The 137,467-nt window shown below is 42.3% G+C and overlaps 1 protein-coding gene, 1 long non-coding RNA gene and 1 pseudogene across 7 annotated transcripts; 1 reads left to right on the top strand and 2 right to left on the bottom strand.

The window, feature by feature from the left end:
* The first annotated feature begins 26,130 nt into the window (after window positions 1-26,130).
* On the top strand, window positions 26,131-26,844 carry LOC107973890 (large ribosomal subunit protein eL29-like; annotated as a pseudogene).
* Window positions 26,845-68,779: 41,935 nt separating this feature from the next.
* Window positions 68,780-72,021, bottom strand: LOC134809321 (uncharacterized). The gene is made up of 2 exons (XR_010154762.1): window positions 71,464-72,021; window positions 68,780-70,586 (listed from the first exon to the last, which is right to left on the bottom strand). It is a non-coding gene; the product is annotated as an uncharacterized LOC134809321 (long non-coding RNA).
* A 25,290-nt stretch (window positions 72,022-97,311) lies between these two features.
* On the bottom strand, window positions 97,312-132,094 carry HNRNPR (heterogeneous nuclear ribonucleoprotein R). 6 transcript variants are annotated; one of them, XM_513191.8, is made up of 11 exons: window positions 131,527-132,094; window positions 128,169-128,334; window positions 125,811-125,929; window positions 125,072-125,179; window positions 121,158-121,271; window positions 111,235-111,411; window positions 109,207-109,342; window positions 106,159-106,364; window positions 101,077-101,226; window positions 98,727-98,848; window positions 97,312-98,592 (listed from the first exon to the last, which is right to left on the bottom strand). In XM_513191.8, exons 2-11 carry the CDS (start codon window positions 128,323-128,325, stop codon window positions 97,980-97,982), a joined length of 1,902 nt encoding a protein of 633 aa, XP_513191.3. In that variant the 5' UTR covers window positions 128,326-128,334; window positions 131,527-132,094; the 3' UTR covers window positions 97,312-97,979. The 6 variants fall into 6 exon arrangements, with proteins under 6 accessions (XP_513191.3, XP_009448722.1, XP_003307911.2 ...); XM_009450447.5 differs by having other exon boundaries at window positions 128,169-128,337; window positions 131,527-132,090; XM_003307863.5 differs by lacking the exon at window positions 128,169-128,334 and having other exon boundaries at window positions 131,527-131,716.
* Window positions 132,095-137,467: the final 5,373 nt, after the last annotated feature.

Genomic DNA, 137,467 nt, shown 5'->3' with positions numbered 1-137,467 from the left:
AGTTAAAGGGTAGGGAGGATAAGAAAGCAGAGAAAGAAGGTAGGGAGTGGAAGTGAGGGCTCAGGGGCACCTCCCTGCAACAGTAGCATTTGAGCAAAGTCAGGAGGTGAAGGAGTGGGTCTTGGGAAAGCCCCTGAGCCGGATGGTGTCCAAGCTGGATGAATGGAAGGGGGCGGGGGGGGGGGGCGGTCAGAGAGGTAGGGGAGGGGCAGCTCCCAGCATCCTTCAAAGGACAGATTCCGAGTGCCAGCCCCCAGCCCCCAGCAGGTGTTTGGGATGCTGAGATGAACCAGCCTGGTTGCAGAGAACCAGGGGAGAGAGAAGACTTGAGCACAAAGACAGGACCAGCAAGAGGCTTCCACTGAAGACAGTGAAGAGGCACGAACACCGGCCATGGCTTGTGTCCAGGTTTCTCGCAGCTCATGAGGAACTGGCCTTGCCTTCTCTGTCCTTACCGGTTTTTTGGTTGGTTGGTTGGTTGGTTTGTTGGTTGGTTGGTTGGTTTGGAGACGGAGTCTTGCTCTGTCGCCCAGGCTGGAGCGCAGTGGCGCGATCTCGGCTCACTGCCACCTCCGCCTCCCGGGTTCAAGCGATTCGCCTGCCTCAGCCTCCTGAGTAGCTGGGACTACAGAAGCGTGCCACCCGCCCGGCTAATTTTTTGTATTTTTGATAGAGACGGGGTTTCACCGTATTAGCCAGGATGGTCTCCATCTTCTGACCTCGTGATCCGCCCGCCTCGGCCTCCCATAGTGCTGGGATTACAGGCATGAGCCACTGCGCTCAGCTCCTTACCGGGTCTTTATCTGCTTGTTCTTCATGTGTTATGAAGCCTGTTATTAGTTAGGGGCATTAAGATTGTTATGTTATGTTTGTTCGTTTTTTGTTTTTGTTTGTTTGTTTGTTTTTTAGAGACGGGGTCTTGCTATGTTGTTCAGGCTGGTTTCAAACTCCTGGGCTCAAGTGATCCTCCCACCTTGGCCTCCCAAAGTGCTGAGATTACAGGTGTAAGCCACTGTGGCCAACCCTGTTATTTCTTCTTGATGAATTGACCCTTTTATCATTACGAAATGACCCTCTGTCCCTGGTAACATTCTTTGTCTTGAAGTCTCCTTCACTGGGTGTAGGGAGAGGCCAGCAGCACCTGCCGGCATTGGTTTATTTGCAGCCCACACAGCTGTTGGACATCTGGCACACCCAAAACTCAGCAGCTCATCAAGAGTTTCTATTCTGTGTCCTTCTGTGTCCTTCTGTCTCTGCATAACTCTCTACAAACCTAGCCCTCCCCTGCTTTCTTCACGCCCCACCCTCTTGGTTTACTATTTGATGATTGGCCTGGAGCCTACATCTCTCTCAATCTCTCTCTTTTTTGGAAGCCTGTGATCAATGATCATTAATAATGCAAACATTCTTTTCGTCTTAGCACAAATCCCAGGCAAATAAATCACTGGCAAATAGGAGTTATCGGCAACCACACCTCGGCCTCCACTCTACTCAGGCCCTAGGTTCTTTTCCCAAATAGGAAATAGGAAGGTTGAGCAATGAAAAATGTAGGCATTTCCCAAAATAGGCACTGCGGCTCATGCCCCAGGTTGAAGTCAGGAAGGAGGAAAGGGTCCTGTCCACACAGCCGAAGCACTTGCAGCTGCTGTTGGGGTCCTAGCCTAAGATCCTGCAGTTGAAAAATCCAAATGGCAGAGTAAATACAGACACATCCTGGGTGTGTGTCCTCAATGAAAAGACCCTGACAGCCCCAGAAGCTGCCCTGGTCAGGGCGAACCTTGGGCAAAACTTGTATGGCATCTCAGCACCTTCTAACAAAACATCTGCTAACAACGTTGAACAATACAAGCCACTGAAGATGGTAAATGACACTGGAAAGCTGGCTGAAGGAAAAGGCTGGGTCTGCTGGAGAGGGTTCACTTCAGCGTCTGAGCCCTTACCCTGGGCCCGTGGATGTGTTAAGCACAGTCCCTGCCCTCAAGAAGCTCACAATCCCCAAGGGAAAACCCACACACAGTTAAGCATAGCACAGTGGGGAAGACCAGGAGAGAGGTAGCAGGGGGCCCACGGGGCTCAGAGTGGAGCACCTGGGAGGTGGGCAAGCAGTCAGGAAGCAGCTGGGAAGGGTACCCCTGTGCTGAGTCTTGAAGGATGAGTGGGAGGCATCTAAGCAAAGAAAGAGCAAGGGACGTGGACAAATTCCCTGGCAGAAGGAATACTTGTGCAAAGGCACGGAGGCTAAAGAGAATTCAGTTAGGGCCACTGCAAGTCTTTTGGTATTACTAGAGTTGTGGAGAGTGGTTGACACGAGGCTGGAGGAGTAGGAAGGGGCCAGCATGTGAAGAGCCTTGAATGCCAGAAAAAGAAGCTGGGCTTTATCCTTAGAGTGATGGGAGCCAGGGAAGGGCTTTGAGCAAGGGAATGACATGATTAGACAGGACAGATTGCTAATCCCTGATGCCCTGAAACTTAATACCCAATTTTTCCTATCAATTGCCCAAGATCCCTCTTAAATTATAACCAATATATTTATTTGAAAGCTTGGTTTTTCTCAGTTTCTTACCCTATATATGCATCTCAAAAATGTGTACTGCAATACTCCAGCATCAGGGGAAAAGCACGAAACTCTAGGAACTTGTATGTGTGAAACAAAGTGGCTCACTAAAAGCTCAGAATTATTTTGAAATCTCATTTTTATTTTTAAAATCTACAAAATTTTTTGTCTTACTCTATCAATGTTTAATAGAAATAAAATATTTCAAGTTACTCACCATTGAATAAACTTGACACTATTGGGGAAAAAAAACTATAAGTCCAGTGATCAGACTGGGTCTGAATCTCAATTTTGCTGTTTAATAGCTGTGCAATCCTGGACAAGTTATCTAAATTCTGCGAGCCTCATTCTGCCCGTCTGTAAAATGGTCACAATTAAGCATACCTATCTCATGGGGTTAGTTATGATGAGGGCCAAATTGAAATCATGCATCTGAAGTACACAACACAGGACCTTGCACACAGGAAGCCCTTCAGGAGTATTCCCCATGACTCTACTTATAGTTGGGATGCCACACTTTTCACAATGATTTTGTGTTTACCTCCCCCAATATTATGAGTTTCTAGAGGCCAGCTTGTGTCTTACTCACCTAGGTATCCCCTGTGCCTAGCACTGAATCTGTACATTGTAAGCATTCAACCAAGGATGGATGGATGGATGGATGAATGGATGGATGGATGGATAAACTAATGAAAAAAGAAGACACCCCGCCACTTCTATGCCCATAGCGTCCCCCTCTGCTTCAGAGGTGGGAGTCAGGCTTATTCTTTTTTAAAGAGGGTTAAATGAATCGTGTGTCTGGGGACAAGTGTCTGGGGCAAGCTTTGTCATTAGACAGTCGGTGGTTTGCAGTTTCTTCAGGGGAGAGCTGTCTAGACAGAAGGGAGGAACAAGGACTGCATGGGAATCAGGATCCTGGGGAGGGCTTCTCAGGGAATGGGAAGCCCGGGCTTCTCACTCTTTTTTTCTTCCTCATCACTCAGGATCTGGCTGAGAAAATTTGCTTCCTGCCCCTAGCAGTGGAAATAGGTTCATAGCTTTTACCTGAGGATGACAAAGAGGGGTACAGCAAACCCCTCACTAGCTAGCAACAGGGTAAAGTTTTTTGTTTGTTTTTGTTTTGAGACAGTCTCATTGTGTTGTCCAGGCTGGAGCACAGTGGTGCGATCTCAGCCCACTGCAACCTCTGCCTCCCAGGTTCAAGTGATTCTCATGCCTCAGCCTCCCGAGTAGCTGGGATTACAGACACGTGCCATCACGTCTGGATAATTTTTTGTATGTTAGTAGAGATGGGGTTTCACCAGGTTGCCCAGGCTGGTCTTGAACTCCTGAGCTCATGTAATTCACCCGCCTAGGCCTCCCAAAATCCTGGGATTACAGGTGTGAGTCACCATGCCTGGCCTTTGTGTGTGTGTGTGCATGTGTGTGTATGTGCGTGTGTGTGTGCCAAGCACCGCATTAAGGGCCTAACATGCATTCTCCTCTCCATTGCCCTGTGGGGAAAGTACTATTGTGTATTTCCACTCTATAGATGAAGGAACAGACTCAGAGATTAAGTAACTTTCTCTTGCAAGGGTAGTAACAGGATAAGGTCCTCAGTTACATCAGACTCCCCATGAATCAGGTATCTGTCTAGTCAACAAATAATTTGAGCATCTTCTCTTTACACATTGCTGTGGCAAGTGGGGTGGGCCAGTAAGGATAAGTAAGATGTGATTTCTACTTTGAAGAAGTTTCTAACTTGAAGACGGAGATGAAGCCTTCCTTATCTTTGTATTCCCAGTTCAGGGCCTGGAAATACAGTGACTGTTGAATAAAGCACAGGTTGTTAGAGCTAGAAGGGTCTTTGGAGTTCGAGTGTATTAATCCTGTTAATTTACAGTTGGGAAAACTGAGACCTAGAAGGAGGAATTACCTGGAAAACACAGTTAGGAGAGGAGCTTGGGCTCTGCAGCCAGCCTACTTAGTTTGAATCTCAGCTCTACCACTTATTAGCTGTGTGACTTTCAGTTGGTCACTTAACCTCTCTGATTCTCAGTTTTCTTGTCCAAGAAAGAGGAAATAAAGTTGTGAGAATTAAGTGAGATCATCCATGCTTAGGGTTTAGTATCATCCTTATTATTATTATTATTATTTGAGATGGGGTCTTATTCTGTCACCCAGGCTGGGGTGCAGTGGCACGTTCTCAGCTCACTACAACCTCTGCTTCCTGGGCTCAAGTGATTCTCCTGCCTCAGCCTCCTGACTAACTGGAACTACAGGCACACGCCACCATGCCTGGCTAATTTTTTATATTCTTGGGAGATGGGGTTTTGCCATGTTGCCCAGGCTGGTCTGGAACTCCTGAGCTCAAGTGATCTGCCCACCTTGGCCTCTGAAAGTGCTGGGATTACAGGCGTGAACCACTATGCCTGGCCCATTATTATTATCATTATTTTATTTTATTTTTTTGAGAAGGGGTACTGGGGGAACCTGCCCCCAATATTTCAACATAGGTTCTTTCTATTTTCCCTAAGTGTTGGCTGGCCTGAGAAATAAAGAGGAAGAGTACAAAGAGAGGAGTTTTACAGCTGGGCCGCTGGGGGTGACATCACTTATCAGTAGGTCTCTGATGCTCACCTGAGCCGCAAAACCAACAAGTTTGTATTAGGGATTTCAAAAGGGGAGAGGGTGTACGAACAGGGAGTAGGTCACAAAGATCACATGCTTCAAAGGGCAAAAAGAGAACAAAGATCACATGCTTCTGAGGAAACAGGGCAAGGACAAAAGCAAAGATGACAAGGCAAAGGGCAAAATTAGAATTACTGATGAGGGTCTATGTTCAGCTGTGCACGTATTGTCTTGATAAACATCTTAAACAACAGAAAACAGGGTTTCAGAGCAGAGAACCAGTCTGACCTCAAATTCACCAGGGTGGGGTTTTTTCCCTACCCTAATAAGCCTGAGAGTACTGCAGGGGACCAGGGCATATTTCAGTCCATAGGACAGACACTCCCAGAGTGGCCATTTATAGACCTCCTCCCAGGAACGCAATTCTTTTCCCAGAGTATTAATTATCAATATTCCTTGCTGGGAAAAGAATTTAGCAATAGTTCTCCTACTTGCACGTCCGTTTATAGGCTCTCTGCAAGAAGAAAAATATGGCTCTTTTTGCCCAACCCCGCAGGCAGGCAGACCTTATGGTTGTCTTCCCTTGTTCCCTAAAAATTGCTGTTATTCTGTTCTTTTTCAAGGTGCACTGATTTCATATTGTTCAAACATACATGTTTTACCATCAATTTGTACAGTTAGATACAATTATCACAGTGGTCCCGAGGTGACGTACATCCTCAGCTTACGAAGATAACAGGATTAAGAGATTAAAATAAGACAGGCCTAAGAAATTATAAGGGTATTATTTGGGAAGTGATAAATGTCCACATTAAAATGAAATCTTCACAATTTATGTTCAGAGATTGAAGTAAAGACATGCATAAGAAATTATAAAACTCTTAATTTTGGGAACTGATATATGTCAATATTAAAATGAAATCTTCACAATTTATGTTCCTCTGCCATGGCTCCAGTCGGTCCCTCTGTTTGGGGTCCCTGACTTCCCTCAACAAAGGGGTTTTACTCTGTCATCCAAGCTGGAATGCAGTGGCTCAATCATAGCTCACTGCAGGCTCAAACTCCCAGGCTCAAATAATCCTCCTGCCTCAGCCTCCCAAGCAGCTGGGACTACAGGCACATGCCACCACAACTGGCTAAATTTTAAATTTTATGTAGAAATAGGATCTCCCTATGCCCAAGCTGGTCTCAAACTCCTGGACTCAAGAGATCCTCCCATCTCAGCTTCCCAAAGTGTAGGATTACAGGCATGAGCCACCACACCCAGCATGTGTGGGGTTTAGCATAATGCTTAACACACAATCCCGCAATACATTTTGCTCTGATTACTATTAAACAATTGCATAGTGAGTTAGTAACTCAGGGCTTCCTGACTCCCAGTCCAGTGCTCTTTCCAGTTCCCCATGGTTCCTGCATCTACTGGAGTATAATCAAGGGAGGTGTAGGGGTGGTATGTGTGTGATCACACGTCCGCTGTTCTTGGGGACAAGTGCCTTGTGTCCCCGAGCCCATATCTCAGTGCCTCTCGCCATGCCTCTTCTCTGTCTTTGAAGCCTTCCCCGTTCTCCCCCATTGACCAGAGTCCAGAGACTCACCCCTAAATGAAACACGCAATGAAATGCCTGATAACATCCTTTCACCTCCCATTGCAATTTCCTCTGGGCCAGATGGGGTGAGGCTGAGCCTGGGAAGGAGCCAACAGGAAATTCTCGGGGAGCAGCAAGGGATGGATGTCCAAGGGCAGTCAGTGATACCATCTCCAGCATCGAGTCTCTGAGCCAGGAAGAGACAAGTCTCGCAGGAGAGGTTTTGCTGTTTGTTTTCCTCGGGCTTGACTTCTAACGAGAGAATTTAATTAAGAGCTCGATTGCCTCGCCTGGGGAATAGGAATCCGAGGGGATGGCAGAGCTGAGGCCGGTGGGCGAGGGGAAGGGAGGGAGGGGCCTCTTTGGACTCAGATTGAACTGTGATGGGCTTAAACTGCCCCAGAGAAGTTCGGCTCACAGGGTCTTTTCGTCTAATCCCAAAACAAGATTCTTCTCCTACAGGAACTTGTAAGTTTTAGATTCTGTGGTGCAAATTAAAAGACATTTAAACCAGTCAAGGAAACAGGCAAAGTTTGATATTCCCAATTGTTCCCACTCACACTGTTAAAGAAAAAATTATTCTTATTAATAATAAGGCAATGGTGGGCTGGGCATGGTGGCTCACACCTGTAATCCCAGCACTTTGGGAGGCCGAGGCAGGCGGATCACTTGAGGTCACGAGTTTGAGACCAGCCTGGCCAACATGGTGAAACTCTCTCACCTGGGCCTCCCAAAGTGCTGAGATTGCAGGCGTGCACCACACCACACCTGGTTCCCCCGGACCTAGAAGGAGGCCTGCACACATTAGACCCACAGTAAGTATTATTTCCTGAATGAATAAAATAATATAAAGCAGGCTTATTCGTTTCCTCACAGGACTGTGTGAGGTTTCCAGTTTGTTCACAACCCAACTCCTCCCTCCCCTGCTCATCTGCGAAATGAGCATAGTAAAAGTATTTACCTGTGTTGGCAGGCGCATGTGAAACCATGCCAGTCAAGTGTTTAGCATGGGGCCAGGTGCATAGTAAGTGCCCCAGAAAAATCAGGGGGTTGAATAGACAGTAAAGGTTTACTCCACACTTGTGTGTGATATGGAGAAAACTCCAGAACTCAGGTATAGGATGCAGGAAGACAAGGGTCCGCAATGGGGGAGTCCAGGCAGGAGGCTGTCGCGAGAGGTGTGGGTCCTGACTCCAGGCAGTGGTGTGGGGAAAAAGATGAGGAGACAAAAATTAGGACTATTTCTGAGAAGTTCACTAGTTTTTTGTTTGTTTGTTTGTTTTGTTTTGTTTTTTGAGACAGAGTCTTGCTCTGTCACCCCGGCTGGAGTGGGTGATCTCGGCTCACTGCAACCTCCGTCTCCCGGATTCAAGCGATTCTCCTGCCTCAGCCTCCCAGATTCAAGCAATTCTCCTGCCTCAGCCTCCCAAGTCGCTGGGACTACAGGTGTGCATTACAACGCCCAGCTAATTTTTTTATTTCTAGTAGAGACCGGGTTTCACCATGTTGGCCAGGCTGGTCTCAAACTACTGACCTCAAGTGATCCTCCCACCTCGGCCTCCCAAAGCGCTGGGGTTACAGGCATGAGCTACCATGCCTGGCTGAAGTCCACTAGGTTCTAACAGGACTGATCCCAGACTTAGCGAGAGACACAGAGAGCATCCTCAGATAACCCCACCACCTTCCAGTCTTGTAAGTCACCCCCCATGTATTGGGCTAACAGAGTATTCCAGGACAACACTCCTCTGAACATTTCAATCAATAAGAGAAGGCGCTGAGGTCACTCAGGGAAACAGAGGAAGCTAGGAAGTTGCAAGCACTGCTTCCCTCTCTGCTATGTTCTTCCGCAGCAGGCACAGCACTTAAGTAATTCCTTAATTAATCTATATAACAGCCTTCGGGGAGGGGATTATCATGCCCCATGCCCATTTTATGGATGAACAATCTGAGGCTGAGAGGACTGAAAAAGCTCTCCCCAGGTTATCTCGGGGAGCTGCAAAAACAAAACAAAACAAAACAAAACAAACAACAACAACAACAACAACAAGAGCCACCTGTTAACAGGGGATTACTGGATACCAGGTGCTGTCTTCAGAAGTACTTTGCATATGAAGTCTCCTAGTCCACCCGTGAGGTCTGTGTACTTTGTTATCCCCATTTTACAGGTGAGGAAATAGCACAAGAAGGGTGGACACTTGCCCAAGGTCTCATGGCAAATAAGTGACATTGCCAGGATTCCAGTGTAGGGGCTGGCTCTGGGGCCCACATCGCTTGGTCTGAGTCTGTTTCTCCAGCTATGAAATAGGAATCGTAGGCTGGGTGCAGTGGCTCATGCCTGTAATTTCAGCACTTTGGGAGGCCAAGGCAGGTGGATCGCTTGAGCCCAGGAGTTTGAGACCAGCCTGGGCAACAGGGTGAAACCCCATCTCTACAAAAAAAATCAAAATTATCTAGGTGTGGTGGGGTGCACCTGTAGTCCTAGCTTTGTGGGATGCTGAGGTGGGAAGATTGTTTGAGCCCAGGAGGTCGAGGCTGCAGTGAGCCATTATCACACCACTGTACTGCAGCCTGGGCGACAGAGTGAGACCTTGTCTCAAAAAAAAGCAATAATAACATCTACCTTTATAAGACTGAGGTTAAAGGAGCTTAGGGAGAGTAGCCAGCAGTGTGCCTGGCGCCACTGACAGCTCTGAAAAGTTACTTCCCTGCCTTTCTCTTCATTATACCCTTGAAGTGCACAAGGGCCTTGTTCTTGAAGGGTTTTCCTGCTGAGTGCATGCGTGTTACATTCTCATTATAGAGAGGAATCTGGTAATCTGGTAAGGAGTGGGTTCTTTCTCTATGTTGAGTTGAGCAGAGAGAAAAAGGGCTGATGTGGTAAACCCACACACATACCAGTCTCATCACCTTGCAGTCTCATCACACCACTCCCACAGGGATCCAGCTAAGCTGAAAAGCAGGACTGAATTCTAAAAAGTGGCTTGGAAAAAAATAATAATAATACTTGAATGCCGCTTCTAAATTTAACCTTCAGATATTGTGGAAAGAGCAACTCTCATCTCTCCAAAGACAAGACAGTTTGACAGTCTCTGAAATTCAAGGGAACTTTCTGGAATGGATAATTAACAGACACATTTGAGATTCCTGAGCATCCTTTCAAAAGCTCAGGTATTCTTTTCAAAACATAAAGAACCTCCAAATTCCATGTAGAAATAAACATTCAGGCCAGGCACAGTGGCTCACACCTGTAATACCAACACTTTGGGAGGCAGAGCGGGGAGGATTGCCTGAGGCCAGGGGTTCAAGACCAGCTTGGACAACATGGGGAGACCTCATCTCTACAAAAAATAAAAAATTAGCTGGGTGTGGTGGCATGCAGCTATATAGTTTTAACTACTCAGGAGGCAGAAACAGGAGGATCGCTTGAGCCCAGGAGTTAGAGGCCGCAGTGAGCTATGCAGTGAGCTGCAGTTCAAGACCAGCCTGTGTGACAGAGTGAGACCCTATCTCTAAAAAAAAAAAAAAAAAAATTCAAAAGATGATTTTGGTCCAGACCCGGTGGCTCATGCCTGTAATCCCAGCACTTTGAGGCCAAGGCAAGTGGATCACCTGAGGTCAGAAGTTTGAGACCAGCCTGGCCAACATGGCGAAACCCTGTCTCTACTAAAAATACAAAAATTAGCCGGGTGTGGTGGTGCACTCCTGTAGTCCCAGCTACCTGAGAGGCTGAGACAGGAGAATCGCTTGAACCCAGGAGGCAGAGGTTGAAGTGAGGTAAGATCAAGCCCCTGCACTCCAGCCTGGGCAACAGAGTGATACTCCTCAAAAACAAACAAACAAAAAAGATAATTTTGAATTAGAGTTGATTTTCACCCATCAGACTGGAGAATTTAAGAAAGATTGATAATACTGAGTACTGGCTAGGGTGTGAGGAAATGCCCCAGGATTAACTACTGGGAGAAATGCATATTCAGGCAGTCTATTTTTGGAGAACAATTTGGCAGCATCTATCAAAATTGTAAGTAAGCATGCCTTTTGATAATGTTATTGCTAAATACCATCTTACAAAAATACCCTCCTAAATACACACAGTTGAATGTTTATCATAGTGAAAAAAACGAAAATGCCCTAAATGCCTTTGAATTGCCTTTGGTTAAATAGATGATACTGTATCTACATTATGAACAACCATAAAGAAATTAAAAATAACTCAGTAGATTTCTATATATCGATATGATAATTTTCTGTGCTAAGTATGGTAAGTTTCTAGCATTTAGCTAGAAAAGTAATCCTGAAAAGAATCATAGCAGATTGCTAACAGTGGCCAGCTGCAGGGAGAAGGGGATGGGGCCGGTGCAAGGAACTTTCCCTTTTATTCTCCTATGTACAGTATTGTTGGCATTTTTTTTACAGGCATGTAATTTGTATGATTTAAATAAAAGAAACATATTTGAGGGACTGAGGCAGGAGGATCACCTGAGCCCAGGAGTTTGAGACCAGCCTGGGCAACTTGGGGAGACTCTGTCTCTACAAAAAAAATTTTTTTTTTTTGAGATGGAGTTTCACTCTTGTTGCCCAGATTGGAGTGCAACGGCGCCATCTTGTCTCACTGCAACCTCCGCCTCCCAAGTTCAAGCAATTCTCCTGCCTCAGCCTCTCGAGTAGCTGTGATTACATTTGCTCGCCACCACGTCCAACTAATTTTTGTATTTTTAGTAGAGAACGGGGTTTCACCATGTTGACCAGGCAGGTCTTGAACTTCTGACCTCAGGTGATCACCCGCCTCAGCCTCCCAAAGTGTTGGGATTACAGGTGTGAACCACTGTGCCCGGCCCAAAAAATTTTTTTAAATTAGCCAGGTGCAATGGTGTACACCTTTAGTCCCAGCTATTTGGGAGGCCGAGGTGAGAGGATGGGTTGGATCCAGGAGTTGGAGGTTACAGTAAGGTATGATTGCACCACTGCCCTCCAACCTGGGTGACAGAGCAAGACCCTGTCTCTAAAAAAATAAATTAAATAAAGAAACAAAGGAGAAAACAGTAATCCTGAAGCTTGTGAGCAAGCTGCTTTATATCAGCAAGGTTCATGCTTTACCTTATGTAAGAAAAGTTACTAAAGTTATTTCTGGTTCTACTATTCTACATTACTTCTTCTTTTTTAAAAAGCATTTTCTTTTCTTTGTTTCTTTTTCTTTTTGAGGCAGGGTCATGCTCTGTCACCTAGGCTGGAGTGCAGTGGCACTATCTCAGCTCTCTGCGGCCTGGACCTCCCAGACTCAGGTGGTCCTCCCACTTCAGCCTCCCAAGTAGCGGGGACCGTAGGCACATGCCACCACATCAGCATTTTCAGTGAAGCAAAAAAAAAAAAAATTTTTTTTTTTTTTTTTTTTGAGACAGAGTCTCACTCAGTCACCCAGGCTGGAGTGCAGTGTCCCGATCTCCACTCACTGCAACCTCTGCCTCCGGGGTTTGAGCAATTCTGGTGCCCCAGCCTCCTGAGTAGCTGGGACCACAGGCCTGCGCCACCACGCCCACCTAATTTTTATATTTTTAGTAGAGATGAGATTTTTACCATGTTGGCCAAGCTGGTCTCGAACTCTTGGCCTCAAGTAATCCACATGCCTTGGACTCCCAAAGTGCTAGAATATACAGGCATGAGCCACCCCACTCGGCCCAAAAAATGCTTTAAACTAAAGGTTTTCCAGCCTGGCTTGAGTCAGGATCACCTGTGAAGCTTGTTCAGCATCTCCGAGGATTCTGAATCTATAGGGCTGATCTCAAAACTATTGCTGAGTTGTTTTATTTTCATGTATTATTATTTTTGTTTCAATAAATGTGATAACTGAGGCTCAAAATGGGGGAGACCTTCTCAAAACCACAAAGCAAGTCATCCCTTGAGTTAGTGGCTCCTCCCCTCCTGCCCCAGGACCTAGTCAAAAAAAAAAAAAAAGCTTCCCCCTTTTACCCCTCAGCCTCCTCCAGATTGGACCAGCTGTGAGCATCACAGAATTAAACTTCGAATATTCTAAAGCAGCTCCGAAAACATTTCCTCCCGTGTGCAGGAAGAGCATCCTTTGAGAAAGATGCTAAATTGCCTTAATTATATTTCTTTCGAAGGCAAGACGTGCCCATCTGCTTTCGTGGTAGGGGGTGTGGATGCATGCTGAGCACAAATATAAATCAACCCCAATACAAACACAATTATCAGGTCTATGCCTGCCTCATAATCTTGAAAAAGAAGGAGCACGGTACCCATGGAGTGGGTGGCAGGTCAGCTCCAGGGCTCCTCTTGAACCTGGGTTCTCATTGGAGCATGCTGGGGCCGCGGCGGCACCGACTTTTAACAATGGGGGCTGGGGAGTGGAGAGCACAGTGCTATACTGGGGAGAGGCTGCAGGAGTGGGGGCCCCAGCTAGGACAGTGCTGGCCCCATGCAACAGCAAGGCTGTAAAAGTCACAGCAGGCTGGGCGCAGTGGCTCACGCCTGTAATCCCAGCACTTTGGGAGGCCGAGGCGGGCGGATCACGAGGTCAGGAGACCAAGACCATCCTGGCTTACACGGTGAAAGCCCATCTCTACTAAAAACACAAAAAGTTAGCCCGGCGTGGTGGCGGGCGCCTGTAGTCCCAGCTACTCGGGAGGCTGAGACAGGAGAATGGCGTGAACCCCAGGGGGCTGAGCCTGCAGTGAGCCGAGATGGCGCCACTGCACTGCAGCCTGGGCGACAGAGCGAGACTCCATCTCAAAAAAAAAAAAAAAAAAAAAGTCACAGCAGCACTGGAACCCAATGGAACCCACTGGAAGTTTCCAATGAAAGTTTTGGGTTTTCATAGAGGAAAGAGTATACGTGCTAAATCAGACAGCTCTAGATTCAGACCCTGGCCCTGGCAAGCTATGTGACTTTGGGTAAGATATGTTACCTTCTCTGGGATTTCCTCTTCCGTAAGATGGGGATAGTCATACCTACTTCATTCAGGGGCGGAGAGGTGATATGTGTACAGCTCTTGAGGCCAGGCATAATCAAATGCTTAATATTTGGCTCTTGTTATTGTTATTTTAAAATTATTATTATCTTTTTTGAAACAAAGTCTCACTCTGTCACCCAGGCTGGAGTGCAGTGGCATGATCTCGGCTCACTGCAACCTCCGGCTCCCAGGTTCAAGTGATTCTCCTGCCTCAGACTCCCGAGTAGCTGGGACTACAGGCACCTACCACCGCACCTTTTTTGTATTTTTAATAGAGACGGGGTTTCACCATGTTGGCCAGGCTGATCTCGAACTCCTGACCTCAGGTGATCCACCTGCCTCGGCCTCCCAAAGTGCTGGGATTACAGGCGTGAGCCACCGTGCCTGTCCTGGCTCTTATGATTTTCTGTTTGTATTCACCCATCCATTCCTGAAAAGCCTAGAGTTGACCCTGCATGGTCTTTCTGTCTCCTTTCTTGCTTCTTAGGCAGGAAGAATGCAGAGAAGAGATGAGGCAATTTGTACAAAGGACAGCAACTGTATCCATGTCCCAGAAGGGAATCTACACAACCTTGAGTAAGTGCCTTCACTCTCTTGGGACTCAGTTTCCTCATTTATAACACAAGGTCTAGAGGACATTTCAGCTCTGGTGGGCCTGGTGGGCCTTTTGGTTTTGTTTTAAGAGACAGGTCTCTTTCTGTCACACAGGCTGGAGTGCAGTGGCGCGATCACGGCTCACTGGAACTCCTGGACTCAAGAGATCCTCTTGCCTTAGCCTCCTAAGTAGCTGGGATTACAGGCGTGAGCCACTGTGCCTGGCTCACCTGGTGTTTTATGCATAACGACAGCACCAAGTTTGTCCTGCTGGGCTGCCTCCAGAGCTCATGTTGAGGGGGTGACAGGGGGACAGCAGATCAGGGAGGAGAGACCCCCTAAACACTTGCTTATCACTTAGGAGAGGGTGACTGGGACCATTCAGGGATGGGCTGAGGATGAGAGTGATTCTCTAGCAAAGAAAAAGACTTGGTGTGTGCTAGGCAGTGTCCAGGAACTGATGGGACCATCGATGATGATGGCAGCTTCTATTTTTTGAAACCCACTCGGTGCCAGGCTATGTAGGGCATTTTACATATTTAAGATCTTCATCCTTGTAACACTGCTAGAAAGAAATGACCCCTTTTAAAAGATGAGGAAACAGATTTAGAGAGGTTAAGTCCCTCAGCTAAAATGGCAGAAATGGGATTTGAACCCAGGAAGATCTGGCATCAAATTCTTGTGGTTTCCAAGGCACCACTAGTTGGGAATTGCCAGAGATGGAGGAAGAGAAGTCAGCATGTACACATTTCTTCCCATATGTTAAGCAGGCAGACACTATGCATATTTCATCTAAACATTATAGCAATCTTATGAGATAGGTATTGATGTTCCCATTTTTGTAGATGGGCAGGCTGAGGTTCACTGAGGCTAAGAATTAGAATCGTGGAATAACAGCAGGGCTAGTTAGGGATTCCTAACCTGCTTTTATGCCGTGGACCCTTTTGGCAATCTGGTAAAACCTAGGGACTCCTCCCCAGAACATGCTTTTAGTTTTTTATTTTATTTATTATTATTATTATTTTCAGACAGGGTCTTGCTCTGTCACCCAGGCTGGAGTGCAGTGGCAGCATCTTGGCTCACTGTAACCTCTGCCACCCGGGCTCAAGTGATCCTCTCACCTCAGCCTCCTGAGTAGCTGGGATCACAAGCGTGTGCCACCATGCCCGACTAACTTTGTATTTTTAGTAGAGATGGGGTCTCACCATGTTATTCAGGCTGGTCTCGAACTCCTGAGCACAAGTGATCTGCCTGCCTTGGCCTCCCAAAGTGCTAGGATTATAGGCATGTGCCGCCGCGCCTGGCCTATTTATTTTTATTTTTTGAGACAGGTTATTGCTCTGTCACCCTGGCTGTAGTGTCGTGTCACGAACATAGCTCACTGCAGCCTCAACCTCCCAGGCTCAAGGGATTCTCCTGCCTCAGCCTCCTAAGTAGCTGGGACTACAGGCATGTACCACCGCACCTAGCTAGTTTTTGTGTTTTTTTGTAGAGACGGAGTTTCCCCATATTGGCCAGGCTGGTCTCAAACTCCTAAGGTCAAGGGATCCTCCTGCCTCTGCCTCCAAAAGTGCTGGGATTACAGGTGTGAGCCACCATGCCCAGCCTTTATTTTATTTTTAAAATTTCAACTTTTATTTTAGATTCAAGGGGTACAATGTGTTGGTTTGTTACATATGTATATTGGGTGATGCTGAGATTTAGGATATGAGTGATCCCATCACCCAGGTACTGAGCATAGTACCCAATAGGCAGTTTTTCAACCCTTGCCCCCTCCTTTCCTCCCTGCTCTAGGAGTCCCCAGTCTCTATTGTTCCCATCTTTATGTCCATGTTTACCCAGTGCTTAGCTGCCATTTATAAGTGAGAACATTTCACATTTGGTTTTCCGCTTCTGTGTTAATCACTTGGGATAATGGCCTCCAGCTGCATCCATGTTGCTACAAAAGTAATGATTTTGTTCTTTTTTGTTTTAGATAGAGTCTCCCTCTGTCACCCAGGCTGAAGTGCAGTGGCACGATCTTGGCTCACTGCAACCTCTGCCTCCTGGGTTCAAGCGATTCTCCTCCCTCAGCCTCCTCAAGTAGCTGGGACTACAGGAGCGTGTCACCACCCCAACTAATTTTTTTTGTATTTTTAGTAGAGACGAGGTTTCACCATGTTGGCCAGGCTGGTCTTGAACTCTTGACCTCAGGTAATCCACCTGCCTCGTCCTCCCAAGGCGTTGGGATTACAGGCGTGAGCCACCATGCCCCGCCATGTTTTCTTTATCCAGTCCATTGAAGGGCATCTAGGTTGATTCCATGTCTTTGCTATTATAAATAGTACTGTGATGAACACACAAGTGCATGTGTCTCTTTGGTAGAATAATTTATTATCCTGTGGGTACATACCCAGTAATGGGATTGCTATGTTGAATGGAACACCTCCCAGGTTCAAGCAATTCTCCTGTCTCAGCCTCCTGAGTAGCTGGGACTATAGGTGTGCACCACCATGCCTGGCTAATTTTTGTATTTTTTTGTAGAGATGGAGTTTCACCATGTTGGCTAGGCTGGTCTGGAACTCCGGACCTCAAGTGATCCACCCACCTTGGCCTCCCAAAGTGCTGGGATTACAGGCATGAGACACCATGCCCAGTGGTAGTGTTATTTTTAAGAACATGTTTTAAAATGCATAAAATAAAATACATAGAATTGCTAAGGAAACCAATTATAAGGAAATACAGTTGTCAAAAAATATATATTTTTAAACCCTGACAAATCCATGACATAATAATAAAAGTGCTGCTTTATTAACACATTACATAACAAGATCTAACGGCTGGTCTAATAACCACTCTAATTTCAAAGTAGTGATGAGCATAAAATATATTTTCTGTGATAACCATAAAGTGATACAAAAATATCTGTGATTTTTCGTGGGTATGAAAGCCACAGAAATTACTAATAATAAGTGGTTTATAACCTCCATTCATAATTGAAGTGATGCTAACTTTCAAATACATAATGATGAGAACACAGATGTAATTTTTCCCTATCCAGGCTCCACCGGAATTCTCTCCATGGAGCTATTGTGGGGGTTCATGGGCCCAGCTTAACACCTCTTCCTAGACTGTAACTGTGGTCACTAGATTGAACTATTTTATTTATTTATTTAAATTATTATTTATTTTATTTTATTTTATTTTATTTTATTTATTTATTTTTTCTTAGACGAAGTCTCGCTCTTGTCCCCCCAGGCTGGAGTGTGATGGCACGATCTCGGCTCACTGCAACCTCCGCCTCCCGGGTTCAAGCAATTCTCCTGCCTTGGTCCCCCCAAGTAGCTGGGATTACGGGCGCCTGCCACCATGCCTGGCTAATTTTTCTATTTTTAGCAGAGATGGGGTTTCACCATGTTGGCCAGGCTGGTCTAGAACTCCTGACCTCAGGTGATCCACCCGCTTCGGCCTCCCAAAGTGCTGGCATTACACGCATGAGCCACCGAGCCTGGCCTATTATTATTTTTTTTTTTTAGTTTTTGAGACTGGGTTTTGCTCTGTTGCCCAGGCTGGAGTGCAGTGGCGCAATCTCAGCTCGCTGCAACCTCTGCCTCCTGAGTTCAAGCAAGCAATTCTCTCACCTCAGCCTCTGAAGTAGCTGGGACTACAGGCGCGTCCCACCATGCCCAGCTAATTTTTTTTTTTTTTTTTTTTTTTTTTTTTTGAGAGAGAGCCTCACGCTGTCACCCAGGCTGGAGTGCAGTGGCACGATCTCAGCTCACTACAACCTTTGCCTCCCAGGTTCAAGGGATTCTCGTGCCTCAGCCTCCCAAGTGGCTGGGATTACAGGTGCCCGCCACCCTGCCCGGCTAATTTTTGTATTTTTAGCAGAGACGGGGTTTCGCCATGTTGATCAGGCTGGTCTCGAACTCCTGACCTCAGGTGATCCACCCACTTCAGCCTCCCAAAGTGCTGGGATTACAAGCGTGAGCCACTGCGCCAGGCCTATTTTTGTATTTTTAGTAGAGACAGGGTTTCACCATGTGGGCCAGGCTGGTCTAGAACTCCTGGGCTCAGGCAATCCGCCCACCTCAGCTTCTCAAAGTGCTGGGATTACAGGTGTGAGCCACTGCACCTGGCCTGAACTATTTTAGAAATGAGACTTTGTTGTGCTTTGGTAACCTCCCGATGGCTTGTTTCATTGAAGACTGAATGACCAAATGTGTGATGCTCTCCAGCTCCACTGTACACACCTGGGGAAGGAAGCCTTGTGCTTGGATGACCCATACTAGGGGACAGGACCAGCAAGAGACTGTGATACCGATACAGGGAGGGTCCGCCTGGGCAGACCAATTCTTTCTGGTTCTTAGTGGCTTCCTTGGGGATCTTGAGTGCGTGACAATGTGCTGCCCAAAGTTTTCTTTCTTTTAATAGGCAAGGTCTCATTCTGTCACCCAGGCTGCAATGCAGTAGCACGATCATAGCTCACTGCAGCCTTAAACTCCTGGGCTCAACCCCACCCTCCTGAGGAGCTAGTACTACAGGTGTGCACCACTACACCTGGCTAATTATTTAATTTTAATTTTAATTTTTTTTGAGATGGAGTCTTTTTCTATCACCCAGTCTGGAGTGCAGTGGCACAATCTCGGCTCACTGCAACCTCTGCCTCCTGGGTTCAAGTGATTCTCCTGCCTCAGCCTCCCAAGGAGCTGGAATTACAGGCATGTGCCATCATGCCCAGCTAAATTTTGTATTTTAAGTAGAGACGGGGTTTCGCCATGTTGGCGAGGCTGATCTCGAACTCTTGACCATAAGTGATCCGCTCACCTCTGCCTCCCAAAATGCTGGGATTACAGGATTTTTTTTTTTAAGAGATAGGTCTCTCTATATTGCCCCAAATGATCTCATATTGCTGGCCTCAAATGATCCTCCTGTCTTAGCCTCCCAATGTGTTAGAATTACAGGCGTGAGCCACTGTGCCTAGCCCCAAGTTTTTTCACACTCTCTTAGATCAACTTTTTTCATATTAACTTAGACTTCTTATCTTAGACCTGGCTCTGTTTCCAACAGATGAGTTTTCTTCTCTCCTAAATGAAGGCCTTCATTAGATTAAGACCTACCATGTGCCAAGAAGCATAGCAGCAACTGGGAATGCAATTATTCATTCAATCTGCGTTTTTTTGAGTGTATTGTTAGTCAAGACTCTTTTGCACTAAGATTCCAAAAAAGTGGGAGGGGAAGAGAATACTTATTGGCTCACATAACTGAAAATGTCTAGGAATAGCACCAACTCAAATATAGCTGGATTCATTCTCTATTTTTTCTACCTGAACCACAAGGCCTGAGTGGGAGAAGGAGAGGGAGAGAGGGACTCCCTACAGGAAAATCAAGTTGCTGACCCCATGAGAAAAGGGAACGGATGCTGAGAAAGGGAAGCAGATGCCCTCTGATCTAGTTACCTCCTATGCAGCCCATTGGTGACAGAAAGACATCACCCTAAATAGCACAAAATGGCAGAACACACGACAACTAAAAAAAAGCAGAAGAAACCAATGAGCAGGCTGGGCATGGTGGCTCACTCCCGTAATCCCAGCAGTTTGGTAGGCCAAGGTGGGAGGATTGCTTGAGCCCAGGAGTTCAAGGCTACAGTGAGCTATGATTGTGCCACTGCACTCCAGCCTGGGTGACAGAGCAAGACCCTGTCTCAGAAAAAGATAAAAGAAAAATTTTTTAAAAAAAAGAAAAGAAAACACCAAAAAAGAAAACAAACAGAAGCTGATTGCAGGGCCACAGAAGGGTTGCACTCAGGGACAGAACAAACAGGGGCCATGGGAGGTGGGCCTGGCAGTAAACAAGAGGGTGTGGTGACTCCCAGTTTCCAAGAGAGGATGTGATTGGCTTGTTTGAATGATTCCCTGGGCTGGCAGGAAGGTGAAACTGGGTATGTTGAGGACCAGGTGGGTGAAGCTCTTCTGGCTGATGGGGGAACTAGCAGGGTGGGAACTGGCCTTTGGGGCCCCATGAGGCTCAAAGATGCCAGGGCAGCAAATGAATGTCAGACCTTACAACACATCACCTAAAGGGCCTACTGTGTGCCTGGTGTGCTCTTAAACAAGGGGGTTGCTGAGCTGGGTGGTGCCACACACATCTGGTGCTCCTAACTTTGAACTGGAGTCCCTGGCTCCAATAGGTCTGTTCTGAATCCAACTCTTTAAGACTGTCTCTGCTGCCTGCCCTCAGCTTGACTACTTCCCATGGAATCCTGACCCACTTTCAGATATTTAGGAACTTAGAAATCACTTCCTCATATGGAGTTGTCTTTGTTTTGCCCTAAATTCGATTAAAAAAAAAAAAAAAAAAAACCCTAACTATTGAATGACCCATAAAGCCTAAAATATTTACTATCTGGCCTTTTTCAGAATAGTGTACTAGTTCCTGGTCTAGAACAATGAATCTCACTGAGAAGGATGACACCCCACGCCATGGGGCTTAGGCTCAAACCCAGACCTGGCTGTGGGGTCTTGGCCAGTTTACTTTGCCTCTCTGAGCCTCAGTTTCCTCATCTGTAAAATGGTGATGAAAACTACCTACCACAGGATTTGTTTCTGGGATGATGAACATGTTCTGGGTTTAAATAATGGTGATGATTGCACAACTTTGTGAATATACTAAAAAAATCACTGAATGGTACACTTTATTTTTTAAATCTTTTTCTTTTTCTTTGAGACAGAGTCTCACTCTGTCACCCAGGCTGGAGTGCAATGGCACGATCTCAGCTCACTGCAACCTCCACCTCTAAAACGTTCAAGCAATTCTCCTGCCTTAGCCTCCCAAATAGCTGAGATTACAGGCATGCACCACCACACCCAGCTAATTTTGTATTTTTAGTAGAGACGGGGTTTCTCCATGTTGGTCAGGCTGGTCTCGAACTCCTGACCTCAGGTGATCTGCCCGCCTCGGCCTCCCAAAGTGCTAGGATTACAGGCATGAGCCACTGCACCCGGCCTGAATGGTACACTTTAAAAGGATAAGCTTATGATCTGTGAATTGTATTTCAATTTAAAAAATGATCCTGGACAACACAGTGAGACCCCTCTGTCTCAAAAAAAAAAAAAAATTAGTGGGGCATGGTGGAGTACGCCTGTAGTCCCAGTCACTCAGGAGGTTGAGGTGGGAGGCTGACTTGAGCCCAGGAATTCAAGGTTACAGTGAGCTATGATTGTGCCACTGCACTCCAGCCTGGACAACAGAGCCAGATGCTGTCTCTAAATAAATAAAAAGGTACAAAAAACCAAACCAAAACAAAACAAAAAAACCCTACCTCCAAAGGCTGCTGTAAGGATGAAGTGAGATAATGTGTGTGAAGAGTTTAGCACAGCACCTGGTACAGGGTAGGTGTTTTCATCATCACCATCATCATCATCGTCTGGAGGCAGGAGAGTCATTTGAAACAAAGGAATGTAAACAAGCTTGATGTTATCAACTGATTGTTGTTTTCTATTTTCCACTTTACCTAGAATAGTAAAGCATATGGCTATGGCTAGCAAGCAAAATCAACATTCATAGAAATCACACTATTAAAAATGTGTATTTTTACAGATAAAAATAAATTTATTTTTCTTAAAATATGCTTGACAGATTTGACTATGCAAAAAATAAATTTTTCTTTATGGCAACGACACTGTTAACAAAGCCAAAATAATAGATTAGGGACAAATTTTTCCACATAAAACAAAAGGTTTGCCGGGCGCGGTGGCTCACGCCTGTAATCCCAGCACTCTGGGAGGCTGAGGCGGGCGGATCACGAGGTCAGGAGATCAAGACCATCCTGGCTAACACGGTGAAACCCCGTCTCTACTAAAAATACAAAAAAAAATTTAGCCGGGCGTGGCGGCGGGCGCTTGTAGTCCCAGCTACTCGGGAGGCTGAGGCAGGAGAATGGCGTGAACCCGGGAGGCGGAGCTTGCAGTGAGAGAAGATCGCCCCACTGCACTCCAGCCTGGGGGACAGAGCGAGACTCCGTCTCAAAAAACAAAACAAAACAAAAACAAAGGGTTCATACAAAGAATTATCCTAAGAAGTGCATAGGAGCTGGGCGAGGTGGCTCACGCCTGTAATCCCAGCACTTTGGGAGGCCGAGGCAGGCGGATCACCTGAGGTCAGGAGTTTGAGACCAGCCTGACCAACGTGGTGAAACCCCGTCTCTGCTAAAAATACAAAAATTAGCCAGGCGTGATGGTGGGTGCCTGTAATCTCAGCTGCTTGGGAAGCTGAGGCAGGAGAATCACTTGAACCTGGGAGGTGGAGGTTGCCGTGAGCGGAGATTGTGCCACAGCACTCCAGCCTGGGTGACAGAGCGAGACTCCGTCTCAAAAAACAAACAAACAAACAAACAAACAGAAAACCCCACAAAAATTAGCTGGGCATGGTGGCACATGCCTGTAATCCCAACTACTTGGGAGGCTGAGGCACGAGAATCGCTTGAACCCCGGGGGGGCAGAGGGTGCAGTAAGCTGAGATCATGCCACTGCACTCTAGCCTGGGAGACAGAGGGAGATTCCGTCTCAAAAAAAAAAAAAAAAAAAAAAGTTCATAGGAAGAAGACAAAGAACCCACTAGAAAAATGGGCAAATGGCCGGGTGCGGTGGCTCACGGATCATGAGGTCAGGAGATCGAGACCACGGTGAAACCCCATTTCTACTAAAAATACAAAAAAAAAAAAAAAAAATTAGCTGGGCGCGGTGGAGGGCGCCTGTAGTCCCAGTTGCTCGGGAGGCTGAGGCAGGAAAATGGCGTGAACCCGGAAGGCGGAGCTTGCAGTGAGCCGAGATCACACCACTGCACTCCAGCCTGGGCGACATATCGAGACTCCGTCTCAAAAAAAAAAAAAAGAAAAAGAAAAAGAAAAATGGGCAAAGGACACAGAGAATTCATAGCAGTTGACTGCAAGTGGCCAAAACACTTAGGAGATCGTGCTCACCCTCACAGGGAGGTCAGGGAATACACATTTACAACCAGAAGATACTATTTTTCTCTTACAATATTGACAACAATTTAAACAATTAGTAATATATGGGGAAGTGTTAATGAGCCACAAATCGCTACCCTTTTTTTTTTTTTTAGAGACGGGGCCTCCCTATGTTGCCCAGCATAAAGTACAGTGGCTACTCACAGGCACCATCATAGTGCACTGAAGCCTCAAACCCCTGGGCTCCCACCTCAGCCTCTTGAGTAGCTGGGACTATGGGCATGCACTACACACCCAGCTAATATTTTTTAAAAATTGCTCTTTTTTAAAAACTGAAATACAATTCAGATCATAAATTCATGCTTTAAAGCTTGCTACAACCTTTGAGAAAATCATCTGACATTATTTATTAAAATTTAAAACGTGCATACATAATAACTAAATTATTAAAAATTAAAATGCATACTTTTTGACACAGCAATTCCACTTCTAGGAAATAAAACTATGAGTGCTTTTATTAAAGATATGTGTGCAAGGAGATTCACTGAAGCACTCATAACCGCAACAAGCAAAAAAACTGGACCCAAGCTACAAGGCCACCAGTGAGAGAAAGCTGCATGAATGAGTCTACATATCTCACACAGGATGTTACTAGCTACTAAAAAGAATGAAATATTGCATATGAATATGAATGACCACTAGGACATGGTATTATAGTGAAAAAAGCAAGGTGCAGGCTGGGTGCGGTGGCTCATGCCTGTAATCCCAGCAATTTGGGTGTGCAAAGTGGTCGAATCCTTTGAGCCTAGGGGTTTGAGACCAGCCTGGGCAACATGGCGAAATCCCATCTCTCCAGAAAACTTACAAAAAGTAGCTGAGTGTGATGGCACACGCCTGTGGTCCCAACTACTTGGGAGGCTGAGGCGGGAGAACTGCTTGAACCCAGGAAGTCGAGGCTGCAGTGAGTCATGATTGTGTCACTGCACTCTAAGTCTGGGCCTAGAGTGCAGTGGCACAATCATGAGCCTTTAAGAGCCTGTCCCGAAAAAAAAAAAAAAAAAAAAAAGCAAGGCGCAGAACAGTATTATATGTACAAGATATACAGTATATCCTGTTATGTAAAACGGGGGGTGGAGGGCAATGCATATACATAATTGCTTATCCATGCTTAATGCAGCCCTGGAAGGATGCACAAGAAAGGTAACACTGGAAGCTTTTGGGGGAGATAACCGGGTACCTGGGGTAGGGGTGAGAGGGAGGCTCATTTTTGAATATTCTTGTGTACCTCTGGAGTTTTGAATCATGTGAATTACTTAATATAATTGTAGATTAATTAATAGATCTAAATATATTGGAAAGCTGTCTGCTATGTATTGTTAAATGAAAAAAGTATATTCCAGAACAGTATAGAATGATTCTTTTTGTAGAAAAAGGAAAGAAAGCAAAAGAAAGGAACAAACATCCTAACACTATACACACATACACGCACATATCTTTGTTTAGGCATTAAAAAAAAAAGAATGGGCAGGTGCAGCGGCCCACACCTGTAACCCCAGCACTTTGGGAGGCCAAGGTGGGAGGATGCTTGAGGCCAGGAGTTCAAGACAAGCCTGGGCAACATAGTGAGATCTCATCTCTACAAAAAACTTCAAAAATTAGCCAGGAATGGTGGCTCAAGGCTGTAGTCCCAGCTACTCAATAGTCTGAGGCAGGGGGATCGCTTGAGCCCAGCAGTTCGGGGCTACAGTGAGTTATAATTGTGCCAATGCACTCCACGCTAGGTGACAAATGCAAAACCCCATCTCAAACTAAACAACTAAACTAAACTAAACTAAAAACAACAGCAACAAAAAAAAAGAAAAATGTTCTTTACACATGACCATGCATAACTTCCATAATTTAAAAAAGAGTATTAAAAATAAATTGCCTTTGTTTTTATTTGTTGTCACAATGCTTAATAGTTTTGAGCTGATGACTCTGGTCTGGAAGATTTTCATGCAAATTCTCAGTATCTCAGACACAGCAGAAAGAGCTTCTCTTGTCACCCTGTGACCTACTCTGCAGGTTGGACGTTGCTTTCCCTGTCCTCAGAAATTTCAAGTTCTGTATTTTTAACCCAACAGCCTTGGCTCTCCAAGCACCTTCCTGCAGAGGTGAGAAAGATGCAGACTTCCCAGGATGTTAAAGAGATCAGAGGAGATGTTTTGGGAAACAGAATGAGAGAGACAGGAGCAGGGGGAGGCACGGGAGGCTCCTGGAACCCAGTGCCAGCCTCTGCCCTCAAGGAGCTGGGTAGAAGCCCTTCCAGCTCCCCACGGCTGCCTGGGTGTCAGTTCTGTTCCGGCCCCTAAGAGTCGCATTTTTGTTATTTTGGCAGGGGTAGACAGTTATAGGGCTTCATTCCTCAGTGACATCCCTGTGATGCTTCATTCCCACATATGAAGGGCTGGGCTGAGTCTTACATGGTTAGTCGCAGTGGGATCTCCAGCCAGCTTGGTTTCCACTAACCTGCTGGCTTTCTTGGATTGATTTACCGGTTATGTGCATCAGAGTCCCAGAGACTTGGTCTTCAACCCTATCTCTGCCACATACTATGTATGGGATTCCGGCCAGGTGACTTAACTTCTCTAAGCCTCAGTCTCCTCATCTGGAAATTGGGGGTGAGGGCGAATAAGCTCCTCTTCATGAAGATTTTGTGAGAGGCATGATGCTTCTAGTGAGCCTGGCACAGGGTGGATGCCACATCTGAAGCCACTGGCCTTAGGCTCAGTGGAGTCACAGCAAGTGGGAGGTGGCAGTGTGAGGTCACAGCAGTTCCTCTGTCCTGAATGAGCTGTAACCCTGGGAGTAACCTCATGATGTGAGCTGGATGGGCACTGCATGCATGTGCATTTGTGTGGGAATGTGTGGGCCTGAGTATGAGGGAAAGCATCTCTAGAGTTGTCTCTTCCAGGTAATAACATAACTAGCTGGTTCAGTGAGAACTGCGGGCCAACTGTCTGCCATCTTGAAGCCCGAAAAGCAAGAATCAAGGGGCTGTCTCAGCCAAGGCTCTAAGGCCCAGTTTATCAACATAGGCCTTTAGGGGAGCCGCGGCTTAAGGTGCAGATATGGCCAAGTCCAAGAACCACACCACACACAACCAGTCCCAAAAATGGCAAAGAAATGGTATCAAGAAACCCCGATCACAAAGATATGAATCTCTTAAGGGGGTGGACCCCAAGTTCCTGAGGAACACGTGTTTGCCAAGAAGCACAAGAAGGTCCTAAAGAAGATGCAGGCCAACAGTGCCAAGGCCGTGAGTGCACGTGCTGAGGCTATCAAGGCCCTCGTAAACCCCAAGGAGGTTAAGCCCAAGATCCCAAAGGGTGTTAGCCGCAAGCTTGATCGACTTGCCTACATTGCCCACCCCAAGCTTGGGAAGCGTGCTCATGCCCGCATTGTCAAGGGGCTCGGGCTGTGCCGGCCAAAGGCCAAGGCCAAGGATCAAATGAAGGCCCAGGCTACAGCTGCAGCTTCAGTTCCAGTTCAGGCTCCCAGAGGTGCCCAGGCCCCTACAAAGGCTTCAGAGTAGAGATCTCTGTCTGCCAATGTGAGGACAGAAGGACTGCTGCGATCCCTCTGGGCTGCCGTCTGCATGGGCCTGGGGTCCTACTGTGCTATTTATACAAATAAACCTGAGGCAGGATAAAAAAAAAAGATCGCCCTCTAAGTCCCTCGTGGGGCATAGTCAGCAACTCTCCCCCTGGTTCTTCTGCTCCTCACACCTCAAGTGAGATTGGACAAGCACTGTCATTAATTATTTCAGAGGTAACCGAAGCAGTGCTCGCCACCCCAACAGCTGAGGCTGCAAATGCCAGGTTGGTTTTATTTTTCAGGGAAATAGTTGCATCCACCAATCACAAGCCCATCCTGTTGAGTGCCCAGTGGTGGGTTGGGCTGGGTGAGGGGATGGTACCTAGTTCTGGCCCTGATGGGGCTTTTGGGGTGGCCTAGAGGGGTAGGGAGAAAGGTCACCTGAGAACAAGCTAGTCCCCTGCTCTGGGAGGCTGGCTCAGTGCGAGAGCTGGGCCTTTGAGAGTGGGAAGGACTGGGATAGGTGAGGATGAGAACCTGGGTTTGTGTCCAGGCTCCTCGCTTCTTAGCCGTGTGACCTTGAGCAAGGTCAAACACCTTGCCTCCATTTCCTCATTCTAGGCAATTGGTCAGGCATTTGGAAACATCATGCTGGGCACGGTGGCTCACACCTGTAATCCGTGCACTTTGGGAGGCCGAGGCAGGCAGATCATTTGAGGCCAGGAGTTTGAGACCCTGGCCAACATGGTGAAACCCCGTCTCTACTAAAAATATACAAAAATTAGCCGGGCATGGTGGTGGCACGCGCCTGTAGTCCCAGATACTCAGAAGGCTGAGGCAGGAGAATTGCTTGAACCCGGGAGGTGGAGATCACGCCACTGCACTCCAGCCTGGGCGACAGAATGAGACTCTGTCTCAAAAACAAACAAACAAACAAAAAAGCATTTGGGTGGGAAGGGGGTGAGGGATAAAAGACTACAAATTGGGTGCAGTGTATACTACTCAGGTGATGGGTGCACCAAAATCTCAGAAATCACCACTAAAGGACTTACTCATGCAACCAAATACCACCTGTTCCCCAATAACCTATAGAAATAAACAATTAAAAAACAAAACAACCCACTGTACTGTGGAAGCAGTGGGAATAGCCAAAAGAGGAAACCGAGGTTCAGGCAAGCACAGTGACTGCCCGAAGCCACACAGTGAGTCACTTCCAAGCAGGACCCACAAGAGTCCCAGCCCAGGGTTGTAGCCTCTGTAACCTCTTTCCCACGGCCTCCTATGGTTCTCTCCTGTTCCCAGGCCCATCCCCATGGGCCACATGTGCTTGGTGGCTGCTCTCTTCCTGTGATCCTGGAAACAGGCCTGGCACTGCCCAACTAATCTGGGTGCCCCATAACTGTCCTTCCCCTCCAGTGCATGAAGTTTGTTAAATGCTTCCTCTGAGTTCTCAGAGTAGGTCCAAATGGTGGCTCATCTGAAAAATGATGGGGTAAGATATGCTAAACTCCAACACTGGGGAATGGAAGGGATTTTTTTTGCCCAGGAACCCCTCCGAACCTTGGGGATTTCTGTCCTGAATTCAAGCTATTCCCACCACTTCCGTAGTATGATGCTTCCAAATTTCTGACCAAGAGCCTAAGAAGTTTCAAACAGCGGCTCACACAGCCGGATTGGCAGCACACAGCCTGGCAGCGAGGCCCTGAAACCTCACTGTCTGGATTTAAATCTCCAATCCACCACTAACTAGTTGTGTGACCTTGAGCAAGTTGCTTCACTAATCTGTGACTCCATTTCCCATATGAATAATTGGCTGGTGGCCGGGCACGGTGGCTCACGCCTATAATCCCAGTACTTAGGGAGGCCAAGGTGGGTGGATCACCTGAGGTCAGGAGCTCGAGACCAGCCTGGCCAACATGGTGAAACCCCGTCTCTACTAAAAATACAAAAATTAGCTGGGTGTGGTGACAAGCACCTGTAATCCCAGCTACTTGGGAGGCTGAGGTAGGAGAATTGGTTGAACCTGGAAGGCGGAGATTGCAGTGAGCCGAGATAGCACCATTGCACTCCAGCCTGGATGACAAAGGGAGACTCCGTCAAAAAAATTAAAAAAAGAAAAAAGAAAAATGGGCTGGCTTCTTTGGTTTCCTTGTTAAAAAAAAAAAAAAAAAAAAAAATTTTAAAAAAAAGACAAATGGGGATAATAATAGTACCTACCTGATAAAGTTAGTGTGAAGTTTAAATGAGATAATACACGTAAGTGCTTCACCTGGTGCCAGGCCCATAATAAGGGCTCAATATCTGTCTCCCCACTTAGAGTGCAAGCTTGTTGAGGACAAGGATCATGTCTGTTTCGGACCTTGCACATAATGGACACTAAAATAAACAAACAAACAATTTAAATTTAAATTTGCTAGACCAGGCAGGGTGGCTCACATCTATAATCCCAGCACTTTGTGAGGCTGAGGCAGGCAGACAGCTTGAGCCTAGGAGTTTAAGACCAGCCTGGGCAACATGGCAAAACCCCATCTCTACCAAAAAAAATGCAGAAATTAGCTGGGCATGGTGGTGTGCATATCTGTAGTCCCAGCTACTCAGGGGGCTGAGGTGGGAGGATTACCGGAGCCCAAGAGGTCAAGTCTGCAGTGAGACATGATTGTGCCATTGCACTCCAGCCTGGGTGACAAAATGAGATCCTGTCTGAAAAAAAAAAAAAAAAAGCCAGGCATGGTGGCTCACGCCTGTAATCCCAGCACTTTAGGAGACCGAGGCCAGTGGATCACTTTGAGATCAGGAGTTTGAGACCAGCCTGGGCAACAGGGTGAAACTCAATCTTTACAAAAAACACAAAAATTAGCCGGGCACGCCTGTGGTCCCAGCTACTCGGGAGGCTGAGGCACGAAAATCGCTTGAACCTGGGAGGTGGAGGTTGGAGTGAGCCAAGAGCGTGCCACTGCACTCCAGCCTGGGTGACAGAGTGAGACCCTGTCTCAAAAATAAATAAAATAAATAAATAAATAAATGTGCAGAATCGGAAAGCATGTGCACAGGATTCCAGTTCTTAGTTCTGAGACTCACGTTTGGAATGAATGATGTTTCATACTTGCTTTTAGACTCATACTTCTCACATTCTGCTCGCACAAGATTGCACACCATTAGATTTGTGCTTTTTGGCCTTTACCACAACTGTAATACAATTATGTAATTTTTCATCGACGATTTGCCTTCCTTTCTAGACTATAAAATCCATTCAGGAAAGGCCCCTGCCTACTTTGATTACCTCCTACTATACCCATAGGCTTAGCACTGGCTCTGGCAAACATTAAACACTCAACAAATATTTTTCAACTGACTGATGGCTCAAAAGCTTAGCAGATTAGTTAGTGAATGGAGTGGTTAATGAATAGAGAAAACTTGCTTTTTAAAAAGACTAATGAGGCCGGTCGTGGTGGCTAACACCTGCTGAGGCAGGAGAATGGCGTGAACCCGGGAGGCGGAGCTTGCAGTGAGCCGAGATCGAGCCACTGCACTCCAGCCTGGGCGACAGAGCGAGACTCTGTCTCAAAAAAAAAAAAAAAAAAAAAGACTAATGAGCTGGGTGTGGTCACATGTGCCTGCAGTCCCAGCTACTTGGGAGGCTAAGGAGGCTGGATCCCTTGAGTCCAGGAGTTCGAGGCTAGCCTGGGTAACACAGACAGACCTCATCTCTAAAACATAAATAAATAAAAAGCAAAAGACTAGCCAGGTACAGTGGCTCACACCTGTAATCCCAACACTTTGGGAGGCCAAGGTGGGAAGATACTTGAGCTCAGGAGTTCAAGACCAGCCTGGGCAACAAACACAGCAAAACCCTGTCTTTACAAAAAATTTTTAAAATTAGCCAGACATAATGGTGCACACCTGTAGTTCCAGCTACTCAGGAGGCTGAGGCGAGAGGATTGCTTGAGCCCAGGAATTTTAGGCGGCAGTGAGCTTTGATCAACCGTGCCACTGCGCTCCAGCCTGGGTAACAAAATGAGACCCTGTCTCTAAAAAAAAAAAATAATATAAATAAAGAATAAAGAATTTTAAAAGACCAATAAAACACTAGTAAAATGTTAATACTCTATATAATAATATATTAAGATATATGCAGTTAGTGCAATAATTCATTTAATATAAATAGCCAGGTATCACTAATTCTTACGTATTATTTGTTACTGCTAGGCTTAACCTTGACTTAGAGCTCTGGCTAGAAGAGAATATATCTTTTAATCAATTTTTCAACTCTTAACAGTCTAAAACTTCCCGGGATGTATATCTAAATATCTCCGTGGGGCTTAAAAACACCTTAGCAATAAAAGCCCTTATACATGGCTTTCCTTAGGAGCCAATGCTGTCCTATTCATAGCCATAAAGACTACATCCTTTCAACTGGGAGTACTAATCAGCTTTGCTGTTTCCTCTTCTTTCTCTACTCCTATTTTCCCCCCTGTATTTCAATCCACAGAAAGAAGAAAAAAACAAGAAAGGAAAGAAAGTGCCAAATCATGCAGTTTCTGCCCTTACCAGAAGCGTGAACCTTTTAATTGCCATTCCCTGAGTGGAAAAAGATTTCTCTTCATCTGCTAGCTTTTCTCTAGTGATTTTTTTTTTCCTCTTCTTTTTTTGGAGGAAATTGCTTGTCGCTTCTCCCCTTCCCTCCTGACCAATTACTTAGCTGGGCATGCTGTAAAATAAAGTTTACATTAAATCATCTCCATGGCAACCTCACACACCAGATCTCTAGTTTTAAAGCAATCATATCCCTTTTCCCATTCAAGCTTGCCAAAAAGTAACTTTTCTTGAAAGTACACAGACAGAACCTAATAAGGTTTGTAAAGAGAGATAAATTGGTTGCACAAGATAGGGGTCCCTTGATGGAGAACATGAGATGAATTCCTGAAAAAATATCTCCTGTAAACCATGGTTATTTACAGTGTGCTCAAACCATTTTAAGTCTCCATAAGAAAGCTTGTTGAATTGTAAATATCAGGGGGAGCTCTCATTTTTGGAGCACCACCCAGTCCGTGCTAGACACTGGTCTGAGCACTTTCTATCCATGAATTACCTCATTTGATTTAATCATAGATGTATCCTGCGGAGATTTTTTTTTTTGCCCACAGATTGTCATTAGCGCCACTGAGCATCTGCTCACGTCGAAAATGTTTCAGTCTCCAAATTAACTACTTAGAGACGAAGTGTTCTTACACATACCTCCTAATAACAATAACAGCTGCCATTTACTGTGCTATGTCCACTGCCTGGAGATGTGCCTACCTCATCTCAGTTAATCATGAGAACAAGCTTAGGAGATCCTATTATCCCCTATTACAGATGAAGTAATTGAGGCTCACAGAGGGAAGGCAACTTGCTCACACAGCTAGGAAGTTGCAAAGTTGGGATTTGAACCAAGGTGGGTTTGGTCCCTGTCTTAGTTTGTTCTGGCTGCTATAACAAAAGACCATAGACTGGGTAGTTTGTAAACAACAGAAATTGGCCAGGCGCAGTGGCTCACGCCTGTAATCCCAGCACTTTGGGAGGCCGAGGCAGGTGGATCCTTACCTGAGGTAAGGAGTTTCAGACCAGCCTGACCAACATGGTGAAACAACATCTCCAAATACAAAAATTAGCCAGGCATGGTGGCAAGAGCCTGTAATTCCAGCTACTTGGGAGGCTGAGGCAGGAGAATCACTTGAACCCGGGAGGCAGAGGTTGCAATGAGCCGAGATTGTGCCACTGCACTCCAGCCTAGGTGACAAGAGTGAAACTTTGTCTCAAAACAAACAAACAAAAAAACAAACAGCCAGAAATTTATTTCTCTCGCTTCTGGAGGCCGGGAAGTCCAAGACCAAAGCACTGGCAGATTCAGTGTCTGGTGAGGGCCCAGATGGGAACACAGCAAGGAGGCCCTGATCGTGCCTCCTTTATATCTTCAGATTAGACTTTATGGCTATGAGGACACCATTGGCTCCTTAGGAAAGCCACGTATAAGGAGTTTCACTGCTAAGGTGCTTTTAATCCCCACAGAGATATTTAGAGATACATCTCAGGAAGTTTTAGACTGTTAAGAGGTGAAAAATGGGTTAAAAAATATTTTCTCTCCTAGCCAGAGCCCTAAGTCAAGGTTAAGCCTAGAAGTAATAAGTAATAATAAATTATGATACCTGGCTATTAACATTAAACTAGTTCTTGCTCTAACTGCATGTATCTTAATATATTATTAAATAGAGCATTAACATGCTCACACATGGTAGGAGTGAGGGGTCTCTCTTGGGTCTCTTTCATCAGGGCACTAATCCCAGCCACGAGGGCTCCATCCCCAAACCTAATCAGCTCCAAAAGGCCACACCTCCTAATAGCATCATATAGGGAGTGAGGATTTCAACACAGGAATCGAGGGGGTGGTACATAAACATTCAGACCATGGCTGTCCCAGAACAGGTAGTCTTGTCACTCTGCCTCCCAGAAATTCTCCCAGCTAGGGAAACAAGGAAGAGAACATCCCTCTGCAGATGACATGGGTTTCCAGGTGTGGGTGTGAATGCCCTGGGCAGGCTCTGGACCAGGGGTGAGCAACTCTGGACCATGGGAGGTGAAGAGAAGAAGGAGTAGTCGCTCTCCCCTACTCCTTAAAGTTGCTGAGTTTTCATTGGTTCTCACCAGCTGTAGTACTCATCTTTCTCTCTCCTCTCCCTCAACTTTTTGATCTGGCCACCTCCTACTCATCCTCCAAGTCTCAATTTACAAGCTACCTCCTCTATGAAGCTTCCCTGTCTTTTCAGACAGAGTTCAGCCTGACAGATCTGGCTTAGTCACTTATGAGCTGTAGGACCTGTGCCAGATTTCTGTAGTTCTCAGAGCCCCAATTTGCTCATGTGTAAAATGGGGGCTTCAGAGGGTCATCATGAGGTTTCAATGTGTTCATGGATGATAAAAGTACATAGCAGAGCTCCCAGCCACGGGAGTTCAGCAAATGTCAGTTCCTGTTATTGGCCTTCTGTGGCATTTTATTCCCTTTTCTATTATCATAATTATCTTATTTGTAGCTTGCACATCTCCCTAGTAATTGGTGAGGCTTTGAGGGCAGGATCCTTATTTTCTCTTTCGTATCTCCAGCCCTGGCACCAGCAAACATTTGTTGATGGAATGTATGAAAGATTATCTGGTACCATCTCCCAGAGCATTGGGCTCCTGGGAACTGTGGCCTGGAAGGAGTGGGGTGCTGGGGCTTCCCATGCTTCTCAAATGCAAATATTTCTGAGAAAGATCACTAGACCAGCCAACCCTCAGCTGGGCTTGGTTGGTGTGCAGCTGAGAGAGACCACCATCTAGGGACCTGGGTTAGGAAGATGTATGCCCTGGGGGCAGAAAGATGGAAAACAACTTTGACCAGTGCCAGCCTAGGCTAGGTCACTCTGAATAACCTTATGGTGTTTTGAATTAATTTTTTTTTAAAAAAGCAGAGCATATACAAATAAATAAAATAACAACAATCATCTTTTAGGCCTCCCAAATCTTGTGTGTTTCTGGTTCTCCATCCATTGATGCCAGAGGTTCCTAAGACTGGTCCATGAAGGCAAAAATAAAAATAAAAAAGATTGCAACCTGTGGGCAAACGTGTGTGGGGAGGGACATGGGAGGGAGGGAAATGCTCACTCACAGCAGACTCCAGGTCTCCCTGCAAGGCTGCGGGCATTTTGTTTGGCCCAGCCTCTCTCCTCCTGTGTCTACCACTGTGGCCACCCGAGGAAACTGAAGAAAGGGCTTCCTCTGGGCTGGTCAGCTGCTGACCTGCTCAGGCTCATGACAGCTTTCAGACAGTGGATCCTCAGCGAAACCCTAAAGAGGATGGCTGAGGCTGAAAAGAGAGGAGGCAGGATGGTTTCTGCAAAGGACCAGGATCGCAGATGCGGCGCTTGGCCACGCTCCCCACCAGTCCGAGCTTGCGTGTGCTCAAATCACTGTCTACGCCGCTGTAGCTGCTGCCTGGCTTTCCCTGTTCCATCTCACCACTGGCACAACCTTGGGGCATGTGCAGAACTGGAAAGAACTTAGGCCGGGTGCAGTGGCTCATGCCTGTAATCCCAGCCCTGTGGGAGGCCGAGGCAGGTGGATCACCTGAGGTCAGGAGTTCTAGACCAGCCTGGCCAACATAGTGAAACCCCGTCTCTACTAAAAATATAAAAATTAGTTGGATGTGGTGGAGGATGCCTGTAATCCCAGCTACTCGGGAGGCTGAGGCAGGAGAATCGCTTGAACCCGGGAGGCAGAGATTGCAGTGAGCCAAGATCATGCCACTGCACTCCAGCCTGGGCGACAGAGCAAAACTCTGTCTCAGAAAAAAAAAAAAAAAAAAAAAAAGCATGTGCAGAACTGGAAAGAACTCAGGCCAGGCGCGGTGGCTCATGCCTGTAATCCCCAACACTTTGGGAGGCTGAAGTGGGCAGATCACCTGAGGTCAGGAGTTCAAGGCCAGCCTGACCAACATGGAGAAACCTTGTCTCTACTAAAAATACAAAATTAGCCAGTTGTGGTGGCACACGCCTGGAATCCCAGCTACTCAGGAGGCTGAGGCAAGAGAATCACTTGAACCCGGGAGGCAGAGGTTGCAGTGAGCCGAGATTGAGCCATTGCACTCCAGCCTAGGCAACGAGTGCGAAACTCTGTCTCAAAAAAAAAAGAACTGGAAAGAACCTGGAAATCACCTGATTTCCATCAACACTTTCACAAGTGCCCGTTGTGTGCCTGACCCTGAGGATACAAATAATGATGCTGATAATTAGTATTAAATATGTGCTTACCTCATGCCAGGCCCAGCCTAAGCACTTTACAGATAACAGCTCATTTAGTTATGATTATAACGCTGGACGACAGATGTTATTCTTGTTACTTTCATTTTACAGATGAGGAAACTGAGGCACAAAAAGGGTAAGTAACTGTCCCAAAGCTACATAGATAGTAAGTGGCAGAGCCTTGATTTGAACCCAAGCAGTCAGACTCCAGGCTCTTAGCCACTTGAGGTGCTCATGGGTTGGTGGGTTTCTGTGGATGACAGACAAGGAAACAGGCCATTTCAGGGATATTATAGATTTAGTTTCTCTAAGCCACTCAAAACAAAATGCATTTGCCTGTCATCAGGGTGTCAGCTGCTAGCCCCACCCTGGGAGTTAGGTAAAGGATCTCTGGAAGACATAGGTAAGCTGAGATTGGAGAAGGGAGAGAGGGTGGAAAGGAGACCCAAGACAAGAGAGCAGCATGGGCAACGGTGTGTGGACAGGAGTGAGGTGCAGAGAAGAGCAGTGTCTGGCCCCGGGGCCGACAGAGAGCTGGTGGTACAGCCAGACCCAGAACCCAGGTCTCCAAAACCCTATACCTATCCCACATTGTCTGTTAGGATTCCCGCTGCAGCAAGCCCAGCCAGTGTTGTAAAACTGCTGCTAAGTACTGGGAGACTCAGAAGAGTAGAATATGGACCTTCCAGCTGGGAGCATCCTACAGATTTGTACGGATTGATGGAGCAACAAGACCAAGTAGTAGAGGGCAATTACTCAGCATTTTGGCAGAGATGAGCAGCTCCTAAATCAGTGCTCGTGGTGCCCTTCCCCATCTTTCAACTTCATTTCTCTCTCTGTCTTTCCCCTCTGTAGTAGGTTGAAAAATTGTCCCTCAAAATACATCCAAGCCAGAGACAGTGGCTTACGCTTGTAATCCTAGCACTTTGGGAAGCTGAGGCAGGAGGATCACTTGAAGCCAGGAGGATCGCTTGAAGCCAGGAGTTCCAGACCAGCTTGGGCAACATAGCGAGACCTCATTTCTACAAAATTTAAAAATTAGCCAGGCATGTTAGTGCATGCCTGTAGTCCTAGCTATTCAGAAGGCTGAGGCAGGAAGATGGCTTGAGCCTAGGAATTCAAGGGTGCAGTAAGCTCCGATCGCTCCACTGCACTCCAGCCTGAGATCCTGTCTCAAAAAAAAAAAAAAAACAAAACTATATCCTAAGTCTGAAAACCTGTGAATATTACCTTATTTTGTAAAAGGGTCTTTGCAGATTTAATTAAGTTTAGGGTTTGAGATTGGGAAGATTATCTTTGATTATCCCAGTGGGCCCTAAATCCAATCACAAGTAACCTTATAAGAGAAAGGCAAGGGATGTTGGCCAGACAGAGGAGAAAGCCATGTGAAGACAGAGAAGAGACAAAGCAGCCACAAGCCAAGGAAGGCCACCAGCTACCAAAACCTGAAGAGGCAAGGAATAGACTCACCCCTTGAGCCTCCTTAGGGAGTACTGCCTTGATTTAGGACTTCTGGCCTCTAGAATTGTGAGAAAATAAACTTCTGTGGCTGTTGCTGTTGTTGAGACAGTCTCACTCTGTCGCCCAGGATGGAGTGCAGTGGTGCGATCATGGTTCACTGCAACCTTTACCTCCTGGGTTCAAGCAATTCTTGTGCCTCAGCCTCCAGAGTAGCTGAGATTACAGACATGTACCACCACACCCAGCTAATTTTCATATTTTTAGTAGAGACAGGGTTTTGCCGTGTTGGCCAGGCTGGTCTTGAACTCCTGGCCTCATGTGATCCACCCACCTCGGCCTCCCAAAGTGCTGGGATTACAGGCGTGAACCACCACACCCAGCCATTGTTGTTTTTTGAGACAGAGTCTTGCTCTGTCACCTGGGCTGGAGTGCAGAGGCATGATCATGGCCCACTGCAGCCTCAACCTTCTAGGCTCAAGCGATCTTCCTGCCTCAGCCTCCCATGTAGCTGGGACCACAGGCACATGCTGCAACATGGGCTAATTTTTTGATTTTTTTTTTTTTTTTGGTAGAGCAAGTCTCATTATATTGCCCAGGCTGGTCTTGAACTCCTGGGCTCAAACAATCCTCCTGCCTCGACCTCCCAACTTGCTGGGATTACTGGCGTGAGCCACTGCACCTGGCAACTTCTCTTGTTTTAAGTCAAGTTTGTGGAGATGTGTTACAGTGGTCACAGGAAACTTAATGGGCCTTCCCCCAGCCCTTTTTTCTCACCTCCTTTTCTGATCTTTCTCCTCTGGGAAAAAGTGAGGAAACAGGGATGGAGAAAGGGGGTTTTTCTGATTTAAGCTTCAGGTCATTTCCACCCTGAAGGTCTTCTATCCTCCTTGGGAGTCTGATCATCTAAAGCCTCCTCTTCTGCTCTTTGCCAAGCCCTATATCCTTATCCTATGTCACCAGACATGTCCTGGCCACAGTCTGGGACATCGCTCAGCCTCTCACTTACACATGGGACTTGGGACCCAGAGAGAGGCTCTGACTTGCCTCAGGTCACACAGTGAATTAGTGGCAGCTCCAGGGCAAAGACAGGTGCATCCTTCTCCAACATCTCTCCTACTTTGTTTCCCAGCTGCTGCTAGCACAGAGCGGGGCTCACAGTAGCCATTTGGTAACTGACCAAGAGAGGCAATATGGGACAATGGTGAACAGCATGGGCTTTGAAAACACATGAACCAGAAATTGAGGCCTGGCTCTGCCATTTACACACTATGCAGCCTTAGGGAAGTCACTTCATCAATCTGAGCCTCAGTTTCCTCATCCATAAACTGGAAATAATAATAGCACTCCTTCAGAGCTATCCTGGAAGACAGTAGAGTATGGATGTTAACAGCATGGGGTCTGGCTGGGTGCAGTGGCTTAAGCCTGTAATCCCACCACTTTGGGAGGCTGAGGCAGGCGAGTCACCTAAGTTCAGAAGTTTGAGACCAGCCTGGCCAACATAGTGAAACCCCATCTCTACTAAAAATACAAAAATTAGCCAGGCGTGATGCCGTGCACCTGTAGTCCCACCTACTTGGGAAGCTAAGGCAGGAGAGTGCTTAAACCTGGGAGGCGGAGGTTGCAGTGAGCCGAGATCTTGCCACTGCACTCCAGCCTGGGCAACAGAGCGAGACTCCATCTTAAAAAGAAAAAAAAAAAAAAAAGAGCATGGACTCTGGAGCCAGAATGCTTGGTTCAGGTCTCAGCTCCATCATACATTAGTTATTTGATGTGGGGCCAGGCATGTTGACTCACACTTGTAATCCCAGCACTTTGGGAGGCTGAGGCGGGAGGATCACTTGAGCCCAGGAGTTCCAGACCAGCCCGGGCAACATGGTGAAACCCCACCTCTACAAAAAATACAAAAGTTAGCCAGGCATGGTGGCACATGCCTATAGTCCCAGCTACTGGGAGGGTTGAGGTGGGAGGATCACTTGAGCCAGGGAGGTGGAGACTGCAGTGAGCCATGATCACACCACTGCATTCAAGCCTAGACTGCAACCTCGAGATTTTTTTTTTTTTGAGATCCTGTCTCAAAAAAATTTCTTTTTGGCCAGGTGCAGTGGCTCACGCCTGTAATCCCAGCACTTTGGGAGGCTGAGGCGGGCGGATCACAAGGTCAGGAGATTGAAACCATCGTGGCTAACACGGTGAAACCCTGTCTCTGATAAAAAAAAAAATACAAAAAATTAGCCTGGCGTGGTGGCAGGAGCCTGTAGTCCCAGCTACTCGGGAGACTGAGGCAGGAGAATGGCGTGAGCCTGGGAGGCGGAGCTTGCAGTGAGCCGAGATCACGCCACTGCACTCCAGCCTGGATGACAGAGCGAGACTCCGTCGCAAAAAAAAAAAAAAAAAAAATCAGCTGGGCGTGGTGGCGCATGCATGTAGTCCCAGCTACTCAGGAGGCTGAGGCAGGGGAATTGCTTGAACCCAGGAGGCGGAGGTACATTTTTTTAATAAATAAATAAAAATAAATAATTTTTTTTATTTGGGCAACTGTGCCTCAGTTTCTCCACCTGTGATTTGGTGATAATAAGAGTCCCTACCTCATAGACTAAATGAGATATTTTATGTGTAAGATAGAGCCTGGCAATATTAACTTCTGGATAAATGATACTTCTCATTAAATAGTACCAGAGGGTTGTCAGAAGCATTACATGACCATGAAAGCAACTAGCTCAGCGATAGGGGATCATAAATGTCTTATAAATGGCACCTGTTGTCTTTGCTGTCACTTCTTACTGAAGGACTGTGGGGAACAGGGCTGCAATCCCCGGGCCCCACAGGTTTCCTGGCCAGGCTGAGGGTCCTCCCATCACCTGTAGGCCCCTTACTTCATTCCCTGAAGCCCAACTTTCTAGAGCATCTTCTGATGTTCCGATGTACGTTATAGATTTAGTTTCTCTAAATCCACCCAAAATGCATTTACCAGTTGTCAACCACTTATCAGCAATTAAGCTTCCATTTTAGATGTCAAGACAGAAATACATTTTGCTGCAGAGTGGGGAGGTGTTCAGACAGGCTGTCAGACTCAAGTTCTTATTGTTCTGTTCAGTTTAGCAAATAATTCATAGACTTATACACTTATATACACTTCCATAGACTTAAAGCCAGAAGAGACCCTAGAGAGGTCCATTTTACAAAAGTGGAAATGGAGGCCCTGGAGATTACAGTGAATCAGGGACAGAGATAAGGGAGGACCATATTGCACGTTTTTATTGTTGCTGTTTGAGACAGAGTCTCTCTCTGTCACTCAGACTGAAGTGCAGTTGTGTGATTGCAGCTCACTAGAGCCTCGACTTCCCATTTTTTTTTTTTTTTTCCCCAAGAAATGAGGTCTCACTGCCGGGCGCGGTGGCTCACACCTGTAATCCCAGCACTTTGGGAGTCCAAGGAGGGCGGATCTCGAGGTCAGGAGATCCAGACCGTCCTGGCTAACACAGTGAAACCCCATCTCTACTTCAAATACAAAAAAATTAGCCAGGCGTGGTGGTGGACGCCTGTAGTCCCAGCTACTTGGGAGGCTGAGGCAGGAGAATGGCGTGAACCCAGGAGGCGGAGCTTGCAGTGAGCTGAGATTGCGCCACTGCACTCCAGCCTGGGCGACAGAGCTAGACTCTGTCTCAATTAAAAAAATAAAAAGAAAAAGAAATGAGGTCTCACTATGTTGAAGAGGCTGGTCTCAAACTCCTGGCTCAAGTGATCCTCCTGCCTTGGCCTCCCAAGTGCTGAGATTACAGGTGTGAGCCACTGCACCTGGCCTGCAGTTATTTTTTTAAGCTTAAACAAATTTGCAAAAATACCACACACATAAAGAAAGTTTACATAATATATCTTACTGTTTAGAAAACAATACTGTAATCCCCGAACCTGCCATCCAGTGCAAGAAATAGAATTGATACCAACACCTGTAAGGCCTCTAATGCTGTATCTGTTTAAATAAGGGGTCTGTACAGCCTGGGCAACATAGCAAAGCCCTGTCTCTACTAAAAATACAAAAAATTAGCCAGGTGTGGTGGCACACTCCTGTAATCCTAGCTACTCAGGAGGCAGAGGTTGCAGTGAGCTGAGATCATACCATTGCACTCTGGCCTGGGTGACAGAGTGAAACCCTATCTCAAAAATTAAAATAAATAAATAAGTAAATAAATAAATAAATGGGTCTGCAGAGGGGTCAGCTGCCCATAGAACACAGAAAGAATCCATTAAAAGAGATTCTTCTAGAAAGAAACCCATGAAGGTAGTTCTGGGTTCTCTGTTCTTCGCTTTTCCTCTATGGTGGAGCCTAGACTGTAAGCTTGAATATTCCATCATCATTTGCTTTTTCTTTTTTTTTCTTGAGACAGGGTCTTGCTCTGTCATCCAGGCTAGAGTGCAGTGGCATGATCACTGCTCACTGCAGCCTTGACCTCCTGGGCTCAAGCAATCTTCCCACCTCAGACTCCCAAGTAGCTGGGACTACAGGCACATGCCACCACACTCAGCTAATTTTTGTATTTTTTGTAGAGATGAGGTCTCACTATGTTGCAATGCTAGAGACAGGGTTTTGCCATGTTGCCCAGGCAGGTCTTGAACTCCTGGGCTGAAGCAATATGCTTGCCTTGGCCTCCCAAAGCGCTGGGATTACAGATGTGAGCCACCATGCCTGGCATCATTTTCAAAACCAGACTTTTTCCTTGGTGATGGTTCTAGCCAAATGTTTTAGCTCCTCAGTGTCATCGTGGTTTCCCGCCATCAGGAAGCTGGTAGTCCTTCTCCCAACTGAAGCGGTCACCACATTTGATTTCCACTATCAGGAAATGAATATATCACTATTTTCATAACAGCTACCATGTATTGAGTGTGTGGTTGTTCTAGGCAGTAGGCTAAGCAGTTTCCATTTTATCACTTAGTTTTCACAAGAATCTTAGGAAATCACCATTAATAAACCTATTTTTCAAATGAAACTGATGCCTAAAGAGGTTTAAAAACTTTGAGTATGTGAGGATGGGGTAGAAGCAAGGATTGTCTTACTCTAGGGTCAGATCTGGGTTTTGTGGGGCCTGAAGCTTAGGCTACTGGGGGGGACCATCTTTAAGAAAATGATAAAAAAGGCCGGGCGCAGTGGCTCACACCTGTAATCCCAGCACTTTGGGAGGCCGAGGCGGGTGGATCATGAGGTCAGGAGATCGAGACCATCCTGGCTAACATGGTGAAACCCCGTTTCTACTAAAAATACAACAAATTAGCCGAGCGTGGTGGCAGGCGCCTGTAGTCCCAGCTACTCGGGAGGCTGAGGCAGGAGAGTGCGGTGAACCCGGTAGGCGGAGCTTGCAGTGAGCTGAGATCGCGCCACTGCACTCCAGCCCGGGCGACAGAGCGAGACTCCGTATGAATTAAAAAAAAAAAAGAAAAGAAAAATGATTAAAAATTACAAATACAAATTTTGGCTGTGTGTGGTGACTCATGCCTGTAATCTCAGCACTTTGGCAGGTTCACTTGAGGCTAGGAATTCAAGACCAGTCCGGGCAACATAGTGAGCCCCGACTCTACTTTGGGAGGCCAAGGCAGGCAGATCACGTGGTCAAGAAAGCGAGACTATCCTGGCCAACACGGCGAAACCCCGTCTCTACTAAAAATACAAAAATTAGCTGGGTGTGGTGGCGTGCGCCTGTAGTCCCAGCTACTCGCTTGAACTCAGCAACCAAGGAGAATCGCTTGAACTCAGGAGGCAGAGGTTGCAGTGAGCCGAGATCGCACCATTGCACTCCAGCCTGGTGACAGAGCGAGACTCCGTCTCAAAAAAAAAAAAAAAAAATTATCAGACATAGTAGTGGCTCCCGTCTGCAGTCCCAGCTTCTTGGGAAGCTTAGGTGGAAGGATCCCTTGAGCCCAGAAATTGGAGGTTGCAATGAGCCATGGTTGAGCCACTGCACTCCAGCCTTGGGGTGACAGAGCAAGACTCCCTCTCTAAAAACAAAAAAAGCCACAAAAATACAAATTTTTATAAGAAAGTGCTGGAGTAAAAGGAGATAATGTGTGACTGAGTGATCTTAACCAATTGCAGTTAAAAAATGTTTTTAACAAATTTTACAAAAAACGTTCACTCTGTGAACACATCATTCATTAGGACCTCCCTCAGCTCTTTGGAAGGAGCTAATAGTGTAAATGAAGGGTTTTGAGGCCACGACTTCATTAGCAACTCAATAAATCCACCTGTGCCTCTGCTGGAGCCGTGGTTTTCCACAAAGAATCGACAGGCCTAAAAGGTCAATAGTGCCTTGGCTGAGAAAGCTTGTGCTCCAGGGAGGAAACCTGAAGAAAGAGGTTGCCAAACTCTTCTTGGGTGGTCATTGATTGCACCCAAATTGCATTTTATGAGACTCTCAGATCCATTATCTCTCTTGGTCTTGGGAAGACAGTAGAGGGAGTTGGGATGGATTGTTCAGCTCTTTGCATTACAAATGTATCCTGGGTGACAGAGAGGGTGTCCTGCAGTTGCTCCCATGCTCCCTGACTCTCTTCTCTCTTCTCATTGTTGTCTCTCTTTAGGCCAGCCCTGTCCAATGCAAAGGCGAGCCCTGGTTCCATGGGTGAGGAAGGGATCGCTGGGTGCTTCCAGGCTGAACCTCTAGTCTGGTAAACATCTGAAAGCAAACACTCCTCTCCCATGAGAATTGGTCTCCTGGAGAGCATGCCTTTCTGAGTGACAAGTTAGTATTCTTCTGTTACCCTGATTTGTATCCTATTTGCTGTGAGATAGCTCTGGTCTTATTTTGCAAAAGGTGCCTTTCCCCCGTCTTGCCCTGAATTGTATTACAAAGCTTCCTCAAATTAGGAAACATTAAAAGGTGCCCAGCTCAGCCCAAGCTTCTCCCCTCATCTTGGAGGAGGAAAGGGGAGCTGTTTCAGTTTATGCTGCCATATAAAGGGCTGTTGTTTGTTTAGGTTGCTGTATTCCATCCCTGGCACTGTCTCCAAGCGTGATACTATGATGAAGCTTGTTTTTGTTTTGTTTTGTTTTGTTTTGTTTTTTACAGCTCTTTTCTCTTTTCCTTCCTTCCTTCCTTCTTCTTCTTTTTTTTTTTTTTAACGAGGTCTTGCTTCATTGCTCAGGCTGGAGTGCAGTGGCATGATTATGGCAGCCTCAACCTCCAGGATCAAGTGGTCCTCCTACCTCAGCCTCGCAAGTAGCTGGGACCACAGACATAGGCTACCATGCCCAATTAATTGAAAAAATTTTTTTCAGCCTGGCCAACATGGTGAAACCCCATCTCTACCAAAAAGCACAAAAATTAGCCAGGCATGGTGGCAAGTGCCTGTAGTCCCAGTTACTCAGGAGGCTGAGGCAGGAGAATTGCTTGAACCTGGGAGGCAAAAGTTGCAGTGAGCTGAGATCACGCCACTGCCCTCCAGCCTGGGCGACAGACTGAGACCCTGTCTCAAAAAAATAAATAAAAACTTTATTTATTTATTTATTTATTTATTTATTTATTTATTGTAGAGATTGGATCTCACTATGTTCTTCAGGCTGGTCTTGAATTCCTGGGCTCAAGCTATCCTCCTGCTTTGGCTTCTCAAAGTGTTAGGATTATAGGCGTGAGCCTCCGGGCCTGGCCTGATGAAGCTTCTTATTTAATTTTTGCTGCACTTAGGATGAATGAAGTGTGGAACCCTGAAAGACTGATTTAGGGAAAATCTATACACCCTGCCCCTAGCAGGTGTCTCTCTGCAGGTGATGGCTGAGGAATGCCGAAAACGTGAAAGCCATGCCCTCCTTCCCCTCAAGGGGAGCTTGCAGATGAATTAGGGAAGGAGAGCTTGTGACAGATTTGGTAACACCTCTCTGACTTCTACCAACAGGTGCAAATTAACCTAATTCCCAAGCCACTATCAAAGTAACATCAAGGTGAAAATAATATACTTGGCCTAGGTGGTTAAGTGGTAGCAGTGATACTTCCTTGATCTGCACGTTTGGACTTGCCCATGTGGGGAGTTATCCAAATTATCCAAAAAAACTGAATCTTAACCCATCTTAACCCATTCTTTAAGACAATTTTCTTGATTTTTAATTAATTTTTTTTTTAGATGGGGTCTTGCTCTGTTGCCCAAGCTGGGGTGCAGTGGCACAATCTCCGCTCACTGCAGGCTCCGCCTCCCGGGTTCAAGTGATTCTCCTGCCTCAGCTTCCTGAGTAGCTGGGATTACAGGTGCACATCACCACGCCTGGCTAATTTTTGTATTTTTAGCAGAGATGGGGTTTCACCATGTTAGCCAGGCTGGTCTCGAACTCTTGACTTCAAGTGATCCACCTGCTTTGGCCTCCCAAATGCTGGGATTACAAGCATGAGCCACCACACCCAGCCCAATTTTTATTTTAGATGGAAATCTTTCTTAAAAGGTTCATGTGCTGCAGCTCTACTGGAAAAGGAAGACGCTGAGTATGCAGTGAAAATCTCTAGACTTTCATCCTGTAAGCTAAGAATCAAAAGTCCCAAATTAAAATCCTAATTTTGCTCTCAAGACAATGCAATTGTTGAGTCCAGGAGTTCTGAGCTGTAGCATACTATGCCAGAATCCTCAGATGGGTTTCGCTATGTTGGCCAGGTTGGTCTCAAACTCCTGGCCTCAAGCAATCTGCCTGCCTCGGTCTCCCAAAGTGCTGGGATTATAGGCATGAGCCACCGCACCCGGCCTGTTGTTTTTGAGACAGGGTCTTGTTCTGTTGCCCAGGCTGGCGTGCAGTGGCACTATCATGGCTCACTGTAGCCTCAGCCCCCTGGGCTCAAGTGATTCTCCTGCCTCTTGAGTAGAAATTTTTTTTTTAATTTTTTTTTTTTTGAGACGGAGTCTTGCTCTGTTGCTCAGGCTGGCAGTGGCGCAATCTCAGCTCACTGCGAGCTCCGCCTCCCGGGTTCACGCCATTCTCCTGCCTCAGCCTCCTGAGCAGCTGGGACTACAGCCGCCCACAACCACACCTGGCTAATTTTTTGTATTTTTAGTAGAGATGGGGTTTCACCATGTTAGCCAGGACGGTCTCGATCTCCTGACCTCGTGATCTGCCCGCCTCGGCCTCCCAAAGTGCTGGGATTACAGGCATGAGCCACTGCACCCAGCCGAGTAGAAATTTTTTGTCTTGGCCTAAGCAGCAATGAGAAACCATGAGTCTATGAGGCTATGATGGCAGAGGTACAGGGTCTTAGACTATGAGATTCAGAAGGCATCGTCAGGACTGTCTAAAACATTCTCTTCTCCCCATCTTTCACATCTTTTGAAATGAAGGCCCAGAAAGGGGCCCAGATGGATTGGGATTCATGAATCTTCAAGCATACACATTTTGGACTGCCCTCTTTAAAGAATGCAAAGTTACCAATACAGAATTAGGTACAGGGCCTTGAGCAGCCCATGCAAATGAGGGCTTGGGTTACAAGCTCACCCTTCTGATGGGGGAATGAATGGGATCTATTTTGGAAAAGAGTGAGCATGGGGCCTGGGGAACGTGTGAAAGGGGATGCCCATCCTCCAATTTGTACCTACTATAAGACAGAACAAACAGAGGAACATAAAGCCGGGGTGCTTTTTAGAGACCACAGAGATTAGAAGGGCTTCTGAGTGGCAAAGAATGATTCAGGTTATAGGACAGTGTGAGGATTTAGGGGATCAGTGACAAAGCTCCCATTTTTGATCCCCTTTCCAGCAAAAGTGATCCAGAATCTGAATGGAAAGGAATCTGGAGATCATCTAGTCCAAACTCCTATATAACACAGTTCGTCTTCAGTATTACCCAAAATGTGTATAGTCTGTGCTTGAACACCGTGTGTCACAGAGAATTCACTGACTCACATCACTCCTCGCCATTGTGCATCAGCTTCAGATATTAAAACGCCTTCCCTTGAACCAAACTGATCTTCTGGCAACTTCCACCAGCTGGGGTAAGTTTGGACTTTTGGGGCCATGGTTAAGTCAATTCCCTTTTCCCCATGGCAATACTTCATCAATAAACTATGGGTTTTTTGCTTTTTTGTTGTCGTTGTTTTTGAGACAGGGTCTCACTCTGCCGCCCAGGCTGGAGTGCAGTGGCACAATCTCGGCTTACTGCAGCCTCTGCCTCCCAGGCTCAGGTGATCCTCCCACCTCAGCCTCAGTCCCAGTAGCTGGGACTACAGGCATGCACCACCATGCCTGTTAGTTTTTGAATTTTTAGTGGAGATGAGGTTTCACCATGTTGCCCATGGCTGGTCTTGAACTCCTGGACTCAAGCAATCTGCTTGCCTCGGCCTTCCAAAGTGCTGGGATTACAGGTGTGAGCCACTGCGCCTGGCCTAATAAAATAAACTATGTTCTATTAGCGCCTGCTTCCTGGGGATACTGTGAGGACTAAATGAGGACCTGCCCATAGTGAGGACTCAGGAAATGTTAGCAATGATTACATAATTTGAATAGCATTCATGGGCTCCATCAACCCTGGCTACTTGCTACCCCCTGGTAATAATAACAGCGAATATTTATTGAAGGCTTACTCAGAGGCCTTGTACCAAGTCTCCTCTATGTAGTCCTCAAAACAACTCTGTAATTTGGATTATGCCCACAGAGAAGATACATCACTTGTCCAAGATGACATTATGGCAAAACTAAGGCAGGAACTGGGCTGTTTGATTCCAAGCCCATGTACTTTGCCTCATCTTTTTTTTTTTTTTTTAAGCGATAGGGGTCTCACTCTGTGGTCCAGGCTGGGGTATAGTGTTGCAATCACAGTTCATTGTATCCTCGAACTCCTGGGTTCAAGGGATCCTCCTTCCTCAGCCTCGCAAGTAGCTGGGAATGCAGACGTGCACCACCATGCCAGGCTAATTCTTTTTTTTTTTTTTTGGTAGCGATGGGGTCTCCTTATGTTGCCCAGACTCGTCTTGAACTCCTGGCCTCAAGCAATCCGCCTGCCTTGGCCTCCCAAAGTGCTGGGATTACAGGTGTGAGCCACTGTGCCTGACCTGCCTCATCTTTAAAAAAAGTTTTAAAATTAATTTTAAATTTAAAAAAATTGCCTCATATTTTGTGCACTCAAGTCTCAGACTATTGCCACTCACCTCTGGGCAGGTTCCAATGGGAAGTGCTCTTCTGTGCGACTCCTCGTGCAGGTCCTTGGGTCCTGGTGTTGGCCACCATAACAGGCCATAGCAGAATGATTTCTGTGGTATCCCTGGGAGCTTTGGCAATTTCAGAGCCGAAGGAGATGCCAGACTGCCTGGCTCCGAAGGGGCTGAGACTGGGTCTCAACTGTCTTTCCTCATTGGATAGCCTACATTAAAGGATCATTTTCAAAAAAGAGTAAAATCACGATTCTCATTGGGATATTAAAAAAACACATGTTAAAGATTTTATTTATTCATTTTTAAAAATTATTTATTTATTTTTTTGAGATGGAGTTTTGCTCTTGTTGCCCAGGCTGGAGTACAGTGGCCCAGTCTCAGCTCACTGCAACCTCTGCCTCCTGGGTTCAAGCGATTCTCATGCCTCAGCCTCCCGAGTAGCTGGGATTACAGGCATGCGCCACCATGCCTGGCTAATTTTTTGTATTTTTAGTAGAGACAGGGTTTCCCCCATGTTGGCCAGGCTGATCCGCCCACCTTGGCCTCCCAAAGTGCTGGAATTACAGGCGTGAGCCACCGAGCCCAACCCCTAATTCATTATTAATGAGGGAGCCAGTAAGCTGTTACAACCAGTTCACAGGAGAATTCAAAGAACAGACACATTTTTTGATCAAAAATATTCACATAAATGTGCAAATGGAAGCAAAATTGGCTTCTTCCGCAGTCAGGGAGAGAAGTTAATGTAACCTCTGCTAGACAGAATTTGCACGTCAATAGACAGGAATTATTTTACCTTGCTATCAGGTTTTTTACAATTTATAGAGTTGTGAAATAGCTCAAAAGCAATGAGAGGCTAGAATCAGATAACCTGGAAGGGTGTGTGCTAGACCAGGGATCAGCAAACTTTTACTGTAAAGGGCCAGATAGTAGATATTTTGTGGACCATATAATTTTTGTTTGAACTATTTAATTCTGTCCTTGTACTATAAAACAGCCACAGATAATACATAAACACATGAGCATGGCTGTATTCCAATAAAACTTTATTTATCGACACTGAAATTTGAATTTTATACCTTTTTTTTTTTTTTTTTGAGACGGAGTCTCGCTCTGTCGCCCAGGCTGGAGTGCAGTGGCGCCATCTTGGCTCACTGCAAGCTCTGCCTCCTGGGTACACGCCATTCTCCTGCCTCAGCCTCCCAAGTAGCTGGGACTACAGGAGCCCGCCACCACGCCCGGCTAATTTCTTTTTTTGTATTTTTAGTAGAGATGGGGTTTCACCATGTTAGCCAGGATGGTCTCGATCTCCTGACCTCGTGATCTGCCCGCCTCAGCCTCCCAAAGTGCTGGGATTACAGGCGTGAGCCACCGCGCCCAGCCTGAATTTTATACAATTTTTACATCACACAATATTGTTGTTCTAATTTTCTTAAGCATTTAAAAATGTAAAATCCATTCATAGGATGAATACAAAAACACGTGGCTGCTGGATTTACCCCATAGGAAGCAGTTTGCCAACTACTGCTCTAGACAATGCAATTTTCCCTTAAAGCACGAATTTTCCCTAGACTCTCTCTATGGTAGGCAGAATAATGATTCCCTAAAGATGCCTATATCTTTTTTTTTTTTTTTTTTTTAACAAAGTCTCGCTTTGTCGCCCAGGCTGGAGTGCAGTGGCGCAATCTTGGCTCACTGCAACCTCCGCCTCCTGGGTTCAAGTGATTCTCCTCCTTAGCCTCTGGAGTAGCTGGGATTACAGGCACACGCCACCAAGCCTGGCTAATTTTTGCTTCACCATGTTGGCCAGGCTGGTCGGAAACTCCTGACCTGAAGTGATCCGCCCGCCTTGGCCTCCCAAAGTGCTGGGATTACAGCCGTGAGCCACCGCACCTGGCCAAAGATGCCTGTATCTTAACCCTGGAATCTGTGAATATGTTATTAGGTTGGTGCAAAAGTAATTGCAGTTTCTGCAATTAAAAATAAAGGGGGAGGGGCAAAAACCGAAATTACTTTTGCACCAACCTAGTATGTTACATGGCAGGAGATAATTCAAGTTTTTCACCAGATGACCTTGAGATGAGGTGTTACCCTGGGTGGAATGAGCCAAATGTAATCCAAAGGGTGCTTAAATGGGAAAGAGGGAGGCTTAGCAGTCAGAACAGAGAGATGGATAGAATCATGAGAAAGACTTGACTATCTATTGCTGGCTTGGAAGTTGGAAGGGGACCATGAGCCAAGGAATGCAGGACACCTCTAGAAGCTGGAAACAAGGAAATGGCCTCTCCCCTGGAGCCTCTGGAAGGAAAATCCTTCTGACACCTTGATTTTAGCCCAGGGAGAGCCATTTTGGGCTTTTTTATTTTTTATTTATTTATTTTTGAGACGGAGCCTCGCTCTGTCGCCCAGGCTGCAGTGCAGTGGCACAATCTGGATTCACGCAACCTCCGCCTCCCAGGTTTAAGCAATTCTCTCCTCAGCCTCCCCAACAGGTGGGATTACAGGCACGTGTCACCACGCCCGGCTAATTTTTTGTATTTTTAGTAGAGATGGGGTTTCATCATCTTGGCCAGGCTGGTCTTGAACTCCTGACCTTGTGATCCACCAGCCTCGACCTCCCAAAGTGCTGGGATTACAGGTGTGAGCCACCATGCCCGGCCCCCCCCTTTTTTTTTTTTGAACTTAAAAAATTTTTTGTGGGTACCTAGTAGGTATATATATTTACAGTGTACATGAAATATTTCAATACAGACATATGGAGCATAATAATGACATCAGGGTGGGCCAGGCGTGGTGGTTCACACCTGTAATCTCAGCACTTTGGGAAGCTGCAGAGGGTGAATCATCTGAGATCAGGAGTTCAAGACCAGCCTGACAAACATGGTGACACCCCAACTCTACTAAAAATACAAAAATTAGCCGGGTGTGGTGGTGTGCGCCTGTAGTCCCAGCTACTTGGGAGGCTGAGGCAGGAGAATCACTTGAACCCGGGAGGCAGAGGTTGCAGTGAGCCGAGATCGGGCCATTGCACTCCAGTCTGGGCAAGAAGAGCAAAATTCCACCTCAATAATAATAATAATAACACCAGGGTAAATGGGGTATCCAACATCTCAAGCATTTGTCCTTTCTTTGTATTACAAACAATCCAATTGTTATCTTTCAATTATTATTTTTTCTTTCTTGTTATATCCACCTGAATTTAAATCTTTCAGTTATTTTTAAATGTACAATAAATTATTGTTGGCTGTAGTCACCCTGTTGTGTTGTCAAATACTAGATCTTATTCATTCTAACTACATTTTTATACCCATTTACCATCCCCATTTATCATCCTCCCCATTACCCTTCCCAGCCTCTGGGAGTTCAATTAATTTTTTTTAGCTCCCAGAAATAAATGATAACATGTGAAGTTTGTTTTTCTGTGCCTGGCTTCTATCACTTAACATAATGACCTCCAGTTCCATCCCTGTTGTTGTAAATGACAGGATCTCATTCTTTTTATGGACAAATAGTACTTCATTGTGTGTATGTACCATACTTTATTTTTATCCATTCATCTGTTGATGGACACTTAGGTTGCTTCTAAATCTTGGCTACTGTGGATAGTGCTAACATGGAAGTATAGCTACCTCTTTGATATATTGATTTCCTTTCTTTTCTTTTCTTTTTCTTTTCTTTTCTTTTCTTTTTTTTTTTTTTTTTTTTTTTTTTTTTTGAGACAGAGTCGCGCTGTGTCTCCAGGCTGGAGTGCAGTGGCTGGATCTCAGCTCACTGCAACCTCCGCCTCCCAGGTTCAACTGATTCTCCTGCCTCAGCCTCCCAAGTAGCTGGGACTACAGGCGTATGCCACCACGCCTGGCTAATTTTTTGTATTTTTAGTAGAGACGGGGTTTCACCGTGTTAGCCAGGATGGTCTCGCTCTCTGGACCTTGTGATCCGCCCCCCTCAGCCTCCCAAAGTGCTGGGATTACAGGCATGAGCCACCGCGCCCAGTCTTGATTTCCTTTCTTTTGGGCATATACCTAGCAGTGAGACTGCTGGATCATATGGTAGCTGTATTTTTAGTTTTTTGAAGAATCTCCAAACTGTTCTTCATAGTGGTCGTACTAATTTATATTTCCACCAAGAGTGTGTGAGGTTTCCCTTTCTCCACATCCTCACCAGCACAAGTTATTCCCTGTCTTTTGGATAAAAGCCATTTTAACCGGGGTGAGATGATATCTCCTAGTAGTTTTGATTTGCATTTCTCTGATGGTCAGTGATGTTGAGCACCTTTTCGTGTATCTGTTGGCCATTTGTACATCTTCTTTTCAGAAATGTCTATTCAGATCTTTTGTCCATTTTTAAATTGGATTATTAGATTTTTTTCCTATTGAGTTGTCTGAGCTTCTTATATATTCTGGTTATTAATTCCTTGCTATTTTGGACATCTGATCTCCAGAACTATAGGATAATAAATTTGTGTTAAGTCACTGAGTTTGTGATAATTTATTACAGCAGCAATAGGAAATTAATACACCCCTTGTGATAAAAAAATCTTGAAAAATGATTGTTTCTGATCACAAAATAAGGCTGGTCTTATTAGGTCTGACCTAATTATATACATAGATGCAACAAGAACATTAATTTATCACACAGACCTTAAAAATTTGCTGGAAATGGGCCAGGCACGGTGGCTCACGCCTGTAATCCCAGCATTTTCGGAGGCTGAGGCAGGTGAATCACCTGATGTCAGAAGACCAACCTGGCCAACGTGGCAAAACCCTGTCTCTATATAAATACAAAAATTAGCCAGGCGTGGTGGCAGGTGCCTGTAATCCCAGCTACTTGGGAGGCTGAGGCAGGAGAATTTCTTGGACCTGGGAGGCGGAGGTTGCAGTGAGCCGAGATTGCACCACGACACTCCAGCATGGGCGATACAGTCAGACCCCATCTCAAAAAAAAAAAAATAGTGGCCAGACGCTGTGGCTCAAGCCTGTAATCCCAACACTTTGGAAGGCCGAGGCAGGTGTATCACGAGGTCAGGAGTTTGAGACCAGCCTGGCCAATATGGTGAAACCCCATCTCTACTAAAAATACAAAAATTAGCCGGGTGTGGTGGCTCATGCCTGTAATCTCAGCTACTCGGGAGGCTGAGGCAGGAGAAGAGCTTGAACCCAGGAGGCGGAGGTTGCAGCAAGTTGAGATCACACCACTGCACTCCGGCCTGGGCAACAGAGCAAGACTCTGTCTTAAAAAAAAAAATTGCTGGAAATTTTCAGAAGGAATCTCAGACTGGACTTTGCTGAATTCCTGTTTACTTGAGCAAATACCTAAGATGTGGGGGCCTGCCAAGAAGTGGCCTTCCTTACTCATCTGTAAGCTGTGCCCCAGGACCATTTTTCTGAGAGGGCTTTGAAAGTGCTGGCTCCATGAAAGCCAAATGTGTTTCCTCAGAAAGACTGGTCATACTTGATTAAATAAGCAACATTTTCAAATATGACAAGGCAAGGCCTTGGTTGCAAAGCCAATTTTTCCAATTATAGTCTGGTGAAAAGGACATTTATAACAAACCTATGCAAATAACTATACTGCCATTCAGCAAAGACTCAGTAAGAGTTTCTGGAAGAGGAGGAGGAGATGGGCCTATGAGAATGAGATATTTTTATTTTTACTTACATATTCATTTTTTAGACACAGGGTGTTGATTCTGTCATCCAGGCTGGAGTGCAGTGGTGTAATCATAGCTCACTATAACCTCGAACTGGGCTCAGGCAATCCTCCTGCCTCAGCCTCCCGAGTAGCTAGGACTACAGGCACATACCATTACATCCATCTAATTTTTAAAAAATTTTTGTAGAGACGAAGTTGTGCTATGTTGCCGGGTGGTCTCAAACTCCTGGACTTAAGCAACCCTCCTGCTTCAGTCTCCCAAAGTGCTGGGATTACAGGCTTGAGCCACCGCACCCAGCCTGGAATGAAATATTTTAAAATGGTATCTTAGGCTGACATTTTGATTTTATGATTAGCCATCATTTCTCCCACTACCTTCATGCATTGCCCCGCCCTCAGCTCCAGGGCTGAAACAACTCAGCAGCTCAAGCAGCATTTTTCCTTCTTTTTTCTAATAAGGATACGCCTATCCTCATTCCTTACACTGAAATTCACTGCTGAGTGGCTGTGCTATTTTTCTTGTTATTTTAACACATTTCAGTATATAGGGTGTTTTTGTTATTGAAAATTGCCCAAAGTGATTTTCCTACTAGTTATTTCTACCTTCCAGTAACCTAAATTCTACCTTTTCAATTTGGATCCATTACCTCTTTGAAAACCCAACTTGGAGACTATATGGTTCATGTAAACTTGTTTTTGAGGCAAAGGGATGACCAGAAATCTAGGACAATTGGCATCAAAATAATTAACAATAGCAATGGATTACAAACCACAGAATAAAATACAAGTCCATGAGTCCATACTGACATAAGTGAATGGGGAGAAGGGAAAGCTCTTCCTTACAGTAGATTGACAACTAATAAATATAAAAGGAATGATGTTAAAACCAGTAGGTGCAAGTTTAATGAGGAACATAGTCTCAAAGAATATCCTCACTAATTGGCCGGGTGTGGTGACTCACACCTGGAATCCCAGCACTTTGGAAGGCCGAGTCGGACAGATCACTTGAAGTCAAGAGTTCGAGACCAGCCTGGGCAGCATAGCAAAACCCCATCTCTATTGAGGCGGCAGGATTGCTTGAACCTTCGAGGCAGAGGTTGCAGTGAGCTAAGATGGGGCCTCTGCACTCCAGCCTGGAGGACAGAGCCAGACTCCATCTCAAAACAAAGAAACAAACAAAAACACAAAGAAAGGCTGAAAGATGATTTCAGATTAAAGGAGACTAAGAGCAGTGTATGATCCTGACTTCGATGCAAGATTGGGAAAAAATTGCTATAAATGACATTACTGGGACAGTGGATGAAATTTGAAAATGGGCAATGAGCTGGATGTGGTGGCTCACACCTGTAATCCCAACACTTTCAGAGGCTAAGGTGGGCAGATCGCTTGAGGCCAGGAGATCAAAACCAGCCTGGGCAACAAAGTGAGATGGATCTCTACATAAAATTAAAAATTTGCTGGGCGTGGAGGCGCGTGCCTGAGGTCCCAGCTACTTGGGGGGCTGAGGTGGGAGGATCGTTTGAGCCCAAGAGGTGGAGGCTGCAGTGATCTATGATCACCCCACTGCACTCCAGCCTGGGCAATAGAGCAAGACCAGGAAAGAAAATGGGCTATGGGAGGTTGTGCCATTGCACTCCAGCTTGGGCAACAAGAGTGAAACTCTGTCTCAAAAAAAAAAAAAAAAAAAAGGTGGGGGGGCTATGGATTAGATAATTCTATTGTATCAATGTTCGATTTTCTGATATTGACAACTGTAAGATAACGTCCTCGCTTTTAAAAGACACACTTGAAATATTTATGGGTACAGGTACACAATGTTTCCAATTTACTCAGAAGTTTTAGGAACACACAAGCACATGCACACACACACACACAGAGGAAATGATAAATAATGTAGACAATTGGTGAATCTGGGTAGAGGGTATAGGAAGTTCCTTGTATCATTCTTGCAACTTTTCCATAAGTTTGAAATTATATAAAAATAAATTATAACAAAAATGGTTGACCAGAAACTTTTTTTTTTTTTTTTTTTTTTAGACAGAGTCTTGCTCTGTCACCCAGGCTGGAGTGCAGTGGCACGATCTCTGCTCACTGCAAGCTCTGCCTCCCGGGTTCATGCCATTCTCCTGCCTCAGCCTCCCGAGTAGCTGGGACCACAGGCACCTGCCACCACACCCAGCTAATTTTTTGTATTTTTAGTAGAGACGGGGTTTCACCGTGTTAGCCAGGATGGCCTGGATCTCCTGACCTCGTGATCCGCCCTCCTCAGCCTCCCAAAGTGCTGGGATTACAAGCTTGAGCCACTGTGCCCGGCCAACCAGAAACTTTTAATTTCACCCCACAGTGCTAAAAATATTCCTAAACTATGAGTCTACTTTCTTGGTTTGGTAAACACTCTCTAAGAAACATAACTGTAGCTCTCTGAAATAATTAAGAAATTCTTCAAGATCCTAAATCTTCAATAACCATTTATGCATGATGAGAAAAAGTTAGTAAATTTAATTTTCCATATAACCAAAACTTATTCCTTTAAGTCATTCTTTTAGCAAGTGTGTGGGAAACTTCTATGTACCAGATACACTCTAGGTGTTGATCCCTGCACTTGTGGAGTTTATATCTAGCAGAGAGAGAGAGACAACAATAAATGTAATTAATAAGTAAATTATATACTGTAGGATAAAAAATGATAAGTGCTGGAGAAGCAGCAGAGCAGATGATGAGAAGTGCAAGGGCAAGGGGGGTCGGGCTGGGCTGCAATCTCAAATAGGGCCGGCCTTCTTGTGGAGAAGGCCTTTGAGTATAGGCTTGGAGGTGAGGGAGTGAGCTGTGCAGATACTCTGCCTAAAGGCTCTCCAGGCAGAGGGAACAGCCAGTGCAGAGACCCTGGGGTAGAAGTTGCCCAGAGTTTCAAGGAGCAGTAAGGAAGCCACTGTGGCTACAGTGAAGTGAAAAAGTAATATTTTAGCTTAAAATCTTCCGCTGCCTTCCCATTTGTCTCAAAAATCCTCGCAGCAGGTTTTAAGGTCCTACAGACCTGATTTCATTACCTTTCTGATTTCACCTCTTACTTCTCTTTTAAGTTCATAAACATTTTTATTTATTAATATTGGAACAAAAATATCTTTTAAAAAATGCATTATTGGCTGGGTACGGTGGCTCACACCTGTAATCCAGCACTTTGGGAGGCCGAGGTGGGCAGATCACCTGAGGTCAGGAGTTTGAGACCAGCCTGGCCAACATGGTGAAACCCTGTCTCTACTAAAAATACAAAAATTAGCTGGTCGTGGTGGTGCATGCCTGTGGTCCCAGCTACTCAGGAGGCTGAGGCATGAGAATTGCTTGAACCTGGGAGACGGAGGTTGCAGTGAGCCAGGAGCACACCACTGCACTCCAGCCTGGTCAATAGAGCAAGACTCAGTCTTTTTTTTTTTTTTTTTTTTAAAAAAAAAGCATTATTATCTTCTCAAACATAAGAGTCACACTTTTTGGACCACAGGTGAATAATTCTGCAGACTATACCATAATGGCACTCATCATAGGTCCTCCTGAGGACTGAATCTGGATGAAGATGTTAGTAACTGTGAATGTGTGAGTTCTATGAAAGACACAGGAAAGTCCAGGGTTGTGAGTACAGACTTTCCCCCCTCACTGCCGGTTTCTCATTTATAGGGTTTTCCCCCAACAAAATATGCAGGTATCATCTGTTTCAGAGAATCATACTTCAGATAATCCCCAAGGTCCCTTTCAGCTCTAGACTGACACCCCATTTTCAGGAAGAAGAAAGCAGCTCAGAAAGAATAAATGAATTGTGTAAGGGACACACCAGGAGAGCTAGGAAACAGGAAAACTTGGAGTCTATCTTAGCCACCAGAAACCACCTGCCCCCAGCCCCCAGCTTTCTCACTCAGCAGCTCATCACTGTATTCCCCAGAGGACAAAAGCACAGAAGTTCTCTCATCTGAAAATAAAACATTTTACCCTATTATTCTCCAGGGACAATTATGGAGCATTTCTCGCTATCATTCTGCAACTCCAAATAAGTTTAGGTTCCCATAGCAACAATCTGCTCTGGAAACTGGCATTGTTCCCCAATCCATGTGGGAAGAAACAAGAGCTTCTCCTAGAACACTCACAGCAGGTGGGAGAGGCCATGGCATGGAGTGTGGAGACAGCTGCTGAGGACTTTGTCCAGCCAAAGGTAAGGAACCTACTTTAGTCACCCCTGAGTGACTAATGCTTGATCATCCTGGATGGACCCCAACAAGGGAAGTCTGCCAAGAAAGTCTCCTCATTGCAGGAAGCATTGAGCCCAAGCAAGAAATTAAGACCCTAAGCGCCATCGAGTCAAAGAAACGTAGACTAAACTTTGCTAAAGTACACAGTGTTTTCATAGCAAAGGTGTTGCAAACACAAAGGTTTAGTTGGTAGACAAATTTAGAGGCCGATCACATGCTGAATGATTTGGGGTTTGTGTACTGATGTCTATAACTTACTCTAGAAGAAAACTGTTCCTCTATTCACAACGCTTCTGACACCAAATGTAAGGGTTTTTTTTTTTTTCCACACTAATAATCAATTCCCCAAATCTCTGGACTCTGAGTGTCCAGAGATTCAGTTCAGTTCTGACACTGACTGCCCAGAGTGGGCGGAGACCCCACAGGTTAAGGGCTCAGTCCTGCAACACTACCCCCAGTTGCAAGGCCTGGCCTCCTCCTATATTTCTGATGGAGCAGCTATAAATTGGGAGTTTCCATAACCCCCTTCATAGGTTCAATAATTTGCTAGAACAGCTCACAGAAATCAGGGAAACTCTTCAGTAGCTTTTTTTTTTTTTTTTAAGATGGAGTCTCATTTTGTCACCCAGGCTGGAGTGCAGTGGTGCTATCTCAACTAATTGCAACCTCCACCTCCTGGGTTCAAGCAATTCTCCTGCCTCAGCCTCCTGAGTAGCTGGGACTACAGGCGTGTGCCACCAAGCCCGGATAATTTTAGTATTTTTAGTAAAGACAGGGTTTTTACTAAAACCCTGTTGGGGTTTTAGTAAAACCATGTTGGTCAGGCTGGTCTTGAACTCCTGACATCAGGTGATCTGCCTGCCTCAGCCTCCCAAAGTGCTGGGATTACAGGTGTGAGCCACGGCGCCCGGCCAACACTTTAGTTTTTATAGAGGATACAACTCAAGAACAGCCAAATAGAAGAGATGCACAGGGCAGGGTAGGATATGAGGGGCGGAGCCTCCCTGTCTTCTCCAGCGGTGCCACCTCCCAGCACCCGGTTGTGCTCACCAACCCAGAAGCTCATCAAATCTCATTGATAAGTTTTTATAGAGCTTAATCTCTGGCTCCCTCTTCCCTTCCTGGAGGTTTGTGGTTGGGGGTAAAAGTTCCAACCCTCTAATCATTTTTATTTTTTTTTTGGTAGAGCCAGGGTCTCACTATGTTGCCCAGGCTGATCTTGAGCTCCTCATCTCAATCAATCCTCCTGCTTTGGCATCCCAAAGTGCTGGGATTACAGGCATGAGTAACCTCACCTGTCCCATCCCGAGACTAAATTTAGAGTCCCTACAGTAAGTCACCTCATTAGCATAAACTGAGGTGTATAAGGAGGGTCCTTACGAATAACAAAATACACTCTTACCAGGAAATTCTCAGGGTTTTAGGAGTTCTGTGCCAAGAACCTGAGCAAAACCAAATATATCTCATCATACCACATTTATTTTGAGATGGATCACAGGAACATTTTCAGAGGGGTATAAACCAAAGCAACTCCATCTTGAATAGGAGCTGGGTAAAATAAGGCTGAGACCTACTGGACTGCATTTCCAGTGGACGGTGAAAGCATTTTAAGTCGCGGGATGAGATAGGAGGTCAGCACAAAATATAGGTCATAAAGACCTTGCTCATAAAACAGGTTGCAGTAAAGAAGCCGGCCAAAACCCACCAAAAACAAGATGGCCATGAGAGTGACCTCTAGTCATCCTCACTACTACATTCCCAACAGCGCCATGACAATTTACAAATGCCGTGGCAACGTCAGGACTCTATATGGTCTAAAAAGAGGAGACATAAATATTCCACCCCTTGTTTAGCATATCATCAAAAATAACAATAAAAATAAGCAACCAGCAGCCCTGGGGGCTGCTCTGTCTATGGAGTAGCCATTCTTTTATTATTTTACTTTCTTAATAAACTTGCTTTCATTTTACTCTACGGACTCACCCTGAATTCTTTCTTGCATGAGATCCAAGAACCCTCTCTTGGGGTCTTGATCAGGACCCCTTTCCTGTAACAATATGATGAATTGATTGATGGGGGGATGGATAGACACATACTATAGTAAAATATTAATTGTAGCACCTAGGTGGTTGGTATAGTCACTGTAAATTTTTTTTAAGAGACGAGATCTCACTCTGTCACCAGGCTGGAGTGCAGTGGCCCAAAGATTTCGATTGAATTATGTTGAAATTATTGAAATATATCTTGGTGTTAAAAGGAACCCAAAGGAATTTTTTTTAAATACCAAATTAAATGTCAGTTATTGTTTTGGAATTGGTTACTGTTACCCTATCATACATTTATGTAAAATAAGCACTTATAAAGGGCAGGGTAGAATTAAACAAGTGTATTTTAGCCAGGAAGTTGAATATCCCAAAAATGGAATCTCAAGCTGGCAGTTTTTGAATGCTACGGCCTATCACTCAAGTCCCGGGGCTGGTGGAATATATAGTTAGAAAATTTAAGCTTGATGCTCCTTCTTTTACAGTGTTCAAAACAAGTGAGGGTCAAGGTAAAAACAAAAAAAATTTAAGGCCAGTCATGGTGGCTCCCACCTATAATTCCAGGTCTTTGGGAGGCTGAGGAAGGAGGATCAATTGAACCCAGGAGTTGGAGACCAGCCTGAGCAATATAGGGAAACCCATCTCTGCAAAAAATTAGAAGAGTTAAAACCACTGGTGTGTACAGTGTATTTGTGAAACGCAGAGTAGCTCACAAAAAAAAATTTATCTTCAAATTTCAAAGATTATTTTATCTCAAAGATTAAATATTTTATCTCAAAGATTGAAATTTGAAGATAAATTTTTTTGTGAGCTACTCTGCGTTTCACAAATACACTGTACACACCAGTGGTTTTAACTCTTCTAGAAAGCAACCAAGACCTATAACCTGTGAAAATGGGGCCACCTGGTGGTCAGAGTTAGGAACAGTCTAATAACGTCTTTCCAGCCGGGCGTGGTGGCTCATGCCTGTAATCCCAGCACTTTGGGAGGCCGAGGCGGGGAGATCACAAGGTCAGAATTTCGAGACCATTCTGGCCAACATGGTGAAACCCCGTCTCTACTAAAATGCAAAAAAGTAGCCGGGCGTGGTGGCACGCGCCTGTAGTCCCAGCTAATCGGGATCCCAGCTGAGGTAGGGGAATCGCTTAAACCTGGGAGGCGGAGGTTGCAGTGAGCCGAGATCATGCCACTGCACTCCAGCCTAGCGACAGAGCAAGACTCCGCCTCAAAAAAATAGAAATAAAAATAACGTCTTCCCTACTAACTTCCCCCCATCCCACCCTACCCCTTTTCTGAACACTATCTACTAGTCCCTTTTCCCACCATTTCTAGTTGTTCAACATTTATAAGGAACCTGATATACTAGAAAGCATAGGAGCTGGAGCCAGAACTGATCACCATACTTCTATTTCTTTATATCCCCCATGCACCTAGTGTTAGTTTTGAACATAAGTTCTCACAAAGACTTGCTCATTATCCAAAAGACTCAGAGACCAAACTGTTTTCCATTCAGTGCCTTCATATACTTAAGATGATTGTTGTCATCTTGTCTAATATGGGAAATCCCAATATTAAACGATTTCTTTCTTAGGGTCTGGAAGATTTTCTCACAATCTTCTAATTGAAACAGGAAATACCCACAGGAGTGGTAACTTAAATGCAAAGGCTTGGGTTCTGATATTTCCTGTTAGTTTCCTAATTATGTGATTTAGGGAAATCACTCCCTTTGAGTCTGCTTTTCTTAGATGTCATCTGCTGCCCTCCTTCTAGGTTGTTGCTTTTTTTTTTTTTTTTTTTTTTTTTTTTTTGAGACAGAGCTCTGTTGTCCAGACCGGAGTGCAGTGGCGCAGCCTCAGCTCACTGCAACCTCCACCTCCTGGGTTCGAGTGATTCTTATGCCTCAGCCTCCAAATTTGCTGGGATTATGACATGCACCACCATGCCCAGCTAATTGTTGTATTTTTAGTAGAGATGGGGTTTTTGCCATGTTGACCAGGCTGTTCCTCAACTCCTGGTCTCAAGTGATCTGCCCACCTCAGCCTCTCAAAGTGCTGGGATTACAGGCGTCAGCCACTGCGTCTGGCCTGGGTTCTTATATCTCATGTCCTTCAGTAGCACCCATCTGTGGCATCAGCAGCTCAGGTCTGGCTTGACTCTCTTCTCTTCTTGCCTCAGCAGGGAGGGCTCTGCCTCAACTCCCTCCAGGGTACAGCAGCAGCTGTAACAGCAGGGAGTTAAGGCAGAAACAAATAGAATATGCCTTTAAAAGCTGATTAAAGACAAAATGAAAGCTGGTAATTAAAAAAAAACAAAACTGGCCAAGGCTATTAAAATTGTTGAATTCACTATGAGTTATTATAAACTCTATAAAGAAGTAAATCTAGTGAGTTAGCCATTAAATAAATAGGCTTGAAACCACCTCCCTGGGCCTTGATCTATAAAATGAAAACATAATAGCATCAATCTCGCAGGGAAGTTCTAAGAATTAGATCTTTGCACAATGCCTGGTACTTGGAAAATACGTTACTATTGCTATTCCTAGGACCATCAGGCACTATGATAGTTTGCTTCAATAACCTTCACAATACCTCAAGGATGTTAATTATTTTGCTCAAGATCACAAAGTTCCGACATAGATCAGACTCCAAAGCCCATAAAACACACACACGCGCGCGCGCGCGCGCACACACAACCTTTATTGTGAAACGTAACACCAATAAAGTGCATGATGCTGCTCAGAGGCCTGCAGAAAAAAAGTGCATGAAACATAGATTCATGAATAATTAGAATGCAAACATCCATGGAATCACCATTTGACTAAAAATAAAAACTCTGGCCGTCCTGTGTCTCTTCCACCTTCCATACCACATGCCCGTCTCTCTCGTCTTTGAGCTCACCACTAGCCTGACGCGTGGAAATCAGTTTCTAGCTTTTCTTTTGTGTCCCATGTGGAATCATACTGTTATTTTTGTCTGGCTTCTTTGGTCAACATTATGTTCTTAAGATTCATCTACGTAGCATAAATTAACTTTGTATAGAAATACACAATTATTGCATTATTTCTTGCAGGGTCTGGAGCAACATCTATAGTCAAACATACTGATATTTCTACAGGAAGCATGGTCAATAAAAACTACGTGTAGCCTCATGTTCAGGTATTGCCTCCAAATGAATTTTGTCTCAAACATGAATCTATGTTTGGGACTTCCTGACACCTGAGATATCAACAATCAGTATATTCCTCTTCTAGTGGACTTTTAAGAAACTTAATTCCTGAAAAAAAATTCAATATTTAAAGCAAACAAGTTTCAAAAATATTCAAACCACCCTTTCTCACCTTGCAAACTTACATATTCTTGTCTCCTGTCTCAGAGGATGTTTTCTTTTCCAAGGTCAACTGGCTCTTCAGGGCCTTCCGTCTCATTCACTCCCATCTTCTCTGGAGCCTTGGTACAAGCCATCATCCCCTCTCCCGTATCTTCAACATTTCCATTGGCCCTCCCGGTTTTTTTTTTTAAAGCCCCCCCACCCAGTCCCTTGTAGTTATCCTTATTTCCTCTCCTTCCTAAGCAAGTTTTTTAAAAAAAATTTTGAGCCAGGGTCTTGATCTGTTGCCCAGGCTGGAGTGCACTGGCACAATCACTGCTCACTGCGGCCTCAAATTCCTGAGCTCAAGCAACCCTCCCACCTCAGCTTCCTAAAGGGCTGGGATTACAGGCATGAGCCACCGTGCCCAGCCACAAGCTTCTTAAGAGTAGCCCTCACTACTCCACTTTCTCACCTCCCACTTACTCAATTCATTAGCATTCTGCTTTCCCCTACCATGGTTCCTTTGAAATTGCCTGGCAAAGGACCATCATATTGCAAAATACTGTGGACACATCTCAATCACCTTTCTCACTCTCTGCTGTATTTGGTATTGTTAACCATTCCCCTCCTTGAATCTTCTCTCCTGTGGATTTATTGTTGTTGTCCCTGTTTCCCAACTTTCTTGGAGTTTTATCTATTGCCTTGACCTCTCACTGGAGCTTCAGAATACATGTACATGGACAGATTTCCAAATCCAACTTTCCAGTAACTCGAGACACATCTAATTGTGCTCAAATTTCTTAGTCACCTCTCTTGGGCCTAGGCCTGTTCCTGCATTCTTTATCAGTGAATAGTTACTATCTACCAGATAATCTAACTAGAAACCCGGTAGTGATGCCATACTCTTACCCTGCCTCCAAATCCAAATTACGTGCCTGTAATTCCAACTACTCTGGAGGCTGAGGCAGGAGAATCACTTGAACCTGGGAGGCGGAGGTTGCAGGGTTGCAGCAAGCTGAGATTGCACCATTGCACTCCAGCCTGGGCAACAAGGGTGAAACTCCGTCTCAAAAAAAAAAAAAAAAAAAAAAAAGGCCGGGCGCAGTGGCTCACGCCTGTAATCCCAGTACTTTGGGAGGCCAAGGCGGGTGGATCACAAGGTCATGAGATCGAGACCATCCTGGCTAACACAGTGAAACCCCGTCTCTACTAAAAATACAAAAAAATTCGCTGGGCATTGTAGCGGGCGCCTGCAGTCCCAGCTACTCAGGAGGCTGAGGCAGGAGAATGGCATGAACCCGGGAGGTGTAGCTTGCAGTGAGCCAAGATCGCGCCACTGCACTCCAGCCTGGGCGACAAAGCGAGACTCCATCTCAAAAAAAAAAAAAAACAGTCTCACTATGTTGCTCAGGCTGAAGGGCAATGGCTATTCAGAGGCATGAACATTGCACACTACAGCCTCAAGCTCCCAGGCTCAAGCAATCCTGCCTCAGCTTCCAAGTGCCACTGGTGTGCATGACCACACCTGGCTTTAGTTGAGCAAGTACTGAGCACCTTACATATGTTAAAACATACTAGAATTCATCCTGGTGTAGATATTAAACTCCCTTTTAGAAAAATGTATGCATAGTGAATGATATATTTACATTTAGGTCAAAATGCTTTTGAAGAAATCACTATAGAGTATTAAAGTGTATCAGGAATCATAAATAGGTATTACTAAGTTTGCATGTCAAAGGTCAGCTTTATACACTTAATAGGAAAGTAGCCTCAAATTCATCCTAAGTTTTGGCAGCCAGCCTCCAAGGTGGCCCTGATGATTCTCACTTCATGGTATTCTAGCCCTGGGTAGTCTCCTCCCATACTGAAGAGGGTTGACCTGTGTGGTCAATGAGATACTGTGGAAATGGAGGCTTCCTATTCACTTTGTGGGGGAAGCCAGCTACATGAGAATATTCAGTATATGCAGAAGTCCACTTGCCTAGGAAGTGAGGTGTAGTCATGCACGTGAGCCACCTTGAAAGCAAATCCTGCAACCCTAGTCAAGCCTTCAGATTACTTTTTTTTTTTTAAAAGACATGGTCTTCCTCTGTCACCCAGGCTGGAATGCAGTGGCACAACCACAGCTCACTGAAGCCTCAACCTGTCTTTCTGCTGGGCTCAAGCACTCCTCCCGCCTCAGCCTCCCGAGCAGCTGGGACTACAAGCGTGTGCCACCATGCCTGGCTAATTTTTAAATTTTTTTGTAGAGACGAGGTCTCACTATTGTTGCCCAGGCTGGTCTTGAACTCCTGAGCTCAAGCGATTCTCCTACCTCAGCCTCCCAAAGTGCTGGGATTACAGGTGTTAGCCACCGCACCCAGCCTGCAACCTCTTAAGAGTCAGAATCACTCAGCTAAGCCACTCTTGGATTCTTCACCCAGAGTAACTGTAGAGGATAATAAATGTTTGTTTTGAGCTGCTAAGTTTTAGGGGGGGTAATTTGTTATGCAACAACAGGTAATGCATAGAAACCTGTCCAATATAACTCATGGAAATTTTGTCTTGCCATTTCATCTATTGGGATGGGAAAAGATTGAAGGACTCTTAATTGTGAACAGTCAAAAGGTTGAAAATGTTTTAAGAAGTTGCTTTAAAGAGCAGCTCATAAATCAATCTCTGTAGGAAAGCTGACAATTTCCAACTATGGGGTACAGAAGTTGGGCCTTAGAGTATACTAGGTAATTCATTTTCTTAAAACTGAGGACCAGACTAGGTACTCTGTACCTCCAGTAAAGATCAATGATCACAAGGGAGAGTCACACAGGAACTAATGGAAGGACCCCAAACTCAGACTCCTGCTGCTCCCCTCTCCTTATTACTCGTCACATGCTTAGTTTTTTAGACCATTTCTGCCAAAGTAAACAACAGTAAATAACAGCTCAACTTACCTTTACATCTGTATTTCCTACTCCTTTTATTTCAGGCACCCATGAGTCAAACCAAACAGAACCAACCACCAGTCAAGAAAATTATGCCTTCTTAAAAACTAATCTATACCTCCTACCACACACACAATGTGATTTTTTATACAAATCACATTGTATTACACTTCAAACATCTCACTTGACTTCTAATTATGAAGGCAGGGTCATGTTTTATGTTTTTGTGTACCTGAGGCTTAACACAGCACCTCTAGGCATATTTCAGTAAATACAGCTGGTATACGTCCTGCCATTTGACTTCTGTATTTTAGTTCCTTCTGCTTTATCATCTTAGAACACACCCTTCTCATATACCTCTGTATCTAGAATCCTGGCTTACTTCAAGTATCATCCCAAAGAAATATTCTAATTTCTACTACCACCTACCCCCATTGTCATCCTACCTCATATAAAACAGAAGTAATCCCTACCTCATCTGAACCCCCACAGAATCTAGATCTCCTACATTAAATCTTAGTTGAATGAATTAAGAGATTGAGTTCAGGACTCGTCTCCTGGAAGTCTTTCTTGAATCTGCCCTCCTTTGCTCTATCCCAACATGCACTACAATGTATTAAATCATTTGTGTGCATGCTCCACCAGCATACCCTTCCTTCTCTGATGGCACCTAGAAAGGATCAACATGCTTGCAGAACACTATCAAAAACAGTGTTACCACACTGACAGTATGGCCATTCTCATCTTAGAAATGCCTCTTTCAACTAAAAATGAATATTCTTTCTTTTTTAGATAGCAGATATATCAATTTACATGAAGAGTTCGAAGGCTAGAACAATAAGCCCAGGTACATTAAGACTAACAGTAGAAAATCGGAGGTACCAAGGCCCTATGAAAACCAAAACCACCCCATCTTCTTTGCTGCTGGCCAGATTTTGGCAGCTGAACTCAGTTAAAGTTCATGTTCCTGTTTTCTTGATAGATGTCAAAATGTAATCTAGAGCCTGCTATTCAGTATCACCTGGATGCCTGTCAGGAATGCACTCTCAAATGGTCCAGCCACCTTAGAAAATAGTTTCCCAGTTCTTTAAAATGTTAGTTACCATATGACCCAATAATTCCACTCCTAGGTATATTCCCAACAGAAATGAAAACATACTTTCACACAAAATCTTGTACATAAATGTTCATAGCTGTATTATTCATAATAGCCAAAAAATGGAAACTGATGCAGGGACACAGAAAATGTGCTATATCCATACAATGGAGTATTATTCAGCCACAAAAAGGAATGAAGTACTGATACATGCTACAACATCAATGAACCTTGAACACTAAGTGAAAGACGCCAGGTACAGAAGTCTATAAAACGTTATGAAATGTCCAGAAGATATAAATTAAGGCAGAAAGTGGATTAACAGTTGCCAGATGCTGGTGGAGGGGGAAAGGGTGGAAGGGAGAGGGGGATGGGGAGTGATAGGTACAAGGTTTCTTTTTCAGCACGGTGAAAATGTCCTGAAATTAGAATGGCGATAGTGGAACAACTCTACATGCTAAAAAACAGTTAATTGGACAGTTTTAAAGAGTGAATTTTATGGTATGTGAAATATATTTCAAACTACTTTTAAAAAAAGAGAAAATAAATTCAAATTCTCCAGGTTGACCCCAGACCTACTAAATCAAAATCTGCATTTTAACAAGATCCCTTGTGATTCCCATACACACTGAAGTTTGAGAAACAGTGATTTAAAAGACACATGGTCAAAATTGTTCCTCTGGTTAATCTCATTCACAGAATAGTTAACTTGATTTCACTAGGGTGAATTTTTTTCTGCCACAATTGCTTGCTATACAATTAAATGCTCATGTTGATTCTACAACTTCTGGTTTTTCCCTCAAAAATTTGCAAAGTTTTAGTACTGGTTGGAACCTGCACCAAACTAGGAGCAAAGCCTTGGCACTTTTTCTTTTTTCTTTTGAGACAGGGTCTCGCTCTGTCGCCCAGGCTGGAGTGCAGTGGCTTGTTCTCAGCTCACCGCAGCGTTGACCTCCCAGGATCAAGTGACCCTCCCACCTCTCAGCCTCCCAAGTAGCTGGGGTGAGAGGTGCACAACATCATGCCCAGTTAACTTTCTGTCTTTTTAGTAGAGATGGGGTTTTGCCACGTTGACCAGGCTGGTCTCGAACTCATTAGCTCAAGCAATCCTCCTGCCTGAGGCCTCCCAAAGTGCTAGGATTATAGGTGTGTGCCACCACATCCGGCACACATGTATTTTTTTAATCCTCAACAGTACTGGGTACATAGAAGATGCTGTCACTTTAATTAAACCACCAGTTTTGAAGGGAGTGGCAATAACATACGTAAAGTGGACAAAGAAGGTAGAGAATCTAATGGGAAATAAGACCAAAAAACTCACTCACTTCAGAAAAGTTTATTAAAGGTAAAATCAGATTTACAGAGTATAAAACAATAAGGGATAGAGGTGAAGAGGTTTCAAACAAACTATGAGTACAATAGGAAGTAAATTACCTACCTGGGGTTCTCACAGCACTTTTTCTTTACTTCTGCACGAAGCCTAATGTGTTTTTTAAAAAATCCTTGGAAAAGTCTCAGCAGTCATATATTCTCATGATTTAGCAGTTAAACAAAATGTCCACAATCCACAAAGAAAGAGGGGTGGACCTAAGTGACAGGGTACTAAATATATATACTATGATAAGCTCTGCTTCCTCTGTTCCAGTTCTTTAAATTTTGTGTCTGTGTTTTTTGGGGAAACGGTTATCATGCAAAATGACTGTCTTGGAAGCAGGAGTTGAGGAAAGGAAATTTTGGGCTCTCTAAAAAGACTTCTTGCCTCCTTGGTGCAGTAAGCAGCATGTCTTGTAAAAAGCCTAACTTCTACCAGACTTATAACCATATTATGCAATTGGTACTTTTTTAACTAAGCAAATTTTATAAAGAATTTGAAACGTTTTGTGGGTACTTATAGCCAGGTACTGCACATAAATATCACACTCAAATTAAGAGTGCAGGCTCTGCAATCAGCCTGTATGGGTTCAAATATTGATCCCAGATCACAGTTATGCAAACTTAGGCCAAGTTACTTAATTTTTCTGCCTTCCTTTGACAATAGCTTTAGTATTAGTACTTACCTCAGAGAACAGTTATGAGAATTAAAAAAATATACGTAGTTTAAAATAGTACCTGGCACACACGAGTATTTAGTGTAGATGCACACAGAGCTTCTTTCATATAGAATGTGTCATATTCAGATTTACACACTAGTTATTAGTGTTAATGGGAAAATGGAATTAGCCTCATTTTATTATATTTTGATTCCCTAAACTACAATTCTATCTGTATCATGTCAATAAAAATGAACTCCTTGAGCACATGAACTATATGCTAGTCTACCTTTGTATACTCCAGGATGGCGGAATGTGTCTTTTTACCACATGAGGTGATGCCATTAGTATATTCCAGGGCCTGGCACGACATCTATTACATGGGTGTGTAATAAATGTGGAATAATTTATTTCTGGTAATTTATGGATTATCTACAAAACCAATATAAGTGGATGTTATTAGAGACCTTTAAAAACCTACAATTTTACTCATATTTGCTGCAAATAAGAGTAATGCAAATGTAATGCTGACTGGAACTTTTGAGGCATTAAAGATTTTTTTCCTATATAGTGAGGAATAAAACTAAGACTTGATTGAAATAACTTTTTTAAAAAAAGGATTTGAGCACAACAGGACAACAAAAATTGGCCCTTTGTACACTTCGGTGCAATTTCTGTCTTAGCTGCTGAGAAGCAGAGGAAAAGCACCACCTTGCTCAGAAACTACCTTCTCCACAATACTGAGAAACACACCGAACAGGGGCAAGGCTTTTTGAAGCTAGGAATAAAGAAGCTGCCCATCTTTACTAATAGGAAACAACGGGTTTTAAGGTACCCAGTAAGAGTCTCTCTTCAAAACAGACATCTCACTTACCTTTTCAGTATACTTCCTAAAAACATTAAAGACAGATGTAAGGCTTAGCTGGTAATTTCCATGAACTCAGTCTTTTCCTCTGACTGTGGTGGAGCAGACACGATTAAGCAGGTTTGGAAATGCTAGAAATGAATTCCTACTTCCCCTTGTATTCTTCAGATCTCATTTTCCCCCAAATTTCTGCAGTGGTTGGCTTCCATTTCAGCATCAGTCACGAAATCTTGAAGGTCAGACACAGTAAACAGGGAAGGACATAAAATTAAGTGATTTGGGCGTAGTTTTGAGTCTCACAACTTTAACAGGGATGAGTCATACATTAAAGTATGTCGAAATAAATTACAAGTTCTGTTCCTTAACGAAAATCAACTCTTAGTCAAGCTAAAGGTATTAGTTTGCTATAGTCTGAAATTCTGTATGTTCCTTTAATAAATGTTGAGGGGAAAAAAGATGTAATTCCCATGAAGACCAAACACAAGTTGATCAATTCAGTGTGAGTCTTTGTCCTTGATTTATTTTGCAGTACAAATGTGTAAAGGAAAAAACAAAGGGAATAAAAAATACTAGCAGATTGTTCTAAGTGATTTTCCAATTTGCCAATCAAATTTGAAGTATTTTATTTACCTACCAATTAAGTCAGAAAGAAGGAAGTGAATGTTAAATGATTATTAGTAGTATAAGCTTTAAGTTTAAAAGATAAGGGTTATTTAATTCAACTGTTTTCTTGGTTATAGGAAATTAGCATTCAAATTAACTTCATTAAGACAGGAGAAAAAATACTGAATAATTCATCTGGATGGAGTTAGCCAGGAAATGTCTTTATATTTTGCAAAATTATAAATTGAAACCAAAATTTGATATACTTCTAGGTTAGCAAACAAAATTCTTTTTATTTGCTTCCTATAAATCATTAAACAGGTTTGCTGTACTCACTGACACTTCAACTCCCTTTGAAACCCAAGTGACAGAACTAGGTCACTACTTTGGGAATGGAATCGTGAGTAGCTAGATCAGAGAAACACTGAGACTGACAAAACTTGCTTTTTTGGAAAATGGAAGAAAAAGTCATCAGTATGCCATAAGAGTTAGAGCATTCTGACCATAAAATCAGGCAGTTATCCTTGCTGACTGGTCCTGGATTCCAAATGACACATTCCTTCTCAATGTATTCAATCCATCAGCAGCTCAGAAGCAATCCACACTGGAGACCATTTAAAAACGTGCATTTTGCAATAACCATTATCTATCTTAGCAGCTAGAAAGGCAAAACAAAAGTTAGCATATCAAACTATCTTTAGGGACTAGAGCAGAATATGAATTCATTAATGATAAATATAATTACTAGAAACAATGAAAACTGATCCAGAGGAATTTTAAGAAAAAAAAAAAACCCTCAAAATGTCTATTATGCCAAGTACGGTCAAAGTATTCAAGCATCCTCCTCCCTCTCCACAACTTCTATTTTTTCCTCTCTTCTCTTTTTTCTTAAAGGGTGGGAGTCTTGCTATGTTGCCCAGGCTGGAGTGCAGTGGCTATTCACAAGTACAGTCATTGTGCACTACAGCCTTGAAGGCCTGGGCTCAAGCCTCAGCCTCCCAACTAGCTGAGACTAGAGGCACATACCACCATCCCTGACTTACAACTTCTATTTTCAGGTTAGCATTCCAGAAGTGTAAGAAGTATAAAATATCATGGATGATATTTAGTATTCACTAAACTGGAAGGAGAGCCAATGAATTTACTTATACTGCTCAATTAAATAATCAACATTGAACTCAACACATCTTCAATCCCAGAAAAATCCATGAATGAAAACTGGACATAGCAACAATTGCTACTGATGCCAGACTGAAATAGCAAAGGGCAAGAGGAATTCATGCTACCTACTCTTCACTTTATAAAGAAAAATAAAGCAAAATTAAATTTAAAAAAGAAAAGGAATTGCATTTTTTCTAAGGAAAAAAACTGAGAAATTAAGACAGAGTTTGCAAATATATGAATGCTGGGCTCAATGTTTGTTAGTTTGCAGTTAAAAAGAAACATTCACAAGGAAAACAAATGTACATGTAAGTCACTTTCAAAGCAAAAAGATACTGCTTGGCCGGGGATGGTGGCTCACGCCTGTAGTCCCAGCTACTTGGGAGGCTGAGGCAGGAGACTCGCTTGAACCCGGGAGGCAGAGGTTGCAGTGAGCCAAAGTCGTACCACTGCACTCCAGCCTGGAGGACTGAGTGAGACTCAGTCTCAAAACAAACCAAACAAATAAAAAAACCAAAGCAAAAAGACACTGCTCAAAGCTAATCCGTGGGCAGTACCTGCATTAAAACTGTTATCTGCAAATAAGGCAAAAATAAATACTGTTTGTTGCAGAGTGGAAATGCATCCTAGATTGGATTAAGCTAAGAGGCTTGAGAGTTGGCAACCACGGACTTCTGCTCTTAGACATCCTGGTTTGTAATATTTTGTTGTTGTGACAGCCAACTTAAGTTGCAAAGTGTATATTTTGAAAATGATCATTCTTCCTTGCATTATAAATTTTCACAGTAAATCTTACCTTCGGGGTCAGTGGTAACACCTATAATACTTGTTTGTATCTAAAATCCTCTAATATCCAATACATTTAATCACAGCCTCACTGACATCTCAATTGCCCTTGAGACTCAAAACAGAGGGGGAACTTCTGAGAAATGTAATTATTATACCTCTGTGCTTAGGTTGAAGACAACTTCATGATCTGGAGAATTAATTACTTTTTGTTTCTCTTCATGCCTGGTTTATAAGAAACTGAACATTGGACATGAGAAAAAGTAGAGGTCCTATCACTTTACAGGTGTTTTTATCATTCATTTGAAGTCTATTCCAAAGACATCAGTTATCCCACATATAAAGGTGCATATAAACTCTCACTTCAAAGTTAAACTACTCTGAGCTATTCATATTTGCATTCTTCTCTAATGGTGTAAATAATCAAGAACCAGAGAAGTTACGCCTTCATCGTAACAGCCATATTTCTCTGGCCTATATAGCAAATCCAGTTACATTTTAAAGTGTGTGCATGGTTCTTTAAAACATTAATTTCAAACACATGAATAACATTATTGTTTTATTTAACTCAATATTCAGTGATCCCTGACTGGGTTGGGCTCAGTAACATGTCTTTCAAAAACAAAAAAAATACTAGACTCATATATATTTTTTGAGTAAAGCTGCTGGCTTTGGCTCCATACTTCCACTCTGTTCTCTTGACTCAGTTCTCAATTCAGGGCCAAAGTCAAGAGCAAAACTGAACCTGTAGGCTAGTCCTTGGTAAAAGTAAGGCAAAATGGCAACTGACTTGGCAATCTCTCCCAATTTGGGGATGCCCTGGACACAGTAAGCAGAGAGTCAAATGTAAACTACGTCCTAAGAAAATGGCAATTTCTGTAGTCTCAGGTCATGAAAATACATTTTTAAAAACTAATTGTCTGTTAAAATTATTTTAGTTGTGAAATGTTAACAATATCAGGATAAGGAGTTAGACAAAAAATCTTGGACATAATTTCCAGTTTTTTCCTATATATACTTTCTCAACAATCTAAAGCCACCAAAATTCTCTTCATGAAGTCTTATCCTATCTGTTGCCTAATGATGATGAAGGAGATCAGATTTGGGATTTACAGATGTCCTCCTCTGGAGATGCTTTTGCTCTGGGACTGATGGATACCAGTGCTGTTAGTCATTTCTGCTACCTGGATACAGAGCATCTGGTGCAAATTTGTGCATCCAGCCTGGCTCCCATTTTTCCCCAACTGCATGCTTAAGGAATGAAATGCTCATTTCATGTTAGTCGTAAGCAATCTACATACAAAGCATATCAGGCTACAAATTACTTAATATGTATTTTTATCATCTCCTACCTCCCTAATGCTGAACCCCACTCCATTCCCTGCAAACTTTTGTTTTAAATTTTAATTTGAAAAAATACTTTTCCTACATAAGTGTCTTCTCCTAACATCTGTGGACATTCTTCCCACTTTCTTTGAAAAAGATATTATATCATGCTTCTGGAAATTAAGGGGAAAAAATCAGTGCTGAAACTAGAGGTTGAAACTAGAGGCAGATCTATAGTAGAAGTATATATTACTTTTCATAAAAATTCTCACCCAAAAAGTCATATCAAAGGGGTTGCAAAGTTTATCTGGTTACCACCCTCCTCCCTTTCTTCTTGCCTTTGGTCCCATGAGTGAGCCTTAGAAATCATGGTCACCAGCAGACTGCCAGGGACAAAGTGAATGGAAGTTACTTTTGAGAAGGGGGATTCAGGCTGGGCATAGTGGCTCACGCCTGTATTCCCAGAACTTTGGGAGGCTGAGACGGGTGGATCACCTGAGGTCAAAAGCTCGAGACCAGCGTGACCAACGCAGTGAAACCCCATCTCTACCAAAAAGACAAAAATCAGCCAGGTGTGGTGGCAGGCACCTGTAGTCCCAGCTACTCAGGAAGCTGAGGCAGGAGAACTGCTTGAACCTGAGAGGTGGAAGTTGCAGTGAGCCAAGATTATGCCACTGCACTCTAGCCCGGGCGACAGAGTGAGACTCAGTCTCAGAAGAAAAAAAAAAGAGAGAAGGCGGATTCCACCTTCCCTTTAGGTAGAGATGTGGCATGGAAGCAGTGACTGAAGCTACTGTAGTTTCATTGGCCAAAGGTTATAAATTTCTAGCCCAAACTTTCAAAGGAAAATGTCACCACTATCTTTTAATCATTGGTAAATCAGTTATTACCCTCTTCCTCTTTCATGAAAATACTAACATATGTACTCTAATACCATGATACAGCGCTATTAATCAGGCCCTTATTTTTCAATCTAAACTGAACTTTCAAGTAACTTTTTAAAAAATGCCAAAGCAAGGAAGAAAAGTGAGAAAATTTGTATTCGATTCTACAGTTATATAATTTGTGGGGGTAGTCACTTTCAAAATAAATGGACATTTTCATATGTCAATAGCCACACTTGTATTATTTACACCATTTCTCCTTGCTTTATGAAACAAAATTTATATATATATATATATCAGATGAAATTTCCTACTGACAACAAATTAATTTCAAAGATGCCTTACCATCTTTGTATTTTTTTTTTTTTACAAAATTGACGAAACTTGTATATATTTACCATATGATGCTTACCATCTTTACTTCTGATTACTCTTAAGCAGCATCTTCTCCTTTCCTCCACTAACTTTTTTAAAAAGTAAATTCTTCAGTGGACTAATGGTTCCATCTGATTGATACCTTGGGTGAAATTCCTAATTTTATCTTGCTAACTTAGTTTACTATAATATAAACAGAATGTACAAAGTGGAATATTTTTAATATATTCTTAATCTCAACCTTTCCTACAATTCCATCAAAGGTTTGTTCTGAAAGATATGATAAAGACAAATCAAAGCAGGAAGAGATCTAGGTTTGTAAAAATACAGTTTAAAAAAAAAAGGAAGAGAATTTATATTATGCATTTGCAGAAGCTCTTGTTCTCACAGATTTTGCAGAACTAGTCCTTTTCAATCATTTAACTAGGAAGTTCTACTCCAAGTGAATAAAGTTTAAGCAAACTTCAAGTAACTCCAAGTAAAAGACATTGAAGATACCTAGTTTCCAAAGAACACTTGTTTGACAGAATTAATGACTAAATTAACCTTAAAATTTAAAAATGTGTGACATACCTTGTTAATAATTAAAATAAAGGCTGTTTTAAAGCAACTTTATGAAGCAAAAGAGTAAGTCACTTCCAAGGTTCCTTGGTCTTCTACAACTTCTAGGCACGGAAAAGAACTTACAAGGACATGCAGGGTTCACTGTGGTATGTCTGTCTCAGGTATGTGAGATATGATATGGGGTTTAAATCCAATAAGGGCTCTGGGGAAATAAGAAAGCATTTAGGGACAAAGCAGGCCTGATTCTGAAAAACTGAAACCATGTTTTAGATTCACGTTTGCTATTCACTTTATGATTAAGTAGTTCAAGTCTTCTGGATAAAATTTCACACAGAAGGGAAATACTATGAAGTCCTAAGTATGTCCTAATGTAACATGAGATAACCTTTCTTGACCTTCGTGATTAAGGGAATTGATGCTCTATTTACAAAAATAAAAGAGAAATGAAATATAAGTAACTGTTTTGGCTTAAACAATATTATTTAAATTGTTTCATAAACAATTTTTTTTCAGATTGAATATGTCAAGTATGCAACTAAACAATAAGAAAATTTTCACAACCCTAATGTTAGAAAATGTTCCATTTTATACTTTTTACCTATGTCCTTCTTCAAGCCTGAGTGCTCCAATACATGCTAGTGGAAAAAAAAATCAAAATTAGCATTAACATAAAGATTTTCAATTAATACTATAAATAGAATCCCCAGGGGGGAAAAAGGCCAGAATAAAATAAACTCAAATATGTGACTGAATGAGTAACCCTTGAGACATACAAAATCAAACTGTATTACTTACCAAACCTCTACACCATCTCCTGACAGATATCCAGAAAAAAACTGGGAAATCTAAAATGTATCATAAATTGGCAGAGAACACTTTAATAGCCCTCCCCCTAAACAATATAATTCAAAATGGAAATTTCTAAAATAATTAAGTATTATCATTCTGAAGTGTCTTATATAATTTCTAAACTTATGAATACATTTCCAGAGTTTTCTGCGCCCAAGGATGCTAAAACCATTCAAAAAGAAAGGGGGAGAAAAAAAGAAGAAAAGCAAAAGTTAAAGCTTATATATAACGAGAAAAATCCAAAACAGATCATAGGGTAGAGAGAAGATGAGGGGAGAAGAAAGAAAGGAAAAGAGACAACACCAAAGTTAAAAAGCAAAGCAAAATGAAAACCTTTTATCTATAGCACTTTGGGGCTCTATTTTGTAAAGACTAGTTATTATGATTTGAATGATGGCTCAATGACTAAATACTTGCTGTAAACTTAAAAAAAAAAAAAAGGTGAATTAAACCTCCCTGAACCTCAGTGTCTTCATCTGTAAAGTGGAATTATTATTTTAAAGAACACCTAAAAAGTACTTTTAAAAAAAAAATTTCAAGATGGCAGTCCTCTCGCCTTGGCCTCAGAAAGTGCTGGGATTATACAGATGTGAGCCTAAAAAGCAATTTGAACAGCACTTGGCACTTACTAAGCACTTAACAAATACTAGCTATTAGAATTAGATAGAGTATATATTTAAATAGTATTTTATACGCTATTTTTATTTTTGCAAGGGAAAAGCAGTGATCTCCCTGAGGGGCTCCCTGAATGGCTGGAATTTCAGCTTCAGGGTTTGACAATGTATCTAATGATATTTAACTTTCAGAATAGCTTCAGGTACATTCTGCAAAATACTCTCTTGACGAAGTAGCTGACCCAAATATGGCAGCACTCCTCTTGCCTGGCATCAATTAATACTATTGATATTAGAAAAGAGATGGAAGGCAGAACGCCCTTAAATATAGTATCAGCACCCTTAATCATGGGTAAACTGAATGCTCAAGTTTGCTGTGGGGATAACCAAATCCACCAAGACATACTTAATTCAACCAACTTAATTTATTTTATTCCTTTCCTCTAAAAAACTCAAGCTCAAGCTTTTGTACATACAAAGAATCACACATATATCAATCACAAAATATGGAAAAGAAAGTATCCTGCAATGCTAAGGTCAGGGGTAATAGAAGCACACAACAGCAGATTAAATTTTAAAAATTTAAACCCTTAGAATAAACCTTCTGGTGTTTTTTTTTTTTTTTAGTTTTTAAATTCAAAACTCCCCACACAGTAAGTCTAACATAAAAAATATATTGTAACTAGCTCTAAAGAGCTAAATATGTATTGCTAGAGAAAGGTAAGAATGAAAAAAAAAACCAGAAAGGTAAATTTTTAGTTGTAGTATCTATAGTTATCACAAACTAGCCATACAATTATCACTTAACCTTTCTGGGCCTCAGTTTTCTCACAGTAAAACAGGGATACTACTACCTAAATCAAGGTTATTGTGGATACAAAGATAATACAAAGCACCTAGCGTCGTGTGTCTGGCATATAATAGTACTCAATCAATGAGTACTATTCCTATAAATGGGGGAGGAAGGGTGTTGGATTAGATATCAAGCCTAAGGTCAAAATATCAAGAAGCCTTTCTTTCATACATTTCCTCAGGAAGAGACAGCTAAGGCATAAACACCATAAGAAGGCACGTCTAACAGACTCCGTCTAAGGCAGTTTATCACCACAATTAAATAATTCTTTTCAACAGTTTTACCTATAGCATGGATAACTACAGCGATATGCACATAGACCACAATAACATGACAGTACCTTTGCTTTCAGAAAACACAACAGAATACGATATGTACCCACCTATGCAATTTTTAGGAATAGAAACAACTGGGAAAACAACTGGGTTGTTTTCTGCCATTTGGTCTGTGATCGTTCATGAAGTGGGATTTTGACAACTGTGAAGCAAGAGACTGCTCTATAATAGTCAAGAGCAGGAAATCGTCAGTTTTGCCCTCCAAACCTCTGAACGCAAACTCTCATATGGACTAATTCTAACCATTTTATTATTTTCTATTTACAGATTTTGTTACCCACAGAATCTAGATATTAAGATTCAGTCCAAATTTGTTGTCTGTCACTTAAATAATTCCAAATACCCCCTGAAGAGGGCCACTGGTTGGGGCCTGTAAGTTATTTTGTACATGACTCAACCATATATTTCTATTATTTCATCAGTGACAATACATTCCAATCTTTGTCTTAGGAAAATGAAATAACTGCCAAAATAATTGCTAGAAAGTAATGGGTTAAAGAAAGGTGGACCAAAGTATGGGGAAAAAAATCAGCATAACCTTCCTAAGGATGACAGAAAAGTCTTGGGCAGAATTGCAGACAGATTGGGAAATTAATAAAAGGTTTAAAGGAAACATAAGATGCCAAGGAAGTATATGAAAGGTCTCAAACTTCAAGAATTTAAACTTGACACCATGACATAGTAGGCATGTGGGTGTCTGTGTGATGATTATGACAATTGCGTAGGACAAATAGGGTAGTATGAGGGATTGGGCAGGATGACGAGGAAGAGGAATAATAATCTAGCAACCAACTTTTAAGGCCCACAGCAGTGCTTCCTACCCTATTAAGTCTTGGATTTTGGAATATATTAGACTAAATATGAATTAATTTTGTCTCCTTTAACAGAACATTAGCTCCATAGGAGAGAGCCTGTCTTACTCACTGACGTATTTTCAGTACCTAGAATATCTAACATAAAAATGACCTTCTAACATTCAATATAGTCTGAATCTGATATAAAAGCTGTTGTAATTAATAAAAGATAATTCACTTACAAAATATTGCTGAATTCCTAGAATCTTTTTAATGTAAGTTTTCTAATCAACCGATTACAACTCCAATCAAGTACTAAACTATAGCTGTTATTTCTTATGGCTGGTCTGGTATTTTTTTCTACATTGGTTCCAAGTCATTATCCTAAAAGAAAGGTTAAAAACTACCACCTTAGGATATTGGATTAATGACTAGAAATATTAAGAAAAAGACATCATAGAGAAGAATCACCACGACTTAACAGAAAATTCAACAAAAAGAACTATTAAGATTTCAATTGGTGGGATCAAAAGGTGTTTCTCAAACTCACAATTTTCATGGCTAAGCCTATAAGGTTTTCTTTCCTTTGCCAAATGTTCCCCCTGTATACCCGTGACTGCACAGTGCCAGTGCCTGGAACACTGATATTCACTACATGTTTCTAAGTGAACAAATGCTTGTAACTGTCTTTTAACATTATCAAGTTTCATGTGATCTGGAGGCACATACGAGATTGTAGACTGAAAGACTGGGGTTAGAGATATGACTTGAGAGTATATTAAAATCCAGTAGAGCCCCAACCAATGGAGGAAGCCCCTAATGAGGGACAAAAAGACATGGGAAGAGGTGTTATAGGGCCAACAAAATACACGGAATTATGGATCAAACAGAACCAGCAAAAGCTAGAACAGTTTGGAAGTTTATCCAACTATGTCAAAAATAAAGGATCAAGAATAACCACCGGGAGGAAAAAGGCAGCTGAAATGACCTGAAGATTACTGCTGCTATCACCCACTGGCTTTGACTGAACAGCAACTAAATTCTGTAACTAATCCCAGGCAGAACACAGCTAGATGGAACCCCAAAGCAACTGAGGGCACCTTGTAAGTCAGATAGATACCCATTTGAAATTCTGAAGTTGGTCTTGGTGCTAAATATAACTACAGCCAGTCTGGCTTTCATTAATACCTTCCAGGTCATTAAATAAGTCCCAGTTCTGATATTGCTGGCTATTTATTCAATCAACAAGATATACATATGACCTGTTACTATTAGAGAACAAATTTTCTTGGCTGGGTGAGGTGGCTCATGCCTGGAATCCCAGCACTTTGGGAGGCCAAGGTGGGCGGATCACTTGAAGTCAGCAGTTCTGAGACCAGCCTGGTCAACATGGTGAAACTCCATCTCTATTAAAAACACAAAAATTAGCTGTGTGTGGTAGTGCACACCTGTAGTCCCAGCTTCTCGGGAGGCTGAGGTGGGAGAACTGCTTGAACCCAAGAGGCGGACGCTGCAGTGAGCTGAGATCAAGCCACTGCACTCCAGCCTTGGCGACAGAGCAAGATTCTGTCTCAAAAAAAAAGAAAAGAAAAGAAAAAAAAAGACAATAGGTTTTCTCAAAGTTAACAGGAGATCAGGATGCCATTTAGCTTTGCTTATGAATTCCACTACAGCCTTTCTCCAGGAATCAAAGTTAGTGAAAAACTACCAGGAAATAAATTCTGGTTCTTTTTTGGGGGGGGACAGTCTTGCTCCGTCGCCCAGGCTGGAGTGCAGTGGCATGATCTCGGCTCACTGCAACCTCTGCCTCCCAGGTTCAAGTGATTCTCTTGCCTCAGCCTCCCGAGTAGCTGGGATTCGAGGCATGCACCATCATGCCTGGCTAATTTTTTGTATTTTTAGTAGAGGTGGAGTTTCACTATGTTGTTCAGGCTGGTCTTGAACTTCTGACCTCATAATCCACCCACCTCGGCCTCCCAAAGTGCTGGGATTATAGGCGTGAGCCACCGCATCTGGCCCTGTTTTATCTTTCTTCTATGATGCATGCCTAGGCAAATCATGAAGTGAAATGGGAATAATGCCCCATTTCTTTTTTTTTTTTTTTGGAGATGGAGTCTTGCTCTGTCGCCCAGGTTGGAGTGCAATGGTGCGATCTCGGCTCACTGCAACCTCCACCTCCCAGGCTCAAGCAATTCTCCTGCCTCAGCCTCCTGAGTAGCTGGGATTACAGGCATCTGCCACCACGCCCAGCTATTTTTTTGTATTTTTAGTAGAGACGGGGTTTCACCATGTTGGCCAGGCTGGTCTTGAACTCCTGACCTCAGGTAATCCACCCACTTCGGCCTCCAAAAATACTGGGATTATAGGCATGAGCCACCGCACCCAGCCTAATGCCTCACTTCTAAAACACACACACACAAACAGAAAGATAACAACTGGGGATAATTTGGAAGGATTTTTTTTTTTAAGGATGATTAACACGACACAAAACCATGGTTAATACATATGCATCCAGCATACTTCATTACCTTCCAGTAGCCACTTCAAAGACGTAATAGAAAGCCAGGGAAGGTACAAAACAGTGCAAAGGAAGTATTCACAGAAATAAAGTGGCTTTTGACTTCAAAGAATAAGAACTCCAATCTGGAGAGAAGAAGTTAAGGATAAAATTGAATTACACGTAAAATTGTAGTAAGTTGCAGATAAAATACCACAGCCTGGCTCAATCTTATTAAAAACAATTTGAAACAAATTCTGAAACACTCTAACTAGGAGATAATTGGAAACTGGCAAAAGTGTTGAATCACAAAATGTTTAGTAAACGTGTGACAAAAGTCACAAGCACGAAAAAAGCAGTTTGAGAAATTAGTAAAGTCTCAAAAAGGGCATTGTTCAATTAGTGAAGGCTTACTGACAGCACACAATTTACAAAACGGAAGTTTCTGAGCTATTGAGAGGCTATCATTAATCTTAATATCACAACAGAAAATAATTTTTGTTCTTATTTCTGGAATACCAGTTGTTGGCCCCACCTACAGTCCCGGGCTGGAGAAACTATTAGCATAACCAGCTAGTGAGTAGTATCCCAGTTTTTCAAAGAAGCCTAATGACATTTACCTAATATGACTGCACAGAACAAGTAAAATCCAGAAGGCAGTACACAGTGGTGTTATATATGAGTTCTGGGCCAGGTGCGGTGGCTCAAATCTATAATCCCAGCACTTTGGGAGGCTGAGGCAGGAGGATCGCTTTGAGCCTAGGAATTCGTGCCACTGCACTCCAGCCTGGGCGACGAAGTAAGACCCCATCTCGTAAAACAAACAAAAAATGAGTTCTGGTATCAGATCTACCTGGGTTCAATACTAGATGGGCGACTTCTAGTTGGCACGCCTTAGACTAAAATATGTGTGTCTAGTATCCACATTTATACTTACTTTACAGGGTTAGTATGAAGTTCAGTAAGTTAACATAAGGTATTTAAGACAATGGCAGCACGCTGGAAATACTCAGTATTAGTTTGCTTTTGAATGAAATTATAACCATTTCAATGTGTTAACCTCAGTTCTCTCATGCTAGAAGTTCCAGATGGCAGTTTATGGGTCTTAGAACTCTTTTTGTTAAAGACAGGGTCTCGTTCTGTCATCCAGGCTGGAGTGCAGCAGCAAGTGGCACCATTATGGCTCACTGGAGCCTCAACCTCCCCGGCTCAAGTGATCCTCCCACCTCAGCTGGGACTATAGGCATGATCTACCACACCCAGCTAATTTTTGTATTTTTTGTAGAGATGTGGTTTCACCACGTCGCCTAGGCTAGTCTCGAACTCCTGGGCTCAAGCAATCTGCCTGCATTGGCCTCACAAAGTGTAGGGATTACAGGTACGAGCCATTGCGCCTGGCTGGTCTTAGAACTCCTTAAAAAAAGAAAATGTTTATGGGTGAAAAATAATAAATAGAGAATGAAGAGCTGAAAAGGCTGGTTTAGCCACTAGGCTAAACTATGTATTCTTAGGAGACATGTAGTCCTGAGTTTTTTGTTTTGTTTTTAAATAGGAGCTATTATCATCTATGTTTTCTTTCTAAAGAAATCACCACAGCAGTCACTTCTGTCAAATGTACTAATGTTCTATAATACAAAAAATGTATATCAGACACTAGATTAACCAGTTTCATAAGTCATAGTGAGGAATGGAAAAGCTTGATTTCATAGGGAACCTTATTAGTTACAGGAAATGGATTAAACTGTTATTTTTGGTAAATCTATTCTATTTTAACCAAGCAACATCTGTATGTCTGTTTTTCTTCAGGGAGGGAGAAATGGTTCAGAAAAGTGATCATTACTTCAGTTCTGACCAAGGATTTCTCACATGAAGCCTTAAGTTTTCAGCAATGGAAAAATAAAAATATTAGGAAACCTACCTTCACCTTTGTTCCTTCAGATTCACACAATCACTCCACCTTTACATTTTAATATTTTCTTTAAATAAAATTTGAACTAGATAGGTGAAAATTCTTAAAAATCAAGTTACTTGATCATATCCAGTGAACATTAAGCTTAATTTTTTTAGTCAGCTAAAAAAAAATCAGAATATACACATTTTACAAACTCTTCTGCTGTCCTAATCTAAATCATATACATTATTCATGTATTGCAATTACAATCTGAATATTTTATTAGGAGCACAGGACACCTTTCAAACTTCCAATGGTGTTTCTGGAACATTTGGTTTGATGATTATCACTACTATTTATAAACCTTTTATTACCTCCTACAATCTTTAAATTATTTGAAGACAATGACCATAACTTACTAATTTTGTATTCCTAACTCCTGAAACAAATACCCAATGGCCATGAAATTTAGAATGACTATCATATCAATTATCAATGTTAGGTATAAACTAGACTTAACATTTTCAATATATGGCTGACTTTGAACTAGTTATCTACATTTGATTGATGATGTTTAAGATCAATCCATTTAATGATATCCCTTCCTAAGCATTAACAGGTTGCTCGAGATGTTACTGCACTTTCTGAAAAGAAAAGAAAGTTAAATACTTTTATAATACTTCTTAAGGACAAAAGCCAGGAAGGGAATTTCTGGAAATTCCTATTATCGTATCACACTATGAAGAAATAAACTAGCAATTGTCATATAGGTCTTGCAATCCTCATTTTCAAGACAAAAAACCCCATGTTACATCAATAAAAACAAGATTAGAATTAAGAATTTCCAACAATATTGCAAGCCATGATAAAGGTTTCAACAGAACTCAATTTGGGTTCTCTTATCTTATTAGAATTAAACATTTTTCTCAAATGTTTATTGGTAGGCAAGATCACATAAGTTATATACTGAGAATAACTCATGTTGAGTGTTCAGCTAGTGGAGTACTCACACTTCTTTATTCAAGGCTACATATATCTATATACACTTAAGCAATCTGCCAGAGCCAGAATCTTTTTTTTTTTTTTTGGAGACAGGGTCTCACTCTGTCATCCAGGCTGGAGGGCAATGGCACAATCTCAGCTCACTGCAGCCTCTGCCTCCTAGATTCAAGTGATTCTCCCACCTCAGCCTCCTGAGTAGCTGGTGCTACAGGTGCACTCCACCACACTTGGCTAACTTTTGTGTTTTTTGGTAGAGATGGGGTTTCACCATGTTGGCCAGGCTGGTCTTAAACTCCTGACCTCAAGTGACCCGCCTGCCTCAGCCTCTCAAAGTGCTGGGATTACAGGCATGAGCCACCATGCCTGGCCCAATTACAATCTTTTGAAAAAATTTTATGAAACATTTATCCTTGTTTTGACTTACTTTCCAGATTAAAAGATAAGCAAGCACAGTGGCTCACACCCGTATAATCCCAGCACTTTGGGAGGCTAAGGCGGGCAGATCACTTGAGACCAGGAGTTTGTGACCAGCCTAGCCAACATGGTGAAACCCCATCTCTACTAAAAACACAAAAAATTAGCTGGGCATGGTGGTGTGCACCTGTAATCCCAGCTACTCGGGAGGCCAGGCAGGAGAATCGCTTGAACCACGGAGGCAGAGGTTGCAGTGAGCCGAGATCATGCCACTGCACTCCAGCCTGGCGAAAGAGCAAGACTCCGTCTAAAAAAAAAAAAAAAAAAAGTTTTTAAAACCATCTTTCTTTCTGTATCAGAGAAGATAACATTTCCTATAAGAATACATATGGAAAGCAGGTTCGCTACACCCACCAATTTTACGGCCCAGCATAGTGGCTTCCGTTATGTGTAATTCTGTATCTTGCATACAAATGCACACACACACTCAGGTCTGATAAGTAAACCTTTTAACAAACTCTTCTATAATGGCCTTGAAAAATATAGGACTAAGTCCCAGCGCGCTGGCTCACGCCTGTAATCCCAGTACTTTGGGAGGTCGAGGCAGGCGGATCACCTGAGGTAAGGAGTTCAAGACCAGCCTGCCTAACGTGGGGAAACCTGTCTCTACTATAAATTTAAAAATTAGCCAGGTGTGGTGGTACGCGCCTGGAATCCCAGCTACTCAGGAGGCTGAGGCAAGATAATCGATTGAACCTGGAAGGCAGAGGTTGCAGTGGGCTGAGATCATGCCACTGCACTCCAGCCTGGGCAACAGAGTGAAACCCTGTCTCAAAAAAAAAAAAAAAAATGTATAGGACTGAAACTAAAAATTAGGCGATAGGATAGCTTAAAATATTTGCTTTTTGTTTTTGTTTTTTGAGATGATGTCTCACTATATTGCCGAGGCTGGTCTCCAGGGATCCTCCTGCAATCTTTCCCAAACAAGTATTAAGTTTACCTAGGTTAAAAACTTTTTTTTTTTTTTTTTTTTTTTGAGACAGGGTCTCACTCTGTCACCCAAGTTGGAGTACAGGGGCCTGATCGCAGCTCACTACAACCTCGACTTCCCAGCCTCAAGTGATCCTCCTACCTCAGCCTCCCAGGTCTGGGTCTACAGAGGTGTGTCACCATGCCCAGCTAGTTTTTTAAATTTTTTGTAGAGATGGGGTTTCGCCATGTTGCCCAGGACAGTCTTGAACTTCTGGGCTCAAGCAATCCTCCCACCTTGGCGTCCCAAAGTGCTGGGATTACAGGCATGAGCTACCATGCCCAGCCCAAAAGTGGCTTCCTAAAGACCAAAATCCAGTACGTTTTGGCTTAAGTTTTTATAAATGATGAAAAAAGAGCAAAACAAATGACAACTATCAACATAAAACAAACAAAAAAGCCTAAGTAATCCTTAATTTCAGACAAAACTATATTAAATTCTAATTAGGTTAGCTTTATTTTAGACATAAAGAGCTTTTAAGTACACATAAACTTTACCACTTAGTTCTAACCTCACATTAGGTCTTTCTAATCTAGCAGTAAAGAATGTACACTTTAAGTCAGGCAGAAGAGGGTTTGAATCCTGGCCTTGCCACTTCATAGACAGGTGGCCAATAGCCACAAATATGAAATTACCTAACCTCAATCTTTGAGTTCCTTATATGTAAAGTAGGTAGGAAAAATATCACCTACCTTGCAGGGTTGTAAACTACATGATATACACAGAATATAAAATGCCTCCTTAGTACAGAGCATGGTACATAGCACTTACACCATAGTAGGTGTTATTAATCTATCATTTTAAAAAAAGCTCACCATGAAAAAAGAAACAGCAGAATGTTTTCCACCCATACTTCATCTACACTATTTTTATTTTTCAAGATAAAATTCTAGAGCTGAAAATCAGACTTTAAAAAAAAAATCACTGTTTTCAGGGATCACCGTCTAGCTCCTAACTTTATATAAAGACGGATACATTTGTCGTCTCTATTCTTCATGAGAATTTCCCAGCTGTTGATCTATGAAAATTGTCTTTATTTTATTTTTTGAGACAGGGTCTCACTCTGTAGCCCAAGCTGTAGTACAGCGGCGTGATCTCAGCTCACTGCAACCTCCGCCTCCAAGGCTCAAGCGATTCTCAAGCCTCAGCCTCCTGAGCAGCTGGGACTACAGGCGTGCACCACCATGCCTGGCTAAATTTTTGTATTTTAGTAGAGACGGAGTTTCACCATGTTGCCCAGGGTGGTCCAGAACTCCTGAGCTCAGGCGATCCGCCAGCCTCGGCTTCCCAAAGTGCTGGGATTACAGGTGTGAGTGACAGTGCCCGGCTGAAAGTTGTTTTTAAAAAGTCACCTTTAGGGCTGGGCATGGTGGCTCATGCCTGTAATCCCAGCACTTTGGGAGGCCGAGATTACTTGAGGTCAGGAGTTTCAGACCAGCCTGGCCAACATGGTGAAACCCTATCTCTACCAAAAATACAAAAATTGTTGGGGCGTGGTGGCAGGTGCCTGTAATCCCAGCTACTCGGGAGGCTGAGGCAGGGAGAGAATCGCTTGAACTCAGGAGGCAGAAAAGTTGCAGTTAGCTGAGATCGCGCCACCACACTCCAGCCTGGGCGACAGAGCTAGGCTCTGTCTCAAAAAAAAAAAAAAAAAAAAAAAAGTTAGGCCTGGCACAGTGGCTCACGCCTGTAATCCCAGCACTTTGGAAGGCCGAGGTGAGGGGTTCACGAGGTCAGGAGCTCAAGATCAGTCTGACCAACATGGCAAAACCCCATCTCTTACTAAAAATACAAAAATTAGCCGGGCATGGTGGCATGTGCCTGTAATCCCAGCTACTCAGGAGGCTGAGGCAGGAGAATCACTTGAACCCGGGAAGCAGACGTTGTAGTGAGCCAAGATCGCACCATTGCACTCCAGCCTCGGTGACAGAGCGAGACTCCATCTCAAAAAAAAAAAAAAAAAAGTCACCTTTAACAATTTTCTTCATTAGTCTGCTTTCACTTACTACCCAAGATTTACTTTGATTTTTTTTTTTTTTGGTGGCGGGGGTGTTGGTTAGTTGGTTGTTTTTTTGAGACAGAGACTCACTCTCTCGCCCAGGCTGGAGGGCAGTGGTGCGATCTCGCCTCAGTGCAACCTCTGCCTCCCGGTTTTAAGTGATTCTCCTGTCTCAGCCTCCCAAGTAGCTAGGTACAGGTGCACGCCCGCCTGACCTCAAGTGATCCACCTGCCCTGGCCTCCAAAAGTGCTGAGATTACAGGAATGAGCCGCCACACTTGGCCCAAGATTTACTTTGAACTAGCTAGTGAAAACCTTCCTGGGGAGACAAAGTTACAGATTCCAAAAATAAAACCATATAGGCATTTTTAGTAACCTATCAATCCTTCCTTTCTGAGCTTTATTTTTATTTTTTCTATAACTCATGTAACTGTTTTCAGATCTAATTCCTAAATAAACATGCCATGACATTTTCTCAGCATCCTGATCTTTTCTGCATATTCCTTCCCATTATTTTCTAGCAATTCCTTGAAACTATTAAAACCTGTTTTTCTAAATTCATTTCATTTTCTTGCAGACAATGTTCCTAATCTTTCCTTGGGGTCCCAAACACTATTAAACATTTGTGGCAACATTTATCATAGTTTTAAATCTCAGACCAACTACATCCAGGCAAATCACTGCAAACATCTGTTGTTATCTTTTCTACTAAGATCATTCTCCAAAATCCCCCAAAATGTGGGATAATCTGTAACTCTGCTACTGAAAGTGTAGTCAGGAACACTGGCATCACCTATGAGCTTGTCAGAAATGCAGACTCTTGCCCATCTCAGATTTAATGAGTCAGAATCTGCATCTTAATCAAAATCCCCAGAAATTCCTACCCACTTCAAGTTTGAGCAGCATTTTTGAATGATGAATTCTGACCTAGACAGCTTAACTAGAAAATTTAAATAATCACCAGAAATTCCTTCAAAATCATTTGGTATGTGCAAGAAATGGTCTTTCATCTTTTCTTTCACATTTAGGAAAGTAAAATAGAAATGACATTACAACTAATGAAGACATCCATATTACTACTCATCAATTAAAAGGAAGTTTCAATGAAAATACTTATTGTTGGTTGTATTTAGATCAAATCGTTTTCCATACCAACTCTATACAGATTATATTTAAATATGACTAATTTGGTAAGGTTCTATTTCTTAACAGGAAGCATGGAAAAATTTCAAAATGACAAGCCAATGCTAAACATGTACCACTTAACCAAAAATATTTAGTTATACGACAGCTAGCTAGAACACCCAAGTCCTTCTGACCAAGCCAATTCAGGTACTTGAACAATAGCCAAATAAATAAGCACCATTCTAATCAATAGGTTCAAATGAAAACAGAATGTTTTGATAATATTTTGAGTATAACACATAACACACAAAATTTTCAAAAGTGATTTAGCTGATAAAAATAGTGGCCTTTTAAAACGTATTAATGGCTGGGCGCGGCAGCTCACGCCTGTAATCCCAGCACTTTGGGAGGCTGAGGCGGGCAGATCACGAGGTCAGCAGATCAAGACCATCCTGGCTAACACAGCGAAACCCTGTCTCTACTAAAAATACAAAAACAAAATTAGCCAGGTGTGGTGGCGGGCGCCTATAGTCCCAGCTACTCGGGAGGCTGAGGCAGGAGAATGGCGTGAACCCGGGAGGCGGAGCTTGCACTGAGCCAAGATCGCGCCACAGCCTGGGCGACACAGAGAGACTCTGTCTCAAAAAAAAAAAAAAAAGAAAAGAAAAGTATTAACTTTGCTTAATCTACTTAAAAACCTAGGCTGAAACTGAAGTTTACAGACTTAAAGGATTCCTAACTGAAGTACAGAATAATCTCCCAAGAACACGCATACAGGAATGTTTCCAAATTCTATTAAACAGTATTGAGATCTGCAATAACGCAGTATTTTTGTAACTAAGGAAATATTACCCCTTAACATACTTAAAAACTGAGCTCCTTTTCTCACCACCGTTACCATACTTGACAATACTGATCCTCACCTTTACCCCATGGGAAAGAATCTTAAAATGATCAAACTCCTTGTTATTTTAAAAGGCATGACTAAACTGTGTCTAATTTAATCTCTTGCCTCTTTTTTTTTTGGAGACAGGGTCTCACTCTGTCACCCAGGCTAGAGTGCAGTGGCAGGATCACAGCTCACTACAGCATCTACCTCCCAGGCCCAAACAATACTCCCACCTCAGCCTCCACGGTGGCTGGGACTACAGGTGTGTGCCACCATGCTCAGCTAAGTTTCTGATTTTTTGTAGAGATGGGGTCTCCCTATGTTGCCCAGGCTGATCTTGAACTACGGAGCTCAAGCAATCCTCCCACCTGGGCCTCCCAAAGTGCTAGGATTACCGGCAAGAACCACCACCACACAGAGCCCCTCCTGCCTCTTAACAAATGGACATCTAGGCCTAAAAGTCACCATTTGGAATTTTAAGTAAACAGCTGAATAAAACACTACTCTTGCTTATGAGCTGGAGGAAATGTCTACACATGGTCTTGATTTTGGTCACAACTTTCAATTATAAGGAAATAAAAATTTAATTTCTTTTCATAGCTATAGACAGAAGATATCTCCCTAGGCGAATATAATATACTCCACAGGAAAATACCTAACAAAATCTTGTTATTTCTAAAACTAAACTAAATAAATTCAGGGCTTTTGGTACAGCTAAAGCTTAAGCAACCCTTTATTTTTGGAAGAAATACATCGCAAATCAGTGAGCTGCCCCACCTTTCATTCCACCTCCCATTCTGCAAACATCTAAAGATGCCCAAGTTTAGATATTTCTGCTGTTAGAACATTCCTTCCTGTTTCAGTGAGTGATCTTTTGATCTTGGAACAAAAAGAACATAACAAAACAAGAACAGTAAATTCTGGAAAACACTAACCAAAAGGAAGTATACTGTCTACTCTTTATTACCTTGAAACAATAGGGTATTCACTTTTTCTTCCCCGTAACTCAGTTTAACAGTCTTCATTTGAAAGAAACAAGGCAGAATACATTACTAGTCCTTCTTAAATGCTTTCTTACTCAATTTGTTTATAGACTATTAGGTCCCAATCATCTTCCTTTTAAATATTTTTTGCTATTAACGGCACTGATTACAGAGGAATCACACATTACTTCAAGTGAATTTCCATTCTGAGTTGCAGAACTTCTATGTTTTTGACTGGTGAGAAACGAAGTACACCCTCAAGAAAAATAAGTCATAAGAAAAACCACTGTATTAGGGCTACCTGCAAGAGAAGAGGAAATCTTATAAAATTAACTTTAAGACACAAAGAGAGAACTCTTTATACAGTACTTCCTGTAAATTGGCAGTATCTCCCGATGATGCATCCAAACTGTCCAACAAAGCTTTCCTCAAATAATCCCCTCACCACTTCTCCTTCACTTGTGGCATGTCACATCGAGGGCACAAGGGCACTGGGGCAATAAAAAGCCTACTGAAAGCACTGTACAAGTGTTTATGTTTGCCCACCTCTGTAGATTCTCTAGGATCATTTCCAAAATGCCACAATTTCCTCACAAAAACGCTAATGGCAGCCTGTTATGCCACAGCCAATATTCCTATCTGCCACCTGTAGATCTAGTTCTAACCTCAGTCAAGCTTCCTGGCAATTTAATAAATCTCTGGGGAGTTCAGCCTTTTCATTTTTACTATCCTACTCCTTCACTACCTTCCTTAGAACAGGTGCAGTATCTAGTACTAAATTTGAAGACAGAAACTCCATTTGACTACAAAAGCCTCAATCACATAACTACTAAATCTGTTTTGCACAATCAAACCCATCACACCCCACCCAAAATCACCAACACAACATTTTGAACATGTTAAATTTTATTAAAAATATTTAACATCGTACAAATATTCCAATACAGTTATGGTACATGAACACTGTACCAAAAGCATGATTTTTATTAAACTGATGATTAAATGGAAAAGGTCTTGCAAATGTCCCTATTTTGGTATTTCTTATGTTACTATATCCATATCAGCAATTTATGTTTGCAGGAGCCTTCAGTCCAATTATAGAAATAGTCTTAGAACATAGTACCTAACATTATAATGGGATTCACTAAGTACAAGTCTACCTACGTTATCGAAGAGGCTAGAGAAGTCCCTTTTGCCCAACCCTCATATGTGAGAAATCAAGAAAAGCAATGTTCATGGGATCCTGACAAATCTACTATATAAAGTGAGAGCCCTTATTTAAATTTGAGCAATTTAAGTTTTTCCCCAGAATGTCTCCTTTGTTGGTTCCACGAAATGTATTTTGTTTTTAGTGTTTAAAGTCAACAAACTGGCATTGCATTTTCCTTAACTTACATAAACTCATCAGAATTACATGAATATTCCTACTGCTTACCTTAAAACTTCCTAAGGAGCATGCTATTTAGTGCAAGTTTTATACCCTGATCCTTTCTGTCACTGACACATGCATAAAATGTTACCTTAACACAACCCTGCAATCACTACAATTCTTAAAAGTATTACATAATTTCATTCTAGTGTTGTACAACTAGTCTATAGCAAACTTACAAGTAAGGGTTTATATTCATGACACTGACTAGCACATTTAACATCTAGGAAAGTCTTTCTAGACTGATATTCTCAACCAATAAAGAAGATACAGTGCTGTAAGAATACTGAGAAGGTTCTTCAGGCATGAAAATCCATAATTACTTTTAATCAGTGTTTATACCATATTACAATTATTTTTTATATGGTATGGTCAGAAATGCCTAGTTACTAAATTTAATTTCAATCTATACCTTACCATCATGGAATCCCCTACAAACTATAAGATGAGGGATTTTAATCTTTAGCAATAATTTAAATATTGACTCTTAATTCTACCAATATCTGCTAATCCTATCAGCTATCCTAGCTTTCACACAAAACACAAGTTGTTCATAGGTTTATGTTTCTGCTATGTTCAAGGTCTTAATATTTCAGCTATGTAATTTCCTCTTGACCCAAAGTCATTGTCTCAACATATCTCTAAATTGAGGTCATTATTGTCAAACTGCTAAAACTTTTTAAAGTTTCATTTTACAGTGTTAAGATTACTTTGGAAGATTTTTAAAAATAGTATCTTTGGTGTTTAAGCCCTCCATTCTATCAATGTCTTCTTGTTTTCACTAAAATTAGTGTGCAATAAATATCTCTTTAAGATGCATTATATGTTAATCTATCCAACAAAATATAGAAAATATAATACTAGACTGAAATGACAGTTAAAGCAAATTTATTGTCTCTCCAACAGACTTTAAGATTATAAGGTGTCTATTTTGCTCACTTAAAATATACCCTGAGTATTTCATTACTTCATACTTGCAGGCCTTTCCTGCTGATCTGCTACCAATTTAAAAGTAAGTGAAGTGTTATTATATGTTCCTATTAAGAACAAAATAATTTAATATTAAAGTCCTATTTTTCTACAAGGCTGACATAATTGCCCACTTATAGGATATGGGCATTCTCCCACACTTAATGCCCCACTACTGATAAAAAAAAAAATAGGAAAAAAAAGTTCTTACCAACAATTCCACTGGTTATCGTCCCCAGCGAACCCCACCTAGCAAGTCGACATCATGACATGTCAGGTCAGGGCAGCCTCAACCTCGCTTCCCTGATAGTCAGGTGATAAAAGGAAGGAGTTAAAACAGGAAAAGTACACTTGCAGATTTCTGGATAACATCTGAAAATGATTAAAAAAACAAAAAAACAAAACAAAACAAAACAAAACCAGAGCTTCTGGTAACCTCTAAATAAAAAAGTATATATATGTACTTTTATTTAAAGAAAAAAAACTTTTCTAGAAGGATTAACAATAATTAACTTCAAATTAAATATTATTAAATTGCTGACCAATACATTGTATATGCAATATTTTTAAAGCTTGGTGTTTGCATATGAAAATTAAGACCTAATCAACAAACTTCTAATATAAAAGTAAACATGTCTGGCTAATGGATTTGTTATTCTGGATTCTCCAGTCAGTCATCCAATCTACTGGTTTCCTCAGAACAACTCCACCCCTAAGTTAACAGAAGCTCCCATTCTTAGAGAAACATAAACACACTTATAAATCCAGTGTAGTCTTTCTATAAGGCTTTTTCTTATTGCTCACTTAAGAGATTCCACATAATAATTGTCCACATAATAATGGACTACACTAATATTAACTTTGGTTAGTTTTCTTTAAGAATATTGGTAGCTCAGTATAATAGAATTATCTTTGAAAAATCAAAATGACAAGTTTTAACATATTTAGAAGCCTTGATAATTGACAAGCAATAGCCTTATAGCAAGTATTTACTGGAAGGGTTTGGTTTTACAAATACACAATTAATAAAACGTAGGTATGATTATATTCAAATGGGCAGGAGGCAAATGATGTAATGAGTTTCAAGAATAATATTATATGGCTTTATGCTAGGAGTGAAATTTTATGTCCCTTCTCTTTTAGAATTTAAAATATATAATTTATTTTTTTGCATGCTGACCTTTTTAAAAAGAATTCATCTCCTAAGTCAGATTTCAAAGTCAAAAGAGAGAAAAATTATCTCCTACTATCAGAAAGCATTGGGCTTTCTTATGCAGAATAACCCCAGTAACTAAAAAAACCTGAAAAACAATTATGCTGAACTCATTTTAAAAAAACTACAGAATCATAACTCATTTTCCTTATCTTTTCACCAAATAAACCTGGATTTATTAGAAATCTGGCAACTTATTAGAACTTTTTTGCTCTTAAAAATTAAAATACCTTCATATAAATACATACATTTAAGCAACTGCTATAAATGAGTGATCAAATAAAAATTAGTATTCCATTATGGGGAGGGGCATATTTGTATCGGTCTCACCAGGGTACCTACAAAGAATAGCTCTATACCTCAATATATTTCCCAACACACACTTTACTGTAACAGGCTCATAAATAAAGCCAAATCAATTAGCTTGGGGAACAAAAAAGATGGAAAGACAGGAGAGCAGGAAACCAAATTCCTTACACTCATAATTTGTACCTAATTTAAAAAAAAAAAAATGCCAATCTAGAATAAAGACCTCCCTCAACTGACATTTTTCAGGTTTATATATTACACTGTTAGATTTATTTATGTGAAAAGTTGAGCTCTGAATCTATTTTCTCTGAATGCTGCTACAGTGTTAATTTACAAGACATGAAAGAAGAAAAGCTCTTGAGTTTTAATGTTTATAGGATTATGCTTTACAATATAAAATAGCCACAAAACCTATAAACCAAATATTAGAGGGTACCTCTGCAAATATATTTTTAATTAGTGAAAAGGACAGAGGAGGAGGTGGCCACTTTAAAATTCAAAATACAATTTGCAATTAAAGGAAAGGATTTTGACATGGAACCCAAGTTTTAATCTTATGTTTTTGCGAGGGTTTGTTTTCTCAGAATCATTTCTATCCCCATTCTTAGCATTCTTTATGACAACTTTGTAGCTTGTAACACCTAATTAAGAAATACAAACAACTCAAATTTTATTTGTAGATTTTGTTCTTTCCAGGAAAAAAATCAGGGTTTTACTTAAGTCTAATTAGATGTATAGTTACAACTTCAAATTGTACTTTCAAAGTTTAAAAGCAGCATTTAAAGAATGTTTGGTGTCTTTACTTGCATACATGGGCATAAGAAAAACAACTGGATCTGTCTTACCAAAGAAATACCCATGTTAACTCAAAACTATCATACAACAGACCGTAATTCCTTTATCAGTTTCCAAAAAACTAAAATATCAATAAGGTCTGTTAAATGACTATACTGTGTAATGAGTGTACTTTGAAAAAGAAATGAAATATATTGACTTTCATCAGTAAATAGTAATCTTAAATTGAAATGAAAAGAAGCCATGAAACCCAATATGATCTAGCCAAGATTACACGGAATTAAGTGGCTTATGATTTTGAAATCTAATATTCCTATCACAAAGACACCAAACAGGAACAAAACACAGAATAATGGTGTATCCATTTTAATTATTCCCCAATGGCTTCTGATATTTTTATCATTATAAAAACATTTGAGAACCACGTAAGAATAAGATGGAGGGGAAAACTTAATAGTAATTGGAAAGTGATTCAGACTTTTCTGTACCGTAAAGCTTAGATTCTTTTGTTCCTCTCATTCTCAAGCAAAAAAGGTCATTAGAATAAATCAGAATTTCTAAAGGAAATAGGGAAATAGATGTTATGTCTTGGCCAACAAAAAATTTAGGCATCAGGGATAGCAGATAAATAAAAATAAACGAGGTGTTAACAGAAAGTCAAAGGTATTACTACTGGATATTTTTAAGCCTCTCTTACAAGGCATGAATGTTTCTCAAAGCAAATTTACATATTAATAGGAAATTATATTCCTAAACCAGTAACTGAAATGGTAGTCACGATCATTTTCACTAAAACTAAAGTCCGCAGTGCAATTGACGCCACAGTACTAACAATTTTCCCTGTATGTACATTCACTTATCCAGCAAATAAGGTCTTCAGTCACAAATTATCCCTTATAAAGAATGTGGGTCAAAATAAATTGCAGTCTGCTTTCCCAGCCACATTTTATTTGTTTTAATGCAAATTATCCAATGCCTGCAGGAATGCTCAAAAGTCTATGAACCTGTTTTTTTTTTTAAATAAAAGATAAAATTTCAAAATTAGAAGAGACTATGAGAGAACACCAATGAAAGTGCTAATTGGAATAAATACTTGAATTTAGACTAATCCTCAGTCTAATATCCACAACACATGTTGGAATAGACAAGAAATTTTGCATGAATTTGATCACTCACATAGGCAGTTATACTTTGAAAACAATATTCCTTGCAAGGATTACGAATAAAATAATGTTTTAGGACACAATTGAATTTGAAATAGGTAATGTTTTGAATAGATTTTTTAGTTTTATTGAAATCTTACATGAACAAGAAATTGGAAATACAATCACATCAAAGAACAAATTGTCACGGCTTTTGACGTTTAAGCCAAACAAATTTTGTAGGGCAGATTTCAAAAAGGTGTGAAGTTATAACAATTTAAAAACACAGTTAACCTACTTCTAGGAATGCAAAACATACAATCATAGGTTATTTTCAATACAAGAAAACTTAAATTTGTTTGCTTTAATTTCTTAAAACTACTAAGACAAAGCACTAGCTTGTATTTTTATTTACAGCATACTCCATACTCCTATGTAATCTATCCCAAATCCAAAAAAATGAAACTGTCCAAAACCAAAGGTTCTGCAAAATCATGATTTAACAGTGTGCCCAGCTTGTTTTGAAGCTAAAATGAAGCCTGAAACGATAAAAGCATTGTAATCCCCAGAATAAGGGAACTCTGCAAGCCCAATAATGTCCAAGAGCATTTATGAAAAGAGGAAAAATAAAAAGACTTGAGTATATACACAATAGTGATTTCTTCAGCCCAATACAAATGGCAGCAAAATGCTACTTAAAGATGAAACAGTTAAGCCAATTTTTTTTTTTGAAGAATGTAGATCTAGAGCCAATCGTATCTTGCCAGTATCATTTTCAAGCCCTTACTTGTCTACTTCCACTGTTGCCCATAAGTATCCTGATAAAATTCCTGGTTGTCATTATTGTAACCATAGTTACCAGAATAGTCACCACCTTGCTGAAGCGGCTGCTGAGCGATGGGTTGGGAACCCCAGTTCTGTTGGTTGTTGGTCTGACGACGCTTGGAATCAGGCTGGTTGTACCCATCTGCCTTTCTCTTGCCTCCTACATTGCCCCCACGATTGCCCCGAGATCCACGGGAACCACGGCCTCTCTGCTGTTGAGCAGGACCCCCTCTGCCACCCCTAGAGCCTCTTGGTGGTCCCAAAGGTGCCCCCCTCTGTGAATAGCCAGCTCTACCTCTTGGAGGTGGTGCTCCCCTCCCCCTTGGTGGTGGTGGAGCACCTCGCCCTCCCCTTCCTCCTCCTCTTCCTCTTACTGCATAGCCATCATCATAGCCGTAGTAGGGATCTTCATAGCCTCCACGATAGTCGTGATAATCATAACCATAGTAATCATCATAGTAATCTTCATAGCCATAGTAATCTGGAGGGTAGCCATATCCACCTCTCCCCCCACCACGACCCCGACCTCTAATTGGAGGTGGCATGCGAGGAGGAGGGTGGTAGTAATAATCTTCATACCTAGCAAAGTAGAGAAGGGAGAAAAGAAAAAACAAATCAGTTTGCTTCAAGACTCTGATTTTGTTTTATTAATCTGATCTCCATTATCAAGTTATTCCTTGTCCAAAGATATATCTACTAAAATGCAGACTCACGCAGTGCTTCTGGAGGCCTGTCTAGCAGCTTGGCGCTCTTTCCTTTTCTTGTCTGGTGGCTTGGCTAAGACTATTTCAATTTCTTCCCCTTCTATTTCTTTGCCATTCATTTCATCCATAGCCTATAAAAAATTAGAAAAATTATTTTACAATGATATAAAACTATATTTTGTTTTATATAGTATGTAAGCTATTATACTTGTGTAATTTAATATACTTAACAATTTACTTCACAATTATTTTAAATGGCAAAAGGTGAATCTAGCCAGAAAGTTAAAACACACACAAAGAAAATACGTTTCCCTTGACCTTATCTTTTTATACATAAATTACATTTAGAACAAAACCGACCACCTGATATTATATTTTAAAAGGTAAAAGGGCTGCCACCTATTGCTGCTCCTTAATTCCAAATAACTCCTTAAAAGATAAGCCATACCAAAGAAGCAAATCCATACCGGGGAAAAATGCCAGTATTAATACGAGCCAGACAAAGATTAACTTCTCAGGATTAGAATTTTAAAATAAACATGTAGCATACAACATACAGGTCTTACACTGTTCTTATACAACGATTTCAAGGATTTGAAGCACAAATGAGGTTACTGAGTGAGATTATCTGTAAAATTCAAGAAGATACTAACACAAAAAAGCCTAGGTTTCCCTCACAATGCTTAACCCATAATGTACTTTGCTTGAACAGTTAAAAGTACAGAGCCAGAAAAGGCCTGGACTAATGAAGACTCAAGCAATTATGTAGAAAGCAGTAATCAAACATTCCATGTTCTAGCCCTTTGTTCATGTTGTTCCACCTAACAACCTCTGCCATACATCAAAAGGTTCAGGTACTCAGTAACAAAATGTCACCTCCTCATGATATTTTATTTTTTGTTTCCCTATACCTTTCCCCACTCTGGGCACACATAAAAAAAATGTTCTATTGGCGCTATCAGTGATTTATAAGTATCTAGACAAAAACGAAACTAGTCCTCAAGACTGCAATTTTCCCTTTTACCACCTCAGCTTTGCGTTGCTTCAGTTAAAGCAACTAAACAAGTTTACAAAAGCTTCCTGGCATAAATTAAAAAATGAAACATCTACCCTCTGCCCTGACCATCCTGGTGACTCCCAGTTCCTGGACTAGATATTTTATAATTTCATAGGCTTCTTTGGCAAACCATCCTATAAATATTTTCAATCAGGACAACCAGTTATTTGAAACCAGTTGAGTCAGGAGGAATATTTAGACAGCATAAAATTATTAGTTATCTGCATTCTATACCAGTGAAATTTCAGAAGCCAGACATGAACGGATAAGAGTATAACAGCATAACAGATAAGACTCCATACTTCAAAGCCAGATTATTACTGAGTTTGTGATCTTGGACAAGTTATGAATTTTATGAACAATACTGCCTCATTAATTAGCTACCATCAATGAGCAAGCCGATTAATTATAAACCAATCAGGGATTCTATAAAGCCTGTTTTAAAAGCAGTAGCCTGGGCAAACAACAAAACCAAAAAATGCTCAAATTAGAGATGGCAGTATCCCACCGACCAAACATGCAGAAAAAGAACCATGCCTGTGTCACTAAGCATTCTGGATCTATCTTCCTAATAACATAAATAAGATTTTAGTAGTGTTTTGTCTTGCTCCCATCCCCCCAAGGAAGGAGAGATGAATAAAAAAAAGAAACTGAAAATTTCACCCATTAAAGATAGTCCTAAACCATTGTCAATAGAAAGCAGGTTTTGTGTTCCAGATACCATATGAAAATACTTTCTTCAAACTTTTCATTATCATCAAAGACTAAATCAACTATTATACACAAGTGATATCTCTAACAATTACTGAAATCAGTAAAACATAGTGAATGCTATTTTAACTCTAAAATGATTAAATAAAGGTAAAACTAATCATACCCTCAAAATATATCTACTCAATTAAACATGGTATACTGTAAGAGTCATGTACACCACTCAGTTTCCTTCATAGGTACACAAACTGAGGTCAACTAAGTAGTTATAATGCATTCATTACCTATTCAGTGTTTACAGCAGCTAATTTTTATACCTTGTAATACCTCCAAGGCATCATGCTATCGAATCTTACAAAACAATACAGAGATTAAAAATAACTTGCCTAAGATCACAAACTCAGTAATAACCTGGCTTTGAAATATGGAGTCTTATCTGTTACATACTATTACCACTTTACAGAGATTAAATAGAAAGAGTTCAGCAAAAGCTGACAACCAATATTGTTTCAGTTTTTAAAGTTACTTTGTGTTTGGCAAGTTTCAAAAACAAAATTCAAATATCAAGAACCAAAATTTCAAAATTCCTACCTTAACAGCTGCTCCTCTGTCTTCAAAATGAACAAATGCATAATCTTTCAACTTCTTTACTCTTTCGAGTTTTCCAAATTCAGAAAATGACTTTTCCAATATTTCTTCTGTCACTGTAGTAGCCAAGTTTCTCACAAACAAAACTTTTACCTAGTAAGCAACAAATAAACAAAACTGTCATTGGCTACTTAATTTTACCTGAAAAGTGTTTCTTCCTGTCTTCATAGCATAGCTTTTCTCCTCTAAAACATTAAGTGCTAAAAGTGTTGTTACAGGTAGTAAGAGAAATTGCTAGGAAAATGACACTGATATCAGTCACCAATTTACAAAAATTATTGGTTCCTGCCTTCTCCTATGTTGTCATTAAAGCACCTAACACTGAGTAGAACCTTCAAGGAACCAACACATAATTATTATTACCAAGTTAATCAACAAATTTAACATGGTTTCCAAGTCCCTTTCAAAACAAGTTTTTCTGTTTCTTTCCTCTAAAACTGAGTAACTTTCAAAAGTTCATACGAAAAAATAAATAAGCAAGAATAACCAGGAAAAAAAAGAGTGAAATTTAGAGGCTGGCCCTACCAAATATAAACAAACTATAATGCTTAAATCATTAAATCAGGTAGTGTTAATTACAAAAAAAGGAGAAAAGCTGGTCCATGCCTTACACTATACACAAGGATAAACTCCAAATAGATTGAAAATTTAAATAATAAAAGGGTGGAGGGAAGACTGTGAAAGTATTAGAACAAGGATGATTCCTTTATATAACACTGGAGTGGGGATGACCTTATGACTTAAAATCTAGGAGCCATAAGAATGTTATACTCAACTACTAAAAATAAATGACTTCTATATGGCAAAAAAATACTATAAGCAAAGACAATAAATATGGATGAAAAATTTGCAACATGTATCACAAACAGCTAATCTTTTGTATCAGAGCACCAGAAAATAACAAAAACCTCAACAACTGAATAGAAAAATAGGCAAAATTCCTGAATACATGGTTCATACACAGAAACACATATGGCTCTTAAAATATATTTAAAGTTCAAACCATTCATAGTAAGAGAAGCAAATCATTAATCATTAATGGCACTGAGACATTTGTTATCAGGCTGGCAAAATTCAAAAGTTTGATTATACACTATTTTGTCAAGAATGAGGAAAATAATTCTCTTGTATTTTGCTGGTAGGAATGTAAAATAGTGTAGCTCCTACAGACAGGAATATGGCAGTATCTTAACAATTACAGATATATCTACCCTTTGGCCCACAATTCTACCCCTAAGAATCTATCCTACAGATATATCTCCACTTGTATCAACTGACATAAGCTTATTCCTTCCAGCATTGTAAGAGCAAAAGATTAGAAACAATATCCAGCTGGTTAAATACACTATAGGCAGGAGAATGGCGTGAACCCAGGAGGCGGAGCTTGCAGTGAGCCGAGATCGCGCCACTGCACTCCATCCTGGGAGACACAGCGAGACTCCGTCTCAAAAAAAAAAAAAAAAAAAATACACTATAGTACCTCCACAGAATAGACTGCTATGTAGTCATAAAAAATGAAGAAGAGGGCTGGGCGCGGTGGCTCACGCCTGTAATCCCAGCACTTTGGGAGGCCGAGGTGGGCAGATCACCTGAGGTTGGGAGTTCAAGACCAGCCTGGCCAGCATGGTGAAACCCCGTCTCTACTAAAAATACAAAAATTAGCCGGGCATGGTAGGAGGCACCTATAACCCCAGCTACTCGGGAAGCTGAGGCAGGAGAATCACTTGAACCCGGGAGGCAGAGGCTGCAGTGAGCCAAGATTACACCACTGCACTCCAGCCTGGGTGACAGAGCAAGGCTCCGTCTCAAAAAAAAAAAAAAAAAAAAACCCAAAAAATGAAGAGGAGCTCTATGAGTTGTAGGATAGGACAACTTACAGTCAATGTGATAAGCAAGTACTGTGCCATAGTTTAGTTGGCAGTGTTTTTTAACTATTTAGTAGTACATATAGTAATGATGTATTTCCTCAGAGCTGATGAAACAGGATGGTGAATAAACAAAAGGTAGATCAGTGGATATGGTAGGCTACCAACATTACTACCACTCATCTAAGAATTAAGGAAGTATATCCATATTTGCCGAAGGAAATACTAAAAGGAAACCAGCAACTATTAAAACTGGATGCCTTATAGGAGACAAAGGGGATTTGGTAGACACAGGGATAGGGGTAGAAAGGAAATTTCTTTGTCTATACTTTTCTATATAACTTTTGAACTAAGAAAACATAGCACCTATCCAAATAAAAAACTAACATTATTGAACAAATTGTTGCTTCAGATAAAGGGCTATCTAATAAGAAGATACTAATTTAAGGAGGAAAAAAACTAACATTTTCCACAAACGCTCCATCCCCTTATTATTCTCAATTTGTCATACTAAGGTCCAGCCTCTATGTTACACAGACTCCCACTGGTTTAGTTGCTTTTTAAAAAAAATTCAACATGGACTTTTCTATGATGAAACAATAACATACTATGTGAAAATTACTTACTGAAATTGTATTTAAAATGTTCAACAGGAAAAAGGGTCCCTTTAAGAGACATATATTTAGGCTTTTAGGTTATGGTACATTGTAAAACTGACCCAACTTGGCAAAAAAAATCTTCAGTGAATTGTAAATTGATAGTGTGAATAACAGAAGCTTTACTCAAATGGATAAACGTTTCTTTTCAATTAGGAAACAATAAAGGAGCTGGGTGGGGTTGCAAGCACCAGTAGTCCCAAGCTACCCGGGAGGCTGAAGCGGGAGGGACGCTTAAGCCCAGGAGTTCAAGGCTGCAGTGTGCTATGATTGCACATGTGGGCAGCTACTGCACTCCAGCCTGGGCAACATAATGAGACCCCATCTTTTAAAAAAAAGAAACAATAAAGGGCTCCATAATATTTAATCCTAAGTTTATAGAGACCTCCTTTTCATTCTGAAACCTGTTTTAGATCTAGGAAAAAGGAGTTACCAGAATGAAATCTTGAAGTTTTCTAACCCTAAAAAAAGATTAGGATGAACTTCCATCTGAGCAGTTACTAAAGGTTATGTGAGAAGTGGCTGGTAAGCAAATTACAAGCTATACTTTCGGTTTTCATGGGATTTTATTCCTCTTTTATAATATTTTATTCCTCTATTATAATATATCTGTAATACTATTTTAAAATATTTTTACAGAAAAAGCAATACAGGCTATACTTAGTTACTACAGGTAGATTCAAAGTTGTGGTGGATCTTAGAGATTGATCCAGGCTCAATAAAATAGATGACATTCATGTTCAGTAGTTTACCCAAAGTCATAGTTGTATTAGGAGAAGAAACAATAGGAATTAAAATCAAGCTAGTAAAAAATCAAAATAAAAACTCAGAGCTATTTAAATTCTCTATCCCTTTCCTAGACACCCATCTACTCAAGGAATACGAGATAAAAGATACTGAGTAGCACTTCTGAGAGCCTCTCTGGTTCATTCTCAATAGAACTTATCTGATTAACCCAAAGATGTCACTGCCAACCCAGACTTTATACAAGTATAAACCAGAGTTCTCCTCCAAACTACTTAGAACGAGGGTTTGCCTCCTCAAATTCTGGAATAAAAACCTTGACTTCTGACTTATCAAGAAGAATCCAACCATTAACTCATGGCCATTCAGAGTTGCTGCCTCCCTGTGAAGGGAAGAGACAACTAAAATGCTCAAGAGCTCATTGCAGCAAGCAGCAGAAATGCAACTCTGAGGCCGGGCGCAGTGGCTCACACCTGTAACCCCAGCACTTTGGGAGGCCGAGGAGGGCGGTTCACAGGGTCAGGAGATGGACACCACCCTGGCTAACGTGGTGAAACCCCGTCTCTACTAAAAATACAAAAAATTAGCCAGGCGTGGTGGCAGGCACCTGTAGTCCCAGCTACTTGGGAGGCTGAGGCAGGAGAATGGCGTGAACCCAGGAGGCAGAGCTTGCCGTGAGTGGAGATCGCGCCACTGCACTCCAGCCTGGGACAAAGCAAGACTCCATCTCAAAAAAAAAGAAATGCAACTCTGATGTGTCCCAGGAGTCGCCCAAAGGAAAACTTAAGAACCAGTACTCAAGGCACCACTATTAAGATCCTGGCAACGCAAGTACAGGAATCAGGAGGGAATTGAGGGCCCTTTACAGGACTTGCCATGCATATTTTGCCACTAACAAATAAGAGCAAACATGACAATCTTTTGCCTTTCTTCATGGGGACAATACACTAAGGGAATCTGATCATTTAAAAACAACAGGCGGGGCACGGTGGCTCATGCCTTAATCCCAACACTTTGGGAGGCCAAGGCGGGTAGATCATGAGGTTAGGAGTTCGAGACCAGCCTGCAATATGGTGAAATGCTGTCTCTACTAAAAATACAAAATTTAGCCGGGCATGGTGGCAGGCGCCTGTAGTCCCAGCTACTTGGGAGGCTGAGGAAGGAGAATCGCTTGAACCCGGGAGGTGGAGGTTGCAGTGAGCCGAGATCGTACCACTGCACTCCAGCCTGGGCGACACAGCAAGACTCTGTCTCAAAAAATAATAATAATAAATAAAATATTTTAAAAAATAAAAACAACTACAAAAAAAGCTTAAAAAAAGAAAAATTAGCTATAAATCTAAATAAAACATAATTCATGGCCAAGTAATAAAGTCATAATATAGTCAATGAAGATTATAACTTATAATCTGCAAAACATTACTTCTCTCTTTACTCAGGACTTTTAAAAAAAAAACAAACCTCTATCCCTCACAGTGCCCAGCACTAAACAAACACCCAGTGTGTATGGAAATACTTAATTGAAGGAATTTCATTTCAGTTCCTTTTGCACATTTAATCTGCAGGAAAAGGGATTGTTAATGGAAATTCCTGGATACCAAGACAGGCTGTTAACTTTAGTGTTAAAGCCGCTCCTTGCCAAACCGTTGAAGTCTAAAGCTACAATTTCTATTTATCATAAAACTCAAAATATTTGAGCTTTATTCTGAGTACAAAATTTAAATGATGACCCTATGCCCATTCCAAGCAACTGTATTTACCTTAGCCATGACTTCTGGATCTGGTTCTTCCACAGGGTCAGCCCATTCAACTGTAACTACATTTCCCCACACTTTTACTTTTCCACTCATCAGCCGGCGTCTGGCTTGTGCTGCTGACTTGTGATCCTCATATTCAAGGAAGCAGAACCCCCGATTCTTCTTTTTGTCATCGGGTTGATGATAGAGAATAACGTCCACCAAACCCTCTGTTAAACCAACAGCCAGATATATAAGCCAAAAGCATCCACCACACATCTAGCGATTAGGCAGACCTAAATCCGCTTGACGATGAGCAAAATATAAGTGAAGCAGCCTCAACATGAGTCACTAATTTTGTAGACAATTAGATCAACATAATTAGATATGGGGTTTGGGACAGTATTTGATGTTCCTTTTTAATTTTAGGGGTTCTGAAGGTACAGCCATATACAACAAATCTACTATATTCTGACATTTAACATGCTACAATGTTTTAGAGCGTTTGATATAACATGACTTTATTAAAGCACTAACAAGGATCTTAAAAACAAAATTAGTAATATAAACCCAAGAGAACTAACTTTTGACAACTAATCATGGCCAAAAATCTTCCTTGAAGCTAACTTAAAAGTTACTATTTTTACCAAGAATGGAAGTGATCACTAAATATTAGTGTTCCTCTGGTCTTAGTCCTTTGCCCTTATCTCTCCGTATGTGTTCTTTCTAAATAATGTCAGCTAGCCCTACTTTTAAATGTTACCTATACCCTCATAAATACTTAGATTTTTTTCCTACCCCAGACTTCTCTAAGCTCTAGATGTGCCTACGTTCTTACCTGATGTATCCTCTTTGATGTCTTAGACATTGCAAATTTAACTTTTCCAAAACTGAACCACCATGGCCAAAATCTGCCTTCCCTAGACTTCCTATCTAATAAACAGTGCCATCCACCTGGTTCTGAAGCCAGAAATTGGTTAGCCATTCTTGATTTCTTCCTTCATCTCTCCTATCCAATTCCAAACTCATTTACTTCTTTCTATCTCCACTGCTATTACCCTAGTCTAATCCTGTATCTGTACTAGTATGACAGCTTCAACTAATTTATCAGCTTCCACTCACACCCCTTCTCTCCAAGCCCCTATCCACAGAGCGCTAGGAATAATATCCCATAAACAAGAAATAGGTGTTATTTCCTGCTTAAAACCTTTAAATACCTTCTCATTATATATACAATAAAAACCCAACTCCTTACATGGCCTACAGAAGCCCTGCCTACTTCATTTCATACAATTCTACTCCTAATTCTACCTTTTAATAATACTGGCCTCCTCAGTTACTGTAATATACTGACTTCTTTCTTGCCTTGGAACCTTGGCACGTGTTGCTGTCTTGGAATGCACTTCCTTTTGCTCTTTGTATGCTACAACCTCTTCATCCTTCAGGTGCTGGTTGACACGTCATCTTATCAGAAAAGTCTTCCAGAACCATGGAAACAGGGATAGTAGCTATTCTCTAGCTAAATATCCTGTATTTCCTGCTTCAGTGTCTTACCACAATGTCTAAATATTCTTTTAATTTTTATTTTTTATATTCTTGGTCTTATCTCCTTTCTCAGTATATAGGATCTATGAAAGCAGAGAATATGTCTCTTAGCCATCAGTGTATCCCAGGCACATAGCACAATGCCAGCACTTAACAGGAACTTTAATAAACACCTGCTGAAAGAATGAATAAATGATCATGAAGCCAGAAGGAGCTATAGATAATAAAGTGATGAGGTCAAAGAACTGTGCCAGCAGGGGTACTTGACAACAGAATATAGCGGGTGGTAGCAGTGGTTACAAAGTGGGACGCTAGAAATCAAGAGTTCAAAGTGCATAGAATTTCTGGTGACTAGATCCAGAATGTAATCTGGATATGGTGGAGCTGAAGTAAAGGACTAAAGATGAGGTAGACATAGAAGTAGGTAGGAGTCTAAAGCCCTGGATGGTTCACCAATGTAGATGTTAAAGGTATTAGAAAGAAGCCAATTTAGGGCAGAAAAGGAAGACAGTGAGCCAGAAGCAATCTTTAGATTAATGAAAGGCTGAAACCACAAGAGCAACGAATGACAGCTTCAACGAAAGGGAAAGGATATGTCTGGATGATAAAAATGTAAAGGAACAGTGGTTTTTACAAGGGGAGGCAGTGGTCTAACGCAGTGTTTTTAAATCATAGGTAGTATTAGATCACAACTGGCATTTTAAAAAATGAAATAGAATAAGAAATATCAAAATAAATCATGTATAATAAATAAAAGTACAGTTTTGTTAAATTGTTTCGGTTATATATAAATGTGTATAGAACTGTGATATAAAATCTACTTCTCAATCAATTCCATGGATTTAGGATTGGATATTTTAAAAAATCTGATCAGCCAGGCACTGTGGCTCACGCCTGTAATCCCAGCACTTTGGAAGGCTGAGGCGGGAGGATCACCAGAGGTCGGGAGTTCTAGACTAGCCTGACCAACATGGAGAAACCCCATCTCTACTAAAAATACAAAATTAGCCAGGCGTGGTGGCGCATGCTAGTCCCAGCTACTCGGGAGGCTGAGGCAGGAGAATTGTTTGAACCAAGGAGGCGGAGGTTGCAGTGAGCCGAGATCGCACCATTGCACTCCAGCCTAGGCAACAAGAGCGAAACTCCGTCTCAAAAAAAAAAAAAAAAAAAAAAAAAAACTGATCTAGACAAGGCAGCAGGGAGAGAGTAAAAACTTTCATCCTCTTGGTCCTAAAATACACTAATTGTCAAGGGGGAAAAAAGCATTCACTTGAGGGCTATAGAGCAAAAGCTCCAGCAAAAGCCAAGGTTCAATTAAGACAAAGAAGTGAAGGGGACATTCCAAGAAATGAAGGATATAAGGGAACTTGCTTAAACCCAAACCACTATAAAGCAGAAAGGAAGCAATTTAGATACTTCAGACCTGAATTCTTAATTTAATACATACAACCCCTCAGTGTTTTTGAGCACTTGTAAGTAGTACAACATACTTCGCAAAAGTAATTTCTAAATACATTTTTGTTTTACCTGTGACTTTACTGAATTCTTCCAAAATGTTTTCTTTAGTCTTATTCTTCGGAATGGATCCAACAAAAAGTCTGTTGTTTGCCACAGAAATGCACACTCCAAGGTGTTTACCAGGGCGAATTTCATAGCTGTCACACTGCAATAAGAAAAGAACCAGAGACCCCAAAACCACCCCAAACTCAGGACAATTGATCTTAATCTAAAAAATTCAACAATTTAAGGCCAAACGCTCCCTGCTTCATCAACTCACCAAGTTCCCTCATGCTTTCCATAATATGAATGTATATTTTAAACTTCATTGTTACAGTCTCTTGTTTTAGTTTGGTTTTGTTAACCTTCACTACTCTTCCATATAAAAAGGACTCACTTTATTGTTTAAAATATCTTATTTCATATTTTAATTTTATCTATCTGAAAATGTTTTTCCACAGATTTTTCAGAAAAAAATACCTGAGACTGATCATTCAGGGTCCTTGGAAATGTAATTGCATATAGGTAAGCCATACTCAAAATAACAATATGTAAAGGGTAACAACTATGTTTAATCAATGCAAAGATATTAGAAAAATTTCAAATTCCACAGAAGTCACAGAATTCTAAATATATAGTTTTAAATTGTCTACCAAACACAATACTTTCAAAATTTTATAAAATTTTGAAAAATGTTTTATTTAAATCACTATAGTGGATTTTCTTGATAAATTGTAGCCCCCTTTTTTTTTTCTTAAGATGGAGTCTCGCTCTGTCATCCAAGCTGGAGGGCAGTAGCACGATCTTTGCTCACTGCAACCTCCGCCTCCTGGGTTGAAGTGATTCTCCTGCCTCAGCCTCCCAAGTAGCTGGGACTACAGGCGTGCGCCACCACGCCCAGCTAATTTTTGTATTTTTAGTAGAGACAGGGTTTCACCATCTTGGCCAGGCTGATCTTGAACTCCTGACCTCAGGTGATCTGCCTGCCTCAGCCTCCCAAAGTGCTGGGATTACAGGTGTGAGCCACCACACCTGGCCAATTTTAGCTTCTTATACTTTAATATTATTTAACCATTAGTTTACTAAGAGATATGATTATTAAAAATAAAATCATCCATATGCTGCCAAAAATGAAAACTTAATATTAAATAAACAAGTTTGAAGAAAAAATCCATAATAAAAACTAAAATCTGGGTCAAGCTAGGAGTGGAACTAATTCAGACACCAGTAATGAAACCAAAGCCTTGATGAAAGAAGTTGACCATTCTACAAAGGCTAGAACTAGACTTAGTGAGGCCCTCAGAAGTCAGGCAAGGGTATGCCAAAAAATAATGACATTGTTATTTTAAGATTCTGAGATAGCTGTGTCTTAAATACAGCAGGAGTGAAGATACATTTGATTTGCAGAACTTTGTTGCTACTACTACTGGTCTGAAATGAGCACCAAGTGGTTAAAGGCCCTAGAGAAAGGAAATTAATATGAGACTGGCTATAAATAGTAGGAGAGGAGAGAAAGATTAAAGACAGAGAAGACTCAAGGGCCAAGAAACATACAGAAAGAACAAAAACACACTTAGAAAATATGAAATAAATCGTATGAGTAGGCTGTAACCAAAATAAAACAGATTCACAACTATTTTCTGAATTGAATCCTAAGTCACTGTCATTCACTATTATGTTCCCCACAGCCCATTCCAGTCTTCATTATACTTTAAGAATCCTAAAGTTTAACATCAAGAATTGACATCCTTTTGCCTAAAACCAAAAGACAGAAATGCATAAGCCAAATACTCATATGAAACTTCTGATATCAATCTAATAGATAACTTCCTTAAATCAATGGGAGACTTTCTATAAAACATTACTTTTTGGGTATTTTCAGTTCTTTTTTACTTTTATAGTCAGAGAAAAATAAACGTCACATACCAACTTGGTCAGTATAAAAACATTCCAAGCAACAACTGAAGAAATCAAAATAATGTTAACTACAAACATTTTTGAATTAAAGTTTATTTCCTCAAATAGTGACTTGCTAGACAGTGGATAATTATCACATACCAGTTTCACGGCTTCCTGTGCAGCTTCCTTTCCACAGAAGGTGATAAATGCATACCCTCTATTCTGACCGGACAGTGGATCCATCATAAGACGTAGATCCCAAATGGGTCCGGCCTTCTCAAAAAGGGGCACCAACTCATCCTCATATAAATCCCTTGGTATTTTGCCTACAAATACCTGAAATAAAACCCCCTTATTAGAATCCAACATAAACATTTGATTTTAGAGCCATAAAGCCTACTGCCTTTTTTTTTTAAAGATGGGGGCAGAAGAAGATGGTTAATAAAGAATGGAAACAATCTGAAACTTACAGTTGACTTGCAGAGCTAATCCTAATTTTTATTATAATGACCTTAGGGTTATCAAAGAACAAGTCTCTTGAAAAATGGAAACTAATAAGAGTGTAAAATTTGTATTTACTCTAAATTTTAAATTTTTATAACTTGACTTTTTCTCATAAAAACAGAATAAAGGAGGCTGGACGCAGCGGCTCACGCCTGTAATCCTAGCACTTTGAGAGGCCAAGGAAGGCGGATCACTTGAGTCTAGGAGTTCAAAACTAGCCTAGGCAACATGGCAAAACCCCATTTCTATTATTTAAAATTAAAAAATTAATTTATAAATTAAAAATAAAAATGAATAAAAATAAAATAATTGAATAAAAGATTGACATAGCTCTCCTCAAGTTATCTCCTCAACTCTAAAATCTTTACTACTTAAAAAGCAACCTCGGCCGGGCGCGGCAGCTCACGCCTGTAATCCCAGCACTTTGGGAGGCCGAGGTGGGTGGATCACGAGGTCAGGAGATCGAGACTATCCTGGCTAACATGGTGAAACCCCGTCTCCACTAAAAATACAAAAAATTCTCCAGGCATGGTGGCAGGCGCCTGTACTCCCAGCTACTTGGGAGGCTGAGGCAGGAGAATGGCGTGAGCCCGGGAGGTGGAGCTTGCAGCGAGCCGAGATCGCGCCACTGCACTCCAGCCTGGGCAACAGAGCAAGACTCCATCTCTAAATAAATAAATAAATAAATAAAAAGCAATCTCAATATTTTTCAGAAACTCCAGTGCTTCAATCTATTCCTTTCTCTATCCAGATATTAAATATTAAATTTTAAGGTATGAAAAAAAACCTCTTCACCATTTGAAGAATTTGTGATCTATCTTTAATTACAAAATTATATATGATTAAATTATAATATACAATGATAAATTAAAAATTATACAGTCAAAAACCCTCATTTGATACCAGATTACAATTTTCTTCAAGTTTTTCCAATGTAAGCAACATTAAAAATGTTTTATGTTGGCCGGGCGCGGTGGCTCACGCCTGTAATCCCAGCACTTTGGGAGGCTGAGGCGGGCGGATCACGAAGTCAGGAGACCGAGACCATCCTGGCTAACACGGTGAAACCCTGTCTCTACTAAAAATACAAAAAATTAGCCGGGCGTGGTGGCCGGCGCCTGTAGCCCCAGCTACTCAAGAGGCTGGGGCAGGAGAATGGCATGAACCCGGGAGGCGGAGCTTGCAGGGAGCCGAGATCGCGCCACTACACTCCAGCCTGGGAGACAGAGCAAGACTCCATCTCAAAAAAAAAACAAAAAATTTTATGTTAAAACATTTGTAATCCACAAAGTCTGAATGAGTAAAATTAGTATTTGCATGACAAATTTTCCAGTGAAACTCATCTACATCACCATTTCACAGTCTGAAAAATAGCTGGAATAATAGGTAAATATAGAAGTAATAATAGCAATCCAATCCAAAATATGCCGACATTATTATGGACATTAAGTTTCTGAAGTTAAGCTCTACAACAGATGTACTATCTAGAGATAATCCTTTCCAAAATAATCAAGACTCACTTTCACTGCTATCTGGTAAAACTTGAGGTATTCTTTTGACTCCTTAGCATGATTCTCACACAATAGTTATTGCAATTCTTCTACCTCCTTAAGGTCCCCAATCCTCATTCACTAAACCTCATTCTAAGGTATCACCTGAGAAAGTCATTGGTTTCTTCATATTCTTACCTCTCACAATGTCTACTTTCACTTCTATCGCACCTCAGAGAAAGAGATCTACCTCCTTTCTAAGGTTAACTCCTTAGCCACAATAAATAAGTCCATTTCTTCTTACCATTTTCTGGAAATAACTGCAAATCGTTATTCCTTCAAACTCTCATATTTTGCTCAGCACCATCCTTCCCTTCCCACTGGCTCCTTCCTGTCTCCAAACAATCCAAAAACAAAACACAACAAAACACCCCTTACTTTAGATTGTATTATATTTATTTCTTTTCACTGATAAATGTTTGGTTTGTTTTTGAGACAGGGTCTCACCTTGTCGCCCAGGCTGCAGCGCAGCGGCATGATCATGGCTCACTATATCCTCACACTCCCAGACTCAAGTAATCCTCCCACCTCAGCCTCTCAAGTAGCTGGGACCAGAGGCTCTTGCCACTATGCCCAGCTAATATCTGGGGGTGGGGGTTGGGGGTAGAGAGAGGCTCTCACTATGATGCTCAGGGTGGTCTCAAACTCCTGGGCTCAAGTGATCTTCCTGTTCCTTTCTTGGCCCTCCAAAGTACTGGGATTACAGGTGTGAGCCACTGTGCCCAGCCTGTTTTGAACACGCCATCCATATGTTTTTTTTTTTTACTCACACAGTTATTATTTTCAACACATCTACTACATGCTTAATACCGTGAAGCCAAAGAGAAGTAGAAATAAGACATCTATGGCATCATCACAACTAGGGATACAAGATACTGTTATATGTGATTTAAGTGATGTCCCTGCAGAACAATCTTTGTAACAAAAACATACTGAGAAAAGCACACAGCATCTATGTTCTCTTTAACCCTCTATAATTGGCTTCTTCCTCTAACTCGAGCTGTATACCCAGATGTCACTAATAAACTTCTAATAACCAAATTCAAGTCTTTTTCCAGGCCGGGCACAGTGACTTATGCCTGTAATCCCAGCACTTTGGGAGGCTGAGACGGGCGGAATACCTGAGGTCAGGAGTTCAAGACCAGCCTGGCCAACATGGTGAAACCCCATCTCTACTAAAAATACAAAAATTGGCCAGGCATGGTGGCAGGTGCCTGTAATTCCAGCCACTCGGGAGGCTGAGGCAGGATAATTGCTTGAACCTGAGAGGCGGAGGTTGCAGCGAGCTGAGATCGCGCCATTGCACCCCAGCCTGGGTGACAAGAGTGAAACTGTCTCAGGAAGAAAAATAAAAGTATTTTTCCCCCTCAGTTCTCATCATCCTTGCCTTCTCTACAAGTATTAACACTGGTGATGCAACTACCACCGTCAAAACCTTTTCTTACCTGAAGTATTCAGAATACCAATCTCATCTTTATACCTTGAAATCTATGATGAAGACATGTTTGTAACAAATGATTTTTTCTAAAAATCAAAATGATTAAAACCCAGCCTTGTCAACTGGCTCCTCTGATTGCCCCCGTCTACCTTTAGAAGAATATAATTTCTGTTTCTCTCCCCTCCTAGCCCCCACCTCCAGGTGACTGAGGAACTACTTCCATAAACAGACATCTCAGATGTTTTCAATTCCTCCCATTACCACCCATATCCAATTAATCTTTAAAGTATCTGCTTGAAGTTGCTCCACGTAAATGCCTAGCCTATACAAACACATGGCTCCCACCCTACTCAGAACTTGTATAATACAAATCTTTCAAGAGACAAGTAATTAGATATACCTTGGACTCATGTGCCATATATTTTTCTAGATTCTAGAAATATAGTGACTACCACAGACAAGGTCTAGGCATTCATGAAGTTTATATTCTACTGAGAGAGACAGACAAAAGTAAACAATATGGGTCATGCGCAGTGGCTCATGTGTGCAATCCTAGCACTCTGGGAGGCCAAGGTGGGCAGATCACTTTAAGTCAGGAGTTTGAGACCAGCCTGGCCAATATGGTGCAACCCTGTCTGTAACTAAAAATACAAAAAATTAGTCAGGCATGGTGGCACAAGCCTGTAATCCCAGCTACTCTGGAGGCTTAGGCAGAAGAATCACTTGAACCAGGAAGGTGGAGGTTGCAGTGAGCGGAGATCACGCCACTGCACTCCAGCCTAGGCAACAGAGTGAGACTCTGTCTTAAATAAATAAATAAATAGTGATTATATGATTTTAAGAGGTATTAAATGTTAAGAAGAAGGAAAAAACAGAAAAAGGGGCTAAATGATGGGGCTGAGTTTTCACTAGGAGGGCTTCCCTACAGGGGTAAATTTGAGCTGAGATCTAAGAGAAAATTAAGTAAAAACCTGAGGAAGGTGAGGGGGCAGTGTCTCATGCCTATAATCCCAGCATTTTGGGAGGCCAAGGCAGAAGTATCACTTGAGGCCAGCCAGGAGTTCTAGACCAGCCTGAGAAACACAGCAAGACTCTGTCTCAAAAAAAAAAAAAAAAGAAAAGAAAAAAGAAGTCTGAAGAAAGAGCATTCCAAGTTGAGGGAACAAGTACAAAAGGCCATGAGACGTGAGATGGGAGTACACTCAACATATCTGAAGAACAGCACACAGGCCAATGGCTAGAATGAAAGTGACAGTGGTGGGAAAACAGAGAATGGGGCCAGAGTAAGTTAAACCATGGTTAGGCATTTCTGCTCCCAGATGTGTTGGGAAGCCATCAGAGAGTTTAGAGCAGAAAAATGACTGGGTATGACTTATGTTCTAAAAGGTACATTTCAGCGATTGGGTAGAAAATGGATGGTATGGAGAAATAGGCTGACTGGTCAGGTGAACAGGGCAATCTGGGAAAGAGATGAAAAGTGGCTTGGTATAGTAGGGTGATAGCTATGAAGGTGGTAAGAATGTGAGCAACAGTGAGTTTTCGGTTATACTGGATTCAAATCTACATTTTAGTTACCTTGAGCAAGTTTCGTTTTGTTGTTGTTGTTGTTGTTGTTTTTGAGATGGAGTCTTGCTCTGTCGCCCAGGCCAGAGTGCAGTGGCGCCATCTTGGCTTACTGCAACCTCCACCTCCCAGATTCAAGCAATTCTCCTGTGTTGGCTTCCTGAGTAGCTGGGACTACAGGCATGTGCCACCACGCCTAACTAATTTTTGTATTTTTAGGAGAGATGGGGTTTCAACATGTTGGCCAGGCTGGTCTTGAACTCCTGACCTCAAGTGATCTGCCAGCCTCAGCCTTCCAAAGTTTTGGGATTACAGGCGTGAGCCACCGCACCCGGCCAAGTTTCTTAAGCAATGAGTCTCAACTTCCTAGTGTGGGTTGGGCATGGTGACTCACACTTGTAAACCCAACTCTCGGGGAGGCCAAGGCAGGAGGATTGCTTGAGCCCAGGAGTTTGAGACCAGGCTGAGCAACAAAGCGAGACCCTGCCTCTATAAAAAATTTTAAAAATTGGCTCAGTGTGGTGCCATGTACCTGTAATCCCAGTTACTTGGGAAGCTAAGGCAGGAGGTTCCCCTAAACCCAGGAGTTTGAGGTTGCAGTGAGCTACGACTGTGCCACTGTACTCCAGCCTGGGCAAGAGTGAGATCTTGTTTTTATAAATAAATAAATATAGAAGAAACATCAACAAATCTGTGGCCAATAAAGTCCCCAATACTATAGTCACGTGAGTCCATGAAGAAACAGACCACGAATCGAAAACACTGGTTTATCTAAGAAACAGGAAATATCTTCATTTCAAGATCAATTTAACTTAGGACCTAAAAAGAATTCAAAAGGCTCAAGTTTTCAAAAACTAATTCAGCACTATTCCTTTTAAAGTTTTTAAGCTCAATTTTTAATTAACTAAAATGAAATAGGAATACTTTCCTTTTATTAACTTTTTAGTCTCTGAGTCATTCTGGATCCATGTGAGCCCTTTCAGAGTAAGCACTCAGTCATCTTCAGGTAACCCTCCTCCCTTTTCAGAACCAACAGAATCTACTGAATACCACAGTAACATTTCTTTCTTCACTCACTGGCCATGAAGACCCAGAAAAAGTTTTAGCTGTCTACAATTTATCCATCAAGTACTTCAACAGTAATAAAGGAAGTAACCAAGTCATTCAACAGTCTTTTCTTTTTTTGAGACAAGGTACTTGCTCTGTCACCCAGGCTGGAATACAGTGGCACAATAACAGCTCACTGTAGTGACCTCCAGACTCAACTGATCTTTCCACCTCAGCCTCCCAAGTAGCTAGGGCCATAGCTGTGCGCATGCCACCATGCCCGGCTAATTTTTTATTTTTTATAGAGACAGGGTCTCCTTATGTTAGCCAGGTTGGTCTCAAACACCTGGGTTCAAATGATTCTCCTGCCTCAGCCTCCTGAAATGCTAGGATTACAAGCATGAGCCACCACACCCAGCCAACAGAGTCTTTTGGGTATCTATTAGGATTCTTATATTATCTAGCTCCTACTTACATTTACTATCTTGCAAATATATCAGTTTCTCATACATAATACAATTCAGGTGCCACAAAGTCATACTTTAGGGCTCTGTTAAATACACTGGGGTTCTGTGACACCACCATGAATAAACCAAAGAATGAGATCTCAATCTACCATTTCTTTTCATTACTCTGCAAAACATCAGTGGTAGGCTCTGCAAACAGATAAGAATTTATTATACACAGTCATGACCTCCATGAATACTGCTTACATTAATGGAAACGAGTAAAAACAGAACTTGGCCAGGCGAGGTGGCTCACTCCTGTAATCCCAGCACTTTGGGAGGCCGAGGCGGGTGGATCATGAGGTCAAGAGTTTGAGACCAGCCTGGCCAACATGGTGAAACCCCGTCTCTCCTAAAAATACAAAAATTAGCTGAGCATGGTGGTGCATGCTTGCAGTCCCAGCTACTTGGGAGGCTCAGGCAGGAGGATCGCTTGAACCTGGGAGGCGGAGGTTGCAGTGAGCCGAGATCGTGCCATTACACTCCAGCCTGGGCGACAGAGTGAGACTCCATCTCAAAAAAACAAAAACAAAAACAGAACTTGCTTCCCAAAGCAGCTTAACAATACTAGCTGAAGAATACAAAAATACTACAACTAGAGTAGGTCTGAGAGCTTAGACACATTAAAAAATATATTTCAAAATTACTACCTATCATCCTTGCATATTTCTCATCTCAGAACAATACTTAGCAACAATGTCTGTTAATGAGTGCTCATCTAATGGGTTAATTTACAGATTTTACCCAAAAATGAGATATCATAGTCCTCTCATAATTTTAATACTGCACAGTCTCAGGCACTGACTCTAACTTCAACCTCCTCAATCAAGACCTAAAAATGTTTAATGATGACTGAAAGAACATATAAAAGAACAAAATCCAAACCTCACAACATCAAAAATCACAATTAAAACCAATTTATTATATCTACTAGCAACACATTAAAAACCTATTTTTCCTGAGTTTTCAAAACTTTGTCAACAAGTACTTGCACAATCTCATGAACTTTATGAGAGAAATCTGAAACTTTCCATTAGGACTTTGCTGAAAGTGATTGCTTGACAGGAGTGGTTTTAGGCTAGTGATCACATATAGGGATTTTGCTGGAATCATATTTGCTGTATACAACAACATTTAACATACAGAAGAATGCATCTTTCTCCTAAAGGAACAATGCAATCTAAGAGAATGCGTATGTGTTTTACAATTAACATATCAACTATTTGTTTCGAATTGGTTATCTCCGAGTTTATTAGGCCAGACATGGTGACTCACGCCTGTAATCCCAGCACTTTGGGAGACCAAAGTGGGAAGATCACTTCAGCCCATGAGTTGGAGACCAGTTGGGCAACACAGGGAGACTCCATCTCCACAAAAAATTAAAAAAAAACAAAAACAAAAAATAGCTGGGCTTCACTTTGGGAGGCCGAGGCAGGCAGATCACCTGACGTCAGGAGTTCGAGACCAGCCTGACCAACATGGAGAAACCCCTCCTCTACTAAAAATACCAAAACTACAAAATTAGCCAGGTGTGGCGGTGGATGCCTGTAATCCCAGCTACTGAGGCTGAGGTAGGAGAATCGCTTGAACCCGGGAGGCAGAGGTTGCAGTGAGACGAAATTGCACCATTACACTCCAGCCTGGGCAACAAGAGCAAAACACAAAATAGCTGGGTTTGGTGGCATGAGTCCATAGTCCCAGCTACTGGGGAGGCTGAGGCAGGAGGGCTGCTTGAGCCAGGAGGAGTCTGAGGCTGCAGTGTGCTATGATCACACCACTAAACTCCAGTCTGGGTGACAGTGAGACTGTTTCTTAAAAAAAAAAAAAGGTCCCTGGTGTAACAGGTTACTTTTCAGCACATAGTTTTCTCCATTTGAAGGATGAGCAGGAGTTCATGACCCGCCTGGCCAACTTGGCGCAACCCCGTCTCCACTACAAATAGAAAAATTAGCCAGGCGTGGTGGCAGGCATCTGTAGTCCCAGCTACTCGGGAGGTTAAGGCAGGAGAATCGCTTGAACCTGGGAGGCAGAGGTTGCAGTGGGCTGAGATCCCACCACTGCACTCCAGCCTGGGCGACAGAGCGAGACTCTGAACGGAGAGAGGGGAGAGGGGAGGAGAAGAGAAGGAAGGAATAGAACAGGCTAGCAATAAGGCAAATGGAAAAAGCTTTAAGAAGACAGATGGGGAAAGAATTGCTTCTTTGTTCAAGTATGGACTAACATACTCAATCTTTTATCTGATTCCACATCCTTCCCTTGTGCAATCCACGCCCATCAGTAATATCTCTCCATAAATACTAAGTCCCTTCTGAGTGATAGGTGAGGCAAGGGAGAGGACAAGCACAGTTCTAAATTATTGATACATAAAAAAAAAAAAACTTGGCCAGGCGCGGTGGCTCACACCTGTAATCCCAGCACTTTGGGAGGTCAAGGCAGGTGGATCACCTGAGGTCATGAGTTCAAGACCAGCCTGACCAACATGGTGAAATCCTCTTTAGTAAATACAAAAAATTAGCCAGGTGTGGTGGTGCATGCCAGTAATCCCAGTTACTTGGGAGGCTGAGGCAGGAGAATCGCTTGAACTTAGGAGGTGGAGGTTGCAGTGAGCCGAGATTGCACCATTGCACTCCAGCCTAGGCAACAAGAGCAAAAATTCCATCTCAAAAAAACAAAAAACAAAACCAAAAAAAACAAAAACAAAAACAAAAAAACTTGGTTGGGCACTGTGGCTCATGCCTGTAATCCCAGCACTTTGGGAAGCCAAGGCCAGCAGTTCAAGACCAGCCTGGGCAACACAGTGAGACCTGGTCTCTACAGAAACAAAAACAATCCCCAAAAAGCAAAAACCAAAATAAAGCAGCCGGGTGTGGAGGCTAATGCCTGTAATCCCAGCACTTTGGGAGGCCAAGGTGGGTGGATAACTTGAGGTCAGGAGTTCGAGACCAGCCTGACCAACATGGTGAAACCCCGTCTCTACTAAAATACAAAATTAGCCAGGTGTGGTGGCACGCACCTGTAATCCCAGCTACTTGGGAGGCTGAGGCAGGAGAATCACTTGAACCCAGGAGGCCGAGGTTGCAGTTTGCTGAGACCGTGTCACTGCACTCCAGCCTGGACAACAAGAGCGAAACTCCATCTCAGGGGAGGGGAAAAAAAAAGACAGAATAAAGCAATTGCGTCTTCCAAATAACTTTACTCCAAGTATCTAAAATGGTGTGCTGCTAGTAGCATGGTTTTAGCAACCTGTTCCAAAAACTCTATATTATATTCCTATATAAAGTGTTCGGGTATCTACCAGTCACAAGATTATCCATCCTCATGATGGCAGCAAAATACAAATGGATATCTAAAAACTAACAACAGCTACACTTTGAAAGGGATCAAGAATTTTCCCCCGTCTGTACAGTATCTGCATAGTAGGTAAAACACTTTCCAAACTGGAAAGATCTTGGTAAACTGCTAAAGAACACTTACCTCCGTTCCAATTCCAGGTTGCACGCCAGAGTACACACTGTCTGGTGGAGGACCACCATACTTCCTCTGTCCTGTGGTTACATCCAGAGTATAACCAGTTCTCTCAAGCAAGGCCTAGAGATAATTATACATCTCTTTATACTTGAATACTAAATCTCACACACAAGCATCAGTGTATTAATCTTTTCCAAAAAGGACTCCAACTTCCTAGGAGATATATTTTTATGGTTAGGTAAAAAAAAAGTCAAAATTCGCACTGGTTCCCCATACATGTTTCTACTGGTGAGTCTTTTCAAAATGTTCTCTATCCTTAAAAAAATTAGCACAAGTCTTACCTCCTTCATGCAGCTTCTCTCATTTACTATTACTCACATCCATTTCTCCCTACTGTCTTTTCTTTTTTTTTGAGATGGAGTCTTGCTCTGTTGCCCAGGCTGGAGTGCAGTGGCATCGTCTCGGCTCACTGCAACCTCTGCCTCCCGGGTCTAAGAGATTCTCTTGTCTCAGCCTCCCAAGTAGCTGGGATTACAGGCATGTGCCACCACGCCCAGCTAATTTTTGTATTTTTAGTAGAGATGGGGTTTCACCATGTTGGCCAGGCTGGTCAGGAACTCCTGGCCTCATGAGATCTGCCTGTCTTGGCCTCCCAAAGTGCTCGGAGTACAGGTGTGAGCCACTGTGCCCAGCCCCCACTGTCTTTCTAGTGTACTTTTTTTTTTTTTTGAGACGGAGTCTCGCTGTGTCACCCAGGCTGGAGTGCAGTAGCGCGATCTCGGCTCACTGCAAGCTCCGCCTCCCGGGTTCACGCCCTTTTCCTGCCTCAGCCTCCTGAGTAGCTGGGACTACAGGCACCCGCCACAACGCCCGGCTAATTTTTTGTATTTTTAGTAGAGACAGGGTTTCACTGTGTTAGCCAGGATGGTCTCAATCTCCTGACCTCGTGATCCACCCGACTTGGCCTCCCAAAGTGCTGGGATTACAGGCGTGAGCCACCATACCCAGCCTCTAGTGTACTTAAAGTTCCATAATTTAAGCTTGATTTTGTTTGATCCTTCTGTTTTGTACTCCTGCCATATCATAAGCTCCACAAGAATCAGATAATCAGACAAGAATCATACAGTACAGACTAAAAATATTTGGCAATTACCAAATAAGTATAGTCAGGTTCCGAAAAATAAGTAAAATCTTGTGTTTCCTGACTACCAACCTTCCTTACATTCTATTACGTATTAAGAGCAATCATAGAAAAGAAGATAATCTCCTTGCTCTCAGGAATTTATGTTATAATTGAGGCAACATCTATATAAAGAGCTTAGAGAAGAAAAGACACAATGGTAAACAAAGAAACACAATCTACCTAGAAAAGAGAAATTTACACTTCAGTTTTTTGTTTTTTTTTTTTTTTGAGACGGAGTCTCGCTCTGTCGCTCAGGCTGGAGTGCAGTGGCGCGATCTTGGCTCACTGCAAGCTCCGCCTCCCGGGTTCACGCCATTCTCCTGCCTCAGCCTCCCAAGTAGCTGGGACTACAGGCGCCTGCCACCACACCCGGCTAATTTTTTGTATTTTTAGTAGACAGGCGGCTTCACCGTTGTTAGCCAGGATGGTCTCGATCTCCTGACCTCGTGATCCACCCGCCTCAGCCTCCCAAAGTGCTGGGATTACAGGCGTGAGCCACCAAGCCCAGCCAGGTTTTTAAAATTACACAATGTCAGAACAATAAGAGACTTTAGATATCATCAACTTCAGTGAACACTAGGATTTCACAGGGATGCATGCCTTCGGCCTTCCATTCTTCTACCTTAGACTGAAACAGAGCCATAAATGTATTATAAAACAGGGGTCCCCACACCCCTGGGCCACAGACCCGTACTGGTCCATGGCCTGTTAGGAACCGGGCTGCATAGCAGGAGGTGAGTAGCGGGCAAGTGAGAACAAAGCTTCATCTGTATTTACAGCCGCTCCTCATCCTCCCTATCATTGGCATTACTGCCTGAGCTATGAGCTCCACCTCCTGTCAGATCAGCAGCCGCATTAGGTTCTCACAGGAGCGTGAATCCTATTGTGAAGTGTGCATACAAGGGATCTAGGTTGCATGCTCCTTATGAGAATCTAATGCTTGAAGATCTGTCACCATCTACCAGTATGCCCAGATGGGACCATCTAGTTGCAGGAAAACAAGCTCAGGGATCCCACTGATTCTACATTATGGTGAGTTGTATAATTATTTCATTACATATTACAATGTAATAATAATAGAAATAATTTCAACATAAAATAACTATTTCTAATTAAAAAGTCTATCACAGGCCGGATATGGTGGCTCACACCTGTAATCCCAGCACTTTGGGGAGGGTGAGGTGGGCAGATCCCCCAAGGTCAGGAGTTTGAGACCAGCCTGGCTAACACAGTGAAACCCCGACTCTACCAAAAAATAAAAAAAATTAGCGGCCAGGCACGGTGGCTCACGCCTGTAATCCCAGCACTTTGGGAGGCCGAGGCGGGCGGATCACGAGGTCAGGAGATTGAGACCATCCTGGCTAACATAGTGAAACCCTGTCTCTACTAAAAATACAAGAAAAAAAAAATTAGCCGGGCATGGTAGCAGGCACCTGTGGTCCCAGCTGCTCAGGAGGCTGAGGCAGGAGAATGGCGTGAACCCAGGAGGCAGAGCTTGCAATGAGCTGAGATCGCGCCACTGCACTCCAGCCTGGGCGACAGAGGGAGACTCCGTCTCAAAAAAAAAAAAGAAAAAATTAGCTGGATGTGGTGGCGCACGCCTGTAGTCCCAGCTACTCAGGAGGCTGAGGCAGGAGAATCGCTTGAACCCAGGAGACAGAGGTTGAAGTGAGCTGAGATGAGCTGAGATGGCGCTACTGCACTCCAGCCTGGGCCACAGAGTGAGACTCTGTCTCAAAAAAAAAAAAAAAAAGAAAAGTATGTCACTACAGCAAGACACGAGTATCCATTTAACTAAGGAATTAGGTTCACTGGTCTTTCATTAAAAGCTGTATATTTACCTTTCAAAGCTGTTTATCTAAGTAATAAAATGGTAATAATAATAATGGTTCATGGTTATATAGTTCTTGCTACATTCCAGGCATTATTCTAAGTGCTTTATATATGTTAATTCATTTACTCCTTACAATAACTCTGTAAGGTAGTCACTATTACTATCCCCATTTTATAAATAAAGAAACTGAGGTAACTGAATATTCAAAAGGAGGAAAGCAGTTATAACAACTTTTTATCAATTATAACCTTTTTATCAAGAGAAAAGAAACAAAGTGGCTGGAAAATAACTGAACCAAGAGACATTACTGGATCAATCCAAGAAACTACCAGCAAAGCATCAATAAATATACGTCATTCATGGCCACAAAAGAGGGTATGAGGAAGAGTATGAATTAGGGCTTTTCATTAAACATGCAATTGAGTGTCGATCCCCAAAATTATCCTTCTTATGTAATTCCTCTAAATTATTTCATTTCCAAACACTAGTTTTGAAAAGTGAAACTTTCAGCTGGGCGTGGTGGCTCACGTCTGTAATCCCAGCACTTTGAAGGCCGAGGTGGGCGGATCACAAGGTCAGGAGATCGAGACCAATCTGGCCAACATAGTGAAACCCTATCTTTCCTAAAAATACAAATAATTAGCTGGGTGTGGTGGTGCATGGCTGTAATCCCAGCTACTTGGGAGGCTGAGGCAGGAGAATGGCATGAACTTGGGAGGTGGAGCTTGCAGTGATCCAAGACTGCGCCGCTACTCCAGCCTGGGCGACAGAGCAAGACTCCGTCTCAAAAAAAAAAAAAAAAAAAAAAAAAAAAAAAGTGAAACTTTCTAGGAAACATGGAAAGAGGCATTTGACCTCATCATTAAATGCAATTTCATTACAACTACCCAAGTCAAGTTTTACCTTGATCTTCGCTTCATCAGGTCCCTTTGTGGACTCTTGCACCTTGCTCCCCTGTTTCTCTCTCTGCCTGTAGGTCTTCATAACTCCACATAAAAATGCACTTTTGTTCTAGAACAGACAAGTAATTCAATAAAAAGAATCACCAAAAATATCTGAAGGGTCAGACACATAATTAAATTTAAATTTCAGAAAACCAGGATTTTAACAAAAGATTTACTGATTCATTCAACAAGTATTTGCTGAGTGGTTACTATGTGCCAGAGATTGGAGGAGACAGCAGTAAGGCAGTATAGACCTCAGGGAGCTTACCTTCTACCCTGGGAAAACACAGTCTTCCACTTGTTGATATGTGACTGCATCTAGACTGTCTTTGCCAGATGTCGGAAACTATTCCTCCCACCTACATTTTCCTCCAAGATAATAAAACAGGATCAAATAACCCCCAAATGTTAAAAAGCTGAGTAACATGTAAAAACCTATAGTAACAACCATCAAAACTTGGCTTTAATTTTAAGTTTTTAAAATAACTTACTGCACAAGGGGGTGGGAGGAAACTTTTGCTTTTTACTTGGGCTTCTGAAACTCTGCCACAAGCAGATCTTTTTTTCCTTTAAACTAATTTTTTAAAAGAAGAGGTAGTTGCAAACAAAAAATACCACTTCTCCATAGGAAAAAAAGTAATAGTAAAATAATTTCAGATTACTAATTGTTCAAAGACATTTCTGAGTAACGACCTTACCTGAACATGTGATAAGTCACTTTCCTTGAACTGCTGTAGTACAGACAGAGCTCCTTCTTCATTAAATTCCCTGAGAGCATCAATTGCTCTTTCATCAAGATCGACATAAGCTACCAATCCTAAAAATTAAATTGAAAGGCGTAACGTTATTGCAACAAAAGGGGTAATCTAAGCAATACTGACGTTTAATCAAGAATTGTTACATTCAATATGATCACTAACAAATTGTATTTTCATTTAACTATATGCATATACGCAGCTATCCAAATACTACATAGAAAGGTCCAGGACAAATATGAAAATAAAGATAAAATGTCAACAACCAAAAACATGAATTTCAATCTCCATATCCACAAACCTCCCCCGCCAAATCCTAACATCCATTTCCCACTCCCCCAAAGGTATAAGTCTTGAAAGTTAAATCTGACATACATACTGTATTACAGATTATGCATTAATATAACAAATTTTGGTTTATATTAGAGTGATAAGAATACATTGCGTTTTCCAAGGATAAACCTTCAAATTACAGACGGTTACAGTTGATGCTAACCACCTAAGAGGTGGAGGAAAATCTGAAAACAAATTTTACTAAGTAATTCTTTCCACTCTCCAAAAAGTGTCAAAAGGCTTTCCCTCCTGAACACCAAAGATAAACTGAAATGCATTTGTTTATCTGAGCATCCACTTTGCTGCAGTCAGAATGTGGAAAGGCATAATTTTAAACTTCTACAAATGCAAGTGCAGCTTGATTAATCAATTCTGAAAGTCATACTTTAAGGCATTCTTTGTTCTTCTGAAGTGACAAGCTGAGATTTAAAAGATGCTGTGGCATTCACATTGACTGTCAAGAACGACAATCTTTTTCAAATGGCAATAAAGACTTTATGGTCTTACAAGTAAACTTGACAGAAAATATATACACTGCATTTCATATATGTAGTATATTCAACTGCACACAGAACATCTACTAAGTTTAAAATATAATTTCTTAAGTCTGTTAAGTTTGTGTCATATTTATATATGGAATATATTTCAGAATTGATCCAACGTAAAATGGAAGTATTTCGTAGATTAAAACCCCCAAGTTCATATGAACATGAAAAGTGACTCCATTTTGATAAAGCTAAAAAGAACTTTATTCCACATAGTAAATTTTAAATAAATGTAATGCCACTTCCAAAGTTACTTTTTAAAAAAGTTGCCATGATTTGTTTCAAAAGCTCGAAATGAGCATGTGTAAATAACTGGAGCTGCCTCACTTGAATATTCCATACCACCACCCAAAGCCACAACTCAGGACACCCATCAATCCATTTTGTCAAACCAAGTCTACGCCCAAACCATCAGCCTCTTATCAATAACAAAACACTCTACAAGAGAGCATCTCTAAGCAGATCACTGCCAATTCTCTATGGCAGAATGTCACAGAAAGTTCCTGAGGACTGATTTTCAAATGCGACCATGACCCAGGAGTCATTTTTATAAGTCATTTTAATGTCTAAAATTATGCTAAGCTTCCCAGATTTAAAAATTTTTTAAGGACAAAAAAAAAACAGCTATTTGTTACTACTGTACTTAAGACACATTTGTGAGTGAGACAATTCAATTCTCTCTCAGAATCTGAATAGGCACACACAACACAGAGGAAGAAAGTTTCCATCTATGTCCCCAAAGGAGGAGGACACATTCATTTATGAACAACGCTCCCTAAGGGTAAATATTTCTCTCCCTCTTTAAAACTTCAAACCACTTACAACCAACTATATTAAGATGTTCAAATTTGCTTAAGCACTTAACCATGGCACTTCTGGATTAAAAAAAAAAAAAGAAGCAGCTGTTACAAACCAAACACTTCCAAATTACGGAGAGATGTGGATTTCTATTAGAAACTAGACAAGCCACAAACTCTCAAGGAGTCTGACATTTATTATGGTTTCAGATGATACAGCTATCCTCTTATTATGCCACCTAATCAGACCTAAGCTGATTTAACAATCACTTTAAGAAGGTAAAAGTAGAAAAGCAAAAGCAAAATGATGACTGATTTCGATTAAGAAAAAAACGTAAAATTTGGTATGCAGAAACATACATTTTTATGGGTGGTAAATCTAAGACAAATCGATGTGCTGTTCTGAAACAACTAAGACTGCATATTCAACACTAAGAAGGCTTCAAAATAATGAAATAAGAGTATCAAAGTCAAACCCAATATGCCTTCAATGAAGGGAAAGTAACAAACATTCAGCTCTACAGATCAGAAACAATAAGTATTATTTAACCTTAAAAAACTATAAAATTCAAAGTGGTTTGCCCTCACTTTCATAACCAGTCAGAAACAAGAAATGCATATTATACCTGTCTGAAATATTTCATCAAGTCTTTCTGCCACCTTCTGTGGGAGGCCTGCCTCTATCAGTGTCTTGTAGTGTTCTGTGTGAGTTACACTGGAAGTATCCATTGGTTCTTCCTCTTCTTTTAACTGTACCGCATTACCATTCACCTGATTAGCCATTTTATTATGCTGCTGGAAAAAATTCAGGAGCTATATTACATTAAGCCAGAAATAACTAGTTTGTAGGACAATGCATGATTTATCTAAACTAATTTGTATACATGCTGCTAATAACCTCTATCAAAATAATAATTTATTCCTCCTGTGATGTATCTGACCTAAATTGGCAATAATAATCCTGTAAAACCATAGAAAATGTACATGGAAGCATTAGATCTTTAAGGAACTTCATGTACACCGGGTAAAATAAAGGCTTTAATTTACTGAAGGTAGAATTGCTGATTAACAAAAGCAGCTGTTCTGTCCTGGTGAAAAGATCAAAATCACTACAAAATCCTTTACTAAAAAGCCCCTCAGCTCTCGGGTCTTACACAGTTTTAAAAAGTTTTGTTTTAAAAACAGAATGAACACCCACAGACCACTTAATCAAGATTTAAGGACTTTCAAATTTTCCTGGCTCTGCTTCAAATACAGTATCGGTGTGAAATAAGTGCCCTGTTTTCTCTAGTTCAACATGCTAGTGGTTTGGGTTTTCTCCACCTAACAATACAAAACGAAAACAAAAAAAACCCAACTTGACATTAATTTTTGTTCTAAGATTAATTCGCTATTCCCACAGATTTAAAAGAAAAAATGACCAAGTTTAAAAGCGAAACAATTGTTTTCAGTCCAAATAAAATACTAAGTGAGCTATAGTTTAGGTTGCTTCTCAAAAAAAAAAAGAGTACATGTTGAAATTTTCATATCAGTAAAATAAAGATGTAAAAACATACTGAAGAATGGACAACTTCTTCCAAATATTTCAAAAACCGTTACCTAATTAGGCTAAACTTCAGCCAGATTTCTCAGATTAACCTATCAAAAATAATTTTGTACATTCAGCCTGTAGGTAATGCTGAAATGGACTGACTCCCTGAAGAGAGAGAGTAAACAATAAACCATACAAGGCCAGTCTGTATACTGCCTCAAAAGACAGGGAATTAAAGTGCATTTGTCTGTGGTGAAATTACAATGTGATGAAGATAATAGGCAGCAGAACAAGACATTGCAACACATACTAAATAAAAGACATAAAGGTGGATCTCAAGAAAAAGCCTACTTTTCTTGATGAAACTCAAGATACCTAGTCATCTATAAAGAAAATACAAGTCTCCTACAAAGTACTAAGACACATAAGATAACCACACTTCCCGACAGCTTATCGAACATTGTGCAAATGCACCAGGTGCAGTTTTCTGGCTTAAAACAACTTCTTTTCATTTCAAAGTCCACTGATACTTAGTTGAAGTTAACGAAAGAGGGAGGAAGACCAAGAGGGGAAGGAGGTAATAGAGAGTAGGAAGAAGAAGAAAATGCAAAGGGTTACTCTGAAAATGAGATAAACATGACTCCTCACAATTACAAAACACTATTAAGACTCGATAGCCCTTAATAGACGCAGACTGTGGTTAAATTCTGGGTGGATGTTTCTCAAGACAAGCTTCAAATTCTGATGAACTAGCAAAAACGGAAACATTCGAAATGTCACACTTTTGATCAAGAAACTGTATTGTGTGAGATGAATACGTTTACTGATTAACACAACCTATTTCTATAAAGATGCATCCTAAAACACAAAATCTCCTTGCGAACATAAGGTTCTGTTTTCCCATGCTCCCCCATCCCCACATACTACCTTAAGATCATCAGAACTCAAAAGTTCTCAGTATCACAAGACCCTTACAGCATTGCACCTAGGAATACTATTAGTCACAGAAAAGAGGCAAATTTTTAACAGAAAAGTTCAATGAACATCTGTTAAGGTGGGGTTTTTAAGTATGTGTAAAGCAAAAAGACAAGTTGTGTATTAAGTACAAGACAGAAATATTTATGCCTACCATTTCATTGCAAAGGCTCTACAAGTTGATACTGAAATTGGTTAAAATTTTCAAAAAGTTTGTAAATTTTAACAAAAAAACCGTAAAATAATTAGATTCCAGAAAATAAAACCTTCGGATCAAGGAAAGCCCTCTCTCTTCAAGCCAAATACAAAGTGCTCATTTTAAAAAGACTTTTTATGTCATATGAGACCATTTGAAACTCATGTCAATTCAACACAATGCCACACAGCCAAACCATATTTCTGGATGCAGCAAATATACTAACGTGACTGGAGTCACTCGATCTAAACATTTTTGCAAAAAAAAAAAAAAAGGAGACATTTAAAGATTTAAAAGGGCTGCTGGGAGATTCGGGATGTCAGCACTAACTCCTCCCTGACTTTTTCTGAACCTCTCTGTGCAAATTCTTCATATTAAGAGACGGGCTTTAAAAGAACCAACGAAATGAGACTAACGGTTATCTCATGGCTTAGGAGTGTCGAGCTCTCATCCTACGACTGACTCATGAGACATCAATTCAGCCACTTGAGGACTGCAAAAATCTCAAACAGGTAGTGTGAAAGGACTGAACCTTCCAAGAAGCCCTGGGCTTTTTTAAAAATTTGGCAATACGGCCACTACCGTATAAGAAAAAGGATCGCCTTTCCAATCTGGTGCGCCTCTGACAGTCTCAGAATTATCCATTTCAGGCGCCGCTTGGAGCCTAAGTTCTACGGCCTCTAGTAGTCATTTTTTCCTTCAAATCTCAGCCCGCGGCATGCAGAATGTGGGAGGGGAGGGAGGCTTCCCACACAAATCGGCCTTTCGGTTTCTGCTCACACAAAACTTTTCTCCCGGCTCAGATAACCCTGGGATCTGCACCCCGCCTTCCCACCCCCACCCCCATCCCCTCAGGCCCGTCCGGATCATCAGCACATCCCTCTCGGGCTAGGCCGGCCGCGGCGGGAGCGAAGCGGCTCCGGCGGGGAGAAGCGGCAGGGCCGCGGGCGCCTCAGGCCCTTCGCGGGGTCCGGCCGCAGGGAGCAGCGAGCGGAGGCGGGAAAAGCACGGCCGGCCCCAGCAGGCCGCGTGGAGAGCGCCCGGCGGGCCGGACCGCGGGCTAGAGGGGCGGGGGGAGGAAGAGCGAGGGCGAGAAGCGTTTCGGCCGGACTAGGCCCACAGCCGCGCGGCCGGACTAGACCGAAGCCGCCCCCAGCCCGTCCCCACCCCCACCCCGGGGCCTCGGAGCGCAAACGAAACGGGACCAGGCACGGAGCCCGGGCTGAGTCGGGTCGGATCGGGGCTCCCGGCCCCTCCCCCCACGGGCCGGCGCGAGACTCACCAGGACAGAGCTGGGGCCGGCAGCCGGGCCCGTGAGAATCAGCGCGAGGCGCTTTCAAAACGACTAGAAATGGCGCGCGCGCCACCCCCTCCCCCCCCCTCATGGACTGAGACGCGATCCCGGCAGCACGCGGGGTTTCCCGGAACTGCTTCCAGGGACTCCGAGCTACGGGGCAATCGCTTGGCGAGGCGGCCTGACAGGCAGCTCAGACGACCAGTAGTATCCAGGCAAAACGGACCACGCCGGACGACTCGAGAGCCAATCGATGAAGCTGCCGGCTGAACCAATGAGGGTGCTCAGCGCCGCTGGCTGGGGCGCCTCCGGGGCGGGGGCAGGCACACAAAGGGGTCTGTGGTGGAAGCCCTTGGTGGCTGCGAGGCTTGGGGGCACTGGGTCCTGGGTGGACGAAGCTCCTCCCTCTTCGTCTGCCGCCGATGCGAGACCGAAAATCTAGGCCTCGCGCCGCGTGGCCGCCTCCGGAGCCCCGCCCCCTACGGTCAGCGCTGGCCCAGCTCCGCCATGGCGCTTGCGTCCCGCCACCGGCCGCCCTTAGCCCCCGAGTCCTCCCTCGCACCCCCGGGGCCGGCGTTCGCCCCAGACACGCCCATGGCCACGCGTTCGGGCCTCTTTCGGTCATCTTTTCGCCTCTAGTGAGCACACGATTTAAGGATGATTTGGCTCGTCATTTTGCTGAGGATTTTGTCTAGATAATCATTCCTTGGAACGATCGGAGAAATGCCTCTTTCCCTCCCTGGCTGCCGTCCACACATCGTTGGTGGCAGACTGTGAGGGAAATCGTTAAAATGACTCAAAAGCAATGTGTAACACAAGTGATAGAGCAGGGAGCTTTTCCCCACAGGGTTTGGAGCTACTTGATATTCATAAAATAAAGCAGCTATATACATCTCTGAAGCCAAAAGAGCCATGCAGGGGAAAGGGGTAATTCCCAAAGGACACTGTAATTCTTGTTAGTCCTAAACCTATTTCTCACCTGCCATTCCTACTGATTTGTTCCCTGTCCTTAGTCCAAACCTGTCTCGTCTCACAGAAACCTTCCGAAGTCACTTCTGTGATGCAAGCCCTTTTTTCCCAACCCCAAACTCCAATGCCCACCCTTAGGAAGTGGAGGAAGTCAAGCAGTGGTCTGCAGGATTTCCAGATGCACTCAAGGATGATGAAATTTCTCAGAACCTACAAACCTAGATTTAATTATTGAAAACGGGCGGGAAGCGGTAGCTCATGCCTGTAATCCCAGCACTTTGGGAGGCCGAGGCGGGTGTATCGGTCAGAAGTTCGAGACCAGCCTGATCAACATGGTGAAACCCTGCCTCTACTAAAAATACAAAAATTAGCCCCGTGTGGTGGCACGTGCCTGTAAACCCACCTACTCCGGAGGCTGAGGCAGAAAAATCGCTTGAACCCGGGAGGCGGAGGTTGCAGTGAGCCAATATCGCACCACTGCACTCCACCCTAGGCAACAACAGCGAAACTCCGTCTTAAAAAAAAAAAGAAAGAAATATTGAAAACGACTACTATGTGCCCAGTACCAAGTTAAATCTCTGGGTAGATCCAAGTTTTGTGTTATGGGGTGTGAGATTTACAGAAATGCTGGGAGTCTTAGGCCGGGCGCGGTGGCTCACGCCTGTAATTCCAGCACTTTGGGAGGCCGAGGTGGACGATCACTTGAGCACAGGAGTTCGAGACCAGCCTGGCCAACATAGTGAAACCCCGTCTCTACTAAAAATACGCAAATTAGCCAAGCGTGGTGGCGCGTGCATGTAATTCCAGCTACTTGAGAGGCTGAGGCAGGAGTATCGCTTGAACCCGGGAGGCGGAGGTTGCTGTAGCCGGGATTGCGCCATTGCACTCCAACCTGGGCGACAAGAGTGAAACTCCTTCTAGAAAGAAAGAGAGAAAGACAGAGAGAGAGAAGAAAAGGAAAAGAAAGGAAGAAGGAAAGAAAGAGAAATGTTGGGAGTCTTTAAGAAAAATCATATTAAATGACGAATACAAATTTAGGAACAGAGTCTTGGAAGGGCATTGTGAAAGTGAGGGAGGACCCCGAAGCTTAACTTTTATTTTTTTTAATAGAGACACGGGAGGTGCGGAGGGAATCTCGCTATGTTGCCCAGGCCGGTCTTGGCCGGTCTTGAACTCCTGGCCTCAAATGATCCTTCTGCTTTGGCCTCCCAAAGTGCTGAGATTACAGGCGCCCAGCCTGAAGCTTAAATTTTACTAGCTTCACATAAATCTGCCTCTAGCGCCATAATTCTTAACCTATTTTGTGCCATTTGGAAGTCTGGTAAAAGCTATGAATCTCTTCTCAGTTTTTAAATGCATGAAACAAAATACAGAGCAATACAAAAGAAACCATTTATATTGAAATACAATTAGGAAATATATTTTAAAACACATTCGTGATATAGTAAGGTTTTACTTTTTTATTTTTTATTTATTTTTATTTTTTTATTTTTTTTTTGAGATGGAGTCTCGCTCTGTCGCCCAGGCTGGAGTGCAGTGGCGCGAACTCGGCTCACTGCAAGCTCCGCCTCCCGGGTTCATGCCATTCTCCCGCCTCAGCCTCTCGAGTAGCTGGGACTATAGGCGCCTGCCATCATGCCCAGCTAATTTTTTTTTTTTTTTTTTTTTTTTTTTTTTTAGTTGAGACGGGGTTTTCACCGTGTTAGCCAGGATGGTCTTGATCTCCTGACCTCATGATCCGCCCGCCTCGGCCTCCCAAAGTGCTGGGATTACAGGCGTGAGCCACCGCGCCCAGCTTATTTTTTTATTTTTTTTTTGAGACAGAGTCTCGCTGTGTCGCCCAGGCTGGAGTGCAGTGGCGCAATCTCGGCTCACTGCAAGCTCCGCCTCCCGGGTTCACGCCATTCTTCTGCCTCAGCCTCTCGAGTAGCTGGGACTACAGGCACCAGCCACCACGCCCGGCTAATTTTTTGTATTTTTAGTAGAGACGGGGTTTAACCGTGTTAACCAGGATGGTCTCGATCTCCTGACCTCGTGATTCGTCCGCCTCAGCCTCCCAAAGTGCTGGGATTACAGGCGTGAGCCACCGCACCCGGCCCAGCTTTTACTTTTTAATTTTTTTTTTTTTTAAACATGTGCTCACTTTATCACCCAGGCTGGAGTGCAATAGTGAAATCTGGGCTCACGGCAACCTCTGCCTCCAGGGCTCAAGCGATCCTCTGACCTCAGCTTCCCCAGTGGCTTGTAGGAACTACAAGCGTTGGCCACCGCTCTGGGCTAATTGTTGCTTTTTTTTTTTTTTCTTTTTTTCAGAGACGGGGTTTCACCATGTTACCCAGGCAGGAACTTTTTCTTTATTAACACAATAACTATTAAGATCTTAGAGCAGGTCTAATAACTACAGAAATTGTAGAGTGATATTTCAAGAAATCCATGAGTAGTAAAGTGATATGAAAATGATTTCTATTGGTGACAGAGGGAAAGCTGTTACTAATTCTACTGTGATATGTTGTCTACATTCACAATGGGGGAAAATGCTAAATTTCAGTTAGATGTTAGAGAAAACAAAGATGTAATTTTTTTTCCCCATCCAAGTTAAAGTACTCCTTACTTCCATTCAGAGACTCCTTCAAGTCCATTGATGAGAACCCGTGGGTCAGATATGTAATTTTCTTTTTTTTGAGACAGTCTCACTCTGTGGCCCATACTGGAGTGCAGTGGAGCAATCTCAGCTCAATGCAACTTCCACCTCCCGGATTCAAGCGATTCTCCTGCCTCAGCCTCCCAAGTAGCTGGGATTACAGATGCCTGCCATGACATCTGGCTAATTTTTGTATTTTTAGTAGAGGCGGGGTTTCACCATGTTGTCCAGGCTGGTCTCAAACTCCTGACCTCAAATGATCCGCCCACCTCGGCCTCCCAAAGTGTTGGGATTACAGGTTTGAGCCACCGCACCTGGCCTAAATATGTAATTTAAAATGATTCTATCACCCAGTATTTTCTGGGATAATATTTCAAATGTTCTGCTATGTAGTCATCAAAGGTATACTCCACATTTCAGACCATATATCTTGATTTTTTTACTTGGAAAGAAAATTATTGTATAGATACAGATATTCATGAATTCAATATTCCACAAATATGTATTGCATGCCTCTATATAAAAATCATGGAGTTGGCCAGCACGGTGGCTCATGCCTGTGGTCCCAACACTTTGGGAGGCCAAGGCAGGCAGATCACCTGAGGTCGGAAGTTCAAGACCAGCCTGACCAACATGGAGAAACCCGGTCTCTATTACAAATACAAAAATTAGCTGGGCATGGTGGCGCATGCCTGTAATCCCAGCTACTCAGGAGGCTGAGGCAGGAGAATCACTTGAACCCGGGAGTCAGAGGTTGCGGTGAGCTGAGATCGCGCCATTGCACTCCAGCCTGGGCAACAAGAGTGAAACTCCAACTCAAAAAAAAAAAAAAAAAAAATCATGGAGTTAAGAGTAGAGAAAGCCAGGCGCAGTGGCTCATGCCTGTAATTCCAGCACTTTGGAAGGCCGAGGCAGGTGGGTAACGTGGTCAAGAGATCTAGACAATTCTAGCCAATATGGTGAAACCCCATCTCTACTGAAAATACAAAAATTAGCTGGGCGTGGTGGCGCACATCTGTAGTCCCAGCTACTTAGGAGGCTGAGGCAGTAGAATCGCTTGAACCCAGGAGGCAGAGGTTGCAGTGAGCCAAGATCACGCCACTGCATTCCAGCCTGGCGACAGAGCAAGACTCCATCTCAAAAAAAAAAAAAAAAGCCAGGCACGGTGGCTCATGCCTGTAATCCCATCACTTTGGGAGGCTGAGGCGGGAGGACTGTTTGTGTTCAGGTGTTCAAGACCAGCCCAGGCAACATGCTGAAACCCCGTCTCAACAAAAGTTGCAAAAATTAGCCGGCTGTGGTGGCACATGCCTGTAGTACCAGCTACCCAGGAGGCTGAGGTAGGAGGATCACTTGAGACTGGGAGGTGGAGGTTGCAGTGAGCAAGTGAATGCACCACTGCACTCCAGCCTGGGCAACAGAATGAGATCCTGTCTTAAAAATAAATAAATAAACAAACAAATAAATAACCTAGGGAATATAAAATGAATAAAACACAATCCCTGTCCTCCATCCTAGGTGAGAGGTAGGACAAGTATAAACATTTAAAAAAAAATGGGGGCTGGGTGCGGTGGCTCATACCTGTAATCCCAGCACTTTGGGAGGCCGAGGCAGGTAGATTGCCTGAGGTCAGGAGTTCGAGACCAGTCTGGCCAACATGGTGAAACTCTGTCTCTACTAAAAATACAAAAAATACAAAAAAAAAAAAATTAACTGGGTGCGGTGGCATGCACCTGTAATCCCAGCTACTCAGGAGGCTGAGGCAGGGGAATTGCTTGAAGCAGGGGGGTAGAGGTTGCAGTGAGCTGAGATCGCATCACTGCACTCGAGCCTGGGCAACGGAGTGAGACTCCATCTCAAGAAAAAAAAAAATGGGTTGCTAAGGGAAGCTCCAGCTATACCCATAATTTCTGAAATTAGGTAACATAGTGCAGCCAGGCCCTTCTGCATCTCTTCCCTGTTACAGACCAAACCTGATGTCTGAGCTGGTATATCAATGAATATACTTTTGCTTCTTATAACAATTATAGGGGCCAGGCATGGTGGCTTATGCCTGTAATCCCAGCACTTTGGGAGGCCAAGGTGGGCAGATGTCCTGAGCTTAGGAGTTTAAGACCAGAGTGGGCAACATGGTGAAACCCCATTTCTACAAAAAATACAAAAATTATGGCTCACACCTGTAATCCCAGCACTTTGGGAGGCTGAGTCAGGTGGATCACCTGAGGTCAGGAGTTCGAGACCAGCTTAGCCAACATGATAAAACCTTGTCTCTACAAAAAATTAGCTGGGCATGGTGGCTCACACCTGTAGTTCCAGACA

Source organism: Pan troglodytes, chromosome 1, assembly GCF_028858775.2.
Source record: "Pan troglodytes isolate AG18354 chromosome 1, NHGRI_mPanTro3-v2.0_pri, whole genome shotgun sequence".
Classification (NCBI taxonomy): Eukaryota; Metazoa; Chordata; class Mammalia; order Primates; family Hominidae; genus Pan; species Pan troglodytes.
This window is presented reverse-complemented; position numbering and strand designations above follow the sequence as displayed.

Bases quoted from the DNA above. Each gene is read 5' to 3' on its own strand.
- HNRNPR (XM_513191.8), bottom strand. From the start codon at position 128,325: ATGGCTAATCAGGTGAATGGTAATGCGGTACAGTTAAAAGAAGAGGAA. The intron at 121,272-125,071 runs GTAAAACTTGAC...AATTATCTCTAG, and splicing joins CTGATGAAGCGAAGATCAAG to GCCTTGCTTGAGAGAACTGG. The intron at 106,365-109,206 runs GTAAAACAAAAA...TTGGTTTAACAG, and splicing joins AGAATTCAGTAAAGTCACAG to AGGGTTTGGTGGACGTTATT.